Source organism: Cygnus olor, chromosome 7 (genome assembly GCF_009769625.2).
Source record: "Cygnus olor isolate bCygOlo1 chromosome 7, bCygOlo1.pri.v2, whole genome shotgun sequence".
Taxonomy (NCBI): domain Eukaryota; kingdom Metazoa; phylum Chordata; class Aves; order Anseriformes; family Anatidae; genus Cygnus; species Cygnus olor.
Window position 1 is genome coordinate 27,763,372 of NC_049175.1, and position 139,512 is coordinate 27,902,883.

Sequence of the window (139,512 nt, forward strand, 5' to 3'; positions counted from 1 at the left end):
TTTGACTGAGTCTTAGGACAGTAGGTGTGAGGGATATTGTAAGGGTGAGAGCGTGACTCGTTGAAAAATACTGGAAAATCGTTCTACTTCTGCTGAAGTTTTATTTCTGGACACTGAAAGCCCATTGAAATATCCTAAATATCATGCAGTATAAGACTATATATTGTATTATTTCAGTACAGTATAAGATTATGCACAAATACTCTTCTCTCTACTATATTCGAGAGACGATTTTTCGTTCCTTGTTCTTTACCATTTTTACCTGGCAGAGGGCTTGTTTTGAATGTCCCTGCCTGTGTGGAATAGCCCGTGTATCTCTGCCCAAGCCTGGCTCTGCTGGCAGGGTTGGGACCCGGTCCTGGCCCAGAGGAAGCAGCTAACCCTCTTTCTAGGAACTGCACCCATCGGCAGTGCCCTTCCGAGGGGCTGCTTTCTGAGTGGCCAGTGGGGGAGAGCTGGTCTGCAGACGTGAGCCTGCAGGCTCAGGGCCGGTACCCAGCAGAGTTCTTGGGAAAGAAATATTACTGAAGGGAAAAAAATACAAGAAAACAAGCAAATGCAGGAGACAACAGGAGTAGCCCTAAGTATGTTATCTGAAGGGAACTGAAAGTCATCTTGCTGCACCACAGCATTTTGAGCAGAGTCATTATTATCAATCTTCCTTTAATATATAATAAAAGTTATAGAGAACACAGCACAGCCCATGCTTCTCTTGCTAATGTGTACCCAGGAGATAGAGTGGATTTAATGTAAAGTGATCCTTGTAATCTGGCAGAAATAAAATCCCGAAGGCAGGAATTGATCAATTCAGAGAGTGGCAGGTAAAGGCGGTGCACATACCTGCTCTAAAAGCTTTGGATACAGTAATTCCCACAGGCATCAGGAAGCTGTTAGCTAATCAGACAACGATACACCATATGGTTCGCTGTTTAGTTAAAAGAAAAAAAAGTGAGAAAGGGAGAAAATCTCAAAGCATGCCGTCGGCAAGTGTGAAATGTCCATGCTAAGGTTCTCTGGAAGAGGGGAAAGCCACAGCCAAGGCTGTGACTCACTCCTTAATTAGCGGGGCTAATGGCACTGCAGAAGCTGCTGGCTGGGTTTCAGATGTGACCAGCCATGTGGCTGTGTCATTCACCACGGGCCAGCCCAGCACTGCCATGAGCATGCAGAGCAGGTGTAGAAGAGCCAGCCCTTTCTTCCCCATGCAACTTTGAGGTGTATGGGAGAGTGCTTCCAGAGGGCTCTGCCAGCCCACCTCCTGCACAGACCAGGAGTCCTCGTGGAGTGCTTTGAAGGCTGGAGGGGTTCCATGTCCAGTGGACTTGGCTCTAACCAAGGCAGCAGAAAATGGTGGTAGTTTGCGCTTCATCTAGAGGCAACCCACCAGAGGTTGGTGTTACACAGGCTGCTCACGGGAGAAGCCACGTGCAGTCCACAGCAAGAGTCCCTTAGAAACCAGGAGCTCCTGTAGATACCTTTGATCACCACTTTTCACGCACACATATATATAACCAATATATTGTATTGATTATATTATACTCCTATATGTAGAGACTGTACTTTATAGATCATAGATGATATTTTATTCTGGGTGTGTTATAAATTCTGTTTTCTGTATCTGTAGGTTCAGATCAAGACGTGAACAGAAGTGCTGAAGTATTGTCCTGGTCTCAACAGATTTACAGGCTGAGGGTGCCATAAGATGAGGTAAGATCATCTTCTTGTTGACTACTGCTTGCTAATCCTCCATCCTCTCCAATCCAACTGTTAAGAACCTACCAGTTATCTATGCAACTTCTGCCGCCTGTAGGGCCCTTTTTATGCTGATTTAACTCACTAACATGGCAGAAAATTTACTACAGCAGGAAAAAAAAAAGTGTTTTGTTTTAAGCCGAATTCATGAGTTGATTTCGCTCCTGGTTTTATTTCCATAGGTGAGTAGGAAACCTCCTTTTAGCTCATTAGTGGGGACTAATTCTCATATCCAGTTTTATCTCATCTCCTGAACCATTCTGTCCTAGATTTCCTTTTGACAAGTGTAGGTACTTGCAAAATGAACCTCATGCCTTTTGCCTCCTCTGTCTAGAAAGAGTATTTTATCACTGCAAATGGATGCAGGACTGAACATTTCCTTCCCAGCACCATGTGGAGCTGGGCTGCAGGCTGCTTGGAAAGTGCATGAAATGCACAGCTCCAAGTGCTGGGGAGGGCAAAACAGTGGACAAATAAAGGAATTCTTTTTATGTGCATTGATAGCAGGGGACTGTGTGTGTGTCAGGTTGGGCACCAATGGGTTATTTGTTTTTCCTTAGATTTATATCTCCCAGAGCTGGTTTGTTATTCTTTTCTTTAAGCAATTATTTGTCATTGCACAGTGTTTTAAATACACCTGCAGCATGACTGCTGGTCTGGTGTGCAGGGAAAAGTCTTCCCTGTAGGGCAGATGCTCTGCTCCATCCTCTGGGCTGCCCCAGACTTCTCGCAGGGCTTAGCCCCTGTGGAGGAGTCAGAGCTTGGCGTACCCAAGCAGGACCCTGCAGGGAAATGTGTTTCTTGGTGCACATCTACGGCTTCTTCTCTCAGGTGTGTCTTAAGAGTGTGCTGAAAGGGACAGGGGCTTGACACTAGAAGGATGCCTGACTTTCTGGGCCATGGAAATGTTCCTGACAGTAGCTTTCTTCTCTTTGTTCATCCCTCTGCCGTTTCTCTTCTCCACTACCAAACTTCTTCCTTCTTTCTGCCTGAAGGCCCTCTGAGAACCCTCCCAGAATTACGTCCCTTTCCCCATATTCAGCTGCCTGCTCCGCTTCTCTGCAGAGATGCCTGGAACAAATTGGTTCTCTTGGATCTCAGCCCGTGAACCCACCACCTACGATCTGATTCAAGTGCAATCATTAAAGGCTAATGATGCTCCATTGTCTTGAATTATATCTATATTGCACAATGTAGTGGAGAGCTATCAAACTAACTGTAAATGAATTTAGTCAGCACAGTAAGTAGTTTAGCTAAGCTACCATGGGGCTACTAAAGGGCTTATTTACCCCCTCTAGGAGCAGATCAGCAGAGACAAATCTTAATCTGGTGAGTGCAGTCTGGATGTTCATCCAAAACTCAAGCTGAGTTACACTTCTGAGAAGAAACCAAAGCAAACAGCCTGGATTAATCTACAGAGTAAGGAAAAAAAAAAAAGGGTAAAGTGAAAAGAAGGCTCTTGTTTTGTAATTGCATTTTTTTTGTAGCCTCAGAGCTAAAAGGGTACTTTGCACCTGTGTTTAATCAGCAGGTGCTATTCACTGTGGGCATACAGGTGTGGTAGTTGGAGCCAATGGCAATGAATATGCCCAGTCTGATACGGAAATAGGAGTACTGTTTTGGGGGACAGGGAGACCAAAAACAGTTTTGCCCAAGGAAATCTGTGTGCGCAAGAAGTGCTGAGCTGGACAGGAGACAGCACACAACCAGTTTGTGGGAGGCGCTGTTTGAGATCATGGCTGAAAAAGCAAAAGAGCAGCTTTGGGATCTACCTGGGGTGAAGGACAAAACTGAGAGGTCAAGCTTTCCCTGCAGTGAAGGCACTGGTCTCTTCCTTTTCCGTTTCATTAGTATTCCCCATGCTTCCTCCATCTGTCATAGCCTGCATGAGACACGGAGGGATGAAATCACCCTTATTGTTTCCCCTCCCACTTTAAGTGAGAACTGCTTGTGCTTTGTTTAATTAAAATATGCTGTTGTTTTCAGGATTCATTAATAGCAGGATTAATCCAAAGCTACTGTACAAAGAGAACATTCTGGCACCTTTGACAATAAGCTTAATGTGACACGGGTCTCAGTTAGCTGTGACATCTGGGCTGGAAGGCAACATTGTGGAACTGTCTCCATGTGCATTATTGTGTCTTCAGATAAAATGGTGGCTTGTCTTCATTTAAATGGTCCCTGGAAGAAACACTGAGCATCCTGTAGATCAGCTTGCACTGGGCATCTGTGAATTTTAGGAAAGTCTCCAAGACTGGAAGGGTTAGCAAGGTGAGAACCCCAGAGCAAAAGACTGACTCACTGCTGCCTGAAGTATAAGCGGAAAGGAGAAGGGCAGAAATGCCACCAATACAACAAAACTAGTTTGCCAAGCAACTTGGTATCAGACAACACAACTTTTCTCCAAATAGATACAAATGGACAGAGTGACAAAAGCAGTAGATAAGGGACCATAGGTTAATGCTGTTACAGTCTACTCTACCCTTGGGCAATGGCAAAGGCTGTGTTTGGTCATGAAATGCAGAGACGTCACTGCATTCCAAGTGCTGTCTGCAATTACGGATGTCGTAGATCTCTTGCGAGGACATGTGTAAGGGGAAATGTTTCCCATAGCTGGAGAGATTTCCATGTAAAGATTCCTTCTTGTCTTACGCCCTGCGCCAAGGAAAACAGAGTGCTCGGGCAAGGGAATCTCACAGCAGAAAGAAATGAGTCCATGAATGAGCCCACTGTAGCACCCATAATGGGCATGAATGTGTACTGGTCCTTCACGTGGGTGGGGGAACTAGAAATGGGCACCGGACATAGCCCTGCCCTTCGGCTGGCTGTTGTTGGTCTTGTCTCAAAATAGAAGATGGAGAAAGCTGTAACAAACTGCCAGGCTTGTCAGTACTGGAAGAAAGAAGAGAAAGAAAGAGAGGATGGAAGGACAAAAAGAAACAAGGAAGGGCAGAAGGAGAGCACTCCTTAAAGAGAAGCTTACATCAATCCCTGTATTTCCGAACCAAGACAGTCAAGTGCGAAAGTCACGATGAGAATTCATTACCCCTGGCAACCTATGGTGATTAATTCTCCCTGGCAGCAATACATAAGCTTATGGCAACGTCCAGCTTGTGGCTGGAGCTCTGCATGCTGGAATGCAGAGACACAATAGGGCACAAATACTCGCCTTATAGGTGTTAAGGAAGTTGAAGAAGATAAAAACAGTGCCATGGGAAACAGAGCAGTTAAGTGGGAAAGGTGAAACAACAAATCATTGACAGAGATTGCTCCTCCTGGCACCGAAGTTCAGTGCTGCATCCACAGGAGAAAACGCCTCTTCCAAGGATGACAGATACTCTCCATCTATTGTTTCATAGTTCTTCATCTTCCCTATGTTGCCACAGGTACTCACAGCCATAAAGTACTTTATTAGCTGCTTAGTCCTTAAATGCTCCAGGAAGGAAATCAGCCTGGCTGAGCTCTCCCTACTACATTGAAATAGCCCAAGAAATGCTGAGTCTGGTTTAGTCCAACAACTCTATAAGCTTTTTTTCACTACTGAAAAGAGGGATGCTGGTATTTATGTAACAGCCTGAAAAGTGGATTTTCTTACCACCCTTTTTCACCCTTTTCATTTGTGGCCATTCTAGCTGTCTTCCTGGGAAAAAACAAAGAAAATACCCAGCCACCCAGATAACAATCCTAGTCTCTCAAACCCCTCCACCCCCTGGGAGACCTACTGTGTGCCTTGTGGCTTAGGGTCTTCAGTCCAAATCAGGGATCAGAATCTAGATTTCAGTAGCAAAGGATCTTCAAAGGGAATGCCTGATGTCTCACTCTGATAGGCATAGAAATCCACTTAAGCGCTCTGCTACTCTCAGCTCTGGCTATTGAGGCTGACAGAGAGGAATGCTGTCTCACAGTACGCCCCTTAGCCACTCTTGATCAAAGTCTGGCAGCTGGTATCCAGAAGCAAACAAACAAATGCACAGGTGAAGAAATGAGGATCTGAAATTTTGCCCTTGGGTAGCCAACCTCCTATATCAACACTGTAAGTATTCTCAACCATTAAATAAAATTTGAGAAGATAAATCCCGAATATAAGAAATTAAAATCAATAAACTCACCGAGTCCTCCATGTCACAGTTCAGACTCATAAAGAGATACAACCACTAAATCCCTCCAGTGCTGCTCTTTCACAATTGCACACATTAAGAAAAGGGAGGAAAGAGTTATATGAAACATTTGGCTGGGTATAGGAATCAGTTATCTTAATGATGCAATATCAAAAGGAAATATAGTCTCATTTAGACATCTACCAGCTACAGTCACTACAATACTCCCCGAAGGATGGTAACTATTCTCACAGATGCCTAGAAATTAAGAATTATACTCTCGCTACATTTAATATCCTAGCTGTACTTTCAAGGATCATCTATCTTAGTAAAGCTTTGGGGATCTAATTCAATTGCTTTCTGTCTGCCATTGCTTATTTATAAAACACGTGTCTTTCTGATGATACTCTGTTCCAGTGGATCTCCCAGAAGATGGAAGAAGAACTGAAGTTATTCCATCCCCCGAGCAATGAAAAAGAAAGATTTGATCTGCTCACCATGCCTCTATGACTGCACCCTGTCCTTAACTGTCTTGTTTTGCAATGCAAAGAGCATACCTAAAATATGCATTTTTCTCATGCTGATCCAGCCATGTGGTAGGACAGAGACATACTTGCCTTTAATACTTTGTGCTGATTGTTCTGCTAAAATGAACAGCTAGCACAGCAAGCAACATCTCTTGTGTGTTACATTTGTTTACCTGTGTGCAAACAAAGAATAATTTATATTAAATTATTAACAGTTAACATTTATGGGATGACTTTACCAGGAACCCCAGAGTAACACCAAATTGATAAGCTATGAAATGCAGCCTTTCCTCAACTGAGACATCGTAGTGCTTGAGGACATCATATGTATGCACTTATGATACAGTCAAAATATCGGTGTAATGTTTGAGAGTAGGTAAAAAAGAAGGACTCAGTGTAAAACTTCTCAGCAAAAATTCTGAGGCATGGTGCTCATGTGTGGGAGCGAGCCCAAGGACACAGTGCTATGGGGAGATCGCAGAGTGGGAAGGTAGGATCTGAGAAAGTGCTGAAAAGTGAATGGTGGCAACACAGGGTCCTAAGGAAGGAGGGAACACCAGTGGTCTCAGGGGTGGACTGGGTGGGATGAGGAGCAAAGAGGTGGTGGTGAAAAGAGAGATGCTGTCTCCTTCAGCTGCTAAGCCTGTAAGCACATTGTTACTTATCTAAGCTGGGTTTCCACAAAGCAATTAAAAATATTAAAAGTATTACAAATGCACTCAACTTGAAGGGCGTAAGCACTCATCTTGGATTAAATGTTCACATGCTTAAAACTAAGTGTATACTTAAGCACCTTTCTGGATGGGAACATTAACTGATAGGTAGTGTCAAATGTCGGGCCAACAAGTGTGTGTAGGGTCTTATCAGCTTCCTATAGGAAGCTTCCAATTGGCAGTGCCTTCCAGCCTTGAAAGCTACTTCCCTCAACAGTCTTGAGTATATTGTTCCTGTGATTAACAAACCACAAGATAGATTTCTTTCCAAACATCTGATGCCTTGTGAATAATTTTCTTAATCAAAATGAATAAGCAGGAAGCACATATTTTATCATTGTTGCTATGATACTGTGAATTATTGCATTTTTTTTACTCAACTGCTCTTGTGGTTTTGTTCAGTTCTAGGAAATATGTGAAGAAATCATTCTGGATAAGGCTTTAATGTGATACTATAGGAGTTTGGATTCAGCTGGCTACCAGATGCTGAGTCATAAAGGAGAGGGATGCTTCAGAGGTAATGGATTATGGATAGCGTCTGTAGGACTCAGTAGTTATTTTTATTAAAAACCAGTGATTTATGTTGGTGATGACTCTTGCTTGCCCAAGATCACTGTCAGATAAAATTTCTGGTCGATGTGGGAGAGCTTTTCTGACCCTGGCAAAGCACGGGCACCACCTGTATAGCTGCTGATGCAGGTCTTCGGGCAAGAGGGAGAGACAGGCTGTAACACCAGTCAGTGCGTGTAGGGGAGAAAGATCTGCTGAGTCTGGAGAGTGAATAAGGGCAAAAGTGGAAAAATTTAACATTTGTTGATTAAATCCTGCCCAGGGAGCACAGCTGTCTGCCATAAAAGTGAGAAACCGGCACAGATCAACGGCAGAATCATGCAGGGAGAAGCGCAGCTGTGCGGCGTCGCTAAATCCAGGGGTGAGTGTGAGTGTGTATGTATGTGTGTCACAGTACAGCTCGGGGCTCTCCCAGGTACTCTCGGGCTGTGAATCTGCTCTCTGCCACTGCGCTATGGCCACCGGTCCCTGGGGGAGCAGCTGCTGCAAGTGGGGATGGTGCATTTTGCTCTGCCTCCAATTAGTGTAAGATTCAAGTCACTAGTCTGGATTTCTCTCTCACACGTGCGCATGCATGCACACAAAGTGGTGATGACAGCAAAACACAAGATGGGAAGCGCAGCTGTCAGGAGTTTCTTGGCTAGCACGTGGAAGATGAGGAACAGCCAAAAGAATTGGGAGGAGCAGGGCAAATCCCTTGTAAAGAAAAACAAAGTAGACAGAAAAACAAAAAGAGGGGATCTTCTAAGGCTAGAGACAGTGGAAGGAAAAGAAAATAGTGTGGAGGATGAGGAGGAGGCGAAAAAAGAGAGAAACCAGAGAAAATCTCAGGAGATATTGATGCTGCGGAATCACGGATATGTATGGCTGCTGGGTGTTAATTGCACTAGATTTATAACAAGCATCAAACTTCATCCTCAATTGCATTTAGGGATTGAAAGCACTTTCCAGAGCACTTGTTAGGGAAGGTTTTATTCCTTCTGAGATGTTTAGTGATGAGAAATGAGCTAGTGGCCACTGTGCCCGTTTTCTAACAAAAGCAAGCTGCCACAAAACCAGTAGTGAGATTCCCAACTGAATTGCTCTGCTCAAGTCCAGTTTTAATTTCTGCTGGAGAAATGTGATGCCAAGCCCTCAGACTGATGAAAGATGGGAGTGAAGGTGGGTGAGGAAGCTAGCTGGGGGCAGTTGGGAAGAGGAACAGGAAAATGGATGGGGAAAATCTCTCTGGCTGCTAGCCCTCTCTGTGCAGGCAGAGAGCACCATTTACAGTCACAATGTGGTGTAGTGACCTCTAAAATATGTATCTGATAAGAAGGTTTTTGTTGTTGTTGTTGGTTGTTTGTTTTAAATAAAAGGCATTTGCTAATTCTACAGCAAAGCAGCGATATAAGTTCAGAGATGTCCATGGGGATCACACAAGGTTCCCCTTGCTGCTCTAACATTGGCAACACACTCTCAGGGAATGGAGGACTGGGGGAACTGCAGTCACCATTGCCATATGGGGTTGCTGAAGCTGTGTTCGCAAGGAAGAGAGATCGAGGAGAAGTCAGGAATGAAAGAGAAGAGGCAGGATGAAGAAAGTGCTGACTCTGAGGGATCCTCACAGGTCTTTGGAGTGGGGCTGACCCCACCTGGTCCTTGGCTGTAGGGTTGAGCCTCAGTCACTCACTTGGCAGGTGCCCATGAAATACAGCGTTAGTTCAAGGACATGTACTAATAAAACAAATGTATCACCTGGTCAATATACTTAACATTTTGTGCCACAGATAAAACCAGAAGGAGCTGGTGAAATAACAGCAATGTTTACGGAGTAGTCACGTGTTACTGAGCAACGTAGACAGGCAGGATTCATCCCTGGTCAGTCCTCCCTTGCTGTTGTATTTCTCCAGGGAAGTGTGTTTCATTCATCCGCTTGTGGAGTCCAGCTATTAATAGGGTTCTAAAGTGCACCAAATTGGCCATTGGCAGTCCCATTAAGATATGTAAGTGCATATTACTCATTTTATAGTTTGTGTGTAATTTGAGCCTTTCAAATTTCCCTTGAAAGTCTTAGCTTAGTTACTTACCATCACCTTAAGCAAAGGCCATGAGGTTCAGGGAATATTTGCTGCTGGGCTCCCTGCTGGAAGGTGCCGCTGGGCTGCAAGTCTGTGTGCATGCAGGACACAAACTGCTGGAGGCTGTCAATGTGTGCTGGGGAAACATCACAGTGGTTGTTGGTGACAGGCTAGTTTTTCAGACGGGCTGTTTGTCCAGCCCACTTTGTCTGTGCTTATTTTTTTTTTTGTTGTATCACAGCCGACAGCCCAGGGGACAGTATGCAGCAGCTTTGTTTTGTACTTTTCATAGGGCAGTTGGAGAGGACTCCAGGCTAACCCAAGATACCTTGAGGGCTTGCTGACAAACCTGCACCCCATGCTAAAAAATATGTCTTGGTTCCATCTCATCAAATATTGCTGGTTTGAGAAGGGACCACCAGAAACAACCTACCTGGCTGTCCTCTGCCTTGCCTGAGCACAGTGGGATTGTCTGGACCCCTGGGCAGTTGGCCCCACTCTGGCTGAGCACTTTCCCAAGTGGAGGATCTGGGTAAGCCTGTGCTGGCAATGCAAAAATCACTCTTCAGAAGAAGACTATGTCTTCGGGAAGAGAAAAATGTGATTTTTTATGGGGGACATAAGTGCCCCAAATACATATACTTGCATCATGCTGCTCAGATTGTACATGCTACAGCTCTTCTGCCTTCTGGCTGTGCATATTCTGAAGACCCTGATCACCTTGGCATGAATTATTGAGAGGAACTGAACAAATGCTTAAAAACAAGAAAATGTGTCTGTGATTCAAGAAGCTTTTTAAGCGTCTCTTTAATTCCTTCTTCATCATATTGCCTGCTGCTTCCTAAACAGTATGGATGTTCTTGTCCGTACTTCCATTAGCACTGTACGTGAATTCTTAAGCTGACTATTAACATCCTTCAACTAGGAACAGACTTCCCGTAAGGGAAATTATTACACAATTATGGCAATTTTGTAACTTTTTCTGAGGCATCCAGTGTCGGCCACTTAGTGCAGACAGGGCTTTGGCTTATAGTGACTATTGGCATGGCAGTGTGCAGAAGCATCTTCTCTTGGAGCTGTCTTGGCTAGGTAAGTAATAGTAGAATTAAGTAGAGTGAGTACAGGAACAAGGCCAGAGGTTCCTTCTTATTATTTTTTATTTATTTTTTCTTCTTGAAGGAGCTGCAGTTCAGTTTCAGTTGGGATGTTTCATGAGAAGGTAATGAAGAAATCAGAGAGAGCAATGTGAACTGACCTAGGCTCGAGAAAAAGGCATTGGACAAATTATTTTTCCTGTTTTCTGGTGAGTGTGTAATATGTCAAAGACCTACTTTATGCTTTATAGCAATACTATCATCAATATTGCTGATACCTTTACCACATATATGCTGTTTGAAACCAATAGAAAGAAAAAGGATTTCCTGTAATAATAGTTATATTACCAGGCTGGAAGACTTATGGATCAACACCAATGAACATTTTGATTCTTGCTATTTGTTCTTTTGATCACATTAGTATCTAGTGTTAAAAGAGGTCATGTGCAGAGTGCTGTGCAAACATACCAGAGCAGACCTTCAGCTAAGTTGTCATGGAGCCATCGTTTTCACTGGTAAACCAATTTCATGCCTCTCTGGCAGCTCTATGATCCTTTTTCCTGGGACAGACTTTTCAAATAACTGGAAGGAATGACGTGGTGGGATGTGGGAAGAGGTGACATGCAAAAAATGATGACTCAAAGGCGTTTTTTACCTTGTCAAGAACAAGTAATAGAAGTCACTTCATGAAGAGATGGCATTTCTCCTTGGGTTTGGAGAGATGGGAATTTTGGGGATGCTTGTGGGAAGATAGGATAGTGTCTGATAGTGGTTTTTCTATAGAAAAAGAGTCAGGTTGTGTGCATGGGAATGAGATTGCCATCTCAGATCACTCTGGGTTCAATGACCATCAGTGCTGTTAATATTGAATGTTCTTAACCTTGTGAAAAGGAGAGGGAAGGCTGGTGATTAAAAAAGGAAAAAAAACAACAAACACAAAAACACCAACAACTGGAGATGCAAACTATTTGCATGCAATTGAGCCCCTCTTATTGCATCTTCTGTCACATGAAGTATCACAAAGCTCTTCTGTATGGGTGTTAAGAGATTTAGGAAAGGGAGTGACTCAGAAACACGAGAGAAAACAGCAGATCATGAAGTCTTGCTGAATAATTGGGAAGTATAGCCATATCTCTATAGCACCTTCCTTTCCCAAAGCTCTTCCAAACTGCAGCTTATCAATGGGGATCACTTTATTCACCGAATACAGCAGGTGGAACCGAATACAGCAGGTTCCAAGGTGGAAGACTACACCTGGTTAATGGAGCACAGCCAACTAAACAACCATTTGGAGCTAGATGAGTGCAGCTTGTGTTTGATGCTGGTTGGGGGTTGTTGACAGAGAGCATGTAATGAGGGTACAAGCAGTCCCCAGGGCTTAGCGATCTCCTGCAAAACGGCTGTCAGACACCCAGCGACCGTGACATTTTGAAGAATTCATTTTCAGTTTTGGCTCTGGTATACAACTTCTCTGAGTATGTGGACTAGGGAAAAATGGCATACTGCTAACATTTTTTTTTCTAGTTTAAATCTGGTCTCAGTCAATTAAGTATGCAAAATCTTCAAGGATCCTGGTAACACTCCAATGGGCAGTATCCAGACTTGCAAATGAAGCAAATCATGTACAAAAGAGAAGGGATGAAGTATCAGTCGAGTTCCTCCTGCCTTACTTTCACTTACATTTCAGTGCATCATATTCTCCTGTGTACAGGTAATGCAGAAAATAATGCAGCCTCCATTTCTCTTGGACAGCAGCAAAATAGCTGAAGGGGAATCAAGAGTCTGATCTATAGCAGAAACAAAGGACTGCAAATGCAAATTCAGTTAAATTTAGAGCTACACAGATCTGGATTTGATTTCACTTATGCCATTTCCAAAACAATATTATAAGTTCAATGTGTGAAATGTATAGTGATTCTGAACAGAAATGTGCATACAAGTTGTTAGTATGGTTTTGTTATTCCATTAAAAAAAATAAGCCTAATTAATGTTTCTGGATGTTTACATGAGCCCCAAGTAAGTGTAAAAGGATGGCTTCAGGATTTCCTTTCAAATAATACAAACCTTTTGGTTTAGTGTGGCATATGGATCAGCTTGAGTTCAACGTAGAGTAGGAATCAATAGATCACTTTGCCAGGCAGGTCTCTGACAACACGGGGGATGCTCAGCTGAGAGCAAGTAGAAGACCAAGAAGAGAATACTCATCAAACAAAAGTGTAACAGATATAATTTGATAAGGAATCTGGCCTCATGGGTTCTTGCATTGGAAGTAACAAAAGTCTGGGACAGTTTTAATCTTCTGTTTCAGACTACTGAGGTGCTGGCCCTGCAGCTACTGGCAAATTCCCAGTGCACTGGTCATCTCCCATTATCAAGCTGGTAATAAAGAAGAAATCTGCATGGGGGACTTCATGGAAGACAGCCAGTCAGATCTGGTTTTCATTTGTCCAGAGAGAGAATTTCCTTTGCTACGTATTGGCGTCTGCCTAACATGAGCGAGATGATGGAGGAAGGCTGTCTGCGATGAACCAGACTCACTCTGGGCAGATAAAATAGAAAGGCAACAGAAGGGACTTTAGTGCAATCTGGAAAAGAAATAAATAAATAAAAAGGGGATTAAAGTGATAATTTTTAGTTGACAGCCTTTGTTTGTAAACTACAGCCATCTAAAGGGGAAACTGAATTTCCTGGATAGCATATATATGCTGCCCTGGAGTCACTTGATTAAATAATGGATGGGAAATGAAAGTACAAGTGCATGTAGGATGAGAAAGTACATGGTCTGTCTCTGGCATCCCCCCCCCCCCTTTTTTTTTTGTGTCTTGAATTAAACCAGTCCCACCAACAGAATTCTGAGGGGGGCAGGCTGGTACATAATATTGCTTCACATCTGCTGGGGGGGGGAGGACAGACTTACTTCTTGGAGGTGGTTCCTCAGCTTCAGTTACAGGTACTAGAATAGCCTGGGGGCCACTGGTCTAAATTATTGGTGCTGTGCCACAGAGAGGTCCTGGAGAAGTGAAGGAGAAGGACTGAAAGCTGATGATCATCCTTTCAGGGATGTAAATAAGTGGTCATCCTCTTGTAAGGTGTTAGAGACATAAAAGTGATCAGAGGAAGCAACTTCTCCAAGAGGAGAGAGGAGTGTGTAGGAGAGGACTGCAGATGGGAAACTGTAGTATATCATAGACATTTAGGGACACAAGTAGTAAAGAGGACTAGGGTCTTTACTGGGCACAGTCTTCACTGTGAAGACATGGTCTTCACAACAACAACAATAACAATCTGGATCATGACCTAGTTTATATAATGATAAACAAAAAGGTCTTCTAGGTGGTCTGTTGCATCTGGAAGCGCTCCTGCCAAAGGTTATTGTCAGTGCAGATTGGTGGAAATGTGTCTGCCTTTCTATTGGATACAGTGAGAAATGAGCTCTTCAAAGGGGCAACGTTTTCTGAATGTGAGTCAGATTTATTCCTTTCCTAGTAAGTCAGCCTGGATCAGGGATGGGGCAGAATAAAGGCCCCAAAGAGCACAGCATTGTCTACTGGGTTATAGCTAGCCAAAAGAGATATAGCCATTCTGGTCAAGAGATACATTAACTCTTCATCTTTTCAGGTTTTATCTCATGGAGTTTGTACGAGGGCTGCACTGACTTCCCAAGCAGTCTGCATGAAGGAACTCAAGGAGTCAAGGAAGTTATTTCCTTTCCTGAGGAAGAAAACGCCCTCTCTGAGTCATACAGCTCAGGGTAGCCCAAGAGGCAGTTAATAAAGAAGTGCTCCGTATTCACTGAGTAGCTGTGGAGCCCTATAAATAATACAATAAGGTAGGTGTGGGCAAACTGGGAGACCTCAGTGTCTTCCTGAAATCTGTGTCAGAAACCACATTGGCATGAAAAGCAAATGGGGCAGAGCTGCCCTCCCACTTGCCTCCCCATTTCTACAGTCTGAGATGACCTTTCCTAGCCAGAGTGCTCTGCGTTGTGGAAGAAGTGCAGAATTTTTTGGCTTTTGAGATATTCCATAAGCCATATTGAAAGAAAAGGGTAACAAGGGTTTAACACAGAATAAGCTTCTGCGCAGCAGCAAACTTCATTGATCACGTTCTGTGCTTTCATTTTGTAATCAGACCTTCAAAGTCAGCTTTGGTTTACTTGACATAATTATTATAATAGCACTAATTTAGGGTACAGCTTTTTAAAGTAGGAGGCTTGGGTATTTGACATTCAGGTCAATATTCCATATGTAGATATTCCCTGTCTTAGCACAGTGCTTGTTAGTGTCATGTTCAGGAATGGGCTAATGTTGTGTGAATATTTTCAGCAGGGCAAGATTATTTAGATCTACTCACCCCCAAACTCACTTTATTTTGAAGAGCCATATTTAAATTCATAGGAAGCAGAGAAGACTGCTCATGTGAAGGGTTGCCCCACAGCAATATGCAGTTTAAACAAAATTAACCCTTTGGGAAGTCTAACTTGTTTATGATTTCTTTGCCTCCAGCTCAGCGGAGTGTGAAAAGGATCCACTCCCTCCCTGAAACCCAACCCAAGTACTTATGTGCAGACTAACTCAGAGAAAAGCAGCACGTAAAAGTCTGAAATGTATGGTTTTATTTCTGTGCCCACATTAATAATCCAATCCTTTCCAAGAATTTCATATATCTGTACATGTTTGTGACACTTAAGTTTATAGAGCCATGGGGATTTATAACAGATCCATAAATATTTTCCTTAAGTAACTGTTAAAACTCTAATTAGTTAGGAAATAATTTGGCTTTTTAAATTATAGTAATTTGGCCTCAGCCACTAGGCTTATGTAATGTTTTGGTGCCTTGATAGATAAAATAAGTGTTCTATGTAATTGCCATCATCATCATCAATAAGCTTACAGAGGAAGAGCTCCTTCTCTCTAAAATATGTTCCATTTTTGCCACAAAAGACTTTTCTTTTTCTGCATAAATATTTGAGTGGAAGATTTTTCATTGTTTTAGAAGAGACGCTGCTGCCGTTGCCTTTTTACACAGAGGAAAATCAGACAAGGAAGAGGTTAAATGATTTATTTTGGTTTCTGTCAGGGTAGTGATGAGGGATGTGCATGCTGGCAGATGTGACCTTGGACACTGATGTTCTGGGCACCCCAGAGTTGCCTGGCTGCAGAGGAGGAGGACCAAGCGTGAGAGAACAGGCTGTGTTTTACACAACTTTGGACTGTCTTGGGTCACAGGCTCCTACATGCCTGCAATCTGCTGGGTATGCTAAAATACGCTTCAATGCCCGGCATGTCTCAGACCGCAGGGTAACGTAACTTGCCTTGGTTTCTTCTGTATTAGTTAGGATCCCTCTCCAGAAAAATGCTATGAAATTGAATTCACTTACAGTGGGAGGAGACAAGAAGTTGTAGAAGCACAGTCACCTGTGCACATCCCACCAAAATATGCCTACAAGATATACTAAGGGAATACACCAGAGCCTAGAGACAATCAAAAGTCATGTTGTTATTATGGTTATTATTACTATTATCATCATCATCACCTAATAACAATTTATTTTGCTTAGGAATTTTGTGGCTGAATAATTCAATGACTATTTCTGGACTGCGTGTGTTCCCATGCAGGTGTGTCCATCATATCAGGGCGTGCATAAAAGATTGCTGCTTGATAGTCTGTGTGTGTGAAGAGATCAGAAGCTTGGAGAGTGGTAGGCAAGCAAAAAGAAGTCAAGGTAAACACTTTGCTGCTTTTTGAAGGGTCTTTATTGAAAACTTACTGAAGGCAATACAAATTTTTCTACTGTGTAGGGTGAGGATTTTATCAAAGAGCAGATACTCATCATTACACTCGAGTTCAAAACATGGCAGTACTTAAGAGTTTTCAGCTCCTATTTGTTGAACATGTAATGAGATGATAACTGATTATCTAAAGTGACATGAATAATTCTTCTGAGATATGTGGGACTGAAAAATTTACCACTGGCTCCTACTGATATGGGTAGGGATACAGGGCTCCAGGTTTTGCCTCATCTTAATAGTAGTCTAATACACTCTTACATACTTTAAATGCAACAAGAAGAAGGCTGAAGTAGAGGATACTGAGGCCTGCCAGTAGTGCATGATCTGGGAGGGGAGCCTGACATATCATCATTCCAAGTCTGCCTTCGTTTAATAGCATTTTCAATATGTAACAAAGGTGATTCTGTATTTTTATTTTTGTTTTTTTTTTATAGATCTAATTCTGTTAATGTGAGGGGAAGCTTTATGGTGCAGTTGTATTTTATTACCATTTATATAGCAATAGTGTGGTAAGATTTCAGAGCTATTAACTATGATTGCCCAAACTCGGTGAGCTGTGGGTAGAAACTGATGAAAGGAACCGGCACAGCCAGAGTTGCCCCCTTTTCTTCAGCCCTTTTGTCCCTTCCAAATATAAGGATAAAACAAAACAAAACAAAAACAAAAAAAAATCACAGCCAGGGTGCTTTGATATAGGTTAAATTCACTTAGATGTCCGTCAGATTGTAGCAGTTTATGCATCTCCACTGCAATGGGAAACTTTCATTTGATTTCCAAGGAGCTTGAGTTTGGTTTCCTATTAAATTAAGTTGTTAGAGTGTTAGTGCCTCTGAAAACTGTTACTGAACTCTTCCATCCTCCTCCATTCAATTTCATGCTTCTAATTTCTATGCTTCTAATGAAAGGGATGTTTACTACCAGACATCTAACTTGAACTGATCTGGCAAGTTGCTGAGAAATGTAGTTGCAAATCATTTGATATGAATGAAGTTTTCTCCATCAAAAGGTCTTACGTCAAAAGTGAAGACAGCTCTCTGCTTTTGCTCTTCTTAAGTACTGGATGTTAGACATTAATAATTGAACTGGAAATATAATTACAGGATTATTAATCAGATGCATTTTTTTCAACTCGGAAAAAAAAAGGCCAAGTGAAACATGAAAGTCCACTGGGAAAAACTGCCAATTAAAACAATTAAAAGAGGATGTCGAATTCTTAATTCTTACACTTGTCTAAAAAGATGATTGACTAGGCTTAACTCTCCTGGGAGTGGGTGTACTGGGCAGTTTTTTATTTGCCTCTTAAGATCAAATGTTTCTATTTCTTTTATGAGGCATAATTAATTTTCTTTGCAGCAAACTTTTCTTATTATGATATGGGTAGCTGATCAAGTTTAAAATGTTTGATCAGGTTAAGCGATGGCTGTCATTTAACATTCCCACTCACAGGGAAGCACTTATTTCTTCCACTCTCATAACATTCTGCAGACAGACTTTCTGACAGCTGAAGTGTAGCCAGTAAATTTCTTTTCCATTAGTTGCAAATTGTACAATAATATACTAAGGTAATTACACCATAAATCTTCTTGCCATGAAGTTAGGCTCTGCGGTACACACTCATAAAATTGTGCAGTAGCAAATAAAATCCTTGCATCTGTATATATTAGTCTTGCAGTAACTTTTTTGAGGGTGGTCTAAAATACTGCCAAGGGGAAACTGGGAGGAACCTGGAGGAATTCAGTGGTTCTTGTTTTTCATAAGAGAGGAGCTATAATAATTAAGGACTTCAAAAATCAGGGTTACCTTGTAGCCACACATGGAGCAGAGCACGGAGTATTGTCAGCAAGAGCCTTAGATATGCAGTGTGAACTGGAATATAATATTCTCTGGCTCATCCAGAATATGAGGAGTCTTAGATGAAGATCTGAGTCTAATACAAACAGTGTTGAAACACTTAAGGAGCCTACTCAATCCAGATAGAATACCTCTGGGCTGAATCTGATCATTGCCTGTCTCTAAAATACTTTAAAGATGAAGAAAACACAAGCAAGAATATTTGCACTAAAAGAAACATCCACCAGTACAGCTGTTCTTGCTTCCTTCTTAGGTCCCTAGAAAACAACAGACAGGTACTGTAACTAAACTGTCTTTCAGCACCTGAGAGCAATTGAGACCTCATCATTTAGCATTTACCACTGTACTGCAAACGGTGGCAACAGAGTCATGGTTTCTAGGCAGTTTTGTTCCCAAAGCCAAGGGCTAACCTGGAGACAAAGTTGCTTGTAATCCTCCTGACACATGAATTTTACAAGGAACAGGAGAGGTAAGCTGCTCCCATGCCATGCCATCCTTTTTTTTTTGACCTTGAAGTCAAAGACTATTGAGATTTGTTTATTTTCAGAGAGACCAAGTGCTGATACAGCCTTCCTTCAACCCGTGGTAGGTATTTGCACCCACATTGCCACAGACCTTTCTCTGGATTAGGAGCGTGTGCTCAAAACTTCGGTACTGATCCAAGGCAATGGAAATTGCATGTGCACTTTGCACAGCATCTTTTCTGCCCTTCCGCTTCTCCAGGTGAGCTACCAGATCCCCAGGAAGCCAAATTTTGCTGAAGATCAGCTCTAGGTCTATCTCGTCAGTTGCCCAGCTGGATACCCTGAGCTAAGAACTGCAGGTTGGATTTATAGGAGCCCATGTCAGGTTTAATTTGCTACACTGTGTGTGGCTTAGTGGTGAGAATGTGTGAGCTTTGCTCCCTCCCCTCCCTCCCCAGAGGAAAGCCATTCACTCCTGCATAAGGGATAATATTTACAGAGGTCAGGTTATTTACAGGACCATTCTTCCTTTTTTTTTTTGGGGGGGGGCGGGGGGGGAGGGGGCGAGCATGGAGAGGGCTTGGTGGCACAAGTGGACAGGTGGATTCATGGTAGTGATAACACTGCTGGAGGAAACAGCGTAGAGGCAGGGTGCAGGGCAGGAAAAGCTTTGGTTAAAAAGGCCTGCATTGCAGCTTCCCCTTCTGCCTAACACTGAGGACATGGGCCTCTGCCAGGGATCAGGCAAGACCACAAGTAGCCTTCAGTGTAGGATCATTTTAGGTGAACAGACTTTGTTATTCTGTGAATAATTACCCTCACACAGGCAGCATCTTCGACTGGGTCTGGAATGGCTGAGTAGTGTGAAATGGGCATTTGACTTGCATTCATCTGGGAACTGGGCATGTTGGAGCACTGGAGAGAGATTTTTCCTGCACATCAATGCCCAGGAAGTACATTTGATTATATTCACTATATTTGGTGTGATTTGCTGCACTCAGATATTCAGCTGCAATTAGGTGGTTAGAGACTCATCATTTATCTTTGGCTCTGTGCTGTCTATCATTCTGTTCCCCCATAAGTCTTAGCTTATGGCATCATTCTGAACATTTTGATTAGGAAATATCCCTGACTTGGAGCTGTTGTTGTTGGTAGGATTTTTGTGTGCATCTCCTGTCAGTATCTAAATCTCTTCTATTCAAGGCTCTTTAGAGCGCTTGTCTCTCAAATGACGATTACATCTCCTGTCTGATTCAGAGACCTCTCAGAAGCCTGCTCTGACATTAGACCCCAAGAAATTTTTTGTTCCCTGATATCTGAACTTATTCTTTGGTGAATGTCCTAATTTTCTTTTTCTTCCACTAGGGTTTCTTAGGATGTTCAGATTCTCCTAAATCATCTCCTTCTGCTTTCCTCCTTCCTAAAAAGGCTCACATTCTTGGTGCCTGTATTATGTTGAAAATGCTTTGAATTTGATTCTGCACTCACTGCTCTTCCTGCTTTTCAGTTCACTCTTTCATAAACAATTAAATAAGAGAAAATCAGGGAACATTTAATTGTGTTTGTGGTGGGGAAAGGACTTGTTAGGTAAGACACTGTGGGAATGGCAGTGGGGAACCTCTGCTCTTGAGGGAGCTCTTTTACAGGTCAGGTCATTTAAAGGCAGCTCTCAATTTTCTGTGCTTTTAACTGATGGGAGAGGCCAGTAAGTGGATGGACTTCTCCTGGCCCACATCCTTCTCTCTGGAATATTTCATCTTGTTTAGCCTTGGTCTGATGTGAACATATGGCTCATTGGTGGTATCTCCTACCAGGTAAGGAAACCCAAACAGACCACGGATAAAGCTGATCTTTAGCCATATAGAGCTCAGTCACCCTGTAGATTGATCACCCTGTACAGGTTTATGGGAACATTTTACATATGTCTATCACTCTGTTGCATTCTGTATCACAGCTGCCATTCCCTATGAAATCCCCAGGATGGTTTCTTTTAACGATGAACTTGAGTTTTTTTTTCAAGTACTAGTAAGAATAGATTCAATCAGGATAGGAACTCTAACCTAAGCCTTATGCTTGTACCATGCTGAAGAACACCATGAAAGACATTGGGGAAGTGATGGACAGAATCCAAGCAGTTCATGTCCATACACAAATCACAGACAAATCTCAGTCTTAAGCTTTTTATTCGCATCTCATTCTTCTTCATCTGTGGAGTCAGCATGCGTTTTGCCTGGTAATAGAGCTCACCCAATCACTGGAGATACTAGTGTCACTATGAATCTTCCAAGATTAAATACTCTAAGACCCTCCTTTAAAAAAAATAAAAATTCAGCCACACTTTAAGCTATGCTGATGAAGTTGTGATGTGGATGGAGCTATGGAGAGATTTGACTTGACAGTCATAGTGCTTTTGAAATCTATGGATCTACCTCAGTTATACCCTCCTGCTGATGAAAAATGAATGAAGCTGTAAAGCTGGGCGTTTTGTGGAATTTAACATAAAAGAGCATTAGCTCCTCTTTCCCTGGGATATCCCTTTATGCATCTCTTAATCTTCCTACAAATTCAGACTTTTTTGTTTCACTGTTTAGGCAAGTGTGGGTGCTATATTAGGTCTGTGACACAGATATAATAGTGGAGGGAAACTGAGCTGGATTTTGAATATTTTTCTTCTATTTCTTTGATGAGATATTTTATCAGATTGGTTCTGTCTGTCCCTTAGATATTAAAGATGCAAATTGTTTATTTTAATAGCTCCAATCACCTGCACAAAATTCCCCACAACTCTTAACCAACAAGCCAAATCCCATGGACATCTACTGTACAAGGAATAGAAGCAAAACCAAACCAAAACATGTCAAACAAGTAAATGCATATGAATTTCCTCTGATAAACATTTGCAGTTACTTTTGGAATAGCCGGTTTATTACAAATGCTATAAGTATACTACTGAAATTAACCAGTAGGAAGAGAACAACACGAAGCTAGCTATTAATCTATGTGTATCCAAAGCTGTCATGAGTAAAAAAGTTTGGGGAAAGAAAAAATATTGTCTTTGTTTTTGTTCCAGAGACGGGTCAGGGCCTCCTCACTGTCTGAAGTCTCTGCTCAGCTTTACTTTCACCATCTGGTTCCAGAGAAGCCAAACCAAATCGTTTACTGCATATCTTGCCTTGCTGTAATTTACATTTGGCATCAGGATGCAGTTGTACTGACTCTTCCCAAGTAAGTCAAGGTCATATTCATCAGTCCATGTTTAAATAATCCTTGTGTTTTCAGTTTCTTGTAGTACACATCCTACTAGACCATTAAACTATCATCATGTTGGGTTTCTATGAAATTTGTCATTTTTCCTGAGGCTGGTGAAATGAATGATGATGACATACTTCTTACCAAAAACATCTATCATTTAAAATCCCATGTGTCCCCTGAGCCTTCAGAACTGTTAAAAGTCAATATAAGGTCTTTATCCTGACATCAATTCGTGAAGACTGACAATAGCGTTTACGTGGAATCCAAACGGACACATCAGGTATGTGTTATTGGGGCTAAAATCTGGACTGTTTTGTCAGAAGTCCAGTTTCCACTAGTGAGCAGGCTTTATGGTAATCCACACCAATTCTGTGCAATTAGGGGAGATCAAATAAAAGTTTTTCTGTTTTCTCCTAGGAAAAGATTCTTAGTGGGCAAGGAATCTGGGAAGTTTTGCTTAATGAAATTGAGTTTTCTCTCTCTCAGAATTTTTGCTTCTTTCTTACAATTTATGAGGTATTAAACACAAGACTCAATTTGTTTTCTATTTCTATGATGGAATTCACCTAATTGAATAAGTAATAAACAAGTTTAAATCAGCCAATTCTTAAAAAAAAAAAAAAAAAAAAAAAAAAAAAAAAAAAAAGACTAAGATGCCTGCAGCAGGTATAAGGTAAACCAATGCTGGTGCAAACATTATATTTTGTAATATCCAGGTGCTAACCAAATCTGGCAGAAGTATGGGAAAAGACAGACTGGGAAAGGTCGAACTTGCTGTTATAGGCAGAGGTTTTTCAAACAACCTTAAACATTTCCCACTCATCAGAAGCTATCAGAAAGTTATTCCATTTTGTGTGTGTGTGTGTTGTTTTACCCTCTTGAAGTCATACTCTATGTCTCCTGATTGTTCCTACAGGGATAATGCAAGGCCCTTCCAGTGAGAGGTGACACTTTGGCAAGGAATGAGAGGGTTTAAGATAATTCACTAATAAACTCTAATAATCAACAGCATTAAGAATTGGAATAAACACATTCAGCCTGTAGTACGCCTTGATCCAAAGGACATACTTACCCATCCTTTGTGTCAGTCAGGGTGTTTCACAGGTGGTAAGGCTGTGGCAAACGCTGAGCACCACTCAGGAAGCACTAAGATGCTGTTTTTCTGCAACAGACTTCCCTACTCTTAGATCTTAGTAACAAAAAGGAATCCTAGAAAGACATAGGGCAGTTCACATAAGAAAAAGAAGAAAAAAAAAAAAAGAGAGAGAATCTGTGCAGTAGACTTGCAGAAAACTATCACGACTAGCATTGGGAGTTCATGGTAATGTAAATATCAATTTGCATGATTAAATTTAAAAACTCACAGCTGCTTGGTTCAGTATAGTTTGTACAGTCGCATTTTGTGTGTGTGTCTTATACTTCTGAGTATATTAGTCAATTTCAGCTAAATCAGATGAGGGGGCCCAGGATTGTAGGACTTGGGATAATTCAATTCCCATGAGGTTTTTGGAACACAACAACTACAGATTGTGCCAAAGTGAAAACTAAGCACTCTGAGAAATTGTATTTGTTCCTTGGTTGTGCATCACTTACAGGATATTCTCAAAAGAAATGAGGAGACCACAGGAAATGCTTTTAAGCTGATATGCCAGAGGCTTAGAGCCGTGTTAGCTTTCTGATATGGGCAAAAGTCGCTTTAGAGTGCTTTGATGGTGTAGCAATGCTACTTGTAAGATGATTTAATCCAAACTTTTCTGTATTGCCTACATTCTTCCTGGTAAAATATCACAAACATGGAGTAAAACAATAGAGCGGTCTCCACTGGAGACATGTATGTAACATTAGAAACCAAGTCCAGGTAGAGCAAAAACCACTACGAAACACTGAAATGAAGTGGAGCACAGCCTTAGTATGGTGAGTCATATCCTCGGTCCTTAAACTGCAGACAGGGAGGTGGGTTGGTCAGTGAGCAGCTACAGCCTTTCTGCAATTGTTCTTATTTATATAATCTGTCCATGTAGGAGCTGAGTCGTAGCTGAAGATCCTTTGAGTCTGTACTGTGCAAACCTGAAAAAAAAACAACAGATTCCACCTTATGGAGGTAAGTACATTCTGCTGTTCATTTATTTATTTATTTTATTTTCATTGCACATGTCACTGTTTCTTCATCCTTTAGTCTACTGCCTCCAGGGAGAAAAGGAAAATATTAAATACCTCATCTTAGGCAAGAGAGAATAATCCAGAGATATTTTCACCTCAGTACGAGCCATTAGAGTTGGTTCTTTCTAGGTAAATAGTATCAGATCCCTCAGGGTATGGGGAAAGACACAGAGAGATTTCAACTGTTGATTGAAAATTGAGCTAAGAACTCCTTTTCCAGCATGGGTGGATTTCAGAGGAGCCAAAGGTTTAAAGGCAAACCAGAGTGAAGCCTGGGGAGCTCATCTGGTCTCCCTGAGGGTAAGAAGCAGGAATAAGGGAAGTGCTGGGGTCGAGCTTTCCAGTGACTCTCCCAGAGGCTGCAAAACTCTGATCTCCAGAAATGGACGAGCAAGCCAGATGTTGAAATTGCAGCAAACCTGCAATAATGGCTGCACGCTGAAGTTTTCTCATAGTGAATGGTGCCTTTACTTTGCTACAGGAGGTGTTTTAGGAAGGCTGTAGAGTGAAACTGAGGGTTGGCTTGACCCTCTACTAGAACTGCAGACTAAGGCTAGAGATGTAAAGGGACTAGATAGCAGAAAGACATGAGGTAGCAAAATTTCCTTGTTTCTCCTACTTCATGACAAAAGAACTCCTGATTGAGAAAAACTTTGTCATGCTGGGAAGGGCCCGATTTGTTCTTTCGGACCTTTCTCATAATTAGCTCAGTTGTTGTCTGCCAGGACCTGGAAAGCTGCTGCTGCTGAAAATGTTGTATTTCTTATGTTCTTCATTACGAGAAACCACAAGCGATGGCAAATCCAACTGTTGGCCAGTCTTTTATCATTATGCAGCATTACGAAAATCTTTTCTCCATTTGGATAGGCCAATGTTGTCATTGATTGCATTGTTCTCTGGCAGTTGGTGCCAGACTTATGATCCTTTAAGCCACATGAAGATTATCTTGGTTTCCTTTCAGCTGCATAATTTGTTTCTTGCCACTCACTGCAAGAACACATTTGGGACTACCTGGCTTTCTACCTTTGAGTATCCCATCAAGGTTGCTTTCTTGTAGGAACTCAGGACATCTTTTATTTATTTATTTATTTATTTTGGTGAAGCCTATGCCATGTGTTCAAACTGATTTAAATCATAGCTGTTGTGCCTGATGGGATGAGGGTCTGAGCAATGCTGTCCCTATTTGCCTGCTGGGTGGGTGGTCACGTTGCGAGGGCTGTGCGTTGCAGATAACTAATCACATCTATTTCCTGACTGAGTGCATTGTATTTAATACTATGTAAGAACAGGAATTGTCAAGACCTAAGGCAAGTTAAAAAATGTTAATAACAGCCAGCCAGTGAGATAGACAACCTGAGAGGGGATCAAGTCTGACCTAATTTAAAGAGACAAGCTGTTGAATATTTTAGGCCCTGTTCTGGTTTTGCAAAAAAAAACCTTTGCAAAAGTATGAGAAGGCTTTACTTTGAAACCTTTGTGCAGCTTTTCTGTGTGCATTGGGGTATGGACCTCATGCGCAATGGGCATTTAAATATTCAGCCACCATGCTGAGCCATCTGGATCTCACAGTGGCTTGCAGTAGCCAACCAACAAGAGAAGATCATTGTGGCATGAATGGGGAGGAAAAAGGAGCTAATGAACATCTAAGGTTTTTAGAACTCTTAATACTCAGTGTATTTTCACATCCAATACATGGGAAAATTATAGAAATGTGCTTTGGGAGGTATTCTCACATCATGATGACATTGTCCTGAGCTGGTGGCCACATCAGGCCCCACAATGAGGTATTTCCTCCATTTCCTTGAAGTTGGAAAGTCTGCAGGCTCCAGGTGATCTATGTTCACTGGTCCAGCAGAAGAGGTTCCTGCAACAATACTGGGGTCAATAGTGGCTCAGCAGGGACACAGGCACACTATTCCCCTGGATCTGTTTGCTTGGAGCAGGTAGTGGGGAGAGAAGAGGGCTTTCTGCTGCTCGCTGCTGCTCTGCTGTGCAGGCTGCGTCAGAGGACCAGAAGTGATACTTCCCCAGCATAACATTTATCCAGTATTAGGAACCTGGGAGACTTGGTGTGATGCATCTTCCATTTTCTGGCAGAATATTATGAGTAAAAATAATCAAACTGTATTTTGTGGCACACCGATGTAACAATGCGATGGCTGATCCATGGCAATATGATGACTCATTTAGTTTGACACTTTGAGTCTTCATACAGCACTATGTGTAAGAAACCAGCAATGGCTGGAACCATCTTGTAATGGTAACACAAGTGTTTCCTTAGGGCCTTCCTGTGTCCACTGGACTTGATCTCTTTTGGGGTTGTTTATGTCTTTAGGGCTCTGGAAAACTTCTGGCAACTTTCTTTTCTGCGGTGGTTAAGCAGATGCATTTATTGCCAGAGGGCAGTAAAATTAAAGAAGTCAATAGCAAATAAAGGCAATCGCTTATCTTCTTTGGCATCTACAAAGAGACTAAAACTGAAATGGACTTTGTGCAGACATAAAATGCACTTTGTGTGATTAAGCTCCTTGTGGTTCTCAAATCAACCTATCATCTCTTCCTAGATGGAATAGAAAGAATCTAGATTACACTTGATTATGTGATGTAATATACCAGATTACAACTGGGCAACCCAGTTTAGAAGATGGTTAAACACACTGAAGCACTTAAAAAAAAATTACCAAATCCAAGGACTTAAAACCTGTGTTTACAGTTAGGTATGTTGCAAAATTGTTAGGAATTGGGAGTTCCCTTTTTCTAGCTGCTGGGTACTGAAAACTTCTGAATATCTGGCAATGGCAAATAGTGAATAAGACAATTTTCTTGAACTGGTGCCTGAAACTACTAAGTCTGTGAGCACTCCCAGGAAACACATCCAAGGATTTATTTGAGAATCAGCACATCATGAGACCCTCTGGGAGCCTTCCTTCAGTCCTTCATAGATTGTGAGGCTCAAGCCAGCTGGATGTAAGTCATTAAAGCTCCTTATTCTATCCATTAGTACATTTATTAATATTTCTCAGTAACCTGGGACACAACATTTTCCATGCCAAGCTTAGGAAAGTTTTCTCTTCCGACTAATTTTGACCTAGGGACAGTTATAATGACCACTGAGTGGAGGAAAAACTTTTCATAAAATCTGTTTGCAGAATCTGTCATCCTGTGCAAAATGGTAGAGGGCTTTCACTTTAGAGATTAAAGTCCTCCACGGAGTTGTTGACTGTAAGGGTATTTAACTTGTCATTGGGCATAGCATTCCTGTCTGAAGCTCATTGATCTATTAGCAGTAAAGCAATGAACTTTTCACAATAGGCCTCAAAAAGAAAAACAAAGAAATGCAAAAAAAGATTCCTTCTGGGACCTGAGGAACTGGATAAACGTGGTGTTAAATTGTCCATATACTCCAGAGATGGGTACCAGTAGAAGACAGCCAACTTAAGCACAAATAATTGCTTTTGGGTAGAAAAACACAATCCAAGTTTTATTCCACACATTTGTACGCACATAGTAATAGATATATTCTTATATAAATATAGATTATATATGCATGTATATATATATTAAAATATAAAAAATATCATATATGTATATACAACCATATGTTTTAACAGTAACATCTGGGACATCAGCAGGAATCTGCAGACTTGCATTTGCAAGGGAACCTGAGGGGAAAAAACCCTAACTATTTGATTCCACCAAGAAAAACGCTTCAGTGCTAAACCCAGCAGGTCATCTAAAATGGTTACATTATTGCTGTTCTAAAAGCAAACAATAAGCAGTGGCTTCTCATCACTTACCATGCTGTAATTTAGCCTTGAGGTCAAAGGTTAAGCATTTTCTTTTCGCTCTTGGACATATGTGAGAAAATTCATTAAGTGGATTTTTTTTTTAATAAAGATCTTTCATTCCTAAGAGGAGTTTATGGAAGAAGCAAACTAGGGGCAGCAGGAAGAGACTCAGAGCCCTGCAGGGTGTACACTGTGCTGCCAAAGTCAATATTGCCTTTCTGTACACAAAACAAGGAACCCTCAGGCTCCAAAAACAAGTACAAGAACTCACTTTCTGAAGGATTCTGTTTTAGCTTTCCATCTGGGATTGTTTTGATTCTTGCATCGCTAGCACTACTGGTATTTGACATTCTCTTCTATCAGATTGGGTATTTGTGGCATTTCTCCACTGATCAGAGGTTATCTCCTTGTCCTCTAGTTCTCTTGTATTGACTCTCATTGAAAGCTCAGTAGGACTCTTGTTGAAGTCTGTCTAGACTGTGCAGGACTGGAGCAGTGGTAAAGAATAGCTGATGTCAAACCATCTAATTGAAGAAGACAAAGCAGCATGGCCAGAGGGGCTGAAGTAAGGATGGGATGGACAGTGGCCCATGGAGACAGTTGAGGAATGGAGAGTGTGCGTTGAATCCCATGCATTTTGAGCTTTGTTGTTCAGAGGACTCTTTTGGGACACCATGGGGCCCAGCTGCTGAAGGTGTGGGTTTATGGGAGGATTGCTAGGCCTCTGGCACCTTGCCCAGCATGAGCTACTCTTGAGGGTGTCTGGTACCTCCAGCTGAGCAACTGATGCCACTGGCATTTAGATTGCAGCCACATTTCCTCCTATGCACAGCAGCATTGATAATGATGAGCAGAAGCTCTTCTTCTTGCCATCTACCTGCCTGCTGCATCCTCCCACAGTCTTCAGCCCTGGGAAGTAGGCTCTCACCAAGTGGGTTTGATCTGAGCATGGTGCAAACGGTGTTTGTCAGAGAGGCCTGTGAAGTGCTGCCAAGCCAGGACAGGGACTCTCTTGTCCTTCCATGCCAAATTCCCCTGTGCATTCGATGTGGCTCCTGGTACAAAGAAAATTCAGAGGACTAAAATACACATCTCTTCTGCCTGTGTCTCCTTCTCGTAATCCTTCTCCAACATTGTGTGTACCTTTCTTCCTCTGCCTCAGCTCAGAACTCCTTGTTCTGCTAGGGCTTCTGCATAGCTGAGGACTTCAAAGAGTCTGCTTAATTTGTGTTTGCACTTCTAAGTACTGAATGAAGGTGTGAGGCAGAAGCAGGTTCTTTCGGAGTATTTGTGTATAAACATGAAAGTTACAACCTTTCTGCTCCTTGCTCCTTTCATCTTTTCAGGCTCAGAGATAAAAATGCAGTTGCGTTTTTGAACTTTACAGAAAGTTTTATTAAAAGAATGACTCAGACTCAGAAGTTCTGCTGAGTTCCTTTTCTCTTTTTCCATTCCTTTCCTTTTTTTCTTCTTTGTTTATTTTTCTTTATATATATCTTTTTTCTTCTGCTTCCGCTGTTGCTTTCTCCTATTTACTCCTTTTCAATCCAGCACTAGTTTCAGGCTATTTTGGTGGATGTCTTGTTGCATTGTTGTTTTGCAGCACATCAGGGATATATAGCTGGGGGCCTCCTTCGTTACAGACCCCAAATCTGTATATTGCATAGCTTGTGCCACCTTTGATATGAGTGAAAATGTGTGGAAAATTTGAGAGTTTCAACATCATGTTGCCAGTTTGCCTCCAGACTGCCATGGGGAGAAGTAGTAAGGATGTCTCTCCATTGACAAAAGAGAAAGCATAGATGACTAACTTCAGTACATAATTTTCAGATTTTTTCCCATATTTTTTGGGGTAGTCAAGCTCAAGAAATCTTTCAACAGGAAGGTGGAAACTGGAGCAGGAGTGAAAATGATGTATCTGTACACGAAGAGAGGTGACTTTGAATGTTCTCATATTATCCAGAAACACAGAAATAACTTCTCTCTCAGGTTCCCAGCACATTCCCAGCTTCTCTTTGTCATTCTTCAAGTAGCTCAGTCTATCTAGACCAGGTTTTATTTCTTATATTGATATCAACTGTAAAGTAGCATTGACAGGTAAAATAGCAACAATAATTTCAAATGTCAGTACTTATATGTCTAGGTTACAGTGCCTGCTAACTCTAACAAAGATGTTAATGCTAAAACCAGAGGTAGGATCAAGGATTCCTGAGTTGTTTTGGGCTTTACCCACTAAATCACCGATGTAGAGCAGTGGTAGATGTGCAGGCCAGTGACATATAATACTTATTTTGCTGAACCTTCCATTCATCCCAATTTTCTTTTCATCTTCCAACCAAAATTTAAGCAATGAGCATCCCAGTTGCCAATGTCTGTCTGCTCTTTGGGAAAAGAGGTAATTAACAGACATCAGGATATCTACGAGTCAATCACTCCAGTGACTTTTAGGATGAACCCCATATGCGGATGTATTCTCTGGGAAGCTTACGTTATTTGCTTGACTTGAGTTTTGTGTCAGCTGGATTCTGATAATTAAACGGATAATGACTTGTACTGGTACAGCTATTTGTCTTCCAGTACTCATTCTTTATAGTGTATTGCCAAAAATTTTCTTCTTCAAAGATTATACAGCACTTAGGTCCTTCAGGTATGCTTTTATATATTTGTTTATGCTGAGAGCCCTAGCTATAATGTAAACTTTCTGTGTTTGAAACAAAGCTTACTGAACTCCATTACAATGACTTCATTGGTTGACTTCAAGCATTTTGTTTGTATGTGGAGAAAAGACCAGAACAAACAAACAACAACAACAAAATAGTCTGCAAAGTGAATAGCTCTTTTTTTGTTGTTTTGTTTTGTTTTTTGTTTTGTTATTGCTAACATGACATTCACCCTCAGCCATCTCTAGTTTCCTGAGACTTAGATACTGTCCACACTTGATTGGACTGGGCCACGGATGTAGGGTATCAGGTGGAATTTGCAGCACTTTCCTTTTAATAAATGTTTTAATGAGGATTTTCCTTCTTCAAGTTTTATCCACTGCCTTGGCACAAAAGTGCAATGCAAGCTTTCTTTTGAAGTCCACTAGGATTTCCTTAAATTTATGGTCAGATAGTTGCAAGCAATGAAATTATCATCTCCCATGTGAGAGGAGACAGCTTCCTGCACAGACCATTTCCAGCAAAGGTTGCTTAAGATAAACCTTTTTATTTTGCAGTGCAAGATGCTGGAAGCACAGTAGCTTTGAATTTCTTCAGTTCAGCTAAAGGTAGGTAAGTTCTTTAAATATGTATTAGTATCATCATAAATTCAACATACATTAATATAAAAAGTGCTTGTTGGTTACTTGAAACCTCTGACCCTCCCTTTGCTAGCCAGTGATACAGAACCCTTAGAAATCGGAGTTTGTTGGTGAAAGTAATGCTCTTCAGATGTTTCTTCCCATTCATTTTTCTGAATTCCTCACACTGCACTTTGCTGAAAATCTTCTCTGTGGCCTCTGGGGTTTGAGGCAGGCAGGATCTGTAAGCCTGTAAGCCAGTGTGATGCTCAGCTGAGATACTCCCATCCCTCACGAAGTCCACCTCTTCACTGACCTCAGTCAGCATATGGACAGCAGCCACCCACACATGGCACATTAGAGGATTAAGACCTTAATGACATTTTTTGAATGCCACTATTAAAAAGGGACTTCCATCCTGTAGAACACTTAAAAAATAACATTTGTAAAAATGCTTCCTGAGCAGCATATTCCCTTCAACATTATCTCATATATTTGTATGCTAATAAGAATTCTTTTCTTCTCAGCCTCTGCTTGAACATTTCAACACTGGATTTATGATTCCATGCTTTGTGCTGTCAAGATTTTACTGATATTTAGAAAAATAGTATCTCAATAATTAATTGCAGATAAATTATTGACAAAACAGCAGCAGATGCAAAGGAAGAGTGCTCTGTATCTAAGAGAGGCTTTTCAAGCAGACACATTTGTAATATCACATATATATACTTTTAATATTCACTTTTCTGAAATAAATCCATGGTTATCTAGCATTTGTTGCTTCATGTGATATCACAAACTACTGTGAAAAATTAGCATTTTGTCTCAAAATATATCCTTAACTAATATACATATCTGTTAGTAATACCTCCCAAGAGTAAAATATACTAATGTATCCAGACTATACTTCTGTGAAAAAAGTCCTGCATGTTTAGGAAGCATAGCTTTGCTAACAAAGAAACTGTCAAGTCAACTACAGACTCTGAAATTTTCTGCTTGTTTAAAAATGCTCATAGTCTGAAATGTTCAAATACTGTTAGTAAGAGCACTGGAGTTAATTAGTTATATAGTGTTGTGGTTTAGCCCGGCTGGCAGTCAAACACCACACAGCCGTTCGCTCACCCTCCCCCCTCCCTCTCCGGGATGGGGGAGAGAAACGGGAAAGTGAAGCCTGTGAGTTGAGATAAAGACAGTTTATTAAGACAGGGAAAAGAATAACAACAATAATAATAATAATAATAGTATTAATAGTAATAATGTGTACGAAATAAGTGATGCACAATGCAATTGCTCACCACCCGTTGACCGATGCCCAGCCTATCCCCGAGCAGCAGGCCACACCTCCACCCCGGCTAGCCACCCCTATATATTGTTCAGCATGACATCAGATGGTATGGAATACCCCTTTGGCCAGTTTGGGTCAGCTGTCCTGGGTCTGTCCCCTCCCAGCTTCTGCTGCATCCCTAGCCTGCTCGCTAGCAGGACAGAGAGAGGCTGAAAAGTCCTTGGCTTGGTGTAAGCACTGCTCTACAACAATTAAAACATCAGCATGTTATCAGCGCTCTTCTCATTCTAATCCAAAACATAGCACCCTGCCAGCTACTAGGAGGAAAATTAACTCTGTCCTAACTGAAACCAGGACAGATATCCACCCCTTATTCCATACCATTTATGTCATGCTCAGGTTACACTCTTTCCAATACTTTCTAATTAATCACCATTTTCATCTATGATATATAGCAACCATGGTAGCGATGACATACAGTGTTATATGATAATTAACATATTATAATTCAACTCATGGGCTATTCTCACCCAGTATTAGGTCCCCTTGAGGTACACACCGGACCTCCCCATTCTCTTGCATTACCCACCAAGTGCATCCAGGTCCCCGAGCAAAAGCAATCCCACGAATGGGCTTGCCTTTTCCTGAGGCGGGAGTAGCCCAGACTGTCTTACCCAGCATGTTTCTTACGTGCACTACAGGAACTTTATCCCCTTCTACAGTGCGTAACAGGTTTGATTGGGCAGGTCCAGCTCGGTTGGCAGATCCTCTAGTATTGACTAACCAGGTGGCCTTTGCCAGATGTGTTTCCCAATTTTTGAATGTCCCAGCACCCATTGCTTTCAGTGTAGTCTTTAACAGTCCATTGTATCGTTCAACTTTCCCGGAGGCTGGTGCATGATAAGGGATGTGATACACCCACTCAATACCATGTTCTTTGGCCCAAGTGTCTATAAGGTTGTTTCGGAAATGAGTCCCATTGTCTGACTCAATTCTTTCTGGGGTGCCATGTCGCCATAGGACTTGCTTTTCAAGGCCCAGGATAGTGTTCCGGGCGGTGGCATGGGGCACAGGATATGTTTCCAGCCATCCGGTGGTTGCTTCCACCATTGTAAGTACGTGGCGCTTGCCGTTGCGGGTTTGGGGGAGTGTGATGTAATCAATCTGCCAGGCCTCTCCATATTTGTATTTCAGCCATCGTCCTCCATACCAGAGAGGCTTTGACCGTTTGGCTTGTTTAATTGCAGCACATGTTTCACAATCATGAATAACCTGTGCTATAGTGTCCATGGTCAGGTCCACCCCTCGGTCACGAGCCCATCTGTATGTTGCATCTCTACCTTGATGGCCTGAGGTGTCATGGGCCCATCGGGCTATAAATAATTCACCTTTATGTTGCCAGTCCAGGTCCACCTGAGCCACTTCAATCTTAGCAGCCTGATCCACCTGCTGGTTGTTTTGATGTTCTTCAGTAGCCCGATTCTTGGGCACATGAGCATCTACATGGCGTACCTTTACAACCAGGTTCTCTACCCGGGCAGCAATATCTTGCCACAATGCAGCAGCCCAGATGGGTTTGCCCCGGCGTTCCCAGTTGTTCTGCTTCCATTGTTGTAGCCACCCCCACAGGGCATTTGCTACCATCCATGAATCAGTATAGAGATAGAGAACTGGCCACTTTTCTCGTTCAGCAATATCTAAGGCCAGCTGAACGGCTTTCACTTCTGCAAACTGACTCGATTCACCTTCTCCCTCAGCAGCTTCTGCAACTCGTCGTGTAGGACTCCATACAGCAGCTTTCCATCTCCGATGCTTTCCCACAATACGACAGGACCCATCAGTGAACAGGGCATATTTCTTCTCATTTTCTGGTAGCTTGTTGTACAGTGGGGCTTCTTCAGCACGGACTACCTCCTCCTCTGACGATATCCCAAAGTACTTGCCTTCTGGCCAGTCCATAATCACTTCCAGGATTCCTGGGCGACTGGGGTTTCCTATTCGAGCCCGCTGAGTAATCAGTGCAACCCACTTGCTCCATGTAGCATCAGTTGCATGATGTGTAGAGGGGACCCTTCCTCTGAACATCCAACCCAGTACCGGCAGTCGGGGTGCCAGGAGGAGCTGCGCTTCAGTACCGACCACTTCCGAAGCAGATCGAACTCCCTCATATGCTGCCAATATCTCCTTTTCGGTTGGAGTATAGCGGGCCTCAGATCCTCTGTATCCCCGACTCCAAAACCCCAGGGGTCGACCTCGAGTTTCCCCAGGTTCTTTCTGCCAGAGGCTCCAGGTGGGGCCATTCTCCCCGGCTGCGGTGTAGAGCACATTCTTTACATCTGGTCCTGTTCGGACTGGCCCAAGGGCTACTGCATGAACTATTTCTTGTTTAATTTGTTCAAAGGCTTGTCGTTGCTCAGGGCCCCATTCAAAAGCATTCTTCTTACGAGTTACTTGGTAGAGCGGGTTTACAATCAGACTGTAATTTGGAATATGCATTCTCCAAAACCCCACGACACCTAGGAAAGTTTGTGTTTCCTTCTTGCTAGTTGGTGGAGACATAGCTGTTATTTTGTTGATCACATCCATTGGAATTTGACGACGTCCATCTTGCCATTTTATTCCTAAAAACTGGATCTCTCGTGCAGGTCCTTTAACTTTATTTTGTTTTATGGCAAAACCGGCCTTCAGAAGGATTTGGACTATTTTCTTCCCTTTCTCGAAAACTTCCTCTGCAGTGTCACCCCACACAATGATGTCATCGATGTACTGCAGGTGTTCAGGAGCCTCCCCCTGCTCCAGCGCAGACTGGATCAGACCATGGCAAATGGTAGGGCTATGTTTCCACCCCTGGGGCAGCCGATTCCAAGTATATTGGACTCCCCTCCAAGTGAAAGCAAACTGTGGCCTGCACTCTGCTGCTAGAGGGATGGAGAAAAATGCATTAGCAATATCAATTGTGGCATACCACTTGGCTGCCTTTGATTCCAGTTCGTACTGGAGTTCTAGCATGTCCGGCACTGCAGCACTCAGTGGTGGCGTGACTTCGTTCAGGCCACGATAGTCCACTGTTAGTCTCCACTCACCATTGGACTTTCGCACTGGCCATATGGGACTATTAAAAGGTGAATGGGTCTTGCTGATCACTCCTTGGCTCTCCAGTTGACGAATTAGCTCGTGGATGGGAATCAGGGAGTCTCGGTTGGTGCGATATTGCCGCCGGTGCACAGTTGTGGTAGCGATTGGCACTTGCTGTTCTTCAACCCTCAGCAACCCCACAACAGAAGGGTCCTCTGAGAGACCGGGCAAGGTAGACAACTGTTTAATGTCCTCTGTCTCTAAGGCAGCTATGCCAAAAGCCCAGCGGAACCCTTTTGGGTCCTTGAAATATCCTCTTCTAAGATAGTCTATGCCAAGGATGCACGGAGCATCCGGGCCAGTCACAATACGGTGCTTTTGCCACTCATTTCCGGTTAGACTCACTTCAGCTTCCAATACAGTTAACTGCTGGGATCCCCCTGTCACGCCATAAATACAGATGGGCTCTGGCCCTTTACAGCTGGATGGCATTAGAGTACATTGTGCACCGGTGTCTACTAGAGCCTTATACTTCTGTGCGTCAGACGTGCCAGGCCATCGAATCCACACAGTCCAATAAACTCGGTTGTCCCTTTCCTCCCCCTGGCTGGAGGCAGGGCCCCTCTAGTCCTGGTCAGAATCTTCATTTCTGTGTTTAAAAGACTGCCTGCTAAAAGTTGGAGCAGCAAACTTTTCAGAGAACCCCTTTCTCCCGATTGTTTTCTTTTGCAACTCACGTACCCGTGCCTCTAGGGTCTCAGTAGATTTTCCATCCCATTTTCTCATGTCCTCTCCATGGTCACGTAGGTAAAACCACAGGGTGGTGCGGGGTGTGTACCCACCATATTGTCTTCTTTGCACGGATGCACGTTTACCCCTAATAGCTGAGACGCTGGTTTGTACAGGTGGGGAAGAAAATACACTCTCTTTAAGTTGCTGGACCTCTTCAAAAAGTTTCTCCAAAGTATTCTCTTTTAGTTGGTGGCCACTGGTTTGTTCAGGTGGGGGGGAAGATAAATTCTCTTTAAGTTGGTGGAACTCTTCAGAGAGTTTCTCCACAGCCGAGACGCAGGCCTGTAGGGAAGAGGAGAGATTTCCTTCGTACTCCCGGAGTTGTTTAGCCATGTCACCCACTGTGGGATCTTCACCGTTTTTCCAGGTTATTATTGCCAATGTGCTGGCCCATGTTGATGGTGCATTCCGTACAAACTTCCGCCATATGGGTCGAGTACACTGGACTTCATCTGGATCTGTGGATGTTTGTGCATCGTTTAAGTCCTTATAAATTACTTCCCGTACGGCTAATTCCCTCAGGTACTGAATTCCCTTCTCCATGGTGGTCCACTTGACTGGTACACATACAAGTTCTTCCTTGTAGGGATACCTTCCCTTCACAGCTAACAGGAGACGCCTCCAGAGGCTGTGAGATCGTGCTCCATCTCCAATTGCTTTGTCAATGCTTGCATCTCTAGCAAGGGATCCCAACCGCTTGGCTTCCCTGCCCTCTAATTTCACACCATTGGCTCCAGTGTCCCAGCACCGGAGCAGCCAGGTGACAAGCTGTTCACCTATACAGCGACCAAAATCTTTTCGCACATCTCGTAGCTCACGCTGGTATAGGGTTCGGGTAGTTACTGTTGACTTACTGACATCCTCATCCTCATCTTCATCCTCCTGCACACTTGATGGCCCAGCCTCGTCTTCTCCAGACCCAGACTTAGCAGAAGACTTTCTGCGTTCTAAACGACCTGCGTCTCTATACCACTTTTTCACCTTTTCTACAGGGGCAACTTGCACTGCTACAGCTCGCCTCTCCGACCCAGCCACAGGGTCTGCCACAGGGATTGGAATACCCTCTGCAGGGTCAACTTGCACTGCTACAGTTCGTTTCTCCGACCCAGCCACAGGGTCTGCCACAGGGGTTGGAGTACCCTCTGCAGGGGCAACTTGCACTGCTACAGTTCGTTTCTCTGACCCAGCCACAGGGTCTGCTACAGGGGTTGGAGTACCCTCTGCAGGGGCAACTTGCACTGCTACAGTTCGTTTCTCTGACCCAGCCACAGGAGTGGGAATGGCTGCGGGAGCTGGAGCCGGAATGGCTGCGGGAGCTGGAGCCGGAACGGCTGCGGGAGCTGGAACGGCTGCGGGAGCTGGAGCCGGGACAGCTGCGGGAGCTGGAGCCAGAACGGCTGCGGGAGCTGGAGCCGGGACGGCTGCGGGAGCTGGAACGGCTGCGGGAGCTGGAATGGCTGCGGGAGCTGGAGCCGGGACAGCTGCGGGAGCTGGAGCCGGAACGGCTGCGGGAGCTGGAGCCGGGACAGCTGCGGGAGCTGGAGCCGGAACGGCTGCGGGAGCTGGAGCCGGAACGGCTGCGGGAGCTGGAGCTGGGACGGCTGCGGGAGCTGGAGCTGGAGTGGCTGCAGGAGCCGGGACTGGAACGGCCGCAGGGTCTGTCACTAGGTTGATAGTAGCATCAATTGCAGCTCGATAGGCACAAGCCAGACCCCAGCACGCCACAGTGATTTGTGTCACTTTGGAACTGCCAGAGTCATGACACCTTTTTTTCAAGCATTCTACCAGTTTTTTAGGATTTTGCAGTTGTTCAGGGGTGAATGTCCAAAACACTGGAGGTGCCCACTGCCCTAGAAACCTGCCCATATCCTCCCACACTCCCTGCCACTCGCAAATATCCCGCCTCAAGACAGATCTCCGGATGAGATTCCTAAGTAGTTGTTTAACCTTAAACAAAACCTGAAGCGCATTCAGGAGACATAACAACAAGAACATGCTGGTCTGAGTATCCCAAGGATATTCAACATCTTGGAGAGCTACCGTAACTAGCTCGGGGGATAAGAGGGTGGTGAAGGAGGAAGGGAGAGTGAACAGGTAGGAAAAAATATCTTCCCCTGTCCCCTCCAGAGACTGACTCCCTGATGAAAAAAGGCAATAGGTGTAATTGCTAATAGTTTCTGAGATATGGTTTCCGAAGTATAGAGTCGACGACAGTGCTGAGTACAAATACCAGGTTAGAGTCATGACCAGATACTTCATCATTTCATAAGCCATCGTTACACCACACAGTACCATAACAATCTTAAACCAGGGCCCGGAAAGGGTAAACAGCACGACAGGGAGCACATACAGAAAGTAACTTGCTATAAAACTCAATTTGGGAAACAGGCACAGCAGACTTGAGATTAAGGCAATCAACATTGTGACTAGCAACTATTAAGCAGGTCGAATGCTTATACCAATTTTAGTTTAACACACTCTGGTCAAATCTGTCGATATCTCAACCCTTCGTGCCCCACGTTGGGCGCCAAATGGGCTGTTGTGGTTTAGCCCGGCTGGCAGTCAAACACCACACAGCCGTTCGCTCACCCTCCCCCCTCCCTCTCCGGGATGGGGGAGAGAAACGGGAAAGTGAAGCCTGTGAGTTGAGATAAAGACAGTTTATTAAGACAGGGAAAAGAATAACAACAATAATAATAATAATAATAGTATTAATAGTAATAATGTGTACGAAATAAGTGATGCACAATGCAATTGCTCACCACCCGTTGACCGATGCCCAGCCTATCCCCGAGCAGCCGGCCACACCTCCACCCCGGCTAGCCACCCCTATATATTGTTCAGCATGACATCAGATGGTATGGAATACCCCTTTGGCCAGTTTGGGTCAGCTGTCCTGGGTCTGTCCCCTCCCAGCTTCTGCTGCATCCCTAGCCTGCTCGCTAGCAGGACAGAGAGAGGCTGAAAAGTCCTTGGCTTGGTGTAAGCACTGCTCTACAACAATTAAAACATCAGCATGTTATCAGCGCTCTTCTCATTCTAATCCAAAACATAGCACCCTGCCAGCTACTAGGAGGAAAATTAACTCTGTCCTAACTGAAACCAGGACATATAGTTAATTCAAGAATGTTACTGAAACTTCAGTGCCAGCTGATAGAGTCTTCAACCAAAGTTTTCAGTCCCTTTTCTGAGCTCACTGAGTTCCCGTGCATCTCTAAACCTCAATATCTGGATACACAGTCTTAGCCTGAAGTAATGCGAGGTATGCTGAATCCTTGTAAGCCACAGATGCAAGGAACGATTCAGGCTGGAAGGGACCTCTGGAGGTCATTCAGTCCATCCTCCTACCCAAAACAGGATCAACACCAAATGCAGGTCAGGTTGCTCAGGGATTTGGGCTGAGGGTGGAGAGTCCATAGACTCTCTGGTCCATTGTTTCAGTGCTTAACCTCTTTCCTGGTGATGATTTTTATTCCATGTCTTTGTGATTGCTGTCCCCCATCCTTTCATTATGTTTCTACAGGAGGAGCTTGGCTTCTTTTCCATAATCTCCTTTCAGGTACTAGAAGACAACAAACATCTCCTTAGCTTTCTCACCCCCAGTCTGAACATCCCCAGTGCTTTCAGCATCTCTGCATGCAGCATGTGCTTCAGCACCCAATCATGCTGATGGCCTTTGGCTGGGCTCTCCCCAGGATGTCAGCAAACCATGTTGCATCTTATTGGTGCCATCAGCTATGAGTGAGGACATTTACTGTGGCTCAAGTGACAAACAGGTGTGGTAATCTTTGATAACTTTTGGTATGTTTGAGCTCTGAGCAATGTTGGCCAGATCCAGAAACATGCATCATTTTTTTCCAGATCTCCAAATAAGTCTACATCAATATAAGCTGTTCTCTGCTCTTTCACATCTCTTCAGAAAAATGGCTTTGAAGGGCTAAGTGTGGCAGACAGTCTTCCTCTTTAACGTGACTGTAAAATATTTAAGAGTTTAGACCAAGGAAGTAATTTCAAGGCCTAGTTCAACATTACAGCTCTCCTCTTGAAAAGTCAGTCTTCAAAGAGCTGCTCCAAGGCCCAGGGATGCCAAAAAGAGTATTCCCATTGACTTTTGCCCACTTTGCTTTCTCTTCTAAAAACAATCCAATTTTCAGCTAAGCTATCAACTACATTTGGCATAAAACATGGACCAATTTCACATCTCAGCTACCTCAAGGAGCCTGGTTTTTATGCTGTGATTCATGAAAACAGAAGCTCAGCCATGGAGTCCTCTCTCCTTGAGGCAGCTGAGAAACTGGCTGGATGGCAGGCCCAGAAATACATTACATAATATCAAGCACTGTCAAGGCCATTAGGAACAGACAAATCCTGAATACTGTTTTGAGAGAAATTCAAAGCAAGACTCTACAGTAGCTAAGAATATTTGTTTGCAACACAAAATTATGATTGGACGCATGTTAATTTTTCTTCACCAAAATGCAAGCTTTTATACAAACATGTTTTTCCTAGGAAAAGTATTCATTAAAGTATTTGAATCTTCAAAACATGCGAGTCATTCTATCTATAAGAAGGTAAAAAACAGCAAAATACTCTGACTATTTTCTTACTGAAAAAAATCAATGAAATTGAAACTACCTCAGTATGCGTGTATTGACTTTTATTCCTTACACTGATTTAACTGCAAAGGCCTGTTAAAATAGACATTAAAGTATCTACCAAGGAGTTCACTTAGCTCTGTAAAAGCATAGAGTACTTAGAATAGAATATAAGAAAATGATAGAAAATACAGGTTTATGATGTAATTTGTGATGGAAGTGTAATGGGGGCTCATTGTACTGAATACTGCTGAAGAGAAAACACCTTGGACTTTGACTGGAGAGAGAACAGGATGAAAGACAAAGTTTTATTGCACTTTTGCCCAAATAGAGGGGGAATAACTGAGTCATGCCAGAAATTTGAATTGGTACTGACTATAAAAGCCAGATCTGAGTCCTAATCTGATGTCTTCATGCTAAAAGAGTCTTTCTTTGTGCTACACAGAGAGAGGGGAATAAGCTATATTCCAAATAACCTCTGGACTATGTACTTGAATTAAGGAACATAAAGGAGCAAGCAGCACCATGTAAGCAGCTGTGGACTGGCATGAAGATAGATGGTGTCTGGGACGAGACGGGGCGAAAAGAAGAGAAGAAGCAAAAGGTTTTTTCCATTGCGGTGAGTCACGTAAAGCAGGGAAACACACATAAACTGAAGATTTTTTTCCTTTGTTTTTCAACAGCCATAAAGAAGCTGTCTTAGCAGCCGCACAATTAAAGTAACCCAGGCTCCTCTTGTGCACAGGGAGTAATTGTTTCTTGCCTGCAGAAGGAAATGCACACACCTGCATGCACACACACATACACACACAGACTTAAAAATGGTTTAAAAATGTCATATTTGACTTCCTGGCCAGTTTCACAATTCTCTTCAAAAATAGCTCTCATGGCTGCAGGCTGGCAGAGCTGCTCCTGCCCTGATTTAAATGGCAAAACTCAATTAGAGTTTGAATCTGTTGCACTGAAATGGAATTGTCTCTTGCAGGCAGAGCTCTGTCATGGACGTGGCGTCGGGAGCTGTGGAGGCCGTGCCTGTGGGGAGGGTAGGTTGTGGGGTCTCAGTTCCTTGGGGCAGGGATTTCCTATCTGCTGTTGCTCTGGAAAAGGAGCTCCATTGCTGTTCTCCACGCATGTGCAAGGACCTACTGCTTCTTGCAGGCTTTTGCTGTCCAAACGCCTCCATGCCTAAGGACACCTGCTGGGCCCGGGGGTGGCAAGGGCTGTGCGCTTGGCTCTGTTCATGAGGACAATCACCTTTTGCTCAGCCTCTTGGGCTTTGAGCAAACCTACTCCATCCTCCAGGCTCTTTCCCTCAGGTTTAAGGATTTCGCTTTTCCTCTTGCAGTCTGGAAATATTTGTGAGGATCTTGGCTGGGCTGGAGCTTAGGCAAGGACAAAATGTTTGCCTTTCTCTTGGCAGGTTAGCCATGGGAGGCTTCCCAGTCCCTCCCTGTATCCCACTGCAGTCCCATATCTCCCCTTGCTGTCCTACAGTAGGCTGTTTCCAGACACTTCAATGCTGCCTCTGCTCCTGATAGCCTTGAGCTGGCCTCAGCATTTTTCTCATCAGCGTGCACTGAGATGTATGCAGAAATCACTGACTGCCCCCCTGCCTCACTTATCTGGGGTCTCAGTCCAAGCCTTGGTTTCCATTTGCTCCATAAGTCATCTGTGTTAAGCTGCTCCTCATAAATAGCAGCTTCCAGCATGTCATCTGTAACTTGTATTTGTGTGCAAGAGGGAGAAAACAGGTCTAATTTACATCAATGCAGCTGGCTCCTCTGATCTGCCACCTGGAGACTTGGCTGACTGGGAATGTGTCTGCAGAGGGGCCAGACTTTTGTTTCCTCCAGCTGCTCCAGTCTCTGCACTGGTCACCTGCTGGCAGAGGGCAAACATACCCCTTGACCTCAACCCTCAGGGACCTGCTGGACAGTTTTAGTGGATGCTGTGGACTGCAAGAAGGATGCACGTGTCCTAGCAGTGCAGCAGTTCCAGTGATCCTCTTGCCAGATGTGCAGTGCAAAAGTTGAAGTGTATTTACAGAGGCATGCCCTGCCCTGTGGTTATGGTCTGTCTGTCCTTTGAGGATGTTAGAGCTTTAACTCTCCTCACTGCAGGCTTCTGCTGCTCTTGTGTGACTGGCCAGATGTATGCGCATGGTCTGAGTCAAGGTGCTGTTTTATGGTGCTTGGGTTGCCCAGTCATCGACATGGGGTGGTTAAAATTCTTACACTGGGGCAGGCCAAGAGATTTTGACAAACTTTGACAGTTAATGCAATGATGCTCTCTAACCAGTGCTCCAAGGAGATGGTCCAGGGACTTTTAGCTTCTACTCAGGGCATTTATTTATTTATTTATTTCAGGTTGGCATTTTTTTTTGGCACCAAAGAAAAGAGCAGTAAGTAAAGGAAAGAGTTTGGAAACAATGCCATATATGTGCAAGACCGATTAGCAAGGCAAGAGATGTGGCTGTGCAGCAGGCTTTCTCAGGAGAGAATTCACATCAAGACTATTGGGTGTCTGTGACACTTTCAAAGGTACCGGGAAAAACCCATCAACGACAAAGCTGTAATGCTGTCAGCAGCTGCCTGACGTACCTGGGGCTGTGTACATCCCTCAGTGAACGTCAGAGCTCCTCTGTGAGGAGGGAAGATCATTCTCACTGGAACAAACCCCACTGAGATGAGATTTTCCCAGGAACGACTCACCACTGTGCTGTCCCAGACTGGTCAGTGAGAAGTGGGCAAATTTTTATTTTTATTTTTCCCATGCAGAATTCAGTGCACGTTTTCATTGGAAGTGCCCTGCAGCCTTCCTGCTGCTGTCTGACCTTCTAGCCAGGTCACCTCTGCCAGAAATTAACCCAAACCTCGAGGTGTGGCGAGATCTCCTGAAGGCCCTGAAAGAGTCAGATGGGATGGATGAACCCAGTGTGGTATTTTCTCTCTTTGTATACTCCCGGAACCCAAAACTGGTTACAAGAAGGAGAGCGGACTGGCCAGGAGCACAAAAAATGAAACAAGGCCCTCACCGATGTCCAGTCCTACGTGACAGACATGCCCAGTTGTGTGTCCAGCCCTTCTCAGGGATGTGCCCAGATCCCAGACCCAGTGTCCCTCCTTGGCCAGGGCAGGGCGTGAATGATCATAGCAAAAAGGCAAAAATCCCTAAGAACCGAGGTGTCTGGAAAGATCTCCTCAGAAAAATCATCTGAGCTATGGTGGCAGAAGCGTGAAGATGAAGGCCCTGCCCTGTTCCTGCTCAGGCTGTGGCTACTGCAGTGACTGAAGCACCAGGGAGACACCCAAGGGTGTGATAGGGCACTGGTGAGAATGGGGACAAGGATCAGACCCAGGAGGGACTGTTCCTGGTCATGCACCGCAGATGCCAGCCACGTAGTGGGCTCTGCCCACAGCCAAAGCGTTAATGATCTGGAGGAGGAGCTAAAATGAAACCTTTGTCTATTCTGAGGTTCTTTAGAAAAATGCAAACAACTTGAAAACCAGGGCAAACACTTAACATACGGCATGTTTCCCTGTCTGTGAAGCGTATCGTCCCCTGGGCAGGTCTACTGCCTGCTCTACTGTCCCACGCCAGCTCATTTTTCCAGCTAATGCTGTGAGGGGACATCCTGGTTCCCAAACCAAGCTGCATGGAGAGGTGGGAGCAGCTGGAGGTGGCTGGGGAGTGGAGATTTCAGGGAGGACGGGTGCCACCAGCAAGCAGACAGCAGTGGCGGCTGGTTCAGAAGGACCAGGTCAGGAGAAATCCATCGCTGAGAGGACTGGTGTGTGGTGGGGCTGCCTGAGTGCAGCCACAGAGCCCTCTTGTGTTGTCTGCGGGGCTGCAGACCAGCCAGAAGAGCAGTCTTTCACTTTTGCAGCACCAAGGAGGGTAAAAAATTATTGGCTTAGCTTTTATTTTATTTTTTTCTTTTCCTGTGAAGTTTTCAGCCTGTGAGTGTATTTAGAGGGCAAGAATGACAGGAATGAAATGATCCAAGTTCCCCTCATTTGTGGGAGTGGGGAACGTGCTTTGCCCATCTTCCAAGGACCCGTACATCAGGAGGAGGGATTTGCACTGGAGCTGTTCCCATGGTGTTACCTGTTATTAATTCCCAGAAAATAATTCGGCTTCTTGCCAGAAACCCAAGCTTCAGTAACTTATTGCTTCAGCCAAAAGAAATCTATAAAGAATTGGTTTTCTTACAAAAATTCCGTTCATATTTTTCCTGTGGAAAACAAACACTTTTTTTCTAAAAGGAAAGGGAAAAAAAACACCCTTTGGCTGAACTGTCTAATCTCTGAAGACTAAAAGTTCAGGCGGCCTTTCTCTGGGCAACACGAGACCCACAACAGGCTGTTCCACCCAACATTTTGTATTCTGACCTTCGTGATCTTTGCTACAAAAGGAAAAATTGTTAGTGGAGAAGAGGAAAGCAGAGAAGGTTTTACCAGCCACCTTTTTCTTTTGTAAAGCAGGAGTTATCTTTAATCCCTTCTGTAGTGCTCTAAGCTATTCCCCTGCTCCTGCAGAACACCAAAGTATCTGCCCAAGTTTAAGGCTGCAAATAACCCTCCTCACTGCATTATCCCTTTAAGGGACTGCATTATTCCCTTTAAGGGAAGCCACCTTAGACATGAGGGCTTTTTGTAGTGAAGGCTGTTGAAGTTCCAGCGAGTCGTGCTCCAGCGAAGTCCCCAGACACACAATGCAATCTTCTCCTGACATTCATCAACCATTGTATAAGTCTCAAGGAATCACAACCAGCTTAAAGATCAGAGGATTTTTCTTTACAATGGCACAGGTATGCTTCTGTCTCTTTTTTCTAATGGTTTCAAAAAATGTAAAGCCAGAAAGGAGTATTAGATCATTTTAATTTGCTTTCTGATGGTTTTGTGCAGTATTCTATTACCTAGGCATTAATCTCCAAGCAGATGCCACCAGCAAAGAAAAAGGATGCCATCAAAGCAAGAATGCTTTAAAACTACTGCGGGGGAAAAAATGGGTAGAAAATACTTATGAAAAAATGTCCTGTGCTGCAGAAAAAGGTAAGTGTTGTTCTTCCTTTTGTCTGCACAAAATTCCAATTAATCTGAAGAAGGATAAAATTCTTTCCTGCATTCAGGTCCAGTGGTCTCCAAGACCCTGAGAATACAAATAGGAATCATATGACTCAGTCATCCAACTACAGCGCAAGGGAGGTCTTGTTTCAGTCACGTCCATAAACGTGAGCTGTGTGTCAGAATCTGTTCTTTTCCTGCTTGCAATCTGTTGAATAGACTCTTCCAGTCTGTGTAATATGTGCACGAAGTTAGGAGGAGTTTATGAGAGGTTAGGAAGCTAGTATGTGTTTTGGAACTTCCTATCCACTGAACTACTTTTTTTCTAATAGTACAAGATCTTGTCAAATGAATTAAAATGATTCTGATTGTGATGCTATATATGTATCAGCTTCTATTTGAATAATGTATTCTGTATTTTGGCTGCTTAGGATTGGATTTTTGATACCAATTTCTTTTTTTTTCTCTCTCTTTTTTTTTCCACACTGCTGACAGCATGATTCTATTTGATCTGTGTTGGCAATAGAAATGTAAGAATGAAGATCTGTTTTAGCAGTCCTTTTAGTTTATACTGATGACACTTTTAACCTGAGCTTTTGCATTAGCACCCTACCAAAATATTTGGATTGGAATTATTTTATTTTTTTAAAGATCATTCCTTCAAAATCTAAGTTAATTCATGAAAATATTTTTACTCATAGCAAATTTGGGAAATACTGCCTGATTTCAGAACAAAACTCTAGGGTCTCTTTCTTCGCCATCCTCAGAACATGTGCTCATAAAAGGCTGGCAAGCTTACAGCTTTGAAAAGCAATCAAAGTAGCTATGTGTTACAGCATGACCTTTTGGTGTTGCATTGTTGTGCCAAGGCCAACAAGGTGCTGCCCAGAGCATTCCCTGGTATAGCTCTGTTTGTGCCTTTTGGCAAGGGACAGATCCTTAGTCTGGCCCACAGTAGCTACAGTTAATATCTCATCTGTTTACTGATTACCTCTCTCATTGTCTTCTTTCAAAGCCACCCCTTCTACTGACAGTAATTGAACTGGCTGTCTGTATTAGGTTCTTAGATTCACCATATGCTCTCAGTCTAATATTATTTATTTGAGATCAATGGAAACAACACCAAGAAAGAGCAAATGCAAAGCTTACAGGAGAGGTCACAGAACATCTTGTTGTGACAGATGGTGTTGTAGCTATCCTGAAAGCTATCAGGTGGGTATTTCAGACACATATTCTTTACCTTTTGAATTTGAGATAAACTTAAGGAACATTCAGAAAAAGAGAGACTTGCCATTTAAATGGACAGGGAAATAATTTGAATTGCCTACATTATGATTTTCGGAGGAAAGGTAGATCAGAAAAAATGACACAGATTTTCAGGATTTATGTCTGAACATGCATTTTGTTTCTGTGATCTCAGTCATCTTTGTCTTGGGTATGTTTTCATGGATTACGTAAAAGAAGCGTTATTTGTAAACTCTCTCTCTGTTCCATGTTACCCTTACCAGAAGGTGTCTCACTTGCATGGTCATTGCAAAAAATTGTAGGTCCGTTTACTTGCTGTGAGATATCTTTAGGTGCACTGCATACTGTTAGTTTGCTTTGAAATGATGTATTGCAGCCCCTCAGCAACATGGTAAAAATGTATTAACCTAGACTGTCTGATGTGTGTGCAAGGCTTGAATAAGCACGGCACCATCTCATAAATGTTAGTTAGCAGCAGAAATATTTTTCAACTTGGGTTATGTTGAAAGGAGAGAAAACCAATAAAGCTAAAGGAAAGGGAGAAAGAAAGACTAGTGACAAGGGAGAAGGTACTCAAGTACCGCAATGATCAGCAGAGCACGAGGAGATGGCTGAAAGTGAGAGATGCTGTGTTAGACAGAGATGGGGAATGCAGCCTGGGTGAGAGAGGAGATGCCTGGAGAGGGAGGAGATCTCTGATCAGAGCAGAAAGTGCAACTGGGAAAGAGTCACAAGCATCTTGGGCTCCTGCTAAAAGGTCTGCTGCTGTGCTAGTGGTCACATCCCTGTGTCACGCTGGTCCCTTACCCTGCTGGATCCCATCTGCCTGAAATGTTCTCCCTGGGCTGAGCCTTGCCCTGCCAGGAGGCTCTGCAGCTCCAAATGTCTTTCAAATTAATTAACTCAGTCAAGAATGGGAGACATTAAGGAATGAGGGGAAGAGAGAAAAGCACAGCTAAGAAGTTGTTTTAATGAATGTGGCTTTCCTCACTGAAGGATTGAAGATATGAAAGATGTTTTCAAGGAAGCAGGAGAGCTTGCTTACGGAAGGGATTATTCAGAGCTTGAAAAGTGCTGATTACAAATTGCCTTGTGTATGCTTTAGGTTGTTAAGTGTAAAGAGCTCTTAATAACTAAGCTAATAAACTCCTCAGTGTTTCACCTTGATATTTGTATTTATGTCTTCAGAAATATGCTAGTTTGCTGCATAAATAACAAGGCATATTTCATCTTGGAGCAAGCAACAAACACAGTCAGAGAGTTCTCCAATGTAGCAAGAAGGGAGGATTTTTCATTTATTTTATTGGTATTTGGTATTATATGGATAATTTTCAAATGCTTTAAGATTTAGAACTTAAAAAAAAAGTAAAAATGCCAGGTTAACACAATTCCCTAATTCCAAGTGAAAGCTCTTGCCATCTTCTGATTCAAAACCAGCTCAAGGACTGAGTTACAAATAAGATTTTTTTCCCAGGAAGGTGAGAGCTTAAAGCAAGCTCCCTTTGTTTGTTGGGCAGAAAGATCTCTTGAAATAGCTGTTACCCAGTCATTCTTAATGCCTGTCCCCTGAGGCAGGCAGGGCCTGTTTTGACTGTACTTATTGATCTGTGTTATGAAAACAATTACAATAGCATTCATGAGCCTTGAAAACCATAGAGTAAAGATAGCGTGCATATTTCACTTAAATCAATGTTTGGTGGGGGGTATAATATGCCTCTTGAAGCACAGCTTGAGGAGATTATCTTGCTTTGCGCTGCTTGAGGAGGCTCTGGTAATGTATTTAATAACGACAATGATAAAAATAAGGCTCAGCAAATTACCTTCTTCATGTGGTATTGCAAAACCTCTGCTCTGTGCTGCCCTATGTGCTGGCCTCAGCTGGCCCCAGATCTCTTCCTGCCCCAAGCCTGTGGCAAGAGAAGGAGCAAGTGCCCCCTCTGCCCTCCTCCTTTCTGCTGAGATGACAAATACTTCAGGCAGGAGCTAGCTCTGGCTGGCTTTGCACAGCACCTGCTAGAAAGTAAGGTCTCATTTCAGCTGGGGATCTCAAGCCCTGTAGTAGTACAAATAATTTTATGTAATGATTTCATTTTATTTATGGTCCTAGGCTTTACCCAGAGACTTGTGGTGGAACCATTAGGCATGTCTGGGATTGTTATGAACCTCTTCCCCCAAAAGTGATTTATCTGACTGAGGGTGGTGTGGTGCAATTGTACAGCAGCTTCTGACAATTATTCTAAGACAGCTCACCTCCTGCCTCTGTGAAAACCATCTCAAGATGAATAAAAACTGTGTTGCTCTGAAAACAGCCACTGCCCCATCAGGCTGGAAGTGAAGGCTTGTTACCTGGATGCATATGTTTTATACCCACCTCTCATACTGACCTCCAGGGACCTTGCTATCTGCTGATGGCATTTCCCACATTTTCAGATTTTGACAGCATGTCATGTCAAAAATGAAAGATCAGGGAATCAAAAAGCCTCAGGATGCCAGGAGCAGTGACAAAATTGAACGTATGTATGTTCATCTTAGCCTGTTCTATTTTCTCCAGCTTTAAAACTAAGTTCCTTGAGCCAGAAACATGGTGAATCATTTGGGTTTGGATACAAACTTACTTCATTGAGTGAACTGCTTCAGGAAAGCATGGGCAGGTCTTACAAAGCCAGTGTGGCTGGTGAATAGATGAGTGCTTGTAGAGTCTTTCCAAGACCATTGACTACTATGAGAGCTGTCTGCTTTCACTGAATTACCTTTCTGAGAGAGGAAGATAATCTCATTAGAGCAACCCTACCAACACCACCCAAGGCTGATGAGGTCTAAGCAACAGATTGAACTGACCAGAGAGATTGCTAGGTGCAGCTCTCACACAGAACAAGGCGGAGGAATGTGATCCAGTAACTGTCCAAGGAATAGCATTATTCTGAACTACTGTGTGAATGAAACAGCAGGGGAGGCAAGTTTTGTCTTGCTAAAGGAATACATGGGCCAGCAGGAATCATTTGAAGGGGATGTACTTTGAAAAATATTTTGCAGTTGAGCTGAGGAAGAAGGCCAGCAGTGGGCTGACCAGCTTCTTTAAGCTCCAAGCTGTCTCTGTTGTAATTTCTTTCATACTTCAATTCTGAAAACCTTTCTGTGAAAATTCCAGAAGTCTTTGTTGCTGCCCTAACATGAACCACCACACATGGCCTATTTTCTGCTATCCAAGTGGTCTGCCCACAGGAAAGGACAGAGCTACCTCTGCTAGGGCCTAACCCATCTGCTCTTCTCACATGGAGCTTTCACCACCTCTGAACTGCTGTGTGGCCAAAGCCTGTGCTGGCAGTGATCACTGAATGTCACACAGCTGGTAGATGTAGTGAAGTAGTGGATTTGGGGATGCAGCTTTGAGTTCTGTCTCCTGGGTTTGCGGCCTGCCTGAACCTCAGGATCATAAAGCAGAGACAATTTGTCTTCCCTGAGGCCTAGTAGGTTCTACATCCAAACCAGTGATAGCAAAACTGAGGTGATTTTAGCCACTGAGAATGAGTAACTGCAAATTCTTATTCTCTGCATATTACTGTGAACACTAAACAGCCATTCTGCAGTACTTGACTCCAGCCAGAAACAGTGAAGACAAGCGTGACAATGGTCAGAAATGCATTTGTGGATGGAAGCCCAGTCACTAAATGAACTCCCACTGAAATGAGAGGTATTGCAGTTCTGTAACTTCAGTGAATTTTAAACCAGGCTCTTTCAGGGCATCCTCAAAATAACAGCCTCTGGTGAGGAAGCACCTAATTTGCTGAAATACCCAGTGCTTGGCATGTGACAGCCTCAGCAATGCAGAACTCTCCCTGCCTGATGTGCAGCATGTATACCTTTCTCCATTAAGTGACCATCAACGTGACCTGTCTGATCTGGTCAATACAACTGTATTTGTCATGCCAGAACATGCAAATATATGTGATAAAACTGAAAATTTGGGCAGGGCTCAAAAGTACGCGAAAAAACATTAATTTATGCTTCTTAAGTCCTTTTCAATTCACTCAGCTTGAGGGATTTCTTGTATTCTCTTCCTTGCATACGAGACTGTTCCTATGAGGTGGCTACAGGGTTTTCATCCAGTTCTCAGCAAGGGGAAGTCTGGAGATGCGATCTGTGCTGGCTGCTGTCTCCATCATCACTGAGAGAGAGAGGCTGTGTGGGGTAGGGTTGTGTGGATAAGAATGAGAGAGACACTATGAAGAATGCCCACAAAAGGACGTTCATACTGGAAAATACTGAGAGCATCCTTTCTCCCTGTGCACCAGCCCTATGCTGAATGAATTTAATGCCCTGCAAAATACCTATTTTTTTGGGGTGTGGAGTGGGGGTGGTGAGTTAATTTCATTCAAGAAGCAGACAGTGAGTTGGTCCACAATCAGTCATGGCTGGGAATACCACAATATCTCTCTTTCCACTCCTTCTCCTCATCTTGCCTGTTATTTTTAGTTTGTTTGTTTGTTTGTTTGTCAGATTTGTGAAATAGATTTCCGGGACCATGAAAAGCAGAAGAAAACTTTAAAAATTGTGATTAGAGGCTCAAAACTCAAAATCTTAAACTTGTTCAAGGAAGCAAGTCTAGGCAATTAGTGAGTGCCAGTGATCTGGTCTTTTGAAACTAAGAGCTATCTTAGTGGAAAAGGCTCTGCTTTAAAGAAGGTAAAACGTACCACTGCAGAAACACTTCACACTGACAGGCATGAGCTCTGTGCAGATCGGTAAGGTCTGTCCCTGATGTTTTTCCTGAGCACATGGTTTTGTTTTAATTTGTCCCTCCTAGTGCCACTCTGACAGACTAAATTAGGTGTCACTAATAATATACCTTGTAAATGCAATCATTTTGCCTATCCACAAATTCTGCATGCTCAGGCTGTGGTTGTTTTCCATGTCCATTCACTGCACATAATTATATAATCATCTTGTGGAAATAAACATGAAATAGTTGCCAATCTTCAGCTGCTCCCATTTCTCAGCTGTTACTCATGGGGTGTGACAGGCCACCTAGTCCACAGGGACAGTAAGTTTGCTCCTCAGTCAAGTGATAGAAATGTTAACTCTGGGGGTTAAGGAATATCAATGAGTAATACAGTCTGTTTGGAGCAGATCTGTTTATTTAGCAGAGCTGATTATAAAGTGCAGGCAAATCTTTTCCTAGCCTCTGGGTTTCTTAAACTGTGATCTTCTCCATGAATCCTCTGTACTGTGCATGTATTCCAGTTAGAGGGCAAATTCAGTTCCTTCCAATCCCTTTCATCTGTTTGTGACCATCAGGTTCAGACCAGAGCCATCAAGTGAACCAAAGGTTTAGAGCTTGAGCTTGGTGCGAGTCCTGAGTTAACACAACAGTGTAGGCATCAAGGGCAGATTTTAAGATCAAAATGGAGCTTTAGGATCTTCATAACATCAGCCACAGAATTTCTTCTTATTACACCTGTCTGGAGTCCAGGAGCTCATGTCTTCATCAAAACAGACCTTCTAGATCTACTGGCTTAACTAAAAGACATCAAGAGAGAGACGACCAATTCCCTTTGTTAATTGTTCTTATCCCAGGTCACCCTTACTGTTAAGTAAATTAGTATATTTTAGTAATGAGAGAATGGAGAACCACTAGAAAACAGAACATTTGATCCATATTTATAGTTTGTAAAAAACTTTTTTTTTTTTCTCCAGTGAGAAGATACTGTTTCCTAATTCAGCAGATGTTTTGTGGGAAGATAAGAACCCATGTTTTTAGCAAAAGACCCTATTCAGGTTAGATTTTGTTGTAGCTGACAAAGCAAAAGGTGGAAGTGACCACTGTGTGCTCAGATTTCTGTGTACCATTTCAGTGAAGGAAGTAATATAAGAAGAGGACCATGTGTTTTTCTTCAACAAGGTTCATAGGAAAACACTTTCTTTTTCTCTTCCTACTAGCTATACTTTATATTTAGAATATCCTGAGTAAATTGCAAGTCAAACCACTATTTTATTGTTTTCTTTTTCTTTTTCATCCTTGCAGGAATAAGAGCTTTTTTTTTTTTTTGTATTCTTTTTTATTGAAAAAATAACAATACTGCAGGGAAATAAGACATGAGTCACAATTTTTTCTTTTAGAACAAGGTTTTACAATGTAAAAGTTGGTGATTATAAGACCATTTGAAAATATTCTTTAAGAATGGGAAGTATGTAGAAATAATAGACTTAAATTTATCTAGTAGGCTGTTGCCTGAAGAAAGTCTTATTGTGGCTTCACAGTGGTGGCTGCATTCTCAATAATGAAACACAAAGAATAGGTTTCTTACCTTACATTTATACAAAGCTTAACAGTACAAAAGCGAGAAACTTAAGAAGACAAAAAAAGATTTTAACCATTTTTCAAGCATCCCAGGCATCTGATTTACAATGCCACTATTATATGAATGAGAAAGGGGGCTTTAGAAAGCCATCAGGTATGGGTATGGGGTCTATGGTTTGTGGCAGATCCTATTGGAAATTAGTGTCCCTTATCCCTGTATGATTTCCCATGCTTTTCCAAGGATGTAGTTTGTGAAATTTTGGGGATTCAGCATTTGTGATGGAATCTGTAACAAAACCCAGCATGGGAACTGTAAGAAGGTATTTAAGTAGTTTGAGTGAGAGTCGAAAACTGGTTTAAAAAGCATTTCCTGAAGGTACAATCACTTCTGGCACCAGAGTAAAAACACTTATGCGTATTTCTGCACCCTGGGGCAGTTTTCAAGAATGTTGCTAATGTTAAATTTGAACTCAGAGGGCTTTAATTTTTCTGTTTGATGGGAACACTCGCTATGCAAATAAGATAGCCTTTGGGCAGCTGTCTATTTTCCAAAGTTTTTTTCTTTGGAAAGATGAAAGATTCCTTTCTTTTTGGAAGGATGTTAGTTTAAAATGGAAATTTCCACACTGAAGTTACCTATTTAGACATATTTTTTTAGTGTGCCTGGAAATGTGAAGTTAAACACAATCAGATAGAAACATCGTAAGCTAACCCCCATCCTGGCATGAAAGGATCCTTGTTTCAGTTTGGCACTGTCAGTGTTGTAACTCCTCCTAGACAGGGAAATTGCAACTACTTCCACTTGTCCTTGACCTCATGGCACAGGTAAAACATCTTTGGTTATCTCCATAGCTGAACTTTGGTGGCCAGGCTATGATACCAGCTAAATCCTTCCATTTGTCCTGGTCTGTCTCCACACTGTCAGTTTTTGGGTCAGGGACAGTTTGGATGAGTGCATCCTCAGCATTAGAAAGGTAAATGACGTCTGTACTCTGCCTTGCAGTACTCTTGCTGCTCTTCAGCTGTGTGGTATTACCTGAATGACCTTGATTCATTCTTCCTGGCTAGCAAGTCCATGTGATTGTGCCATAGGGAGTGGTAGGAGATGTGACCATGCAATAAGTAGATAGATATTTTGGCCTATGTTTTTCCATGTGGTGGTGTTGTGGTTTAGCCCGGCTGGCAGCCAAACACCACACAGCCGTTCGCTCACCCTCCCCCCTCCCTCTCCGGGATGGGGGAGAGAAACGGGAAAGTGAAGTCTGTGAGTTGAGATAAAGACAGTTTATTAAGACAGGGAAAAGAATAACAATAATAATAATAATAATAATAATAATAATAATAATAATAGTATTAATAGTAATAATGTGTACGAAATAAGTGATGCACAATGCAATTGCTCACCACCCGTTGACTGATGCCCAGCCTATCCCCGAGCAGCTGGCCCCCCCCCTTCCACCCCGGCTAGCCACCCCTATATATTGTTCAGCATGACGTCAGATGGTATGGATTACCCCTTTGGCCAGTTTGGGTCAGCTGTCCTGGGTCTGTCCCCTCCCAGCTCCTGCTGCATCCCTAGCCTGCTCGCTAGCAGGACAGAGCGAGAAGCTGAAAAGTCCTTGGCTTGGTGTAAGCGCTGCTCTACAACAATTAAAACATCAGCATGTTATTAGCGCTCTTCTCATTCTAATCCAAAACATAGCACCCTGCCAGCTACTAGGAGGAAAATTAACTCTGTCCTACCTGAAACCAGGAGAGGTGGATTCATAAACTTGCCTGAATGAGGACATGCATCCTGGCAGGCTTTGTTCATGGAATTGTATTAGGTAACAGCAGTGTTTGGTAAGCTTGGGCCTTATTCACCAACAGCAAAGTCAAAGAATTAGTCAGAAAATAACCTGAGGACACATCCTGCATTTGCATAACTTGCATGCCATGACCAAAGCCAATGGAGCAAGAATGTTTTACCTCTGCAAATATCTTTTTTCTTCTCCTGATATTTTTATTCTTCAGTCTCAAAATCTTATGTAGGATTCAGGGGTTTTGGCTGCCATCACCTTCTCAAAGTCTAGATGTGGGGACCTATAAGAAGGAGTCTTCAATCTATGGGGAAAAGACAGACCACAAACAGCATGAAAAATTGGAAAACAAGAAAATCATTTCACTGATTTATTTTAACTTACTCCCCATCGACTTTTCTGTCTCAGCAGCACTTCATAAGTGACATACTGCTGTGGTGTGCAAGGTTGATCTCACATGGTGGCAGACACGTGGAGGCAAGAACCTGGACATTCATCTCCAGCAGCTCAGTGAGATTCTGGAGCAACCACTTCATGGGAGCAGTGGGAGAAAAGAGCTGTCCTCCCTTTTCAAGTGCTCCTTGTTTAGATGAAATCATAAATTTTCTGACTTGGTACCTATGATATACTCAGATATTGCCTTCCCACTCTAAGTTGGGAATATCTGCTTGCCAACATCCAAAAGGGATTTGCTGTACAGTGTTAGGGAGAGCTTTCCCTGCTGAGTTTGGCTTGCTTAATTAAGTAACAATTTACAAAATGCTTTGGATCCATCTGGAGGGAAGATCCTTCTGAAATGTAGCTCATTATCCTAACAATGCAAACCGACCTGGGTGAGCAAGGGCTGAGGGACCAAACCTGCTCTATAAAGGAGATGCATTAGAGAAGATGGACAGCTTGCTGAGGGGAAAGCAGGTGGCTCCTGTAGGTTGAGTGGGAGTTCTGCTCTCCTGGGGAGGGGAGCAACAGCAGCGTAAGTGCTGAGACTGACAGGAAAAGTTAGTGGAAGTGTTTTCCTATGTTGCTGGGCACAGCTGCAGCACAGCGCTTAGCTGTGCTTGAGGACTTCGTGTTGCTGAGCTTGCAGCTGGAGGCAGGGAGCTACAGAGCCAGGCAGGGAAGGTTGCACACAATGGACTTCACTTTTCATCTATCCGTCTCTGTAAAATAATCAGGGTGGATGCTATCAGAACTCCAGCTTTCCAGAAGTGTGGGATGAAATTAAACAATGCTGGGACATCTCTAGATGAATGAAGAGTACATAAGAGCCTTCTACAGGGACATAGCTCGGTCTCCGTCCTTCCCAAGCACTCTGCTTGCCACGTGTTTCTTGTGGTTGCGCTTAAGGGTGATTAAAGTTATGACCTCCTACTTGGCTCTCTTTAATCACTAAGCAGAGGCACATTGGGGCAGGGCCCTCAGAAGCATGCCAGGCAGCTCCTAAGGGTAATGGCCCATAACTTCACCATCACAGCTGCTTTCTGTTTGGGGTGGGTGCTATTCTGCTGTGCCACCTTCTTAAAGGTTCCTGCTCCCAACCTTTTTTAATGCCAGGAGCAACCTGAGTACAGCAGTCAGAATAGCTTTTTGTGTTGCCAAGCATATTTTGGGAAGAAGAATTGCTGTTACCTTATCAGCAAATCATTTCCCACAGGCATTTTATTTTCCTACGGCTGAGGGCAAAGGGGACTGCTGAGAAGGCTGGTGAGGCAGTTGTGGCTCAGTGAACCATAGCTGGATGCTTAATGCTGTGGATGTTTTCCTTACCCTAGCATCTGGACCATGTTTGGTACAGTTGTAGGACCTTTTGAAATGCAACATTTTATTTTTCTAACACTTGGAAAAAATAGACCCTAAAAGAGAAACAACAAGCAAACTAAATCAAAACACATTTTCCCAAAATACACATAAACTTCCCTTTCCAGTAAGCAAGTAAATACCCTAAGGACATTGGATCTCAGCATTAAATCCAAGACTTTGGAAACAGCCTCCACAAGACAAACAAGGAAAGAAACAAACCCTGCTGTCCTGCCAAAGGCAGCCACATGCCTCTGGTGTCTTTGTTCTCGGAGGGAATGCTGCAGTCACCAGGAGGATACAGGCTCCTGTGACATTTTAGGAATGCTCTGAGAGGAGGGGAGCAGAGAAGCCTGTTTGGACTGAGTGCCACCCAACCTGACTTCTCTGCAGCTGAGCAGGTGCAAATCCTACACAGGCTGGGTCTTCTCTATTTTTGTATCAACAAGGGTAGGAGGTGTTTACTGAGCTGGGGTGAATTATTGTACCAGTGCAAATGAAAACAAAGCTGTGCTTTCCCTTTTCAAAGCACACTGCAGGCCTTGTTCACCCTCCCTGCTAATTTTATTCTAAGGGAATATGGGTGACTTTAGGGAATATCCTGTTGTCTTCACAGAGTCAGACACCAAACGCTGCCAATTTACACAAAAAAGGGACAAGTACTGACCTAAGGTGCCATATAAAGAATGGCTACAGCTATGTTTTGGGACTGGGTTAGTATTTTCTCTCACTTTCTTGTCAGAAATGAGTTGACACAGCAGTAACATCAGTGACCGGACATCACACAAACATGCCCCAAGTTTCACTGTGCATCCATAGCCTGCCCAGGGGAGCTCCCTTCTGTCTGGATACAAAAAGCCTTGAAAGAGCATTCATAGAAATAACGAATCAATTAGTAAGAGGCAGAAGAGATGTCCAAGAACTATTTTTATTATTTCAGTTTTAGAAGAGCCAGGTGCTTGATTAAAAGCCCAGCAGCTGGCCACAGAATAGTCATGACCTATCCATGAAATACAGTGAAAGGGAGAAGAAAGAACAGCTCCCATGGAGTGACTTCTTTTTTCCTTAATGCCAAGAAAATAGGTGGATATGATGGCTAAAATAATGCTGTGGGAAAAGGTCCTCTGAAGAGATGAGGCGGATGGTGGTACGACAGGAGCAGACAGTGACCTCGTGTCCCATTCCTGAGACTTCACAGAACCCAGGAATGATTGCACGGTGATAGTGGCATTTGATGTGAGTTTTCACAGATATACCTGGAATACCTAGGGTCATATTTTTCTCCGGTGGATAAAATAAACCTCTGACAGCTGGAGAGAAATTGCACAGATTCAGTTTCCCAGGTAAATCATTATCAGCACTCACGGTGCTGATGTACTGTTTGTGGAGTACTTCCTGCATGATAACAACACGTAGGCCTTATGTCACCCTCTGCACAGCGCTGACAGCACTGTGGGCAAGATCTGTGGGCAGTTATCCTCGCTGAAAGTCAGAGCCAGGCTGTGAAGTGGGATGGAGATAGGAAAGCCCATTTCACAGGGGACAGGAATGAAACCTGAGAACTTGGCTGTTGCAGGGGATTGAGCTCCTGCTCCAGCGTGATGTGATATGGAGGTGGGGTACGCCATATCTGGACACTCCCAGTACGCCACCAGCCACAGCCATCTGTTGGGTATTTTCCTCTCTGATTTTGCTGCTCTTCCAAGTGTCCTCAGAGAACTTTTTAAAGTTACTGAACTGGCAAATTCTGTTTCCTTGGATATTTCTGACTGTCTCTGTAGCCATAGATGTGAGAAGACTGTAACTGCCACAGGATGGGCCCATATGCTATCGAGCAGATCCCACTCCAAGGCAGCTGGGATGGGTTGCTTGTATGCTGTGACGGTTTCTATCCTTTGCCAGGAAATGTCAATTGGTGCTTGATTAGTTAAATTAAACATTCAGAACAAAATTCATCAAAGGAAATAAAATACTATTTGGTGAGTAATTTGAACATCAGCTATAATAAAATGTACTACTTTTAAAATGAATGATCAACTCCTTTCAGGCTCAATTTCCTGAGTTTTCATAAATGTAGATTAAAATAAAAAAAAAAAAAAAAAAGATTTTGCTTTTAATACATTGGAAAGTCCAGAGAAAGACTTTAATCTGAAAATCTAAAATAATTTTATTGATATTACTCCAGATTTATAACTGAGTTCACAATCCAAACTAAATTTCTATTTTCTAGTAAGAAAAATTTGCATATGCCATTCCAAGAGACTTTTAAAAAAAGATGTTTTTTCAGCTTTTTTCCTTATTCCAGACAGAGTTTAGTATTTATACTGAATTGCTGACAGTTCGGATAGGGTAGGTATGAATTAAATTGTTATTAGATTTCAAAATCCAGCCAATATTTGTGTAAACAACATCATTTAAACATAATATGTTCAAATCCCATTGCTATTGATAAGATGAACAGTCAGTAGATGGGCCAAAACTGAGGTAAAGTGTAACAACTTCACTGAAGTCAATTGAGCTTGGGCCAATTTACTTTAGAAAAGATCTGGCACATTTTTCCCCTTAATGTGATGCTGTCCTGCTTTTTTTTTTTTCTTTCTTCTGTGAAACTTCTCATGCTGGCCTCCAAATTTCTTTGTAAAAATGTTTTTTGTCTGCATCCTACAGATCCTCCCCTCCCCTCCCCTCCCCTCCCCTCCCCTCTCCTCATTTTTCTTTCTTTCTTAAAGAGTTAAATGCAAGCTATAGAAAACCCAGCATTGGGAAAATACTAAACAACAAGCAGGTGTTTAACAGAAAAATGCAGTGACATGGGTGGTGTTTGTGGTTGAGGAGTTGGAAAAATGCATTCCTACTTTGCATAAAAGATTAAGAGCTTGATCCTGTTTTCATGGTGTTAGTGGGAGATCTGCCACCATTCAGTAAGGGAAGGATCAGATCCTTAAGGTATTTGATGAAATAGCTTGGCCAAGGGTTATAACTTTGAATACACAAAAGCAGACAAAAACTGCAGCCAAAATAAACTCAATATATAATACCTGTTTCTGGTGGCTGAACAGTATGTAAGATCGTGCTTTGAAACTGGGGCTGTTGTGTGTAAATTATTGAGCAGGTTTGGTAGAGAGGGCATAGAATATTTTTTTCCCCAGGAATATTTGATGAAACGTTCATATTTTGCTAAGCAGAGTAGGTTGATCTGCAAAGATACTGATAGCATAGGAAGGGGACGTGCAAGGCCAAGAGACTTAACAAGGATCTTAAGTCATGTCCTAGGGACCAGGGCTCCACCGGCACAGGAAAGCCTTGATTCTTCCCATTTCATGTGTTTTCTTAGCAGGCTCCTTCACTGTTGGTCTCTTAAATTCTTCTTGTGTGACAGGTGAAATAAACCTTTATGACATGCACATGCACATTTGAAGATACATAAATTTATAAAACACAAAGAATATCATACATTTAAGTGGAAAAGAGTAGAAAAGGTGTTTGCTGAGTTGTGATTGTAAGATCTACCAAGGGGTATATGCTGCCGATGTGCAAGGTTTGTGTTTCTTAGTGAGAGGTCTGAAAGAAAATGGAGAGCGTGAACAGGGCTAGGGGAAGGAAGATTATTTCCCTCCCTTACCTAAAGGGGTAAAATGCTCCAAGTATTAAGTCTGCTCAGTCTGCAGACTGAACCTGGCTGAACCTGCTAGGTATTGCCCCTTCCCAGCTACCCTCAGGATAGGGGTATGATTTTTTCCTTGTATATCCTTACCTGACTACAGAAGTAAAAGAAAATAATTTTCTGTTTTCTGCAGTGCCACAAGCACTTCCCCAGGAGCAATACCACATCTACAGCCTTTGGCTTTTCTTGTCTGCTGCTGAACTGTCTCTCTGTTACTTTGGCAGAAGTGTTTTGAGGGGCATCTTAAACTGATTTGGGCAGCATTGCCCTCAAGTACAAAAGACCAGTCAGGACTGGTCAATTGAAAGGATACTGAGAGGTCTCTGACTGTGCTCCCTGTCTTGCAGCAGGTTTAATTGGTGAGTACATCTGCCTTCCCAGTAGATGGCTTCAGGAGCATGACTGAGCAGCTGCTCAGGGGCCATCTCCTCATAAGCAATGTGGAGTGGACTCGGGGGTGGCTGTTTGCATGGAGAGGCCAAGAGCCTCTGGAGATGGCACCACAAAGGCCAGAGAGAAAAGTTTCTGCCCCTTCCATCCTGTGCTCAGTTTTCCCAACGATTATATGACGTAAATGGTTACAGGGTCTCCCCTGATTATCTGAAAGGTTGCAAAATTAGCCACGGAGGTGTACACCCCTCTGTCTGGGTGGGTGGACAGTTAGATCCCAGGTGTCTGAAATCTCTCTGTCCTACAAAAAGGGTCAAGGCTGCCTCAGTCTCACCTGTCCCTTCCTGCTGGCTTTCCTCATTTAAAACAGGGAAACTCAGATCCTTCTGGGAGATGACTGTTAACAAATACAGCAAATATATTTGTGAGGTAATGTCGGCTATGTACTGTGACAGCTGATGGTCCTGTATTTCCTAGTGCTGTTTGCATGCTGTAATGTCATTGTTATGAGGAAGAATGTGTTTGCAGAGAAACCTTGGCACCTCATTTGAGTTCTCAGATTTCTTTCTCTCTGAACACAACTCAGGTGAAGAACCAAACAGAAACGGGAGCTGCTGTGCTCTGTGGAGAAAGGACATCACAAGGGTGCTTTATGTCACTTTTAACAATTGGCATCCATCTCAAAAGAAAAGGCTGTATATTAACATCCCATATTCAAACTCTGTTGCAGATTACCTTGGTCCACAGAATGTCAGATATAGTTTTAAGAGTCTACAGTATATCACCTAACATCTGGATTGCTCCTTCTCAGTAGTTTTATGCTGGATTTGTGCCCAAACTGACTTGCCACAAGGTCAACAGAGTGGTAAGCAGGAGGCACAATGAGCACAGCTTCTGGCTGGGAAAATAAGCCATAAGGTTGGTTTAGCTGTAACAGGGTACTGCCCCCCTTAATTTTGCTGGCAGTGAAAGACGTTGCTCCTAGGAAATTCCCCAGTGCCTAGGGGATAGATGAGAGCTGCTAACTGGCCTTTTCCAACTCTGCGTATTTATGTTCTGGATGTGTTTGTACTAAAAGTTCAGGTTCTACAATATTTTATTGCACTTGGGGCAGTATGCAGTAAACACTTTTAGCAATGCAAAAATGCAACAGCAGCCCATTAGTTACAGCCAGAAAATGGGGGATTTTTCCATTTGTACTTAACTTTAAGTGAAAGAAATAACTGAAATGGAAATACAGCTGTGACACAGACTGCTACACACACTGAAAGGCAGCTCCTGCTTCTCCTAATGCATGAAGGACTAATTTCTATCGGCAGAAGCTGTCAGGTTGTATAATATAGTTCAGTATAAAATACTGCATGTTATTAATGAGGTTATTAATGAAGTTAAAGATGTTATTAAAAATGTTATTAATGAGGTTAAAGATGCAGAAAGTACAGCACTAATCTTGCTGAGAAAAAAAAATAAATCTTAGAATCCTAATGCGTATAGATAAAAGCAGGCAAAAGCTATCATTCCAGTAAAAAACCATAACTTTCTTATGAGTTGGAGAAGTACTGCTTACATTTTTGTTTCTCATTAAGTACATTTTTTTTCATTACTTTTTTAATTTCCTTCTTCTTGAGCTGGAAGCAAAACTGCTATGTAGCCAAACCAGAGTCACAGCAGGATGATTAGCACCATTGTGGCCTTTTTGTTAAGCATATTGTGACGAAGAACTGCCAAATATTTTGAGCGATCAGACATAGGACATGGTTGGCTCAAGAGTATAGAAACAAGTGATGAACACTCCCAGTACTGTATCATGTGAATTCAATTCCAGTGCAGTAATGCAGCAGTCTCACTGGGTCATGGAAGATACTGAGTGCTCTCTTATAGTGCTGTTTTTAGTGGCAAAAATATTGTGAGTTCAATGACTAGAAGATCATTAGACACCACTGCCTGTTTTGTGAGTGATTTTGCAATGAGGTTAGCACTGTTCTGGTTACTGTGGACAAAAATCTGTCCAGATGGCAGAAGGATCCAATAGAAATGGAAAAAGCATTTTTGGTCGGTCTTTGCAGGGCAGTCAAGAATGATCAAGCTCCTAAGGTTCACCCAGACCTGGGGTGTTTACCCCATTATGGCTGGTGACACATTGTTAATTGACGAAAATATATGAAGCTCATAACACCATTAACCTTGTCCTTTGGACAGAGTGTTTCATTTTCCACATTTGTCAGTTGGGTATATTCCTTAAAAATTACATTTGTTTGGAAAGTAGATATAGTAAAGTCTGGGTATAAACTGACTGCAGTATAATAGGGTTGTGAGAAAGAGAATGTAAAGAGTTTCAAATAGTTGTCTTTTGCAAATCTGAGCCTTTTCCTTCCCTGTAGATGTCAGCAGCTTAGCACAGAGAGAATGGGAACAAAACTTAGGCAGCTAAGCTGTCACAGTGAGGACTTTGGTTAGGCAGAAACAATTCCTGTTTAACCCAAGGTTACTGGAAAATACAGAATCTAAAAGAAAAGCACAGAACCTAAATAACATAAAATTGTATCTGCATTTTCATCTTCATAAAGGAGTATTACTGAGTTAAAAAAATCCCAATGCAGAGGTCCCCTAGGCAAGCCGTAGTGTATCACCTGTAGCGCTTTCTGGAAAACACTGGATAACAGTCATTTAGTCAAGACCTTCTGATTTAATTAGGTAAATAATATGCATCCCTTTGAGCCCACAAGTAGATGTTCACACTATTACTTGTGGGTAAAGTAATGCTTATGCTTAAATACTTATTAAACATGGACTTAAATCTCAAAATGGACGAAAGGAGGGATAACTGGGGAGATACAAGGAAGATAGTTTACATAATTTAAGCTATTTCCCTTATGTCTGACTTGAAGCTAAATTATTTCTCAGAGTCCAGTGCATTTATGTGGTTGACTCCAGAGTACTACCACTTTATCTGCAGTGGATCTGCTTCAGCCCCAAGCAGTGTGAAGATGGCACTGAATGCAGGAACTTTAATGACGTTGAGACTTGATAAACTATACAAAAGAGAAGTTAAAAAAAGAATTAATGTCTACATCATGAGAAGCCCCAAAATTTTGGCTTCTTTTGCGTCTTGAATCACAGCAGACTATCAGATTTCAAAATTTCATCAAGTACAGTATTTTTGAAAATCTATTACTTCAGATCTCAGCTTTTCCAACATTGCCTTTAAATTTACATTTTGCATCATTTGGTTTATTATTGTACAAGATGTTCCATGCTCAATTTCCATTTCTGATGTTCAGTTTTACTGAAATCAATGTGTTCTCATGAAAGAAATTTAATTTGGCACATTTTATGACAAAAAGATGTTTCCTTAGATCTTTAACTAGCTTTAGACTTCAGCAAAAAACATGTAATTAATCAAAAAGCGATCCAAAAGATGGCTCTTTGTAGTGCCAGTAAGGCTACTAAATGGTGTGTGTGTTGCAATTACAATCAGGCAGAGCAATTACACTCAAAAATAATAAGGGCAGTTACTTGTACAAAATTGAAATTCACTGATTTTCTGTGCTCCTTCGTACAGGATCCAGAGCATGTTGGGTTCATGGAAATCAGTTCATGTACATTAAATTTTTAGAAAACCCTCAAAAGGTAAGGAATTCCTATCCCACTGTTGCCTTATGGCTCAGGAATGCAACTCTGTCAGGTGCAGTTTGGCAAATAGGTGATCAGAAGTTTTCTATGAAGCAGCTTTTAAAGATTGCATAAAGTGCTTCTAATTTGCATTGGCTTGACAAGCACAGGCATGCAAAATCCAGAATTTCAGATGAACCTTGGAGATTTATAAGCCGCTTGACCCAGAATTGGCTTTGACATGAAAAAACTGCTTGTAGAAAGCTTAAAGTTTATATCAGGTTTAATGCTAGTTGGGTGCATAGCTTTCTAACTGCATCTTCCAAAAGAGATGGACTCTGATGAAGCCTGTATTTTTCTCCTCATATATCAGTAAGAGTGAAAAAGAACAGATGGATTGACTTTTTGCAGGCATCTCTACACAAAATGCAAGAGTGCACCAATTCTCTTCTTTCTGCCCAGAAAGATCCCTTCTGCAAGGATTTTGGCACCTAAACATCATTACGTGCTGTGTCTTGTTCATTTCTGAGTCCCTTTGCTGTATTTTTTCTAATTTTTGCTTCTCCTCTGCACTGCAAACTTATTAGTGACTTTTTATCCGTGTGTAACACTGAGCAGTTTTCTCGTTTGTCTTTAGCAATGATTATAATTCGTATTAATTTCTTTTTTATTTGCTAAGGTTGAGCATCAGGGAGGATAATGAGACAATTATGTCACTTTCATAGGAATACTCCTTGCATTTTGAAGAAATGTAAAGGTAGAGAAATAATACTGAAAATACATAAATAAGAAAAGACATCTTCCTGTTGCTCTTAAAAATTTATTACAAAACAAAACAATCAAGAAGCGTGCTGCAAAAAAGGAAAGTTTCTTGGGTAACGCCTGGGTCAGTCCAGAAGGAGACCTGTGGATTTCTGCAGGAAGGCTGGTTACAGACATGCAAGCAAGGGTCAGTGAGGTCCATCTATCATGTCTCTGATGAGAGCAAGGGAAGGATTCTTAGGAAGCATTTTAACAACAGTGCCTGTAAGGTCTGATGCAGCTCTAGGTATATTCTCATTTCTTTTACAAGCTGGTCAGTCCCTGGGTCATTTGTCCTCTCTGTGTATGATAATCATCCATCCTTCTCAGCCTTTTCTGCTCATTTTCTAGGACTACTACACAGTCTGTGAGATGGGTGGTTCTACCACTTGCTGTACTAAAGGCACCAGAGAGTCAATTAAACTCAGTGAAAAGGAACAAGGGACTTCAATGAGTCTTTGGATTCAGCTTGCTTTTATGTAATAAAATTGAAAGGTACAGTTGATTTTCAGAAAGGTGATTAACTCTAATCAGGTAGATAAGCAATCCTATTAAACCAACAAACTATGGCATGTCCCCGAGTGCCCTATGAATCAACATGTATAAATATATAATTTAAAAGTTCTTAATTATTACTTTTTAAATATCTAGTCTATTTAGGATCTAAAATGTGTATGGTGATAAATGACTAGCTAGTCATGTGCCCATAAAATGCGTTAATGTCCCTGAGAATGATAAATCTTCTTTAAATGAATAGAGACTGACAATCAAGGATCATGTGTTCTCCAGACCTTCTGATAAATGTTCTTTCTATTATTTCCAATAGACTTTGATACATTAAACTGCATAATTTATTCCTGGTAATTTATCTTTGTTCTCTTGGGTATCAGCTCCTCTCTTTCCATATTTTCTTCCAACAGAAACACCGAGTAGTTATATCAACATCAGGAACAATAAGAAGAATAAAAATCAAATGGAAGGTACCAGGTAAGTACAAATTACAATGATGACAGCTTTTTGGTTAGACTAGAAAAAGAATGGTAAAGAACCATGCATTGTATCTTCTGTGCTATGGAAATTCTGTACAACTGCACCATGTATAAATTCACTTTGTCCTTAATTCACTCAATGCCTCAGTAGCATAGTATTTTGCTATGGGTAGTTAGATGTGTTCTGTGTACCAAGAACAAAAGAACAAGCTCTGAATGTACGGATTTTGCTTGGTATTTCTGCTGCATTGAACATGGATTAGAAAGCTATCATAGCAAGAGAAAAATCTGCTTATCTTTTTTGTTTGTTTGTTTGTTTGTTTAGGCAGAGTTTCAGAAGCTCATAGGTTTTTGCATGATGTTATTCATCCATCCATCTATCCAACCATCCACTTGCTAATTAAAAACATTTCTGCCTACAACCATACTCATATCAAAGAGCTTTAAGTATTTATCATCTGCAGATTATTCTGCAGTTTGTGTAAAATTAATTGGGTCTAGTTCAGTCTCTATCAATAAGGCCTAAAATCCAGAACAGTAACAGTAAATTTTTTTTTTTCATGTGATTAGGGATCTGCACCAGGTATCTCAGATATTTCATTTATAAATGCATATATAAGTATTATACATTATAAATGTATAAAATACATAACATATATGACATATTTTTCTGCTCTTTTCTGTAGCAGAACTTTCTCCTTCACAAAACATGGGTTATGAGAGAAAGAAAAAAAAGTGTACTGCCTCACTGTAGAAAACAGTGAGATACATGGAGAAATTGCTCTGATGCCAGGTGCTGCAGGCATGATCATAAACAGAAGAGTGGGGTATTTCTAAAGCAGATGCTACATCTAAATAGGTAGAAGTAGGAAGAAAATATGAGCCTTTTCATCTGGTTCACTTCTGTAAGGCTCTATAGCTGGACCACTGTGAGACACGTTTCTCCTAAGAGGAGATTCAGAGGTGATCTTGGAAGGCTGAGGACAGTGCCTGTTATTTGGGGGTCACCACTTGGGAAAGGGGATTCCCTGGAACAAAGAGCGCTAAAATGCTTGTTAAGGTATGAGTGCAGCTTAAAGGACTCACCGGGATGAGCGAAATCTGCAGAGCGTGCCGCCTTCAGAAAGATGACAAATGACTTCACTGAAGAGCTGGAGGGGAAGTAGCAGGGTTGATTAATATAAAAATGATCTGTTTGGGTTGGTAGATCAAAATACAAAGGATTTGAGGTGGAGAAGGTGAATCAATCCTCTATGTAAATCAAACCGAAGGTTAGTTCTTGTCTCAGTTTGTGTCGTTTCAGAGGGAAGAAGGTTGCAGTGCAGAGTGAACAGGATATATTGCTCCCTGTATTGTACAGCTGGAAAAATGCCTCAATGGTATTCAAAGAGCAGAAACTAATGTTGATTCCCAGTTTTCACTTGAGCTGTTTCAGCTAAATGTACTGCAGAAGTGGAAGAAAGTCCATGATATGATATGAACTGCCTTCTTTCTTTTTAACAGACTAAGTGGGACAATTTTAAGTTTCCTTCTAGGTAATACATTTCTTTAGGGCTTAATGATTTTTTTTTCTTAGGTAGAACATTTATTCCCCAATGATGGACTGCTTTGATCATTAGCATAAACTGCCACTATGGTGTTATCATGTTCTCTATCATTTATTCAAGGTTGTTGAAAGAGGACTAAACCTCATCTGAATATTAAGTATTCAGACATAATTTTACTACCTTCAAACAATTTCTTGTAAGGAAAAGTGGGGAAAAAGTGATCTTACTCTAATCATTCCTTTTATGTGCAAAAGCAGATATCACTGTTGCTCTCTCAACTCTGATGCCAAAGCCCAAGGAAGTGGAAAAGGAAGACGAGCCCATTTGTAGCGTGGGGAATCTCTAGCTGGCTCCTCCTCCGGTGAGTGTCAGCAGGTCAGTCTCTCAGCCAAGAGGAGGGGAAAGAGGAGAAGCACATCTGGTCTGCTCTGAACCAACCCCACTAAAGCGTATGTTTGTTGAGGCAAAGACCAAAGTAGAGCACAGCTTTGCTGTGCACACTGTAAAGCACACTGACATGGAAAGGTCAGTGCAAGGACAGAGCCAGGATGGTCCACCCTGCTTTTATCCTTAGCCCTGTGTTTGCTGGGAAGGATGAACGCGGTGTTCAGTCTCAGTCAAAAGAGGACAACCAATGAATGTAAGAAAGACTCTTTCAAAGTATAATGAATCAATAATTTATTGCCAGCCAACAAAATATTCACAATCCATGTTGTACAGAGAAATTCATCTGTACACTACTCCTAGCTCATGTGCTTATGTTTCTGTGTATTTAAATATATAATATTCCATTATCCTTTCACTGCACATCATGCAGTGATCTTTCTTCTAGCATCTGCCTGATAGTTTCCAGTGAACTGAGAAATATATAAGATGAAGGAAAAAGTCTCCACTGGAGCCCGTGAACAAGAAATCTTGTGTAACTTATATCACATGCCTGATATGATCTCTGTGAATTAGCTACCCACGGAGCAATGGTTGATTTTCATGTGGTGAGAGATGGGAATGGCTTGTCAAATTGTGCACTCACCTTCTACAGCACAACAGAATGTGCTGCAGGGCCAAAATGCATGAGGCTCCAGAACAACAGTTCTCTGTATAAAGCACTGCCTTGTAGATTTGCCAGTGCTTCAAATAGTTTTCAGAGGGAGGTATATCTGAATAGTGCCATAAAGGCATTGTGACTACTGTGCAGATGCAGAAGGGGCATGGCTTGGCCCATATCTGAGCCAATATTATGCTATTTCCAAAGTGCATTGGAACCCTTTGAGAGAGCATGTGCCTATTATTATACATGTAAAATTTCCATGCAGTATCATCTTCACTATGAATAGGACTTGTGAGACTAAAACAATCTTTGGCTGCTGTAATTTCTCCTCGCTGTAGTGAACAATTAATCCTTGAAAAAGGTGATTCCAGATTTTTTTATCATCTGTCAAAGTAGCTCTGGCACCATGTCATCTCTCACTCTACAAAAAAATTAGGAAAACAGGACCTGGGGATGGGAATGTATGCTGGTTCATACTGTTATTGCAGTGCTGGGCAGGCATGTTTGACTAAATTTCTTAATGAAAGTACATGCATATTTTCTTTATAATACTATGTTCTTGGACATCCAATTGTTCTTTCGGAGTGTTGGTTTTTAAAGCCTGGACTATTTCCCTGCTCTGGCATGCAGAAGCAAGATGAAGGTAAACCACTAGTGCTGCACACCTTGTCCTGGTTGCTCCAGCATCTGCTCTTTGAAGTGGTAGAGGCACTGACCTAAAGCTGTCCCCATCTGCCCCACTGCTCCAAGACTTCACTAAACACAGTCAGGAGCACCATGGCAGGGGTTTGGTTGGCAGCTTGGGATGACAGAAATGATTTCTTCGGGGGCTCATTCCCGAACCCAGCTTATGATGAACCACAAACAGACCAAAGGCAGGATTTTGGACTGAATTTGCAATGGTTTATCCCAAGTTTTATTTCTAGCTCTGTTTTGTTGCTACAAACTTTCACCTCTAGATGCGCCCCCAAGTAATTAACATAACGTGATTGCTTCAAAGCATGTCATTTGCTCAGTAACAGTCCCAATTACTCAGGGGTTACTGACTTTGGCCTTTCAAAATGCACTAACTACAGGAAGTACCATGACCCCAATTACTAAAGATATGTTCATGGATCAAAGACCCTGCAGCCAGACTTCTCCCCCCTAACTAATCATTTACCAGGAAGAACATTGTGGAGCTGCCATTGATTTTTCTGGAGTTACTTTAACAGGCTGACCATACGGCGTGTTCCTCCATCCTTAGAGGAATTCCAGAAGATTAGTCAGCTAAACCTGATAGGTCTTCTGGAAAGGACATTGGTGGCAGTTATAAAGATTGTAGTGAATAAACAGAAGTGTCAGAATGGTGGAGCAGTTGGAGATTGAGGTGTGGACATGTTCAAAAGTGAGAGAAACTAAGACCATCTCCTAGGCCTGTGAGTACTTCCAACCCTTCTGTCTCCTGAGGAGACAAGCTCGATGGAAACCTAAACTCTGAGGGCCTTTACGTGAACTCTTCCTAAGAGTTCAAGCTGAATGTAGGATACTTTAGGGTTCAAGCAATCAGAGTGTTGACTTGCTATATGCACAGATTATTGTACGCAGTATTCAAGGCAACAGATCCTCAGCTGTCGTTCTGGTGGGACAAATAATTCCCAGAGTGCTATGTATTTCTGTAACTGGGGGAGCTTTCTAATGTCATCACCTAATATTTTTTCACTGGAGCAGATAGCCCTGGCTGCATTTGTAATCAGATCTTATTTTGTATCACCAGGAAATGCATTCCTTTACCTACACAGTAAATTTAAAAAAACTTACACATATCTACATATTCATTTATATAAGCACTACAAAATTGAGATTGTCAGGAAGCCTTGCATTAAAACCTTCATTCCTGATTAGAAGATGACATGCTGAGTACTTAAACCCATTTTGCACTTCAAAACAAGCTATTATTAGGGCATCTGTCCCTTTACGCTTTCACTTAATGAGAGCTGTTCTATCAAGATGCAACAATGATGCACCCAATGTAAAATTTCAGCAAAACATGTGTTTTTGTTAAGAATTTCCTTGCAAAATAGAAGGTTGAATACTGCTTTTTCAAGGCTTGAATAGCACATACAAGGCTTGAGTACATTAGTTTGAATCTGGATAATGCCATTTTCCCTTCATCATCTCTGTAACTCCGACGTGGAATCTGGTCCATGTTGCAACCCTGTTGGGTTAATACAGTGCTGCAATGCACATGGACTACATGCTCATTTAGACCAGAGGATCCAGCCTTTGGGATACCAGAAGGAGCGTGTCTTATTGTTTCGGGGGAAGAACTACTTGTTAACTACAGCAAGGTCTGCTCTCACCCCCACCAAACCAGAGCCCTGCCACCACCTATGATGTTACATTTCTTTACAAAGAGTACCTGCTCTGCTTGTTGCTGGTAACATTCCCTATCCATGCATCATCCTTGGTTAAGCATTTTGGCTTGTTTCTCCTACCTCAGCTTCATCAAAGATTGCTTATGTGATAGCTAGCAAAATCACAGGGATTACAGGAACAGGATAGAGTTAAAAGAACATGACTTCTGTTTCCTTTATTCTTGAAGTGGTTTTAAATTTAGAAAAACACATGATCCAAAAGATGCATGAACTGATTAAAGTATTGTAAATACTCAGATGGAGACAGACAGATTGAGAAATTGCTGGAGTCAAAGCTATGAGTATTAAGTTCTCTTACATGCTCTTGGATCTTTCTTGAACATGATATGATTAAGGGAAAAACACACCAAGTCTTCATTGAAGATATAAAAGGTAGTGCTGCACAAATAAATAAGAAATCATTAAATAGTATTTACTTTAAAGACATATCTAGAGATATTCATGCAGATAATGCTCATAAAAAAAAAAAAAGGAGCAGAAATTATTTTTTGTGCAGCCTGTACTTCAGCTATGACTTACTCAATTTTATGTCACTTGTATTTGAATGGTGATTTGTTCTGAGTCTATATGTATGAGAATAGCTGTACTGGGGTGGGGGGCCAGTTTCATTATTGATGGGGAGCACTGTTCATTAGCACAGCCCCTTCCTTGCGATGTGACTTGAAGTACATGTTGCCTCAAGGAGAGCTAGTGTGGAGGACTCTGACCTCAATGTGCCTCCTCTCTCCTGCTAAATCTACGTTTGCATATTACAGAACTCAGTGGTCCAAAAGCTGCAAACTCTCAATGTGCAAAATTTCATTAACTTGCAAAGCAGTAAGATGAGAGTCCCCTGGGCCAAACTGCAGATCTGCAAATCACAGTGTAATATAGAAGTGATTAATGAATTGTAGAAAAGGAGAACAGAGGGAACAGTACTGATGGTTCCCATTACTCCTTGCTGAGGCTACTGCAAGTGCCCACTGAAACAGCCAGCAACACAGCCTTGATCTTTGGAGAACAGGGTCACACTGGAGCCAGCTTCCACGTCCGCCTCTATGCAGAAGATATGTTGACATTGTCACAACCACAGCCTGAAGGAAAATAGATGCAACTAGGGAGAAAAATTCTCTTCTCCTAGGAGTATTCAGGGTTGCTATAGAGTAACAACTACCTAGCCTGGTGTGTACACTTCTGCTCTGCTCTATGGGAAGGACAGAATTGTAAAAGCAGTAAGCGTTTCAGTTTTATCGGACTTTGAATGTGTTAACTAATGAACTGACTATGCAGTTTTCCTAGCAGTTATGTTGCTGATTACCGCCATTTAATATTAATGACTTATTCTGTTAGGGGATTCTCCATGCTTTAAGAAAGGAAAAGAAATGCAAATAGTCTTCTGCAGTTTGCAAGCTCTCTCAGCCTCCCTCTATGAAATTCCTCTGAAAGTACAAGGATTTGAACTTCCACATACTAAGATCTGAGGGATGAGTTCATATGTGCTCTGAAAAACAACACTGTTGGACTCACGCTGCTTCACACATAGCCGGCTTGTGTAATGTTTTCCACTTGTTGTGTAATAAATGATAACAGAGCAAGTCGCGGAGAGATAACATAGCTTGCCAGAAGTGTGCAGGCATAACCAAATTAAGACACAGCACCCTTAAGATTTCAGGCTACTTTGGCAACACTAATGAACTTCAAACCGTTGAAAAGTCAAAAACAGTTTAGACTTTTTTTAAACAAATTTTAAGCAACCTTTCCTCAGATTAAACACAGTCCCCTCCCTCTTCTTACTTTTTGAGTAGATTTTTTTTTTCTTTTAGGTTGGATACAGTAATGATTTCTGATTCATGGGTAGAGAATACTTCCTCCAGTCCCTTTTTCAGTTTGACATTGAAAATGAACCCACAGAGTGGAAATCCAGTCTGAGTCAGCCTTCATATCAGCTTTCTGTGAAAGAATCACCCTTATTTCCAATTATCTAACCCAGTGGCTGCTAAAGTATTGATGCTTCTAAACTACAGACATGAGAAATTAGTTACTGAGGCAAATTGCCTTGCGGTGCTTCCATTTTCAAATGTAATTCCACTGAAGGAACACTTGATTTTCTCATCAAGTCCATTTTTCAAAGAGCAAATTAACATGGAGAACTTGTGTACTGTTGCACACTGCTGTTTTATGGGGGAGGAATTAATCTCAAAATACCGTGATTCTGTCTGAGGCCACTACTCGACCCCTCTCTGAACAGATCTGCACAGATTTTGGCTTTGCAAGACCAGGCTGTGAAACTTCACAAGTGCATTACTTGGTTCCAGCAATAAGCTCAGGATCAGTACTGGGATGTGCTGTGATTAGGGGCAGGATCTGGATGAAATCCAGAACTCCTGCCCCAAAGCCAGCTCAGGCAGATTATTTCTGGTGTGTCTAAAACATTTCAGGTAGGAAATCAGTGAAGGATCTGTAGGTAGAGCTCCATGAATTTTGTTTAGTGTTATTCTTGTGCTTCTAGTTTCCTGAATTAGGCATGTAATTGTCTATAAAATGCATTAAAACATAATGAGAGTTACAAATCAACACCCTTTTTGGGAAGCTACCATATACTGGTAGAGACACTGAGCAGGTAAGTGTGGAGTCAGTGTTATCTCCCAGTAGCTCAGATGTCTGTGTGGCTAAGTAAGAGCTATAGCTTACTCAGCATATGTAGCTTCTTGAAGAGCATCGTTTGAACTTGTCCTCTTCTCATCTCAGGTGAAATGCAGTGACCAGGGGAGAGCTCTTCCCATTCTCTACCCATGTCCAGGAATGCAAAGTCACCCAGGCTCAGATTCAACATTTTGTCCTGCCTGCTGTAATTACAGGGTTTGAGCCCATCTCCTGCTGAGAGCTGTAAGGAATGGAAGAGCTTGGGTGAGGTGTCCTAAGCTTGCCAGGACAGGAATTTGTTGGTTTAGTTGATCCTGTTCAGCAACTCACATGACCTGCACCTGTGTTTAGAGAAGTGGCAGAACTTCTTTTATGCAAACTTTGAATGCACAGGAACAAGAAATGTTGGGCTGGGCAGCATCTCAGACGTGTCTCGGAAGACCTGGGTGCATACGTCTCTCTGTACATCTAGCCTTATGTCATGTGCTTTGTTCAACAGCTGTTCTCAAATGTAATAACCAAAGTAATGAAATAGTGTCCCTGGTGCTGTGTGTATCCATGTCATGAACATAGAGTACACCTGCATTTCCTCATTGCACTTACCCAGACAAATAACATCACACTTGCAAAGCGTTCAGAGTGCCCAGATGGCTACTTTGCTTGCAGTTACCATGCCTATTTCCTAAATGTGCAGTGTTTGTATATGTAATTGGGCCACTGATATTCCAGACACAGCTCACAAAGTAGTGAAGACCTACAATCCCATCAGGATTTATGGAGACATAGCATACTGGATGTTTCAGAGGCTCTGAGCTAGTCATCTAGGCTCTCAACAATGACAACTCCACGGATTTGTTCATCTCATCCTAAAACAGAAGAGTAGCACTTCCCGTCAGAAGACTTTGTGCATGAGTTTAGCACAATTTGAATGGGAAGTGCTAAAAATAATAATAGCAAAGCTGACAAAATAAGAAGGATTTTGGGTTAATCTCAGGCCAGTTAATTATTCAACATCTCTTTCTTAGGCACTTTTCTTGACTTATTTCCTTATTTTCTATTTAATGTCAGACATTTTCTTTCAGTGCCTTAATTAGTCCATCCATAAATATGGATTGGCTCAAACTATGCCTCTTGCATATTGAAGGAATATCACAGTAATCCTTACTATATTAATTTTCACCTTAAGATCAAACAGTTCTCTATTTTGAATTCTTTGTTTAATAAAGTTTGTCTTTGAATTTTTATGTATAATATATATATTTAAAAATGACTGATTTCTATTTTTTTGGCCCTGCTTCTTCAATAGTATTTTAAAAATTTCTCTTAAGTTTTGAAACATTTGCACCTCAATTTGTTCTTTATGCTTAAAAGAAAATCAATTTTGCTTGTAAACAAAGCACATCTAGATTTTCTTTTAAAAAATGTCTTATGTTAAATATAAAAAGAAACAATAGTATCACAGTCTTCGTGAGGCTGGGGCAAAAGCCCTCTACTTGACAGAGGACGTAGTGGCTTTCTAGAGAAAAGTTGATGGAATCACAGAAGTTGTAAAAAAGCCATGATACATCAGTGTGATGAAACTTCAAATCTATCATTGGTATCACCAGGTATTAGTCACGTTTTTTGTACATGGATATGGCTAAAATGTTATACATACAACCAGGGCTTCCTTCTGAAAAAATGAATTTGAATGTTCCCTAGGATGAAGGCTCAAGGGGGAGGAAAGCTGGGACTATGCAGAACATGCAGGATAGGAGGTAAGAGACTAGTATCTATAAACAAACTACCTATAATATATGTATCTTACAATTAATATCTCAGACGTACCTAATAATACCTTATCAAACAGATAGTAAGCAGATCCTGATATGATGAAGTAACTAAGCCCTGCCTCTGAGAAAAGCCCTCCAAAGATGTTGCCTTCCTTTCAGTTCTCCGAGTCCTTCAGAGAATTTAAATTAATTAAAACTTTCTCAGTGGATGGAAACAGCAAAAAATGAAGATTCATCCTCTCTTTGTGTATATTTCTACAGGGAGATGTGACCCAAACTCTGGGGGTGAGTTGCCAGAGACAGAATCACAGAGAAAAAATCCTTATGCTCTTTCACCAAGGATCTGCTACTTGTTACTGTCACATACAAAATAGCAGGTAAAGTAAATTTTGATTTGTTAAAGTGTATTTGTTTTTATGTTCTACCTCCATGAAACTAAAGCACACCTATATGACTATTGATATATATATATATATGTACTTAAAAACCCTTTTTATTTTAATCAACAAAATAAACAAAAATATGATTAAACATTAAGGAAGGATCAAGTAAAGTAGCTGTTAAATCCTGAAAGATTTTTTTTTTCATATGTCTGGTATGAGAAGAAGATGAAATTGTTTTAAGGCATTTCAAAAGCAAAGTTCTTTGAAAGCTTTTAAGAAAAAAAAGATAAAAAAGAACTGAAAAAACCTCTAAGCAACTGTATTCTTGAATTTCAATTCTTTTCAGCAAATATTCCAAATTCTTACGATAATAATGATCACAATTCAAAACTGATGCTATCCATTGAAATAAAAGGGAAAACACTGGGAAATATAACTCTCTCTCTCTCTCTCTCTCTCAATCAGCTGGGCTTGTTTGTTACAATATCTTGCCAAAAGTCATGAAAAAATTTCCTTGCATATCTACTGCCTGGCCCTGCCTACATCTGAGCAAAATTGTCCAGAAAAGATCCAGGGCTAGTGGGATTCAGTGGACCTCTTGGTATGTGGCAAACGGAAGGATAATATCAGAGAAAACATTTTAATTGAATCCAGCTATAACCCCATCAAAATCACCATTCCTTCTGAGTCCAAACCGGAAGGCCAATAGCTGCTGGTTTGCAGCTCCCTCTGGGGATGTGCTCTATAGAGACTCATGATTAATTTTTTTAGTTGTCTTCTTCCACGGGAAAAGTTGTCTGTTCATTTAACTGCTCTAAATTGTGCTGGAAACTGGAAGCAATCCGATATTATTTTATTTTCATGTTTTTCTGCTTTTCACTAGCAGATGAAGCTCTGAATTGCTCTAGCCTTTCGCGTAGGTTCAGTGCAAGACTTGGGTCTCACTGTGTAATCTTAACTTGGGGCTTAAGTTAAGGTTTATTTGCAGATTGAGATTTGAGAATACCTTCTTCAGACACCTTGTCTTCTTTCCCTGTCACCTAGTTCTTGATTTTGGCAATGACATAATGAAGAAGTACAGGACTGAAGCAATAAGGACTCTGGCAGTCAAAATTCAGGAGGCATAGAATCTCTGACCAGGAAATCCCACCCTAAATCTTTCATCTTGGGGAGAATTATGCAGGATGAGATTAGACTGAAGCAATCTCACAAATGTTGAGGTGATGAACAGGCCTTTTCTAACCATTAGAGGTTAGACACGTTGCTGCAACATGCCAAAGTACTATGCTAGTTATTTTGAGAGGTGAAGGTTAGAAGCTTTGAGGGGATGGATGGAGCAAACCTCAGGGCCTATATTGACAGTTTGTGAATGGGATCACACTGCCTTCATTGGCTATGTGAGTGCAAGAATTTGTACTTGTCACCACACACCCAGCCCCACTGCAGCTGCCTTGGCTGGGGAGCAGGAGAGCCCAGGCAGGGGCTCCTGATTTCTAGTCCATTTGGCTTTGCCATGGTCTGCATTCAGCATACAAGCTCCCCGCCAGGCACCATGGGGATCTGGGGAGAGAGGGCTTGCAGCGTCAGAATAACAACTTCAGCTTCTTTCACTCCATTTGGTCCTGGTGGAAAAGAAAGTTTGAGCTACCAATAAAAAACTCATGACAGAAGAGTCATCTGTTTATTAAAAAATACTGTTCCTGGTACTGCTGGCATTCTCTTCGTGGTACATTCCACCTCTTTTGGGGAAAAGGATTTGCTAGATTTTTTGTAAGAATAGGATTGAAGACCTCCAGGGTCAAAATAATTTATAATTTCACATTTCTATTTTTCCCCATTCTTGTCAGTTTAGGAGAATATAAAAAAATATTTTTGTTTAAGTGTAATTAACTAAGAAATCCAAGTCACCTTGGGTTGGAATCTGAGAACCTGGATTCAACTCAGATGAACTGTTAAAGATCAATTTATAATGCCTCAAAACATTTGTGTATGAGGAATGCTTTTAGTCTTTTCCACAGTCCTTTCAACAATGTAAGCATTCTTTTTCTTTAGACTCAGGGCCTATTTTCTCCTTGATATATCTTCTCATTTAGAATTCTAAAACTAATGATTTTTTTCCCTCATGCTGACAAAGAGAATAAAGGACTACGCTGTTTTCTTTAACATCTTAAATCTCAAGCAAACCTGCAAACTGCAAGAATCCACCTTAAAAAGAGTTATATTAAATAAATGCTGCAGCAGGATTAAGGCCTTCTCCCAAAAGAAAAGCAAAACAGAAATGAAAAAAAAGGCTCTTCAAATAACCATCGAGTTTCCCCATGTGGAGATAAAACACTGACTGTTCTCTCCAAGGCTATTTGTATTACTCCTTGTGTTGATCCCGAAGAACCTGAACATCTTAGAATTTGGAGATCAAATGTGGGGCCTTAATTTTGCCTTGTGTCTAACCAATGGTATTGTAAGTTACCCAGCATGCTAACAGCTGCCTTCAAGCTGTACAGCGTTGGAAGAAACCTCTCATGCCGCTGATTTCAGTTGCTTCTTTTTCAGATAGCCATTTTCTGTACATCTATCCATGCCTCACGTCCTGTCACAACGATTCCTCACAGTCTAACAAGTCTATGCTCCTTGCTACACAAAAAACAATGTGGACAACATCCTTGTTATGTTCCTGTTTCATACCTGCAGGTATCTCCTGTCAATATTTCCTTGTTTGTGTTATTTTGCTATTGTAACCGTTATTAATAGAAACCACTAGAGTTAAATTTTGTAAGAGCTTGCATTATACCTTCTTGGGTTTTGTTGTTGTTGGTGGTGGTGGTTTTTTTTTTGTTTTGTTTTGTTTTGTTTTCGCACACATTCAACTTTCCCAAGCTTAGCATTATGAAAATTTCCCAGGCTTGGTTATATCCAAGAGCAAAATTATTTGGAAAGTTTGAGTAAAACCTCATAAGCAGCTTTTAAGTGAGGCGAGAATGAGGAGCATAGGAAACTTGGTAAGGTCAGAAGACATGAACCTTCTCCTACAGACGTCAACAACTATGTTTCCAAAGTCATCCCAGAGGATCTAGAACCAGGGACAGGGACTGTTGCTCTGCATTCCTTGTATAGACAGAGTTGCCAATGAATTTTGGTGGATTTTGTAGTGTGAAGGCCAGATTCCAAACCCAACGAAGCAATGTTAGCCTGCACAGACCACTGGGTTCTGAGTGAACCATATAAGCTTATTTTTGTCTATGTGTTGTGACAAAAGTCCACCACAAAGCTAGCTTCGTGTTCTCTGCAAGAATCATCAGGTATCCATACTTAACTGTATGAGTAGGCTGAAAGTGTTTGCAAATTTAACATGTCACGTTTGGTAATATCCTTCTCTATTTTTTCCTCATTCCCTTCCTCCAGCAGAGAGAGCTCCTTCTGCCACAAAACATGTTGTATTGCACACCAGGCTCATCCAGCAGAATCAGGGAATAATTGATCATAATTGGATAGAGACTGTAAAAGTATCAATGCATATGTGTGCAAGGTATATAACTAAGTATCCAAGCCACAGTTCAAGCAAGCAAATATGGCTGGTAAGGATTTTGAATGTCTAACTTTTTTCAGACCTGTGAAAATCCTTATTTACAAACACGAAAAGTGTGTTCTATGCAAAACTGACTATAAGTATCAGGAGGACCAAGTTACCACAGCACCCAGAAGCACAGCTGGAGGGTAGAATAAGGAAAATGTCAGACTCTTGTTTTAAGAGGAATTGCTCAAAGTTCCTTAAAGGTAGCTAATTCAGCAGCTACTGGTCAAGACCGACAGGGACAATGCAGGTAGAAAGGACTGTGTGAAAATCTCTGCCTTTTGATCTACTTGAAAGGATGGGGCAATCTGCCATGCAATGGCCAATCTACTAACCCTTGAACTATGGTAAATGCTACATCAACCTCTGCCTTCCTTGTTGTTTGGATCAGGGTGTTGCAGAAGAAAACCTTCACTCTTGTCACAGAGACTTGAACGTGTGAAGCAGGGTGAATTCAGAATGTCTTAGTGTCTAAAACATATAGTGTTATATTTGCAGCATCTGCTCCTTCTTCTAATTTTATCATTTAAACATCATGAGAAAATCCTTCTTGCTTACAAAACATATATATTTTGTATTGTAAGCAAAGACTATGTGTTTTGTGCTCCAGTATTTTTTTTCTATGCAAACATTTTGAGCAACTGTGATATAAAGAGCTGCTGGAAAGCCTCCAAGAAGAGTTCAGGATGGAAGTTAAACAGCCTGAGTTGTTATGGTTCAGCAAACAACATCTCTTTTGTTTGGTAGATCCTACAGTTTCTTAATAATTTTGGAACATAGAACAATAATGTCTCACAGCTAGGTGCCCATGGCTTGCTATAAGAGCCATCAACACAGGGGACTAAGTCCACAGACTCCAGCTTGTAAATCCTGTGCCCTGCCAGAAGACAGCTGAAACAGATACATGTCTGGCTGCTACCAGAAGGTAAATAATACACAATGATCATTCAATTACATAATCTTCCTAAGTCTTTCTGAGTTCTTGTTTCCTACAAAGGGCAAGACCAGGAGGAGAACATGGTGACACTTTTGAGTCTTGTAAGGTGAGAAATTAAGTGCTGGCCCTTGGGCATGATACGAAACAAAGTTAAGGAGGAGGCTTTCTGCTTTCTGCTCTGTCGTGATTCAGGACCTTGGTCTGGTACAGGAATCTGTGTAGGCTTAGAGGAAGTCAGTGGAGAGAAGCCTAAAGGGGATATATTTGCGCACCTACCTTTCTCTGAAGCATGTGTTTGTCTGGTTAATGTCAATTAAAGGTGATAAACACTTGCCAATCTGTAAATTTCATATGATTTTTACACTCAGGATTTTCTTCCTCTGATAGATCAGCTCAGTTCTTAAGCCTGCAGTTTTGCATGACGGTATATACTATATTTCTTCTCCAGTTTTCGCCATGGCTAATAGTTTCTCCTGCTTTCAGCCCTGAAGCCTCATTTGTAGTAGATGAATGCAGTTAAACTTCTCTGTTTGGTTGGCAGGTGAAAGGATCCTTGTTCACAGAGTACAGTTAAACTTTAAAAGAGATTAGCAGTCCTTCAAAATAAAAGGCATTAATGAACCAAGTGCTTTCATCAAAAGTAACCAGTATTCCTTCAGAATAATACAGCACTTTCAGTCTCGCTTTTCCCTTGCAGCTTCTTCCTTTAAGTGACTTAAAAAGCAGCTTCTGAGGGTGCTTTTATCCCTGTAAGTTGCTCAGAGGGAGTACATTTCTGAAGAAGGAGTTAATGAGGTTCTAAATCTGTCCACCAGTCTTCTCTCCCACCCCAACTTCTCGAGAACAACCTAGCCCAGATTAGTGTCATCTTTCATAATCTTCCCTGGGAACTGGGGCAGGCCTCTCCTGGCTGCAGAACGGGTGATGAGATATTTGTTCAGTTAAATTATCTAAGGTGGAGTCTGGGGTGCAGGTGATGAAGAGACAGAAAGCAGAATATGTTTATGTTCATGTGCGTGTCCCTGTGTGTGTGCAGATCACAAAAAGACAGGTAAATGCTTCCTTGGGTCACAAAGCCAGAAGTTGGACACCTTTCTTCTGGTGTCATTGTGCACAAGGAAACTTCATTATTTTTTTATTTTCTCCTCAGTCCTTGTTTCCCCATCATATTTCTTGATAGTCAGAAAAGGATCTCCTAATACTTCTAATTCCACTAAAGCAGTTTCTTCTCTCAGTGGTGGTTTAGATTTCTGTCTTGGCTTGCATTCAGGGAAACCAACCACATTGTACTTTGGGGAACCAGACCTTGAGTTCTGAGAGCTGTCTCTGCTTGAGAAAGCATGACAGTGGTGTCTGCAACCTAGGTAGTCTCAGACTTCAGGACATAAATACACCTCAGAACTCAATTTTTAAAATAAACTCTAATTCAGCCAGACATTCTTTTAAAATAATGTCTGATCTGTGCTTTTTACACAGGAAATGAGGGAACTCCTTTATCAAGGTCCCACTTTAAATAAGCAATTTTTCAGAGGTGTTGCCTCAGGGCTGATCTCCTTTACTATCATTTTACACCACTGTGGCACTTTTCATTGCCCTATCATGACTTTAAGTTTGCACATGGGAAGGCATAAGAATTCATGTCAGACACGCTAACATGACCTTACAGATCTGTGCTTATATCACAGTTTTCATTTTTTCATTGATGTTAAATGCCTAAACAATCATGGGTCTGCGTCCATACACCTAAGAAAGATTTCAGCTGTTGTTAACTTCCAGTCTCCCCATTCTCACTTTCTTTTGTTAATCCAAGAGAGCAGATTACTGAAATGTTTAACGTACTATTTCAGTCCCAATGAACCAGGGTCATATCAGCTTCCTGTAATGATTTACCACTGATCGGAGGCAGTGTTATTGTTCTGCAAGACAACCTCCCCTTTGTTTTTATTTTTTTGGCCAGCAGCCAGAAATGCAGTCCTGAAATCAGCAACAACTGGGTGCAACCGAGAGTTAAACTGGATTTAGGACCCAAATTTTGCTTGTGAGCAGGATACCTCAAAAAATTAAATCAAACCGAAGGTGACCTGTGCACCTCAAGCAAGGAGGATCAGCTCTGCTTCAGAGCTCAATGCGGTTTCACTGGCTGCGAAATACAGAAACCCAAATTGCCGGCATCTCAGCCCACCGACAGACAGATCGCATGCCAGCAGCTGATGACTTGTGCTTTCTGATGTTAGGCTCGCTGCAGCCTGGAGTCCCTGCTGCTCTCCCTTCCTTCAAAAAGGACTCCTGCTGGGCTGGTGATGTTTGTTAGCCCACCAAAATCACAGAGCTCATCCTTGGCTGCACGAGGCCGCCGCTGAGAGGCTGCCTTCTGCTAGCGGAGTGCCACAGGGTATGTTGCAAGCTTTCCATATTAATGGCATAACATGAGGCTAAGCAGCAGGGGCTGCTGCCTGAGAACCTTTCAAGACACCAGCACTTTTACTTATTTATTTTTTACCTGTTTTTGTTGTAAGATCATCAGGGATGTTTTCACAGGTCCCAGGAGCCATAGCTTTGCTTTCTTTTTTGAAGGGGGAGTCGGTACCTCCTGCTGCCTCCTCTACCCCACACTGTGGTCACATCCCTGGAGGAAAAGTTATTCCCTTCAGGCAGCTTTTTTTTCACTGCCTGTGCAGTAAACAGTGAAGGGGCACAGCTTCATTGTGTCATTCTCCCTGCCCCTGGCAGAACTGAAGTTCCACTGAGCTGAGGCACTATTTCTTCCATCACAGAGCTGAAGGGGAACCTGGAACCAAAGCAGTGGTTTATGGTTAGCATGGCATGTAAGGGCAGAATTAGCCCTAAACCTAGTCTCCAAAGCAGAGGTATAAAGATATTTGAGAATACACCTAATAGAGTCAGAATTGAGAGGGTAAGCCTACTATAAACCTGTCTCCGTCTTGCTAAAGTGGAAGTAACCCTGAAAAATGTTTGCTCATGTGTATGTGTGTCTACTACTGGTGTAAATGTGCCCACCAAGTACCGGAGAGTTATACCCATGCAAAGCAATTGGAAATGCTATACCATCTCCCCACTGAGGTTTTTGGCTGTTTAAGCACTGCCTGTGGCAGTGGGTAGTAACAGAGGCCTTCTGAGGAAACATGCATTTCTATCAGTAATGCTGTGTTTGCAGAGTTTGCTGCCTAATTGTTTTCAACTCTGGGGTCAGACTGAACTGTTCTGTTCAGTCAGGCAAGAGAAACTGGTCGCACTTGACTCGTGTATAAGGAAATTGGAGCAAAACTAATGGAATGATGGAAATTAGAAGCTGTCCCTCTTTCCTGAGCCATGGTCTCCCTTTGTGCGGTACCTAAGACTGTAGTGGATCAGTGTTGTTACGCAGAGCTTTCTTAGTGAAAAGACAGATGGATTGTCGTGGTGTTTCATCAAGGGCCCATCATGCTAATTACTGTACAAATAAGTAATTTAAAAACAGTCCTTGTGCCAGAGAGCTTATAGTTTTCTTTTGACACAAGATGCGACACCTAGGCATGTGGGGGGTGAGAAGGTTGAGAGCCTGATGCATTTCTATACACTCTCTGTTTCAGCATTTCAATACCATGAGACTGAACTGCTTTCCAAGCTTCTCTCTCTAGGTTTGAACCCTGATCTCTCTCTCTATTTTTTGGAGTCACTGAATTCGAAGCCAGGATCCAAACACTGCTCAAACACTTGACATTCAGAAGGGGGAAATATTCACATTGATGTGATTTGAAATGACAGCAATTTAGAGTAGAGACTACAGTTGATGAGAGAGTGAAGATCCAGATTTCACAGAAGGGAAAGAGAACATCTAGTTACAAACTGTGGATGGCATTCAGTGGAGAAGACCTTTCTCTCACACAGTAAGTGTCAAGCAGAATTCTGCATTCAATTCTGTTTTCTTCATGTAATGATCAATTGGAAAAGAGCTGTGCTAATCAGAAGATACGCTTTCTGGAAAGAACGCCCGTTCTGTTCTTACAGGATACCTTCCACTGCAAGTACCAGACCTCAAAAGAGCCCAGAAAAAAAACCTCTCTGATCCAAGCAATTTAAATTCAATGAATGTGATTTGGCTTGCAGTCAGTTCCCTAGGAAGTAATGAAAGAGGTAATTAAAGACTGGACAACTACCTTAAGTAAAACATTATTCATTAGAGCAAGAGCATTTTAGAGAAACTCTTTTCAGGCAGTGAAAGCCAGCTCCATGCCTGTCTGTGCATCACTATGGCTGCCCACTTCCAAAGCAGCGAATGAGGCATCTTTCTGAACGTCCCACCACAGTCTGCTTGTCCCAGATGCCTGAGGAGGAGCAGACTTGAGTTAACACATGGAAAAATCAGGGAGGTGGTAGGATTTTCCTGCACTCTCTCCTCTCCACCAGCATTACTCCCTCCTGCTTGCAAGCAGCAGTTCTCCCAGCTTTGCTCACCTTTTTTCCTATGCCATCCTGAAACACCTGCCCTGAACTTTCTTCCGTAAAAACAGTGGTAAAAAAAAAAAAAAGGCTGAAATTGTGGTTTAGATATGATGGCTCTTGCCTGAAGAAAGTGGATTACCCTGGTTAAAAGATCTGTGGAGTGCTGGGAGGACAAGGAGAGGGTGGAAAAGGGTCATACAAGGAGAGCCTTTGAAAAGGGAATTTGATTAGCACCTTGCTTTTGAGAAAGCAAAAAATGTTACCAACTTCAAGAAGAGTGTGTCCCAGGCATTAATGGACAGTTCTCCAACGATAACAACAGAGCAGGTAGTAAATTGCTTCTCTGAATTGAAGTGAAACAACATTTGCTATTCAGTCAAGGAACTGTGCATTTTATAAGATCCTAAAAGTGGTTTCTCAGGAAAAAATAACAATTCAAAATATCCAAAACCACTTTAAGTAAATTTACCAAGGTGATGATAAATAGCAGCATAACTGTATCTGTGCACATATCAGTGCACCCACCACTATAGTATTATTAAAATTTATGGGGGGTGTCTAACTACATCTCTCTATCGTGGGTTTGAACACGTCCTTGCTTACCCAACATTTGTCCCTGAACAATGGGTTTGTAGTCTGAGTTGAGGTGAGCCGTACTGATACTAGCTTCATTTGCAGCATACAGTTTTGACTCTTATGGCTGATTTCATACTGCATCCTGCTTTACCATCTTATAGCATGTGCTAACTAGAACAGTGACTTGGAACCAGGCTGTGTTTCACTCTACCACCAATTATTATTTCTGTCCTTACCGTGTGCTTTGTTATCTGCACATGAAGCTTCAGGGACCCATGAAACCTTACAAGAAGCAAACATCACTGTAGACCTTTGTGAAGAAGTCTATATAACTACCAATTAAACCAGTGCAATCAGCCTCCATGTCAATTTTTTGTTTTGTTTTCAGTCTTCCATTCTCAGTAGTCGATGGTAAATCATTTTTATTTGTAAACGCTGATCCTTAGTTGAGATAAAATAATCTGACGGTGGAAAGTTCACATGTTCGACACCTCAGTCAACCACAGGAAAGAAAATACTTGCTGTATTACCCTGTGGAATGAGATGGGAGTTAAGGATGCTCCCTTGCTGACAGGATACCCTAAAAGCTATTTTGTTGAGGCACTCATACTATACCCTAAGCGATGTGAATGGGACTGCCAATGCGTACAAGGACTACTGGGTCAGCACAGGCTTTCCAGGGAGGAATTGGTGTTATTGTCTTTCGTAGCATTTGTAGGAGGCAGCTGTCATTGTTGCAGGTTCTTATAGCTCAAAGCTTTGTGGGTGATTGTGGTTCCCCTCTCTACCTTGAGTTGAAGCTGATTGCAGGAGTGACTGCACCTTGGGAGGTAGTGGCCTGTCAACCACCACGCTGTGCTTTTAATTTCACCAAGAGGCATCATGAGTAACCAGGAAATAGATCAGGTTTTCAGTGTTGTAACTGTGGGACTGCTTCATCATTGCAAGACAAGTGCAACCATGCAATGAAAACACAGTTAATATCCTCTAACAATTCCCCGGGTGCATGTTTTTCTTCAAGACTATGGGTTGTTAACACATTGACAAAGAGTTATATGTGAAGACTGTGAAAAAGGAAGAAAAGACAAGAAAATTATTAATGTTTCAAATCAATTAAGTTATCATGAAAATCGGTAATCTTTCCCAATTCTTTTGCCATTACTGTTGGCTGACTCCGTCACTGCAATATTATTAAGAACATTTTTTAAGTGGGACAAATGTCAACAAGAAATAATTCATGTAGAGTTGATCTTGCCTTAGGGTAGTAAGAAGGACCAGGTGACATCTTGAAATCCTTTCCAGACTAGTTTGTCTTCTAAAACATTTTGAAAATCTGCTCTCTCAGATCAGCAGTGATTTGCATTCTTTTTGCATGAGTGGAAATGAATGCACCAGCTTCTTGCAATAGAGGAGTCAGTCCCTATTGCATACAGATCGGGCCCATTTTTAGCTACTATGACTCAAGATATTCAAACACCTGAAAACTATCTGACTTTGATGTCATGTATGCTGCTTTGCAGATTTTTAATGAGAAAATCTTGTATTTGATATATTCTGGATCCAGAAACTAATTGATGAGTAAGCTTAAAACAGTCACTAAAATATTCTTCCTGTAGCTCAATGTTATTTTCATTCTGCCCATTTAAATTCTTTCTTCTTCCAGCTTTCTTAGCATTTCAGTTACAGTTCATCTTGAATAGCTAAGAAGGAAATACTTCCACAGAAAACTAAATTGTCATTTCCTTGGTGTAAAATATTTTTTCTCTTCTTGAGCAAACACAAGCCTAACAAAGACCTTTGTTATTTTTCCTGTATTCTGTCTGATGAGATGATATTTTAGGATTAACTTTCATTAAGCTTTTACATAAACAGAAAAAAAAATCGTATATAAATTCTTCATAAGCTGTTAATCATTTACATGCTGACCTTAAAAATTCTTTAAAACATCTCTACACGTGAACATTAGAAAAAAACGGTACACAGAATAATACCAAACAGTAGTAATGACTCAGAACAAGCTGACTGGCTAGTTTAGTTTTTGTTTTAATTTGTGTGGCATTTTTCTTCTCTGTTTACAAGGTCTTAGTACTGCCACCTTGGACCTTCGTTTAGAAAAAAGTCATAATCCAGCCAAGACTGAATAAATAGCATGACCTCGGAACTGCTCATAACACTCATGTGGACTAAGAAGTGGTTTTCAAATTCATTAGAAAGTGTTTTTCTAAATAGAATCAGTGACATGAAGTACAAGCTGTTAGATTTTCAGAGATAAATTGGATAGTAGGAAAAGGTTTCCCAAGAATAGATTAATTGAGGTGTGGGTCTGTGTGTGCTTATGAAACTTTGCTGTTGAGTATGGAGGCTGTTGCAACAGTATAGGGACATACGGACTTATTCCCTCAGGTATGAAGGTGTAAGAAGTTGATAGCAAGCACCGGTAGCTGAAACCACTGTTTGGGATTATACTCCAAACATAAATTGTGTAATTGTACTCTGGGTAATTGCATGTTGCCATGTTATAGCCTAGGAAGAACTCAAGGGCCGAATGATTGATATTATTATCTACTCTTTTGTTTTCTTCATGGCCACTGTGCAGAACAATTACCCTGCATAAAACCTGCCAAAGATAGGGAGAAACCTGCCCTTTCTTTTCAGGCTTCCTCTGAACCTACCCTTCCATTACAAAGCTATTTTGCATGGTGATGTTATGTCTAAAACCCAAAACAGAAGTGCTTTGCTTTTCTAGCTAGACACCCAATCCAGACAATCAAAGAAATCTTTTATTTGTCTTGATGTTAAACTGGATTTCTGTGGAAAAAAAAAATCACTTGCCTTGAACGTTTGATTTATGAACAGATCCTTACTCAGCTTAGGAAATTTTCATCAAATAAGACAATGTTTACTGGGGAGACACAGTGTATGATGGAGGTTTTGCACAGGGAATGACAGTTGCCTGGAAGTTTATGAAAATGCAGATACTGAGCTATCAGCATGCTTGATTAATTAACACTTGTTTATATGCTGGTTCTTTCAGGCTTGTTTCAACAACCCAGAACTGATTCTAATAAAATCCCTTTGCGGGTTCTTCTTCCTTCCACACACTTAACTTATGATTGCAAAAATCATTACCACTTTTGATTATAATCTTTAATTAGCAGGAAAATATAAGTGTTGAATTATTTAGTTGGTGTTCATTTTCATCATCACATTTTGACAGCTTTTGCATTAATAAACCTTTTGTACGCCCACAGACCCTGGATAGCCTTGGACTGAGTTGCTTAAGGACTTCTGTTAAACATTTTGCTTTCCAAAGACCTTAAAACATGGTGTGCTACTGAGGGTTTTTCAGTCCCAGGTGAGTTTCCTGATCTCTAGCTTGTCTCTTCTACTCACTTTATAGCTTAATGAATCTTTAAAAGCTTTTCTTCTGAGTGGAACCAGTTCAAAAGGAGAGGAGGAGATAACATCTCTGCACAGCCTGTCATGCGAGAGTGGTTGTGTGGCTTGAGGCCAAATTCATCACTTGTCTGCTGCATGGCCTTCTGGGTTGCTTCTGGAGGTACTCAATTGTTTTTCCATGGGTAAAAACTTTGAATATAGCTTATCCTTTATGATGTTCTCAAAGGAGCCTTTATCTGCCTTATAGAAGTGCCCCAGCAACTCTGTGCTTGATCCAGCATCCCTTGTGTCTTAAATCTGCATTTCTTGTGAGTGGAGAAAGTGGCTCAAAGTGCTCTCTAAAGGGCCCCAGTATCCCTGGGCCAAGGCCTTTGGGGCTGGAAATATCAGAAGTTAAGGGTACCCTATGGGTGTATCCGGTTCTTATAAAGTGAAGATCATATTATATAATGAGCTTCAAATGGGAAGACACCTGCTTTCCTGCCTGTAACCTTGTTAAACTCAGTGGAGGTCCCTGCATGTGGAAGTCACCATCATGTGGTAAGAAAAAGCCTCTTTGACAGGACCCCTTGTTATTTAAGAATGCTGCAGTCCCTATTTCTGCATCTCTAAGGTCGTTATCTGAGTTGGCACATAAGGCTGAGTACAGCTGCCAGTGAACTGGGATCACTGAAGTTCTATGCCACTGTCTGAAGCTATCAGGATTTTAAGAGGTGGATAAGATGGTAAGGGCTGGGTTTTGTCTGATTGTTGCATTTTTATGATTTTCTACCCAATTTGGTGAAATTACAGTATTCATAATTGCAAGCATTGTAGGTATTTATGCGTGCATGTAATTTACCAACTTTAATGAATAAATAAGCACCTAACTGCTGTGGCAAGAGATGCTCCCCAAAACTTTGAATAATAATAAATAATACTGCCACAGTGGAGTGCTCAGACTGGAACAATTGCCCCATGTGTCATTACACCCATACAATAAACCATTTAAAACTGTTTTAAATGCTTTCTGCTATCACTGGTGGTGGTATAATAATTTTATATGGTTCATTTGCTGCAATACTTAATTTTCTTTAGTGCTTCTGGAAGGAGTGATTATTATCAGAAGAAATGACTATAACTGTAAGACTTAGAAACTATAAGACTGTGTTATTACATGTTCAGTTTCCATCAGGAATTTCTCAATCCATATCAGACTGGTTTGCAGTATTTGCAGTGGAATGTCACTGTTCAACCCGTCGCATTTTTCAGCTCAAAAACCTTGTAGTTTGGTTCTGTTCATCATTGTTCCTTCTGTTGTATGCTGTGCACAAATGTCCTACAAACAAGGCGGGTGAATTCATGGGTTATGTGCCGTGGTACATTAGACATGTGGAGTTAGTCATATGCCTGCATTAGCCATGTCCAGGGCTCCTGCCCACTTGACATCATTACTGACACTACTCTCTGTGCCTCTGGCTTTATCACTGTCACCCCCTGGAAATGTAGTAATGAGAAATTACAATTTCCTCTGAAAAGTTTCCTTTCGACATTTTGGGACTAACTCCTCCAAAATATTCACCAAACAAAATATTTTTTTTACGTTAAGTTTTTTCAAATGAAATTCAGCCACTCATTCGAGGTAACAGTATCCATTTAGAGTTGCACTAGACTTTAACAACTGCACTCGAAATACTAATTCAGTTCGATGCTTCGGACTGTCCCTACATTGCAATGTCTGCAACTGAATACAAAAGTATGAGTATTGATTGAAAAAGTAACATAGATAATACATAATCTGTGTAATTTGAAAAAAGTTCCTAGAGCCATGTCGCTTTTTGAGGCATCCTTGAAGACAAGATGCTGCATCTCAAGGACTTATCTTCAGACTTGCTTCTTGGCAAATTGATCTTTTCAATTGCTTTTCCTTGCTTGTCAGATTTTTATGCCGGTCTTTTCAGTAAATGAGTTGTTTATACATATCACCCTTCAGTTAGCTTTAAGTAGATGTTTAAACTGTGTTACTACTTCATTTTTTTAAAGGGACTTGCAAGTCTGGCAACTCCATAGGGGTAGAAAGGCTTAAAACAGTATTACTCACAGCAGAAATGATTAAGGGAAGGCTCTTCAGAGTTCACTTGTGTGTTCAAAGTGTGGGTGTCATTATGTTTATTGAGATGGCTGTTAACAAAGCATCAGAAACACAGAAACAGTGAGCATCCTTACGGCCTTTTCTAGTGCCTGTTGCCCTCTGTGAGTACTCAAAAACCAGCCAGGAGCATGGGGAGTGAAGGCAACATCCGATCAGATCCATTTCATGGACAAGTGCAGTACTTTGTTTTGAAAAAGCAAAAATCAGTGAGCATGATGAAGAACCATTCCCAAACCTGCACTTGCCTCCTGAGCAGCAGGTAAATACTTTGCCTGACAAAATACTTTTGCCTGACAGCAGTAGGAAAGCAGGAAGCCTGGCGTCAACGCTGAGCAGTGTGAGAAACAGAGGGCCTTCTGCTGGAGGAGCTAACAGAGCTAAGAGGTGAGAAGAGGTTTTTGCTTGGGCTGTGCCACTCTGCTTGCTTGTGTATGGGTCCTGAGAGGGAGACTTAGCATTTCTGGGTGGCATTTCTGCTCCTACTTTGATGCTGACCCTGAGTAGCCACACACTAGGTCCATCAGCTCAGTCCATCATCTCCCCATCTCACAGGGAAATACAGGATCCTCACAGCACTGCCCTCCTCCTTGCACATCACACAGGCAGAGTCCCCTCAAAAAAGCCAGGAGAAGGGTTAGGGCTTGGCATGAGCTCTTTGCCTGCGGTGCTGCGGCCGTGCAGCAGTGCTGAGGCTGGAGCTGCTCTGTGCCCAGGAGCTGTGCACCCCTGGCCTCAGCTCGGCAGGCTGCCTGGCTCCTTCAGCCTTGCTGCCACAGACCCAGAGAAGGCTTTTTGCTGTTCCAGCAGAGAAGCTGACAATGCAAATGTGCCTGGCATCCTTCTGGGCTCGAAGGAAGAGCGGGCTGCCTAATGGCCATGCTTTCCAAGGGCTCTCCTGCTGCTTGCGATGTGTTGTCCTTGGCTGCTGCACGCCGGGAGGAGGAGCTGGGGAGGCGGAGGGAAAGAAGACCAGTTAATGTGAAATTAATGGAAAGCAGGGCAGGGAAAATGAGATTGGAGGAGGAAGATAAGAAGGGATCTCCTGGGTCATGGAGTACGCGGCTGAGATAGGCAAACAAAGTGCAGATCGATTAATTAAAATGGGAGTAATTAAAAACAAGTTAATTGAAGATTAATTGATTGATAAGTAGTTACATAATTTGTATGCACTATAATTAGATTAATTGATTGATTAGAAACAACATCTATTTGTTAAAACATAATCAAATTTTAGGTCTTGTTGGTGAGTTTGCTCTCACTGATTTTTGTTGTTGTTGTTCATTCCTCTCTCTTGCCTCGTAACTGCAAACTTTAAAAAACTCTGGGTAAATTAATTCATGGCCACATTAAGCTGGTTTATTCTTCTTCCCATTTAGAGAGGAGTGTGTTTGTGGCCCGACTCAGTGTGGCAGCTCTGCCAGCTGTGCTTTGTGATTGTGTCCGATATCTTGGTAGGTGTTTCCAGGCCATGAATGCCTGGCCTAAAACACTTTGCAGCATTTGACCTGCCAGTGTGTGAGTAGCAAGATCTCATTTATTCAGCTGGCATGTGGGGCCCTGAGCCTATCCATTGTCATTTGCAAGATATTTCATGGTGGCAGTAATTACTGTAATCTGTCCCTTCGGTAGGAGGCTTAAAGCCTACTCTTTCCATTGGCATGGCTGATCTAACTGCAGAATAAGTCACGTGTTAACAGCTGGACTGAAAACCGCCCACAGATGTTGCTTAATAGGAGCCTGAGTAAGTCCACCCACTCCTGGTACATTTAGTCCTCCTAGAACTGGCAGGTGTATAATCTAGGAAATTTTCCAGTTCAGCCCTTGGAAACATGAATCATTAATGCTAAGTGCAAAGAAACAAGGTCCTTTTTACCCATGGGGGTGAAAGAAAAAGACCATAGACACAGAAAAAAAATGGTAGGACATCTGTGAGGAAGCAACCAGTTTTTCTTTATGCCAGAGCTAGCTGTTGGCTTTCAGTATAAGAAATAACACAGTGGTCTCTCCCCATACTCTGATATTTTTTCATGTGTTACCTAGAACATTCACACTGCTAGTAGGCTGGGGTCAGAGGCATCAGACTGTGAATCAGCTGAAATAGTCACGGACTTCTGCTGCTGGTGGCTCTGGGAAGCGTGCTTACACAGCTCACTTCTGTAGCTGAACTGCTCTAGTTTTCCTTCAGGGAAACAAGCTCATGGACTCACCTGGGGTCTGCATGGCTCTGAGGAGTGGTGGCAGCCATGGAGGGTCCCTGCTTGGACCCTTTGCCTTCTTATCACACCCTATCACAGTGGGACAGCCCTGGCTTTCCCTGCCATGAGGGCTGCAGGAGCACAGCACTCAGGGTAGGTGAATTTAGTTGAATGTGTGGGCTGGGCATCGTCCTTACTACACAACGCAAAACAAAAAGAGGTCCATTGGCCTATTTTCAGGAAATAAGAGGCTTCTAGGACAGAGCCCAAAAAAGGTATTCACACATGAAGTCCTGTGTATTCCCATAGCACTGACATAGTGCTGTGAATGGCTAAGTAAATAATAGCCTGAGAAAAAAGAAAAACCTACTTTTATTCTCTTCAGCAGTTTTTCTCATTGTCTTTCTGGACCTTTTACAAAATTGTAGTATTTTGTAAAGGTAGACTGGCTCGAGCCTCAAACGAGCGGCTTGGCAATGGGGAGAAGGGGAGAGAGTCCTGGAACACCCATCCCAAACCTCAGCTTTGAGTGAGGACTTTCATGGCCATTAGCACAAGGACCCTTTTTCATGGTACTGGAACATCACCTGACTTGGGTGACCTCAGTGAACCAGATTCTTTTGCCCATTGCAAACCATAATTTTCTCCTCTATATCCAGCAGTTTAGTTTTGCTCTAAACTGTCTGAGCCTGTGGCTCCAGACCATCTCCACTTCAGTTCTCTCTCACTTCATATTTTGTTCTTACTCAAAAAAAGTATTTATTCTTACTTAAAAAAAAAAAAAAAGAAATCAACTTCATTTAAAGAAAGAAACAGTAAGAAAAGGGTTTTTTAGTTTTGAGCACTGCGATTTACAAGAGAGATGACAGGGTGTGGAGCTGCTGCCTGGTCCCTGCAAGGTATGTGTAATGCAATTAGTCACAGGGCAACATAAATAGACACTTCTGAATTGTAAGCACTTCTGTGACTAGCAGACATGCTGCTGCCTCATCTGGGAAAAGTGCACTTTTTTCTGATGTTTACAAAACAGCTGGCAACACCTCTAGAAAGTTTTTGGCTTTTGCCCAGAGCTCTTAGTTATGGAGCCATGAGTTTCACGTGACGTTAATCAAGAGCTGAGTTAGCCATACATTTTGATGTGACTGTTGACTTCTTAAGGACATTAGTTGTGTTTTAGTTTCTTATCTATTTTTTTTGGACTGAATATCCTTGCCCTGGAAAAACTGAAAACAAAAATCTCTTGTTACGTTTTTAAAGCCAAAATCAAAATCCTCTCGGGAATGAGTTGTTTTCAGTTCTCTTGGTTTGGTAAACTGCTTTGGAAGATTCGTCCAACGACTTCTGACTGTTATTTGTCAAACAAATGGGAGAATATTAACTCCTGCCCTGAGACATTTTTGGGACTTGGCATAGGGTTGCTGGGAAATATCCAAAAAGAACCAATAGCAGTTGATTGAAAACAGAATTACATTATATTACATTGGGAAAGAAAAATCACCAAAAATATTATTTTTATATTACCTCTACAGGTAAACTTCCTTCACCAAAGACATCACTGGGGTGGGGAAAGAAGAAGAGATCTCATTGACCATACGTTCCCACAGCAAGAGTTACATTTGGTACTGTGACATAAAATAAAACAAGAACCTTTCGATGAGATACAAAACCAGAAGGAACTATAAAGATCAGCCAGGGCCGACCTAGGTGGGTCAACTACTACTCATATGCCTGTTGCATCTTTCCTTGGGCATTACAAATGAGGTAGCTTTTACCCAATGCTTTGAAGTCCTTAGATTGAAAATGCACAGCTCTAAAGAAGAACATATGAAGGGTGAAATACACAAGCTATTTTAAATGTATATGTATATACTGACAGATGGTATTATACCAAAAGCAATGACCAATTTGCTATTCTGTTGTTGAAAACCCAAACTAACAATCTGAATGTATTTTCTAGTCCTTTGCCTTTTTGCTCTGAGTTTTTTTTTTTTTTTTTTTTTTTCCTGCATGTCCTCCATTATTTCAGAAGCTTTCCAGTCTTGAAAACATTTTTTTTTCCATTTTTCTAGCTTTTAGAATCTGGTCTTGATTGCCTTCTATCATGGTTTCCTTGCAGTTCCTAAATGTTCTCCCCCTGCCAAAAAAACACTGAAGTTAGTGTCTGAGCCTATAAAGAAGTGTTATAGAATATTTTTATATAAGATTGATTAATGATTTTGAAAGACGATGCATTTGTCATAAGGCAGCATTTTGGCAGAAAACTGAGCTTCAGTGAGCAGCTGTTTTCTATCTTGTCACGCGTCTTCGAAGATCTAACCTGGATTTTCTCCTGAATTTGGAGTTTTACAAAATCACGACTCAAGGCTATAAAAAAAACCCACACAAACAAACAAACAAACAAAAAACAAACAACAAAAACACACACACAAAACTTCCCTAGATTTTAAAAGTATGAATTCTAACAGAGAGAGGAAAGGATTTTTAAAATTCCTTCCTTGTACTTTTGTCTGTGACCTCCTAAATTGCAGTTTTGCTTGGTGGAGCTAACCTAATCACATAGAGAGGTTTCTGCATTACAAATGATCACCCTGGAATTTAGAGTCAAATCGAAACTTTGAAAGCTAGAAGAGAAACCTTTATGCAGTATTTCTGGAGATCACATACTGGAATTTCTTTTTTCTTTAAATAAATCAATTTCAATGTCAGTATCCTACATCAGTTACAAGAAGTTTCTGAAACAACGTTTTATTCTGTGTAAGGTACAGGCAAAGAAACACTTCCAATGATACAGCAGCAGCAAGAGATAACTGTACATTCTTTATCACTCTGTCATTTTATTTCAGAGTAAAAGTCTAATAAACTACCCAAAGTGGTTGCTTGAAGCCTGTCCCTTGGGAGCCTCGTCAGGATGGCAATCTGCTGGCTCACTGTGGAGCGCAGGCAGAGCAGGAATTCTTTCCTTTAATGACACCAGTTCTGCGAATTGCAGGGTGTGAACTCAGCTTGACCCTGAACGACAGACTTTCCTAAAAATGACTCTTAGGTAATGTGGCCAATTCAGACAATTCAAGATTGTTCCTTTTGGCATATTCCCTGCTCTTTGCTTATCTCTAGAACGAAGCTGAACAGCAGTCCATTATGCTTCTCTTTGCAGAGCTCAGTGGGTATCATTTGCAACAGTAGGGAGGAGAAAAAAATGAGCACAGAAAGAAAAAGTCTGGAGCAGGAAACAGTGGTGTTGTTATGGGGGACAATTAAAACCTAATGCATGAGTCTATTGTTCTTTAGAAAAAAGCATGAAACAGACTGGGAAATCTGTCTGAGAAAATCTCTATTTCAACAGCCAGCTCGGGGCTTGTGCTAGTGATCACGTATACCAGAAAGGTGATGTGTTTCATGCTGAGCTTCCAGGTATTTGCTTTTATAATGCAACATCCTGAAAGATGAGCAGGCTGGACCAGAGTGAAGAGGGAGAGGGAACAGAATGACAGCATTCACCTTCTGGTTTTTCCCTTCTTCAGCATGGTTTGCCTGCATGGATCAAGTATCTCAGACGTGGTGGTCTTCTTTGCTGGGGCATCCCCTGGCACAGGCGGGCACCGAGGACCATGGCAGCAACTCTGTTGGGGCAGGAGCTGCAGGCCTGCACGGAGCTGGACCCTTTCCAGGACAAGGTGTTTTTCTGGCTGCTAGAAGGCTCCGGGTTTACCTGAAGGGCTGGCATGTTGCAGAAGAACAGGAGTATTACAGATTTGAGGCAGAATGTAGTTATCTGCAAGGGGGGTGACAATGTAGTGGTGAACTTGGGCTACGAGAGCCCCACTAGAGAGCTGTGGTGGAGCCCAGGGTTGAGGCAAGGAGGATGTGGCAGCCTCCCCAGGGTTACTCTCAGGGAGCCAAGGGGGAGAAACTGAAGCTTTCTATTTCAGCTGCCACGACAGGCTTTGAAAGACAGACAGGAAGGAAAAACTGCCCCGCATTCAAATGTGGAAAGTCCCCAGTGTCCAGAATGTGTCAGAAGGTAGTTCCTAGAGAACACAAGGGACAGGGGACTCCTTCTCATCCCAGTTCGCCCCAAGAAGCCCAGCAGCAAGAGCCAGAGAGTTTCTGTGCTTCCTGCACTGCTGTCAGTATTTGCATGCTTACCTTCCCCTCCACCATGAGATCAAGACCTATCACCCATGTGTGATCCTCTGGAAGTCAGGAGAGCAGGAGCAGCTGGAGCAGCAGGACCAGTCTTTCCCTGCGACTGGTCTGTAAGCAGGCAAACTGCAAGAGGCTGATATATTACAGGGTACCTTGCCCAAGGGAAAGTTTGTTCTGTGTTCCCTTTTAGCCAAATTAGTTTTTATTCCTAAAAGACATAGATTTCTCTCTCTTTTAAAATCTCTTTAAAAGAAACGAGGCCCTTGCAGTCATGTTTTAGGTGTGAAAGTTGGTGACTGTGCTTTATTTAACAGATGTATACTTCTTTGTCTGTAGGCTGTGGATTTGCTACAGAGACTGAGAGCTGTGGGGTCACACAGTGACTGTATATTAACTAAGGCTGTTGAGCGTTTCTGAGATTAAAGTCTCAAGAGTAATCAGTGTGCTGGTCAACGTGCTGATCTCCATGTGTCCAGCTTTGTTATGTGCCACCTGTGAAATGGGAAACCAGCATTCTACAGTAATTATGACTGTTATTCAGGGAACTGGTTAGAAATTAAAGGTCATCTAGGAAACCAAAACCAAAAAAATCCAGCCTCAGAAAGAAAAGACACTGATGAAAACATCTTTCTAGGTCTAGGAGGTTGAAAAAAAAACACAATGCTAACTTTAATCTCCACAGAAACTTGACACAGGGGTTACAATGTATTTTCTGACTTTACTGGATTTTCCTGCTTGTTCCCAGCACAGAAAACAAATGCAAATCACTCTGGGGACAAGTAACCATCAAAGGCTCCATTCCTTTCATTCCCTTTCTTGTCATTTCTCTTTCAAACCCCAATACTTGCTTTGCAAAGTTTATTATTAGCAGCTGTGCCTGAAACTGGGGAGAGTGTTGCAAGAGGAGAGCTATATATATTTTTTTGCTTCAGATAAAACATTGTCTCTTTCTTGGCATTGAGTGTCTTGGAGCAACTTCATTGTACGGCTGCAGGGTGTGGGAGTGAAAAGGAGAAGGTAATCTCTGAAAAATCACCTTGGACAACCCATTTAACTCCTAGGCTACTCTGTATTCATCTCTGGGGCTGTCCAGCATCCCTCAAAGCTCTGTTGCTAATTTATGGAGGAGAGAGCAGTCAATACAGACGTTTTCAGTATCTATTCTCATATCTATTATCTATCTCATATTCACATCTAGAGATTTCTAGATATGGGTTCGGAAATGTCCCTGTGCCACTATCTTTAGGCATCATTTAAGCCTCTTCACTTACAGAGTAGTAAAGCAAGAATAATACTGAGATGGTTAGAATGCCTCTTATTGTCTTATTAAAATGCCAGGTGGAATAGTCTCTATTAAGATCCTATAAATTATTAACTCTTTTTCCACATTAAAAAAATAAATAAAAATTGTCTTTACAACTTCCTGACAGATATTAAGACATGATAAAATGAAGATGGCTTCACACTATAATTAATTAGGACTTCTCTTTTAAGAGCAAAGTGGAACGATGTAGTATTAGTGTTGATTTTATCAACTACTCTCTTCTCTAAGTGAAAAAGTCCCTGAAGATTTAAGAGAATATTTTTTGTGTGACAATATTTGGGGAGTCATGCTGCCTGTATTTAAGGTCTCTAAACGTCCAAGTCCCTCAAGACTGCATGGAGGACAGTCCCAGACTGAAGGTCAGAGTGATTCTGTACTATGACAAATTATGCTGTAAGGAGGAATTAATGTAACCACAGTGCCCATTTGATGGCTTGCTCTGGAGCCCATTAGATAAAATGAGCTTTGGACTAGTTCTTCATCCAGACTTCCTTTCTCAGGATTACTGTTGCACATCATGCAAGTGTTTGTGTTTCTCTCTTTCTTCTAATCAAGAATTAAGCTTACAAACCAGAATTTAGTAGGATTTTGGCCAACATGATCCATCCTAAACAGCATGTCTTTGCACAAGGAAGTTTCAAATACTACCTTACTACTTTCAGCCACAAAAAAAAAAAAAAAAAAAAAAAAAAAAAAAAAGCTCCAGCCCTGTTTTTGTGTGTGGCCCACCAGTGTCAGGGCAGAACATGGAGGCAGGAATGAACAGAGTGCAGATCAGTGTTAGGCACGTTATATAGAGCTGGTGTATGACTGCTGGTGGAGAAAGAAAGTCAAATATGGCATTCATTACCTCATTCACAGCCTGATAAATCAGTCTCTGTCTTTATCCTCAACTATTTGACTTTTGCCACCCCCAGCCCTCATGACTCCATCCTCATAATGAATAATTCAATAAATATTTTAAAAACTCTAGCTATTATTGCCTGTTTAAATCTTCCTACTTTATGGTTTGTGGGGTTTTCAGGAATAGCTGACTGTCAGTTCTCTGTGGTAATTATAGGTCTCATATAGGGCACAGGGAAGAAAATAGTGTTTCTTGGTATAGCAAACAAACAATTCGCTGAAACTGGTGTAACTGACAGACTGGAAAAATTATAATTACAGCAGTGGGTAGGAAAGGAGAAGAGAGTAGTGAGTTCTTGAGGGATAGAAGCAGCAGAAAGAATGTAAAAGAAGAGGAATGCCAAAAGAATGTCATTATTGACATTCAGTGGTGGAGAGATTGAGAGGCATTGAGGTAGACATGAAGGAATATGAGGATGGAGCAGCTATTGTTGGTACAGATTTGTGCAAAAAGAGAGAAATGCCAGCAAGGCTGGGAGGAGAACAAGGGCAAGAAGGCAGGGTTTGTATTTTAGCTTCAGGGAATAAGCAGTCAAAATGAGATATTCATGCTATGGCTGAGGGAAAAATATCAACAGAGCAGGGGAGTATAAAGGACAAGCAAGAAAGCAGTTCTGAAACAAAGCAGTATTGAAGTTCACCTTGCCCTCACCTAAAATGTTTTTGCCCTTCTCTTATTTGCAGACAAATCAGGAAAGTGAAGTGGTTGCCTCAGACCAACACTATGCGTAAAGGAGAGTGACACTGCATCCCCTCAGTGCCTGCAGCATCCCAAGGCACAGGACAACAGATGCTGCAATGTAGCACTGTGCAACACTCCAGTGTTCATGGGTCTTGAGACTTCTGCTCTAGTCCTTTGAAATGCTCTTACTTTCCTTGCCCACTTCCTCATTACATAGCTTTGAGCAAAAGGAATCAACTTTCTGTTTACATAGCTAGTAAAGATGGCTTCTAAATAGTTTCCAATGCCTGATAGATTTGTTATTTCAAGGACATCACAAAGTGCTGTTCCAAAAGTAACAAGCAGTTTCAAAGACAGAAAGGAACTTGGGAATAGGTCCCTTTCCAAGAAACTTTCTAGGGCATTGAACATTTTCCTAGTTGATAATAACCTTCGCCATTCCCTGCAGTGGTAGGAGATTCTTATATGGGAACAGAAGATAGGTTAGGATTGGAACTATTCAGGAAAGAAAAAGAAAAAGAAAAAAAAGAAAAAAAAAAGAAAAAGAAAAAGAAAAAAAAAGAAAAAAAAAGAAAAAAAAAAGAAAAAAGAAAAAAAAAAAAAAAAAAAAAAAAAAAAAAAAAAAAAAAAAAAAAAAAAAAAAAAAAAAAAAAGAAAAAGAAAAAGAAAAAGAAAAAAGAAAGTATAGGTGTTCCCTCCTCTTATTTTCTTTTTCCTTTCTATTTGACTTTCACTTGAGTAAATATTGGTGAAACTGAATGGCAGAGGGAAGGGTTTCTCATTGTTGTGCCAGGAGATATCAATGAATTTAATTTCAATAATACTGTCCTATGTGTATCCTTCAAGTGCGGTGAATGTGCCACTTATTTCCCATTATGCAAAGGGATGTTTTGATATTAAAAATGTTTTAAAATATTATTTTTTCTTTTTAAAGATAATTTGGAAAATCCAAGATAAATTGAAAATATTTTAAGTTGCTGAAAAAATAATCTAAAAATCTTCTTTTGTCTTAGGAAGCTACAAACTAGTATTCAGTTTGTGGCAGGGAAATTGAAGGAAGTTATAATAAAGAAAAGAATTATATATATATGAGTTAATTAGATAAGAGTTAAAACATCTTTTTGTGAGAGACATTAAGTCTCACAATACTCAGGGAACAGTGACACAATTAATATAGTATATTCTAGTTTCCAAACCTTTTTGTTGAAGCATCTCTCCAAAGGCTAAGGTGTCATGGGATGAACATGGATTTTCTCTCTTGAATTAGCTGTCAAAAGGTAAAAAAAAACAAATGAGGGAGGAAATGGACTGCTTTCTTGTGGAGAAGCCACCAGGGGAGTTGTGTTGCATCTGTGCTCATCAGCGTATTTCTAAGTGGTCTGGAAAAGCTGAAATTCAATGTTAATAATGTGACTGCATAGTTACGGAAAAAGCAAGCCCTTAACACTATGATGGGCTATGGAATTGAAATTACTATTCAAGAAAGAAACCATAGTGTTTTCATAAAATAGCCTGAGTTGGAAGGGACCTACAAGGATCATCACACTCAACTCCTGGCTCCACACAGAACCACCCCAAAATAAAAGCATTTATCTGAGGTCATTGTCCAAACACGTCTTGAACTCTGATGGGCTAAGGACGATGATCACTGCCCTGGGGAGACTGGTCCAGTGCCCGACCACCCTCTTGGTGAACAACATTTCCCTAACCCCCAGCCTGACCCTCCCCTGTCCCAGCTCCATGCTGTTCCCTCGGGTCCTGTCGCTGTCCCCAGGGAGCAGAGCTCAGCGCCTGCCCCTCCGCTCCCCTCGTGAGGGAGCTGCAGGCCGCCATGAGGCCTCCCCTTGGCCTGCTCTGCTCTGGGCTGAACAAACCAAGGGAACTCAGCTGCTCCTCATACCTCTTGCCCTCTAAACCTGTCACCACCTTCTTAGCCCTCCTTTGGTCACTTTCTAATAGTTTTACGTTCTTCTTATATTGTGGTGCCCAGAACTGCACACAGTGCTCAAGGTGAGGCTGTACCAGTGCACAGGGACAAGCACATCCCTCAGCTGGCTAGCAATGCTTTGCTCACACCCCAGGATATGGCTGACCCTTCTGGCTGCCAGGGCACACTCATATTGACTCATACTCATCTTACCATCAACCAGAACCCACAGACCCCTTTCTGTGGGGCTGCTCTCCAGGCTCTCATTCCCCCTGTCTGTACATATATCCAGAGTTGCCCCACCCCAGATACAGAATCCAGCACTTGCTCCTGTTGAACATCATGTGGTTGGTGATTGCCCAGCCCTCTAATTTGTCAAGATCCCTCTATAAGGCCTCTCTACACTCGAGGGAGTCAGTGTCTCCTCCCAGCTGAATATTGTCCACAAATGTACTTAGTATATGTTCAAGTCCTGCATCCAACATTAAAGAGAACAAATTACTGATATTCAGTCTGATTGTTTACAAATGACAAATTAAGTGGTATGAAGTATTAGAAAAAGATAACCAATGAAAGAAAAGGACAAGAGAAGCGTCACTGTGGAATATTGTCTGAATATTCATTATAATATTTAACAGTCCCCCCATCTGAAAGAGGATGTATGCAACAGTACAAAGAAAAAGAGAAGGATGATCACAGATATCAAATGGTTTCTTTATACAGAGATATTAAATAGACTTGATCTCTTCAGCTGGAGAAAAAGGCTACTTTTACTCCAGGCTGAAGGCAAGACAAAAGGAGAGATGGTCTTGAAATAATTTGAACAGGTTCGGTGGAAGAAGGGTTTAACTACAACTATTAAACATGACAGAACAAATGAATCTTCCAACACAGAAAGTCTCCAAGTCTACATGGGAAACTGAAACTATACTGTTGGAAAGATGTCCCTACACATTCCTTTTCTGCTTCCTCCCTAGGTTTCTGCTACCTACCACACCTACAGGACTCTGACTGGAGTGACTCTTGATCTGATAGGGTACAGGTGCTGTTACAGTCCTCAAATTTTCATCTCACCCACATTCCTTCTCCACACAACACCACTCTCTGGAAACTAGAACACAAACAATAGAGTTAAAGCAGATTACATGTGTGAAAATGAAGAGAAACAGCACATTTTTCTGGGATTTGCAGATGCTGTGACAGGCTGCCTTAGTTAGGAAACGTCAGAACTGTAATCGTATTAATAGAATCATTTTCTTATGCATGTGGAAATGGAGATGATGTATCATTTACAAGTGAATGAAGATTCGATGTTGGTAACTGCTGGACTGCATAATATGGCCACAAAATGTTTCCATAGTAATGAGTCCAGGAAATTATTGCACAGCTGTAACACAAGTGTAGAGGAGATTAGTAGAGACTTTCAATGGATTTTTAGGTTCTCCCTTTTTAAAAATACCTTTCATCCTCAATGCAGCCTGATTGCGTATGGTAGCCAGCATGAAGGCAAGAAGCAACTACAGCAAAGTTTTGCAGAGAAAACGTGAACATATGTGGATGTGCTGACATTGTAGCTCCAGGATGTAAAGAACTTCCAGAAGCTAAATCACGTGAAGAATGACAGGATCATGATTTAGGCTTTGCTCAAACAGAGTAGGAAATCTTCAGAAGAAATCATTTTCTCCCTGACCTATTTACTACAATATTTTTCTCATTCCCTTGGCTGTAGCAATTAGAGTTTGATTATAAGCAGACACAAAGAGTCTGTGGAGTCATTTATTCTACTGTGATGACTTGTGTTGTGTTTCTCCTACCTTCAGGTGGAGAAGCTAGCAGAAGGAAGCAGATGGCCTGGGACACTAGTCCCAGATGACTGGGAAAAGGACATTGGGAAGGGATATGGCAGGTAGATCTGCCTTTATCTGGAAAATTTTATTTCCCTGCTTACCCAAAGCAAAAAAAATTACTTCCCAAGACACATTTTCATTCATATGCAGTTTCCCCCCACCAAATAACTGAACTCTGGTCCAGGCTGAAGCAGTAGGTCCTCAGAGCCTTGTGAACTCCCTGGAATTTGTTCTTAGATATCTACAAGGACAGGAGACATGTTAATAGGAGAGGCACACAAGATCCCATTTGATGTTTACAGGAAGAAGAAAAGAGGGTGTCATTATGAAGAGGTCCCAGTTTTGATATGCATTATGACCAGCTCTTCTAACCTACCAACACACCAACCCATATAAATTCCACAATACAGCTTTAGTGATAAGATCTATACTAATTTGGTCATATCCTCAGCTGATATTAATCAAAACTGAGTAGAGGATATACTCCAGCTGTGCAGATTTACTCTGGTGGAAGATTCAGGCCCGTGTTTTTTGCTTGGCTTTGGATTATGACATGTTAGATTTATTGGCTCATTTGCTCCAGTAAATGAGAGTCTCTGGGCTGAGACACATTCGATAGCAGTGTGGTGAATGGACTGGCTGAGGAACTGGATAGGAATGAAGAGAGAGCATTTGGTCTGAAATACAGAAGCCAGTCCTCATTCCTCTCCTAGTCCATCATTACTGCTTTCCACGTTGAGTGAAGATAATCTGCTTTGAGAGTTGAAATGAGCAAAGGCATTTTTTCCTTAAATGAAAAGTGTTGTAATGAAACAGATTTGACAGTCCATAGAGTTCACTATAGATCTTTGTTGAAGTGGACTAGCTGAATGGAAAGGGATTACCTAATTTTTGTGCTAAGAACTGATGTGTAAAGTGTGAAATGGAATACACAGATAGTTGTATAGGGCATGACAGTTTTTGGTTTTACATTTACCTGCTGTCTTGTACTGAGATCTCCAGACATGAGCTGGCAATCATGAGAATTTGAGGAACTTGTGCCAGAGTGTAGGCTCCTTAAAATCATACTTATGATTTTAAGTACGTGATAAATGAGTAAATATAGACAGATGAGACATGATGACTTTGTGTGTGACAATAATATAAAGCTGGTGAATGTGGTGATTGCATATAACAAATGAGAAAAACATTTTTCTCGTTTGATTTCTGACTCAGACCTTAAATTTTTCTTGGAATTTCACTAAAAAATGGACTCTTCAGTAAGGATGAAATCTGCCTCACAACAAAATTCATAGACTAAGTTTTACAGAAGATTTTAGAGCATCTACAGACAAGTAGCTTTTACCTTTTTAAGTATAAAGCTCCTGGTACCATAAAATACAGCATCCTGGTATTTACAGTTGATGTGACAAACTGTTTTAGGGTATATGATAAAGCTCTTTATCAAAGCTGTCTTTACATGTTTACTTACAGTCATAAAGATCAATGTTTGGAAATATATCCTCGTCAGTTCTCCCTGGAAAGGACAGTTTGTTCAGTATAATACTTGACGTTAGTGGTGGGATTTGATTTTGGATTATCGGCTTGTAATTAAGGGCGTTGTTAATGCTGAGAAGGAATTTTGATCTCAATCTATAATCCATTATCAGTTTTAATGGACAAAAATGTGCTCAGCGGAAGAGAGAATACAAGCTGTCATGGTGTCAGATGCTTCACTGATGTGAGAGTGTGCAACCTAAGTCCATGGAACAGCACTGATAGATAGGAGCTGGAGACCTGGCGTGGCACTGACAGATGAGCTGTTAAACACTTCAGAGCAGCAGCGTAATTTTTGGCTTTCTTCTACTGTGAGTCTTCTCCACTATTTCTAGTAGTGGTTAATAGAAAATATCCTCAGTCAACATATGAGGTTCACAGTCTCTCAGTGTAAGTGATCCACGCATCCCTACAAGGGCCTCTGAGGCAAGATAATCTCACTAATCACCACTTCCAGAATGGACAGCAACTTCATTCCTGATAATTGTTGCCTGGAGTGTGGCAAAGCCCAAGGAGGCTCCTTTGCTGACTGAAGGGATGGGAGTATAGCTCAGTGACTATTGAAATGAGGCAACTATCAACAAAGCATGGGGAAAAAAACACAGGGAAAGTCAGGTAGCCATCAGTACCCTGACACTAAGGAAGCCTAATCAATTGATGAGAAAGATCACTTGTTTGCTAATTGCAATTAGTTGAACAAACGCTGAGCAGGGTGACTTCCCTGACAGTTGGGAGACTACACTGTGGAGCCCATCCATCTCGGAAGCAGTTAATTAACTTTACTGCCTGTTCCCTCACATTCAAGGAGGAAATGAGTCCTATTCTGTCTTTGTAACCTTTTACCTTTATTTATTTATTTTTGTCATTACTTTGGCAGTGATTCAGTTGACACTCTCTACCTTGCTTGCTGCATAATCTCCTCTCAGATATGGTCATTACATATTCCATGGGATTCAAAGGCCCTGTTTGCCTCCTTTGCCGTCCCAGGAACCGAGATGACTTTTCTTACCTTTTCCCACAGACAGTATGTGGAAGGAAAACACCATTGCCAACTGCTAGAGTTCAATGAAACTGCATGCTTGGGTTTTTCTTAGGGATTTTGCAGGGAGACAGACACTGTGGACATAATTTTCCATCTTCCAAAGGAAGAATTGCTCAGCCTTTACAAAATATTACAAAGAAAATCATTCTAGATCATCAAGAAATTAATCAAATTGTTTTTCCTGTGACTTTTTTTCTCCCCATTCTGCCCCCACATGTTTTCTAGTCCTTCTGTTGCTCTATGGCTTTTCAAAGCCTTTGTACTTTCCAATCAGAACCACTAAGTTGCACCTTATATTTGGCTTTTCAAAGCTAGCTAAATTTTTTGAATTTACAAATTGTGCTGAGGACAATATTTCTATTTCAACTATGCATTCTGCATAGTTGAGGAAAATTACAAAGAAAAATCAAAATACTGAAATAATTATTTCCAACCAAAACTGATTGGAATAAATATTAGTAATAAATTTTAAGGGAAAAAAAAATCATTTACTCATTTCTAAAAAACTATTTACCAAATCTAACTTTCATCTTCCTGTAATCTTCACTAAAACCAACAGTTTCTCTCTCCCTCTCTTTCTTTTTTTTTTTTTTTTTTTTCCTTTCCTAGGAGGAGTGACCAACATATAAAATATACTACTACCATTAAGTGTCAAGATACCAGCCTGATGGTATACCAGCCTTGGAGAAGAAAACGCAGGGGGCAGAAGCCCAGGCCTGTCTCATGCTTCATCTTAGCCACTCCTGTTAACACTGGTTCTTGCTAGCAGGGTTCTTGTTTAACACTGAAGTGGGCTGTCTGGAGAGGCGTTGAGTCTCTATCTTTGGAGATATTCAAGGACTGACAGGACAGAGTCCTGGGCAGCCTGCTGTAGCTGACCCTGCTCTGACTGGGGCTGGAATAGATGATTTCCAGTGGTGCCTGCTAGCCTCAGCTATTCAGCAAGTGCATTGCAGAGGCAGCATTTGCTAAGGAGGAGCATCACAAATGTGCGAACAGTTGGGCCTCACTCCAGGGTCTCAGTGTGCCCCACACTCTCTCAGTGGATGTCCTCTGTAAGGGCCTGAAGCACAGACAGCTGCATGGCTTTCCCAAGTAAGAAGCAAGAGGCATTGTGTGGAAGGGCAGAGAGCTGGAGCTGCATTTCTAGAAGACCAGGCCATCAGCCCTCCCTCCTTCTGGCTGTCCCTGGCTGCTTTGCATGGACCGATGTCCTCCTTTCAGTACTGGAGCATTATAATTCACAGACTGTGCTTGCTGCCAAACCTCTGGTGCCCTGAAAGGCTGTTTGTACCCAGTGGAACTGAAGAGAAATCACTCCACTACAAGTACATTAAGCACATGAACAGCTCTGACAAGAGGTGGAGCAATAATTTGTTTGGTAAGCTGGCTTATGCTTTATTGAATTCATTTACTGGCTGTCCAACAGCTCCATCAGGCGCTTTTGCAGCAGCCAGACATAGAGACATGACCTCCAGTCTAGAGTCAAGTCCAAAGGTCCTCCCCACTTCTTTCCTACAGTGGTAAAATGAAAATCTCCTCAAGCAAGCAGAGGTGTCCTGCCATAGTCACTTACAGTATGTGCTGTGCAAACTAAACATTAGCATCATTTCAGCAGAAGCAGCTAGGTGCAGCTGTGCCAAGCTTTAGCAGGTTAATGTGCTTTGGACATGTCTAAAGTGCTTAACAGTTTGATGTGGCAAGGGCAGAAAATACAATTTTAATCAAATCTGAGCATTGTTCTCTCTCCAGGTATAAAAGCTTCATGAATGCAACAACCTGTAATACCTCACATTCAGTTTTTTCATGCAGGTTGAATACAAATTGTAGCATGTCTTTAGCTACACTGATGTGGTAATAGAGACAGATTGCAAATTTACCAGTGAAATACTGAAGAGGACATTTTGTCTTAATGACTTTGCGAAGTGGGAGAAACAAGTCATCAGAAGTCTACTTTTCTAAAGGGAAGCCTGAGAAAAGCAATTCAGTGTTGGCCACACATGTATAAAGCAATTATGGTAAATAAGCCATAATACAGAAAAATGTTAATCTATTTTGTGAGAGATAAGGCAAAGGTTGGCTGGCTTCTATGGGCTCAGCATTGCATTGCAACCTACACACTCAAAATGTATTGTACATAATAAATGGAGTGGGAATAGCTGATGAATATCACAAAACAGAGACACAGAGAGCTTTGCTGCACCACTGGATAATGTTCGGGTATTTGCTAGTGACAGATGGTAGGCTTTTTCATCCGTATCTGTGTGCCCTGGATGGAGGATTGTTTGATGACACATGAACAGTTACTGTCACTCTCTTCTTTGTCATCTTGTAGCATTCTTACAGCTTTGAGGGCCTTATGTGTTTAATCATTTATGCAGGGATTTTATGAGGCAGGTGCTTAAGAGTGTGGTAGCAGGGAAGATAAAACAAATAAATTAAAGTCAGTTCCAGTTACTCTTAATCCCAGCAAAGGCACAGACTGACATCACTTAACTGCTCCTAAATGGCCTGGGTCTTGTATTACCATTGGAGCTGACGACACTTGTGGTGTTAACTGATAGCATGCAGAGGCCAAATGAAGGAACACACCAACCAACCAAAGGAACAAAACCATGTATGGCCAAATTCCCTCCTCTGTGGATGCCAGTGGGAAGGCACAACATGTGTTGAATACCAGAAAATTAATTATGAACTGAAATACCCTTCAGACCAATCTTACATTGTTCTGATGCCCAGGCCAGATGTTGCAAGAGGCTGGAGGTGACTGAAGGTGACTGGAGGTCTCTCTTCGTAATGGTCTAGCTCCGAGAGGCGTGTACCCCACCAAAGGCACTCTGGTAGCAGGGTACTCATGGGGCTGCATCCACACCGGCCTCAGCCCCTTTCTCCTGGCTGATGGCTCCAGCTTGTTGCTGAGAAGTCTTCTGAACGCTTCTTCAGCTGCATTTTAATGGAGAGAGGAAAAATAAATAAATAAAAAAACAACCCAAGAAGGGTAAGCACTTCTACTTGGGAGAAAATGAGGGCTTGCAAAACAGCCCAGGCTAAGGTGGATGGGGACATGTTAATACTGAGCTTTGCTTTCAACCCCTTCTTCCTGTTTACAGACAGGTGATCCCAGGCCTCTCGGCAGCCTGACTATCTTTCTGTACCTCTTTCTGTAGCATGACTGTATCCCTACAAACTGGGCTCTGGGTCCTGCTCCTACTTTGTGCTATGGAATTAAGATCCAAGTCCTTACTATTGCACAGCTCTATCATCCCTTCACAGGTAACTGCACTCTGTCCTTCTGCAGGTGGTCTATTGCATTTTCTTCTGAAAGCAAATCAATGCATCAGGAGAGCTGCTCCACCGCGTCCTTCAAGTGCTTCAACCGCCAAGGGGCACAAGGCTGCCCTCTCTGCAGAAGCCTGAGATAAAACAATTCCAGCTTTGATTAGTGGAGGCTAAAGCCTGGGTTAACAAATATTAGACAATGTTTCTTTTAAACCTGTAGTTTTTGCCTCCCCATTTGTAAGTATGTCTTTGTATGTTCCCAGAGGAATTTGGTCTTATTTGATGAAATATCTCGTGGCTGGACTGTCTCCAAACATCAACCTTAAGCCTGATTAATTATCAAGGAGATCATCACAATTCATAATAAGTCGTGTGCTAATTACATGTACCCTATGAGTATTTTGCTCTCATTTGTCTTGTGAGTGCTCATTTTGCAGATTAATAATGAACATGACAAATGCAAGTGAAACCAGTGTTGTGGACTATCAAATTAAGGCATGGGGGGATTGGGCTCTTAATTAAAACTACTATTTGCTTGGAATTACAAATGGTACTACTCATCTTGCCTCCAGAAAAGGCTATTTATTAAAAATGCATTATTCTCAGGAGAAAAGGCACTGAGGCACTCTTAACACCAAAAGAATCACTTAGTATTGAAAACTCTTTCATATCCACACTGAATTGAATAGCTTATGAAAAATATCAGCTTGTTAGACTTGAAGGCCATTTCTCTCTTTCTCCCTCTCTCTTTCATGTAGGCAAGTGTAAATAAGCTTAAAAGACAAAAGACAATAAGTCTTTTGTCTGATCAAAAAAACTCAGGTCTGTGGTTTTCTCTCCCCAGTTGGGCTTGGACTAGAGTTTCTCACTAAAACTGTCAGTGAGCCTCACAATAACTTTTTGTAGTCAAGAAGTACAATAAAGATGGTTGTGAATGGTCGTCTGTCAGAAGTAACTGTTTTGGTTACTGACAGCTTCATGGGCTACATGCGACTCTGCAGTCTGGAAGTGAAAAATGGTTTACTTATATTTTCAAAAGAGCATCTCATCACCTCTCACAAGCTAAAAACCCAGTATTTTTGGTTCTGAGACAAGAAAAGATGTGGATTAGCAATGTGTGCTGTGACATCTCTGGATTTTAAGCTAGAAGCTAGTGCTGCAGCAGCCAATGTTTCAGAGAAATAAGTTCTTTCTTTTGGGCATCAAAATTCAGCTGGCTCTGGGGTTTATAGTTTGATTGGGAATGGATTCCTCTTGGTTAGATGGAGGTGTATTAGCAATTAGCTTTTGTAGCGTTAACTTTATGTCAGAAAAGCAATCCTGATCCTATAAATTCTATTCAAAATCTCACTACTCTTAATTTCCTTTCTATACTGCTTTTCTGATCACCATTTGCTTCATTCTTTATGATAGCTTAGCTAAGTTTCTAATGAATGTGCTGGTTTCAGTAAAATATCTTGTGTTCCTCTAAAAAGCCTCACATTAAACTACTATAGAGCTATGTTTCCCTGGCAATTCCCCCTCCTCCAGTAAGCTAACTAACCTTAGTGCTAAAATCAAAAAATCGTTTCCAACAGGGAACGATTTCTCTCTCACTCAAAACTCTGGGATTTCAGAAATAAGGAAGATGAAGATGATCTCTTGTGGAATGACTCTAAAAAGTGTCCTCTCCCATTTTTAGCCCTTTTCATACCCCAAAAGAGCTAATTACAACCCATGTAATTACTTGCTTATTAGATCGTGACTCCGTGACTCAGGTGCCATCTCCCATTAGTCAGCATGACTTCCCATGCATTTACATCACAATGGCATGAAATTGTAATTGCAAGTAATTTAAAAGTCATAGGGCTTCTCTCTTGAAACAACAGTTTTGCCCATCAAAGTGACTTTCATTCGGTTAGTCAAAACATATAGTAACAAACTGATTGGAAGGTACCCTACTACCTGATTACCAAAACACATGTAACTTTTATAGAAAAGGTAGGTCGTTCAGGTATCTTACTACCCTAGAAACCTCCAGAGATGTTATTTTTGGGGGCCACCACCTTTCTAAATATAGATTATTCTTTTTTAACTAATGCAAGTATATTTGCTAAAATGAAAACTTTTCCACAGAAAACAACATTTGGTTCATGTCACTTTCTGTTCATTCATCAGAGGACCCAAACCAAACCATCTATTCTCTACTAGATCTTTCAGTGCTGATCAATTCTGCTGCTAGTGGCTGACTGGCTTCAGGACCTGCCCTTGTTACAGTGCTTTTCTGTATTTCTGCTTTCCCACTTCATTTCTGCAAAGCAGAGGAGAAATTCTTAAACAAAATTTGCAGAACTGCAACTCTCTAACATTGCCGCCAAATGTCTTTCTTTTCTTATGGTACCAATCTGAATACAGAATAGGCATTGAGTTTGCTGACACACATACTTAGATCAGAATAATTTTTCTTTGCAGTATGTTTGTCTTTATGACCTTGCTTACATATTTATAGAACTCAGTTTTTCTGAGGGAGAGACTTGTTCATGTTTGCTCATGCAACAGCTGTACTTTGTCTTTTAAAAAGACAGTATAGTCCTTACCCCTGGCTATTTTTAAACTACCTAAGTCTCATTTGTCATCTAAAAATAAGTTTCTGATATCCACATGTAATATACATATAAGCATGACATGACCAAATATGGTAGCATAAAGGGGTTCATATCAGGCCTTTGGCTTCTTCTATAGTGGCAATAATGATTTTAAAATTAAAACACGGCAAAATTATAAACAGATCCTGTGCTTCCTGTTTGCAAAACACCATGAACAGAATTTAGTGCTTTTTTGCAAATAGAGTCTGAGCACACAGCCTTCTCCCAGCATTGTTCAGACAATAATTGTTTTAACTCCCTGAAAGGATCCATAGAATCATAGAATATCCCAAGTTGGAAGGGACCCATAAGGAACATGGAGTCAAACACCTGGCTCCACAGAGAACCACCCAGAAATCAAACCTTATGCCAGAGAACATTGGCAAATGCTTCTTGAACTCTGACAGGCTTCATAGTATGACCACTTCCCTGGGGAGCCTATTCCAGTGCCTGGTTTATCATAACTTCTGTACAGAAACAAAGTCCATTATTTTGAATTTTGAAGGGAAAAATAACGTTAGAATGTAAAACGAAAATTCTGATCCTCACAAACAGCCACAAAAGATCATTAAAACATTATTATTATTATTTTTTAATCATGATTTCTAATCAGTTTTTTTTTTCTTTTCTTTTTTTTTTTTTTTTTTTTTTCCTTTAAAGGCAATCCCAAAACGTCTAGGCCATCTGACTCCCAAGGCTTTAAGGTTTCTTCTTCCTTATTGACCTTAACTAATTCCTGAAGAACATTGTTCAGGTTGCCTGAACATGGGGCTCTACCACCAGGGAAGAAACATACTGCAGCCTGGGAGCCTTCAGGTCTCTTGAGAATTTAGGGCTGTCAGGCTCAGAGGAGAGACTCTGGGGTCCTTGACTGATCAGACCCAAAGCAATCCCCATAAAGGAGCAGACACGGACCTTGGCTATCCAGGCTTTCCTGAAATAAGCATGCCAAGCTGGTTAAAAGAAAATGCCAAGAGTCAGTTAACATTCAGACAGATGAACTACATAGGCGTCAGAAAAGGTTTACATTTTGATTAACTTGGCATTTCTTTGACAAAAACAAACAAACAGAAAAAAAACACACAACAGAACAGAAAAGGTTTTCAAAGGACATGTCCTTATCAAATCAGTATCTGTCACAGTTTAAAAGAATGCCACAAGCAGTAGACTTAAGAAGGTCTGGCTTCTTAACAATTTGTGTCTCACAAATGATCACCTTTGTGGCCTCAATCATTTAAAGTAAGGAGTATGCTGGTGGTTGGAGCCTCTTACCTTTCCTTGGGCTATGCTTCTCACAAGTCTAGGAGACCTTTGAGACAACTGCCTTTCTTTAGAATCAATAGACTGTTTCATTCCAGTGTTACTGGGGAAAGATGGTCAGGCTGGAATTCACAAAGACACAAAGTGCAGCCCAGCATATTACCAAATCAGACAGCCTTTGGTTATAGAGTCTACCATACAGACATTTACCAATACATACTTCCCTCTCCATTTACCTCCCTTCCTCCTCATGCTGTCCTTCTGTAGTTAGCTGGAAACATCAGGTTCAGTGTGATGCACAAAACAGAATACTAAAATCAAATTAGCAAGAACATGAGGCCACCTAATATTCTAAGGTTTAATCATTAAGGCCCCCATGCAGCTGTTTAGCTTTAGAAGCAGTCAGAGCCTACTGATCTGATGAACTGAGCAGGAATATGTGTCATTGTTTTAAAAAAAGTTTCAAGAAATATTTCTGTATGACAGAGCGTAGATGGTAAAGAGATATTTTTAGTGTAATGTTTAAGCGCATTGCAAGTCAGCTTGCATTCCTCCAGAAAAGAATGAGTCATTACACACAGATAATATATGCAATAAATTTAACTTGCTTGTTTTGCTTTATAGTATTGCATGAGCAGAAAGAGTTCCCTAAGATGCTTTCTTCACTGGAGCTCATTCTTCACTGAGACCCTATTTTTTTTTTCAGTTTTGTATTTCTGTCACCCCTGTACCAAGTTAACATTTAATAACATTTAATAACACTAACACAGTTCCCTTGTGTGATAAACATGCAGCACAGATTTCAGGTGGAGTACTGCACCCCACAAAACTTTGAACTTCCCTTTGCATTTTACATATCTTATGCACCTTTTAAAGCTTCTCTTTAGCTTCCCTTCCACTGTTTTCCTGTCTCTATTTATGTTAGCACCCCCAGTGCTGCCTGTTTAGGTCACTAACAGCTCTATCCCTCCAAACTTCCTCTGCCAGTGTTTTATGAGCATCTACAATAACAAAGTCCTGGCATCACAGTTGTGTCCTACTGTAATAAATAATAAACACTCCTTTGTTGTTCCTTTCTGCAAGCTGCGGATATGTCTGACATTTTCTTAAATATTCAATGTTTCACTTAGACAAACAAGAAAAGCTTCAAGGGCATTGTTATCTCATTGTCATGGAAAGGGTTCTGCCTGGATGACAATATGAAAGGCCATTGTATGACATGGCTTCCCACAAAACAGAAGAAACAAAGTTCTGTGGTTTCAGCTCAGCATGTGAATTTTTCAACAATGTTATAGGGCTTTCTGCAGCAGCAGTCTTCATAAGTGAAAATATATGCACACAATTATAAGAATACATTTTGAACTTCATGGTGGGATGGATAACCTAGTATTACAAGGCAGCTCCTAAGAGAAAACTTTTGTAGTGGGAACTTTGTGATGTCTATTGAAATGTAAGTACATTTTTTCCTTAATTCATGGCAGAGATGGTTCTTGTGTGCAGCATGTTTTGTTGAAAAAATAAAGTCAAATTATATTTTCACATAGTTCAAAACTGAGCAGTTTAGATGCCAAATGATTTCATGCAATTCAAAACAGAGATCATCCCTATTGTTCTTGCTTATATTATCGTATGAACCCTGTTGTGATTATATAAGGTATTTTTAGTGCTCAGTCTAGCAATGGTATTGCAAGAAAAAAGCTTTATACAGACTGCATTATTCAGCTGGGATAAAGGGGCATAAAGAGTATTCAGAAAATCACTTGCTGGGGGGCTAGGTAGAGATTCCCAGAGCACTGGCTTATCTAAATGAACAGCTTGTTTAGTAACCCTAACATAAAGACCGTGGGACATGAAGACTTCACAGAAACAATGATATCCAAAGATGGGAGAAAGTTCCATTCAGAAGCTACAGACAGTGATCTGTTATGGTGATTAATGATTTTTACATATATACAAATTTATATTGTAAGTCATCCTTACAATATAAAGGGTTAGAAGAAACCGTTTCATCACCATGCCTGTGTTCTGTAGGAACCTCCTACAGTGTCACTTGCAACTTATGTTTGACTGGAAAATTTTCCAAAAAGCTACTCTACATAGAAGTACATTAAGACCATTTTGTATTTTGCCTTTACTGGTGACCTGAAATTTAGGATCTTGTATATTAGATGTTTATAAGTGTCCCAAAAGTGGAGCTTATACGGATTACAGAATGGCCTATTTTATGATGCTTATGACAGACATTCTTTTTTTTTTTTCTTATATTATTATTATTGAGCATTCAGATCTTTACGGGAAAGTGACAAGAAAGGAAAGAAGCTTTGTGTAATGAGGACTGTATTTTTTTTTATATTTTTTTTATTTTCATTAATGATTGTAAAATGTGGAAAAAAAGCTAGTGAGGTTTGTAACGTGGTGGAAGGAAAGCTGGTATATGGGAAGACCTTTGCTGTGTCGGCTGTAATGTTGCTCACCTGAAGCAAAGAGAATAAAAATCTAGGGTCAATAAATTTACCTTGATTTTGTTCCAGTGATGAACTCATCACAGCCATTAATTTGACAATGTTCTAGTTCCTGCTTCTGATTGAAGGTTTTAGGTGGGACAGTGTCACAGGCCTTTGACAGTTGAAACATAGAGCATCTCAGATACTGGGAGAAAAGCTTCTGCATTTCATTAAATGGCTTTGAAAGCATGATGGAAAATTGAGCAGTATAAAGAGATTGCAAATGCCAATGGAGGTATTTACATCAGGTTTCTAGGCTCCACTTTAAATTCAGCTCCTGGCCTACCAACACTTGGCATTTTCTTTGAGCAGCACAAATCTGAGAAGAGGAAAGGAATGTGAATGAGCCCATTAGCCCAGATCTCATAGATCTTATGCTTTTGGGACTTCAGAAATTGACAGTATTTGTTGATAAAAAGCCTGAGAGATCAGCCAGGACAGTAAGTTACTGTTAAGAAACAGCTAACTTATTCGGTTAATTTGCTGCAACTGGGTTGCCTGTAGGAGTGTATGTGGATTTTATGCACATCTGCATAAATTTTTTTCACTGCCCCATGCAATTTTAACTGAATATGCATGCCATTCCACACTCCTTGAATGGCATTCAATGCTCATTAGTAATGAAACAACTATTTGCCTTTTCAGAGGCGCAGCAGCAGGAAACATATTCTAAACTCATTTCATGTAGTTTGTGGAATTACTCAGGTCTCTTTCCAGCTGGAAGCTGGTTGGCAGGCACACAGCAGCTTCTAGCCTTTCTCATACACAGCCCTGTGCAGCTCATCTGAGTAGGCTATTAAATATGAAAAGTCAACCTGTAAATGAGGATGGATTGGCTGCGGATGCTATTCAGTTTGTGCTGCCAGCATGCACTATGTGCCATCCCTGCAAGGGTCACAGCTTGCTGCCATAAAAGAGAATGATGCCTCAGAGAGGTCACAGCACAGGATACAGTGGAACATATGTGCTGGGTGATACTGCTCATTGACCATCCTGTAGAGGTAAAAGCAAACACTCTCCTGCCTTACAATAGGCATATGCTAAGCACAGAAGACTCAAAGTCCTGAAGCTGCTAGCTCCATAACACAGTCTTTGCCTGGCCAAGAAGAGCTGAACACTTAGAGACAAGAAATGGAGAGTCTCAGAGTATCAACTCACCGTGCTCCAAGAAGCTTCAGAGGCTGGATGTACAGATTGGTCCCAGGAAGCAATGTCAGCTTCAGTAGTACTTGCTGCTTCATTTCATCCTGTCATCAGGGATTTCAATTACTCAGTGTTTCCCATGCCAGCACAGCCCTGTTTCCAGTTTGAGACCCACACAATTCAAGTATTTGGCTTTTGCACTTGGCTTGATGGCCAGAACTTGGCCACATGTATCTCATATTTTTCCTAGTTCCCCTAAACAGCAGCCAGGGAATTTATATTATATTTCCTGAGGGAAATTCCAGTATAACCAAAATACTATGCACTGTGATTTTCTGTGCATTTCTTATTCTGTCTTTTAAGTGTCCACCTTATGTTGCAAAATAAATTTGAAAATGTTCCCAAAGGGTTAATATTTTTATAGAAGTGTTTTGTTATAGAATTTAACTAGTCAACAAACTGCCTGTAGCCACCAAAACATCTGCTATAGATGCCCTGAGAGCCATCTATAAACAGATAACATTCCCATCTGCAAGGTGTGGATTATAGACACTATTTATGTTAAAGCCATGTATTTAAAGACTAAAGAGACTAATCTTTACTCAGGAGCTACTGCACTGAGGTACAAGGAACAGTTGGTTCTCTGGTACAGAAAGGACACTACTTAACAATCCATGGACATGTTAAAAGAGCAGCACTTGGGAGAAAGAGGAACAGTCTTTTTTGCTGTTTTAAGGGGTTGAATGCACATAACATTCATCACCCAATATAGAATTTGCCTAGGATGACAAACTTAAAACAGCAACACCACTTCGCTCCTCAAGAAAAGCATATCACACAGTCTCAAGTGACCACCCTAGTCTGGGTGCTCCTGCCAACACAGGACATCTGCTCATAAACAACTCAATTTCTTGGCAAAGATAGTTTTGGCCTCACTGCAGATAACTCCTGTCACTGAGCAAAAAAGTTGAGTTAGAACTAAAGTTCAACCTGTCATGTAAAATCTAAACCCAGGTTGTTATTATCCCAACTGACATTGGGTTTTACAGTTAGTGACCACCTCTTGCAACACAACTCTGGGCAAATGTGAAGTTTGATTTATTTACTAGTGGAAGGATACAGGACATACCATGATAACTGCAAATACCAAAGTATCTGGAGGCATTCTGTGGGTCAGGAATAAGAAAAGAATCAATATATACAGCACTCAGAATGGCCATGAAATTTCCCTCCCTTAGACTCTGTTCCAGTTATGTCAGGAATAAAAATCAATATCTAAGTTGGTCTAAGTTTTGTTTTGTACTTATTGAAATATATCACTATGTATTTTTTGGTTAAAGAAAATGTTTTTTTGAGGGGTGCAGGAGAGTGGGAGGGTGTTTGTTAGCAACATTTCTGCCTTTAAACAAAGGCTATTGCCATGGGGAGGTTTTAGTGAATGAAATATACTTGTCATCTCTTAAACGGTTTATGTTGGAAACTTAGAAATGATTTTAATTCTTGGAATAAAAATTTGTAGAACATTCCTAATTCACTATTCAGGATGACATTTTTGAGTCACATTAAGAGCATTAGGCACCCCCATTCACAAGCCTTATGTACATCAGACAGAAGACCTATGCTTGGGTCTTCTTACCTTGAAGAATGTAAAAGATAACTGTCCTTTGTTCTTTAATTCTTTTCAGCTCAGCTGCTCAGCTTTTCGGATGGATTCCAACACCCCCCCCCCCCACTTGCACTATGTTTAATATCACTTCTTGCACTATGTTTAATATCACTTAAGCTCACAACTTTCAGCAGAGTTGCTCTTGAGTTACTCTGACATGATTGCACGAAAAGATCTGACTGAAGTCATTGTGAAGACGCGCTTCATTATCATTAAGAGATCATGGTAATCAGCGGAGGTTCATGAGGACTGAAAGAAAGCAAATGTCACTCGTATAAAGACGGGAAGGAAGGAAGACACAAGGAACTACAGGCTGGTCAACCTCACCTTAACCTCTGGAAAGGTGACAGGCAAAAATAATCAGAGAAAGATATTTTCAAACATATTAATTAGAAGAAGGTGATTGAGAGTGGTCAGCAAGCATTTGTAAAGTAACAGCATCTTACCTAACTAAACTTCTTACCTAACTTCTTAACTAACTCTGTGATTCTGTAAGCTTGAGACTGAAGATGAAAACTGATCCAGCTCCTTTTACCTGACAAATTACAAGCTGCCTCTCATAATTCTCTACTTGGAAATTTAGTAACTAAATAAGTAACAGATGGACTACAGATTGCATTTAGTTATGTCTGCATTTAATTTATTAAATAACTCAGTAAGAACTCTAATTAGAAGAACAACTCAAATTTCCAGGTTCAGGCAGGAAAATGTAAATCTTTAGTTCAGAAAACAGCCCAAGAGCTTCCAGTTAGTACTTTCCTAACAGTCCAAGCTTGGTGACTGTCCTTGCTTGTATGACCTCCAGTCTAATAAGACTGCATTAATCTATAGTCTAATAGGTCAAGGAAAAAAGGTACATGCAGGTCAGTGGAGTGTTCCAGAAATCAGTTTGTTGGTCTGTCAATTAGAACACATCAAGTTACTTGAAATTTTACTTCACATAGTATTGTCACAAAACAAGCAACCCCCCAAAACAAAAACACCCCCCCCCCCCCCCCACCTAATCACCACCACAAGTTGTGTTTCAATACAGCCTCCTAAGCTATTAAAAAAAAAAAAATGCTGTCTGGACTTATCTGTTGATTTTTTCTTCAGTTCTGATGATACTGTAATAGCGACGTCCTTTCAGCCACACTCTTTGCTTTTGTCAAGACTGTGTCATCAGGTTTCAGGAATATAGTCTATCTTTCTTGATGACGTGGGTGAAATAAACGGATATCCAGCACTGATTTCAAAGGAAACAGGACAAGGTCCCAGCAGTAAGAAGTTAAAAGGGAACTAGTGAATTATATGTTATATCATTGCTTGTATAATTTGCATTGAAAATGTGAGATATTAAACACAAAAAAGCAGCTGCCTGGCAGAGATCTATTGCATGCTTGCTCTTAATACCCTGTGAATCAGAGTGCATATATTAATGTTCGGAAATTGAAACTCTCTTAATACCCTGGTGGGATTAGTTGGATTGCTGGTGGGTGAACGTGTATCAGTGCATGTGTACGTCTGAAACATTTCTTACTCACTTCCTTCTCTCAAACACATCAGGGAATAATTTCTTCTCCTTCCATGTCTATCAGGTGGGAAAAATATACCATTATCTTCCATTTTATTACAAATAAAATAATCACCAAATTACAGTTGTGAAATATCAATTGCCTCTCTAAATAATAAAGAAAGCCTAATGATGATTAATGGTATTTGAAAGCCTGTATCATAAACCTGTTAAACATACTTGACACTGTATGTTCAATTCTAATACTACAATCCCCCCCCCCCCCCCCCCCCCCCCCCCCACTTATGCCCTCACAAGACATTTTACTAAATATTTTTAATTTAGGGGGATGGGGAAATAAAATAAAATGAAATAAAATAATCGACAAGTGAACAATACTAACTGCCCCAGGAAGAATAGTTACAGAAGTTCAACATAGTATATGAGCCCTGACTTAAAAAGCTGGTGAGTATTCATCGCTTTATTCCTTCTTTTTCAATAATATTCATCAATTTGCCAAAGAACTTTCTATTTATAGCATTCATCTGTTGTCGATATGGACCTCTGACTCATAATGGTCTTAATACGATTATTAGGATAACTGAATACTTTTGTTTGTGTTACATAAAGCCCTGAACTGTGCACTTAGTTAGATACCTTACTTAGATTGTTGTCAGAAGACAGGGTGAGGCGGATACTGAGCATCAAAGCTGAGTCCCAACAGAAGCAAGGCAGTGATGAGGATGCAGAAGCACAGAATGTTCACAGCCCCGAGGGAGTTACTTGTAAGAGTGATTTATGAGTGGAAATAGCAGAAGAGTGATGGAATAAAAGGCATGAGAACTAAAGATGGATATGGTGACAGTCTTGGGTTTTGAAATGTGACAAGGTTAAGGAGATAATTCAAGGCCTACATGTTTGAAAAATATATTTTACAGACAAATGAAAAGGACAGACTGTTAGCGTCCAGAAAGAGTGAGACCAGGAGTAAGGCAAAGGGTGAGAGAGAGTGACAAAAAGATGAGACAACAGGCTGGTAGAAAGGACAGAAGCATTCTGGAGAGACACAGCAAAGAAGAAAGTATAATGTACAGATAGAGAGGAACACTGATTCATTTTGACATTAAAAGAAATTAAATCTGTGGGATCATGATCTCCTTGTCTGGGAGGAATCAGAACACGTGTTCCCCGTGTCAGAGATCATATGAACTATCTAATGGGAATAGAGATAAGACAACATACAAGCTTGTGATTGCACTTCGTATTGGGGCAAATGATGCCAATCTCATACTAGAATGGATCAAAGTTAACTGCAAACTCTGGTCCTAGAGAGATGGTCCTGGGTGATTTTTTAACTCTATAGAATGAATGAAAAGACCAGGAAGATTAACAGGTGGCTCCTAGACTTAATATTCTGAAGTTTTAAGATGTTGACCAGCAGGAAGTATTCATGGAGAGAGGACTGCAGGTAGATGGACTCCACTGAAATCCAAGCAAAGCTGGTAGAATTGATTGTTTCCACCAAATAGAAGATTTTCAGGACTTCTTTAAAACTACAGAAAAGAAATCACAAATGTAGTAACAGTTAGGAGTATCAGCATATATAAAAAAGTTAGAGAAATGAAATTCTAATAGGGAGGAGAGAAGTTATTTGGACAACAGTTTTAAATGAAAGAATCTGGTTGAGAAATTGAATGTGTTAAGAGAAATTAATTTAAGATTCTTATACCTTATTTGAAAAGGAACTGGACAGCAGAGTAGAAGGGACTGGACTGAGCTAGACTGATTAATGTAGGAAATAAAAGTAGCTATAGAAGGCAAACAGAACAGGTCTGGGAAAACAGTTGTCTTCTGCAGAGTTACTAAAAGACCTACAATGTTCGAAGAAGATAGAAATAAATATGAAGTGATTTGAGAGACTCAATAAAAGGAAGAGTAATATAATCACAGGAAAATGTAGGTTTGAAGAGATGTCTGGAGGTCTCTAGTCCACCCTCCTGCTCAAAGCAGAGCTAACTTCAAAGTCAGATCAGGTGGTTCAGGCTTTATTCAGCTGAATTCTGAAACTTTCCAAGGATGCAGATTTCACCACCTCTCTGAAGACACTCTGCTGGAGTTGCATATGTGGCTTTGTAAAGACACCCAAGGTCAGAACTGTTTACAACTTGAAAGTTCTTTGATATTTTTTAGACAGATGTTACTAGGAAATATCTCATTTTAACAGACAAAACTTCCAGATTAGAAACTCAGCACAAATGTCACTAGCAACATTAAAGACTACATAGATTTCTTTACTGAATTCTGAAGAAATCAAACAGGACTGGAAGCATTTTATCATAACATAACTTGAGTTGGAAGAGACCCATAAAAATCATATCTAACTCATGGCTCCACATAGGACCACTTAAAAAAAGTCAGACCCTATGTCTGAAAATATTGCCCAGATGTTTCTCAAACTCCAGCAGGCTTGGTACTGTGACAACTTCCATGGGGAACCTGTTCCAGTGGCCAACCACCCTCTCAGTGAAGAACCTTTTCCAAACACCCATCCTGATACAGCTTTATGTCATTCCCTCCAGTTCTATCTGGTCTTTTAGTTTGAATAGATTATGCATAACATTTTAGGGAAAGATGCTGATTTAAATAGTCTTGGATAGTGTGATCAAAGACTGAATATTAAACAGAAAAAATTTAAATGTAAATGCAATAAAAGATGCGAAGTTCCTCATAGTGGGAAGCCTTGCCAGTTTGCAGACTGATGCTGCTGGAGTGCATGTATAGGATTGTCTCACAGAGAGCCCAGAGATTCTGTGAAACAGGAACCAGCAGGAGAGTTTACATTAAGATGTTCAAAAGTAGAAAGCCAGGCTTTCTACTATTGAAACAGGCTTTTACAACCAGTGCTTTTGATGCAGATAAATAGTCATCACCCCCCCACCCCACCCAATGCTTATTAGATACATTATTTTGTTAGCTGGCATTGTTGAAAGGTGGTGAAGCAATTTATTAAACTGAGGAGAATATTTCATAGATTGCATTTGATGGATGTTGGCATTTCCCAACAGTTTTAACAAAGCAACTCAAAAGTTGACATTCATTTTTATCTTTTGAATGGATGATAGGACATATCATTCATATGAAATAATCAAAGAGAAGATGCGATTTACCACAGTGAAGAAAATGGTCCCTTATGATCTGTGTCAGATGTGCTGAAGAACTGGAGCTAAACTGAAAGGTGATGATAATGCATGTGACAGAAAAGCATGAACAACAGATGTTTTCACAGTTGAAAAACAATATGTATAGGTCTTAATTCAGTATTTATTATCTGGGGTTATTAACCTATAGTCCATCAAAGGAAGAGTTTGCTGCACTCAATATGAAAAATGATATGAAGCTGTGTGTACGTCTGAAGAACAAGAGCCTTATCCTAAAGAAAAATGGCATGAAACTTGCTCCTCCAACATCCAATGGGCAGTCCTCTGTCCCAGATCTGTCCCAGATCTTTGGATTGACTATTTATGGTTAAAAAGAATTTCTAGTCAATAACAGTGGCTGAAAAAGGTCTGGATTAAGGCTAAAACTTGAAAGTTTTTTTTTTTTTTCCCCTTTTTTTCCTTTTTTTTTTTTTTTTTTTTTCAGAATTGACGTACACAGTGTCCTAGTTCTGAATTTAGGACTAGGTTACATGGTAGCTTTGCAAAATGCTTGAGAGGGGATGAGTCCACCACCCCTGAATACTGCTCCATTTACAGGCAAGGTGAAAATCATTAATTTATAATTCAAAACATAAATTGATTTCTCAGATGTTTTCTTTCCCCTGCTCCTAGGATTTATTTAGTTAATTGCAAGGAGTGCCTTGTTTTGGCTAACAAATATATGACATTTTTAAATTATTGTGGGAAGCCCCAGATCTCTTTCTATTTCAAAGCACACTAGGTTTCTTAGGAATGAAAACAACAAACCGTGGGTTCCCTGTGGCGGGGAGACACCTGTAGTCGATTTCATGTGTCTTGTAATAAGAGGTATCAAAGTCCATATGACATCTTTGCTTGAGTGTACTCTAATTTTGCCTGTTGACCCCTGAAATTGCCCTGGTTTCTGAATCATTAACTGATCTTCTCTGCTGGAAATCACAAGTTGGTTCTTTAAGTCTACCGAAACCCATAGTTTTTATTTTTCTTTCCATTCTTTCAAAGGGAAACAAACTGTGGGAGCATATTCAGCAAACAAGGTGTCTTTTTCTCCTTTACAGACTCCATGTATTAATGATTATTTTGGAATATAATTATTTTGGAAAAAAAAAATGAAGAAAAGAACAGAAATCTTGTTACCCATTGCAATCCATGTATAAGCTTTCCCTTTCTTTCATATTGGAAATTAGCTACAGAAGAAGAAAACAATCTAAAAATGAAACACTTAAGTGTATCCAGCCAACTCTTTCGCCCTTGCTTTCCATGACCTTCGACTGCGGCATTAGCTTCTCATATAGAACAAAGCTTTGCAGCAAACAGTTTGGGAAAAGAAATTAACAAAGATCTTGATACTACATGGCTAAAGATTTTCCACATGTTTATGAGATGGGAACTTCAAGTACTGAAAACACAATGCTCACGTCACATTTTTGCAAGCTTACTGCTTCTGTTGAAAATAGTTCCAGAGGCTTTCCCATAACTGAGTGTTCACTGCTATACCACCTTCAGCTTTGATGTTGTTAGAGGTCTCAGGCAGAGCAAGGTCAGACCATCAGACCTAGCTGGTTCATGAATGTAGCTTTCAAGGAAGGCTGTGTTGTCAGAGGGATGCAACAGCAGTAATTCCACAGGAACTACTTTTATCTCTAATTTTGTGTTTTTCAATACAAAAGTAGTGATTAACCATCCTGCTATGGGAATAAGTAGGGTACACATCTCTGAACATAGTGAAGTCCAATATGTTCTCCATAAACAAGCACCTACGAAAAATCTCATAATTTCTTCAGACCTGGGTTGCAAAGATTAAAAGTGATTACCCCTGTGGAAGGAACACAGCTAGAATGTCAGAATACTGTTCCAAGCTGACTTCCATGATACACATAGGCATAGAGATTCATCAGGATTAATTTTTCAGTGTTTGTAGTCATGAAAGTAACACATGAAAGGACTGAATGCCACCAGCAGATTACAGAATCATAGAATGGTTTGGGTTGGAAAGGACTTTAAGGATTATCTACTTCCAACGTCCCTGCCATGTGGGATGACCTTTGCCATCAATTCTAATTTTACATTAGGTTTTGCTACCAATATGATAAAGAGAGAAGAGTTTGTTTGACAATGAAACAGCAGCAACAGAGCAAGTGAATAAACAGCTGTTCATATCACCAATTTTGTGCAAATCAAACATCCAAAGATAGTCTAGGTTGGGAATAAAAAATATTTGCTTTATGTGCACGGTGATGGGAAAAGTGGTTTGGATTGGCAAAGCACAGCTGCAAAAGTAGTCTGTAATTTAAGATGCAGTTTGACACAAGCACTCCATGACTACAGAGCCCCAGCAGGGAGTCAAGGTAAGATGCACAGTGATTGCTACTGAATATTTCTATGAGACCAAGGATAATACCAGTCATTCACATAGCATACTGTCATTGTTATGGAAATTGCAGAATTGCTGGAGGAGAACAGTTATTTGGGTCATGAGAAGTTAATTCTAGGTGCTATCTCTGGGGTCTTTTCATTTCATAGAGTATTTTCACAAAGTATTTATTTCATAAAGTATTTTCATAAAGTCTTGCTTTGTTTACACGACTAGATTTTTATTATTTACCATTTAATCAAAGACATTAAGAGAAAATTTTACTTTCTTTTGGAACAGGAAAAAAGAGCCTCCCAAGAGTAATAAAACAAAATCATTTCATATTTGGATTTTTGCCAAGTAAGGTGGTTTCAGGTAAATCTCTCTTCTTCTAATCCGACTTTAGGGAGGAATTTGATGATTTTTATTTATTTTAAGAACCTTTAGTGACCTGAAACTTAATTTGCATTTCCTCTGTTGAACAGTGAGACAGCTGAGGTGCTGCTCATTGAATGGTTATCCCTTCTTAGCCTTAATAAATAGACTTTCCGTAGCATGTTCCTACTCCTTCAATCCTACTTTATTATCATGGATATTTCCTTACTAGCCTGGCAACAGGTCCTTTGCCTTGTAGAATCTCTTATGTAAGTTGGTTGCATCAGCTCAAACTGTTTTCATGCATAACATCTCATCTGCATTTTCTTCATCAGCCATCACAACGCTCAACTCTGCATCTCCTGTTTTATCCCCATGAATAGCAGTTTAATGTTCTGTCCTCTTTCCAGTACTCAGAACAAATGCACTACTCTAGTTCACAGGAGTTTATCTTTAGACCTGATGACAAGTATCCTGGATAGAGAAAAGCAAATTGCCTCTTCCATACAAATGCATCATACCTGCCTCACAGTGTCACACAAGATCAAAGGGACAAGGTACCCATGAGGTTGAGAATAAAGTCACTCACATAAGTAGCTCTTCACGTCCATAGTTTTTTTTTTTTTTTTTAAAGAAAAAAAAAGAAAAGAAGAAGATTGAAGCTAAGATTTGGGATCCATGCCACATGATACATTCACTTGGGTCTCCACATTCATTGCATACCTGGTAGCTCCCACTGATTGTAGCTGAGTACTCTTGTACTCACAGAAAAAAAATACACTTTTTAGGGTGCTTTTTTTTACTTAAATGTAATCATTGAATGGCTAGATAGAATATGCTGGAGCCTGCAACATACACAGTTCTATGCATCACACCTCCCTAGGATCTAAAATGAAGTTGAAGAGGTCAAAGACTGGTAAGTCTACTGTACTCAGAGAGGTCTCATTCTCTCGCCTCTACTTGGGAGGACAGTGACAAGCAGAAAGAAAACTTCAAACAACTTAACTATTTACTTGCCTGTATTGAATTCAGGACTAAACCTTAGATGCTCAAACTTGAAAATCATTAGCCAAAAATCTTTGAACACTGGGAATCTGACAACATAATATGCATGCCAAGCACAGCAGACAAGAAAGTCTGAAAGTTTTGTAGAAATAAGTAGAACAGAAACAGAAATAAATGTAAGAAAAACATTTACTTTATTATGGAAGTTTGTGAACCACAGAAGTTTCAGGGCTGTCTTCCTGAGAGACTTGGTTGCTACCCTCAGAGAGTGAGAAAGAAGAGTAACCTTGTGAGCAACATCAGTTTAATCGGCTGCAGCATGCAAGATGACCCCAAGAAAGATGGGCAGAATCAAACAATTTAATTAAAATAATAATAATAAAAATGTTGGTTCAGCATCTAGATTTCTCTCTCAAAAGATCAGAAGATGTGATAAACCTAACAGTCAGTTGTACCGAGGAAATAAGCATAGAGACAGAAGTTCAAGAGACAAAGGAATGCTTTGGATGTTATCAGGAATTTAAATACAAAATAAATAAATAAATAAATAAAATTAGATGGCATAGAGAGCCACCAGTCCAAGAGTTTATGTGGCCTATAGCTAGGCTTAACATACGAATGATAGCAAGCAGATAACATCCTATACATTTTAGTTTTGGGGGCGCTAGAAATTGTGCCAGATGAGAAGTTGGAAAAAAAAAATCCCAGTCACATGTTTCAACTTTGAGGATCTTGCAGCAGCCTCCATCCACACGTTAATTTTTCAGTAGCCTTAAATTGTCTCCTAGGCATTGCTCAGAAGGTCAGAGATTGAATGCTAACTCCAAGAACAAACTGCTCTCAACTGTGCCTTATTAAATTATACATATGCAACCATTTAAATAAACTAACCACTGTCCTGTTTACATTATGTCTCCCAAAAGCCACGTGAAATAAATCAACCCCCTTATCTTTACAATAAATGTGTCTTGTACTCCTCCTGATACGCTCTGTCTGCACACAAGCTGTTTATACATACAGGACTGACTAAACTGTCAGGGAGCCCAGCATCTGCTCCTGCCTCTATTCTATAACAATATAGAGATTTCCTGCTCTCCATGTTCTAATTCTCATGAAAACACTGGAGAGTATGCAGGTACTTTATTAATTTGTACCCATGACTCTACTCAGGAAGGACTATAAATTAATTACATTTTTTTCCCCTTAGACAAAATAAAAATATAAACTTAATGCTTAATGTATATTCAATGTACAAGACAGCACTCTCAGTTTCATATGTCCCTGGGGTGTGAAAAAAAGTGTCAGTGTCTTCCTAGCTCTATTGCTTTTAATGCTCACAGAAATAGTCAGCTATTTTCTTGGTGAATAACAACATCTTTTATCAAACAGAAACTTGTGTCGTGCCTTGGCTATGCTGAAAGTGTTGCCAGTGTAAGAGCAGTAGTGGCAACCACAACAGCTCAAGGTACTGTGCACGGAGGCATGAAATCATGGGAAGAGATGACCACTTGTTTGAGAAAGAGTTACATCCTACTGTGAAAGCGGTCTTGTACAAAACCTTGAAATTATCCAAATGAACACTATGGATGAGGAAGCTGAACAGAGGGGTGGATAGCACTACTATGGCTATGGTCTTGTTAGGCTGGGAAGGAAGGAAGGTCAGGGCAAGTTAATATAAAGCTAATCTCATGGTGCTGATGTTGTGAAGGCAGTTACGTGACAAAATAAGTAAATATGGGCTAACAATAATAAGTCCAACCTGGAACAGCCCTTTTCCTTTCCTCCACAGGGAGAAGATGAAATTTTGGAGCCCTTCAGCAGCTGGGTGCTACCCCCTATTGTCAGAGTTCTTCCAGTATTTTAGGGGGGTTACCTGCTATTTTTTAGACCCATAGTAGAAGCAAATCGCTATGACCTGCTTGTTCATCACTCCTATCAGAGGAACTAATGGGAATCACTCACACCTGGATCACATATAGTACAGAAGAAATCAAATGGCTGCTGCAGAAGTTGTGATGGCAGATGATGCAGCAGGCCTGCTGACAGCTCTAACTAGCTAAAAGATCTGAATGTTTGATGCACCCTTATATGACTGGGCAGACATCAGTGTCTCTCCATGACAGAGGGCCTGAGTGCAGTGAACTTTAGCCATATCCTCAGAAAGATATCTTTATGTGAAAGCATAATGCTCCTCTCCCCCTTTACCAAATCTATACAGTTTTGCAACTGAGAGCCCTCAAACACAGTTGTGGTCATGAGATCTGTAGCTGCAGGAACCAGCAAGATTTCTGACTACTCTCTGTAGAGACACTGACAACTCCTCTAAACTTGCTTCCTGAAGGCAGGTAAGAGGTTTAAGACAGGCATGATATAGAGTTATCACAAAAAAAAAAAAAAAATCAAATGAAAGCATGTCAGCTGTCTTTTACAGATACAAGGAAGAATCTTCTTTCATTACTTTTTCTAATTAAATAAAATAGAAAAGAGTCAGCCTTCGTAGTCATTACCTTTAACTGCATGAAGTTTAACAAGTGCAAGTGCTGGGTCCTGCACCTGGGACGGGGCAACCCTGGCTATACGTACAGACTGGGTGATGAGACACTGGAGAGCAGCCCCGCAGAGAGGGATCTGGGGGTTGTGGTTGACAGCAAGTTGAATATGAGCCAGCAGTGTGCCCTGGCAGCCAGGAGGGACAACCGTATCCTGGGATGCATCAAGCACGGCATCGCTAGTCAGTCGAGGGAAGTGATTGTCCCGCTCTACTCTGCGCTGGTGCGGCCTCACCTCGAGTACTGTGTGCAGTTCTGGGCACCACAGTACAAAAAGGACGTGAAACTGTTGGAGAGTGTCCAGAGGAGGGCGACGAAGATGGTGAAGGGCCTAGAGGGGAAGACGCATAAGGAGCGGCTGAGGTCACTTGGCCTGTTCAGCCTGGAAAAGAGGAGGCTGAGGGGAGACCTCATCATGGCCTAGAGATTCCTCACGAGATGGAGTGGAGGGGAAGGCGCCGATCTATTCTCTTTAGTCACCAGTGATAGGACCCGCAGGAATGGTGTCAAGCTGAGGCAGAGGAGGTTTAGGCTAGACATCAGGAAGAGGTTCTTCACCAAGAGGGTTGTTGCACACAGGAATAGGCTCCCCAGGGAAGCAGTCACTGCACCAAGCCTGTTGGAGTTCAAGAAACATTTGGACTGTGCACTTAGTCACATGGTCTGAAATTTTGGGTAGACCTGTGTGGTGCCAGGAGTTGAACTCGATGATCCTTATGGGTCCTTTCCAACTCCAGATATTCTATGATTCTATTCTATGGTTCTATGATTTACAAAGTATCCCAAACTCCCATTGCTCATGAACAGCAGTCACAAATCCTGATGCTGCATCAGTTGTATCACTTCTGCTTTTATAAGCTCCTTCCCTTTCCTGCCCTTGAGCTTCTTATTCTCAAGCCTTTCTTGTCTCAGCACAGAAGGAAACACGTTTGCTAGAAGACAGCTATCATTATTATTTCAGAAATACCTCCTGACTCAAACTTCAACCTCATCTAATATCTAAATCACTGAGAAAAGAGAGAGAAATATTTCTCACCAACCTCTCCAGGTATACCTATTCCCCTACCCTTTATAAAAATCAGCTGTTTTATTATCAGGTTCAGCTGTAAAGATTCACAGCTTTCCTCCTTTATCCTCCTCCTGCATCTGTCAACACCCTCCATCTTCATTAAAGTTCTTTGTCCTCAAGTTTAGTGTATTTCATATTACTGTTTGCAAACTCCACTTAAAAAAACATTATTAGAAGTTTCTCACAAAACTCCACACTATTGCTTCTTTAGGGAAAGAAACTGGATAGTAGCAAACTTTTCAAACAATGTCCCTGCACTGCCTGCTCATTGAAGATCAGAGACTTTTGAAAAACTGACCTAAAATGATCTAGCTGGAGCTTAGCTGTGAATTTCAGCCTGCAGGCAATTGTCTCCTCTAGGAGAATATATCTAGTAATAAGAGTCTTAGATAACTGTATAATTGAATTTCTGTTATAATTAAAGAATAGATCATTTTCTGCAGTTTAAGAATTGAACTCTGCTTTTATTTTTTTCCCCGTGATTTTAATACTGACAAAGACAATACTGTCTTTTGCATTTGTGTAATAAAATGACTAGAATGATTCTGTATCTATTGAATATTGCTTTCAAATCCTAAAATGTAATCTAGGCCCACGGAAATGTGTGTTTAGGCAAACAAACTACTCTTTCAGAAAGTTAGACATTTATGTTAACCTAAGTTGCATGAGCTGAGCTTTATTCTCTATTAATGTGACATTTTCCGAATGGCACACCTCACAAAAGTTAATTTCTGAGTTCACAAAGAGTCTGGGGGTTGGTGTATTTTTTTTTCTTTTTTTTTTTTTTCCTACCATCTGTTGGTGAAGGGGTAACCAAAAGGTCTGTGCGACCATGGGTTCTAACTCTGAAATTGTTATCTCAAATACCACTATGAGAAAGTGGTAAACAGAGCTCAAGAAAGTGTAAACTGACAGCTGAGAAAGAACCTGAACCTACCTTCTTCTGATTTCCCATCACATCTTTTAATTGGGTGAAGTTTAAAAAACAAGTTCCAAGACCGAGCAATGATACCCAAAATTCAGTCTGTCAAACTGAGAAACAGTCTGAGTCCTAAATGGGGAACTGTGTAGCTGATGATCAGTGCTGAATGATGGAGTCTTGCCATTAATCTATAAACAGAATCTCCATTAATAATCTAAAAGAGGAACACCCAGGAAATGAGTCAGAGGAGGTTGACTCTCCATGTAGATGCTGCCTTCTTATTATAGAGTTCTCATTCTCCCTCCTCTGTCAAAAGGATTCACACACATCTGTCATTATGGGTTAGATTAGACTGCTGGGAAAGATTTTGAGGTTTTATCTTTTTTTTTTTTTTTTCTCAGTAGTGCCTAAGAATTTTCTTATGGAAAAAGAAGAGGAATAATCACATTAACATTGAAAATAAATCTCTATTAGAAAGTAGTGTTCTTTAGATCTAACCAATTAGATAAAAGTTATTTAAACCACAAAAGCAGGGTACAAAATTGCAAATCTCTAATATTATATCTTTTTGTATTTTCCTGTGTGTCTATGCATGCACACATACACATATGTATACTTACAGAAGCACTTTGAGTATGAAGATGTGTGTACATACGCAGTGATACATTTAATTTTGACTCTCTGGGAAACCTGCCTAAATAAATAAATAAATCCTTGTTTGAAATATTGTAAAGAAGTAACTTCAACCACTATGCTTTCTGAAGAAATACAAGTTTATTAGAAGTGGGAATAGATTTTAATTGCAACCATGTCAACTAATACTGCAGAGACAATTTTGGCCAATGAGGACCCAGTGAAGATACCACTGTTAGCACGAGCTCTGCAAATTTTCCTACTCTCTCCTAGACATTCCAGCATGTACCAGATCAGGAAAGAGTGTTTTCACCTCATACCATCTTCTCTGTGAAAATAAAATGTCTTGATAAGGAGAACTCGTGGCACAGACCTAGGAAATGGTTTGGGAATTCTGCACAGTACTGATGGGTTTTCTTGGAGACGTGCCAGAAGGAGACCACTGTTTTTTTAGCTTCTCTGTGTACAACTGGTAGCCTGTTAAAGCTGTAATATTTCTGATGAGATTATGGATGATGTGCTTGTTTCACTCTGCAGAACACCAAAGAAAGCAGGAGATGTTTGTTAACCAGCAGAGGAGACTCATGCCATTATCAGTAGTATGATGTCTAAAAGGGATCAGAACGGTGAAGTTAGAAAAGAATCCTTTTCTGGGTGCTTAGAAACTCTTGTTCCCATTCTTTAAAGTTTTTTGAGCAGCCAAACTTGAGAAGCCAAGATACTGAGGGGAAGAAAAAAAGATGGAGGTAAGCTTTAAAACATATAGACTGAAGATCACTAAAAGATTTCCACTGAGTTTTGTGCAAACAGAATGGATTTCAATTATGTGCCTATACTGTGGGATGAGACATAAAGTATTGAAAGGAGGATCCACATTTTGAGACTTTTATTTTTTTTTTCCTTTCTGTCAAGGATCGCACGCAATCCATTTATTTTATTTTATTTTTTCTCTGCCCTCAGTGTTCCTATTGTTCTTATAGTCCAGATAAACAGAGTGCAAATCCTTCCATCCTTGAAAGATTTCAGTTCTTGTACCCAGGCTTTCTTAAGAGATCTGGAATCAAATGCAACTTCCCCTCTGGGCCTGGCTTCTGCAGTCTGGGCCCTTTCTGAACTTTAAAATTTACCTTGTTCTTCCTCAATAAATTATAAAGAATTGTTTCACTTTTCATCAAATTATCTTCTATTTTTTCATTAAAATGAATATGCTTTCAAAGAATATATATTTATATATACCTCCAAAGTAATTTTCCACTGCAAAAATGTTCTAATGGATATATTTTGACCAATCTGAAAAAAAATACACTGACACTTGCTGTGATAAGAAATGGTAAGGAAGGCTATGCATATCATCTAATATCTCTCTAAAAGAGATGCCTAAATGAAGATTTTAATTGTAGCAGTAATAGGCTTCTATTGAGTTAATGGAGCAAGCTGGGATCTTGCAGAGAACTTTTTATGAGAGCTGGATGTCTCTCTGCTTATTTGTGTGCCTCTCTACTAGCTAAAGTGGAAAGTTCAGATTTCTTGAATCCTCCCCTCCAGGAAAGTCCTGTTCTTGGTGCTACAGAAGTGGAGATAAGTGGGCAATACTGTCTCTTTTATAACAAGAGAAGTCATTGATGCTCTTCCCTGAGGGTAGCAATAGACTGTGACTTCTTTCCAGAAGACAGCATCTCTTGGGAGCTAAGTAAGTTACTTGTAAGGATGCTATAGATTCTTAATTTTAGAGTTCTCAAATGTTTTTCATTCACCTCCAGATTTGAATGGAACAGCAGCCATGGAGACATGCGCTGTCAAAGCAGAGATTACATACATGACAGTGATGGGCCATGCTACTGACTGATGTCCACAAGGCAATTTGTGGCACCCCATGTATTCCCCAAATTCACACCCAACACCCTCTCTTAGTTTCAAGGAAGATGGAATAACTTGTTCTCATCTCTTAGGTACTGTCTGTGGTGACGAGTGTCTGGTCATAGCAACATGGAAGTATGAATGACTTTACCTGGAGAAAGACATGATGTCAAATGATTTCATTGTGAAATTAACTCATAGCTTTAAAGCAGTCTAACAGGCTAAGAACATAGTGCCTAAAAAGTCTCTTTGCTGCTGCATTGTTGAGTAATGGGAAGGGGAAACACATTGCTGATAAAATATAAATGATATTCTCCACCTTCAAACCCTGCTGAAATCTCTCCTGAGTGTCAAAAGGATGGATTACCTTGTTGATTTCCCTTGGTGCAGCACTGTATACCCTGGATCTGATCCAGGCCAGAATGTATACTGAAAATCTCCTCAGGAAGGCCCATCTGAGTTATTTCCCTTCTGGCATCAAGAAACTCAAAATGGCCATGCTGGATGGTTTCCACTGTACAAAGTGCCTGCCTGTAAATCCCTTTGAAGTTGTTGACAGATGCTGGTACTCAGCCCGCAACATGGAGACAAAATTAAATTTGCCATAGATTTATTAGAGGTACTATTTTATGTGAATTACTATGACCTATCTTGCCTTTATTCCAAATTAAAGACTTGCTAATACTCTAGAGCATCCCCTGGGATTGTTTTTTCAGCATGAATCACAAACGTGTTTCCGTGGGCTATTCCTGCTCTCCTCAAGTGCTGTGAAATGCTTGGCAGAACCCTATGTTTGCAGCATCCACCACTGTCCAAGCTGGTAACACCATTTACTGCTTTTGTGTTCCTGTTTCTGACTTTCTTCCCATCCAATGCTGTGACCAGCTAACCATGCCAAAAAGGATCCACATAATTTTTCAGAAGTCAATATCCGTGCTTCTGCTCTTCAGAAAAGATGGCGGTGTCACAGGTCACATCATCTGAAGTCAGGGCACCAGGCTCCTACTGCCTGCTAACCCTCATGTGATAACTTTTTAGGTCTTTTTTTAGCCATAATCTACTTCAACCAAAGGCTGAAAGAACATTGCATGAAGCATGGAAACGTAATGGTTGAACAGGGGTGAAGAGCAGCAGCTGTGTCAATATAGGGCTGGCTATAATTACCAACCAAGGTTATTTTATAGAGCACTGTTGGGGTGTGTGGTATGAGTTATTGTTTCTGCAGGGGTGCATGAATCACCACTGACATACATTGGTTTCACACGGAGGAACTATGAGCAGCACTGAGATACTATTGATTTGTCTGTGTTAATGTCGAATACTGTTGGTTTTGTTGTTTCCAATGTCTTGTGTGAGGGCTGCAAGTTGCCTCTTGTCACGATAAGAACAACAACTTCAAAAACAGAGAGGTTCCAGGGAGTCTGCCGTCAGCCTGAGGGAGTACTGTTGGACCCTCCTGCTTTGTTTTGTAATTAATTTTGTGTGTGCTCTGCAGAATTAATGTAATGGGCTGAAATATAGCCCAGAAGAATGGCCAATGGTCTGAAAGACAGGAGAGCTGGGGTTTTGTTTGCAGTCTGCCACTGGTTTGTACTGCAGCTTTGAGCAAATTGACCTGGAGAGGCGACAAGCCAGGGCAACCATAGCCTGACTTGTAGAGATATATACAGACACAGAGAGCAGCATGTAATTTGTCACCCCATCACTAAGGCTAAAGGTAACTCTTAGCACTTACTCCTCGTATTCATTAAAAAACACCCAGGTGACAGATGTGCAGAGGGACTTCCCCTGGGTGACACACTGGTGGTGGCACGGGACACAGCTGTCGCACACACGAGCATGGGGCTGATGCTCAGAGTCCTTGAGGCACCGTCCCACAGGCATGAGAGGCACGGGAAAAGTGTGAAGTGGGAGCAAACAGAATGAGTCAGGCAAAGCATGGCATTTAGCAGACCTTGGGAAGTAGCAAAAACTTTGGATAACAACATATGTAAGTGTGGATTCACGTGCATATCTTAAAAATGCATGTTTCTCATGTTCTTGTGACTAGGCTGCAAGTTGCTTGAGAATGCGTTACTCTTTGAATATTGTTTTCCCTGTAGGGGGAAAAATGAGGCACAGAGACATTAAGTGATTTTCTTGGGGTCACAAAGCAGGTTCAAAGCATGGGTCAGGAGCTGATCCTAGGCTGGGTTATGTCAGCCGTCATGTCTCTGTGAGGCACGTGGTAGCTTGAAAAACATCATGTTTCATGATTAAAACCCCTCTTCTAATGACCACCACCTCATATAAAGACATACATCATCCCCAAATGCCAAAATTTTAAGAACTAAAAATCTCTGAATAGGTTGCTCTGAAGATTTTTTTTTTTTTTTAATTAGGCTGACTTCTCTAATTAGAAGTTACCAGGGCTTTATCAGAGCAGTCATAAAGTGTTTATGAGGGACATTGAATAAAACTCAGCCTTATGCTATGGCGAATGTTTCCCATTATTAGTCAGTGCTAGTGGCAAAGTTTGTCCATTGTGTTTTGGCATCCATGGATTTGCTGCTGATTGTGGACATGTTCTTGAGAAAGCAAAAGATAAAGGGAACTTTTTTTTTTTTAATCTTTTTAACTGAAGAAAGTGGTACAGCACAGAGCTATCACAACAGTGAAGCAGAGAGATGGTCTGGAAGAGGTAAATGCATTCGTCCTCCGTAATAGGGGAATAACCCTGTGGTCTGTTTAGCAGCTCTCATGAGTCCAACACATATTTATTAATGCTGGCTGAAATGCAAATCAGAAATGTTGCCGCAAAACCTACTAAAAACAGAAATAATAATAATAAGTAAATAAACAAACCCACACAATCCTTTTAATTTGCATCAAGCTCTCTGAAGAAATTTTGCCTGAATGATTTCCCTACAAATCTGCTTCTATTCTGTTAGTTTCTCTTCCAACAGCACTAGACAAAAATGTGATGACTTTCACATCTGTTAGGCCATTATTATTTCATGTGTGGGGGTGACATTGCCACTTGATGATGCAGAGTAGCGATGTGTAATGGCCTGGTGACGCGAGTGGGCTGGCTTGTTGCTCTCTGTCACAGGGAGTCTCTGCAGCTGTGGCTCTGTTGGGTGGGGAGAGGAAGAAATGCAGCTTTTGTTTGAGGTTTTAGCGTGACATAGCAGTGGGATAATTTTAAGTGCAAACAGAGCATAAACATATCGTCATCTATCTTTAGGGCGCTGAAGAAGCTTTGAAAGCATGAGGGGCATATAGGAACCAGATGATGGTAGCTGAAACCGCCAAGCAGATCCAAATAAGCTGTGTGTGGTTCAGCATCCCATTTTGTGTCTCAAAACAAAGGCTGAAGCCAAATCTCCAAAATATTCTGTTTCTAGTCTTGTATGCGAAAGAGAAATGGCTAAGCTTGATCTTGGTAAAAGAAAGGAAAGAGCTGGGAGGTTTTTGTTTTTATTTATTTAATTAATTAATTTATCATTAGTGGCTCTCATTATAGTATATGAGTGCTGCTTATCAATTGAAAGGAGGAAAACAATATATTGAATAATAAATCTATTCATCTTCTCCTTATTGGAAATATTATGTAGGCCAAAAATCATCTCACTTTTTTTCTTCTGCTGTGTTCTTTAATTTCCCCCCAGTTTTGCACCACATTCTTAATTTTGCCAAGCTAAGATTAAGCTGGGCTCGTATAGTTTTCTCTGATACGATTGCTATATCTGCTGCAGTTTAACTCTATCTTTCCTTTAACCTGTGGAAATGAAACTGTGCTCTGTCTCACATGTGACCCCACACGAGCCGTTTACAGCAGTGCTTGTATTTTCTATTGCTATCACAAAGTCAGATAGAAGAGAGATCTTAATGCAGCATGTGTTGGCTGATATATATAATCATCATACAAGCTACCTTATAATCACAGTTGCTTCTCTCATGGGGCCAATTCTCCTCCTTCCCTGCCATCCCAAGCTCCTCTGGTGGCTACCGAGTAGGTGTTATTGACTCCTTTTGCAGGAGGTGATATCTCCAAGGCTGTGGTGGGTGACAACTCCTTTCAGAGTCATTGGCTCCTTGTTGCTTCCCTGTCTCCATTTCTAGATGGAGCAAATCCGTCACAGCTCTGCCCGTCATGCCATTGTCGGCACTGGATGCACAGCTCTGCTTTTGGGTGCCCCTAGGAACTAAGAAATAAGCTATCATCCTGGGGCATTTTGATGCCAGTATTTTAACATGGATGACATTGTGGCTGTGTTCAGTATCCTGGGTCAGTTCTACCATAAATCAGGAGGGAAATGTTTATGCCTCTCATATGAGCTACTTCTGTG

At 41.2% G+C, this 139,512-nt stretch overlaps 4 long non-coding RNA genes across 16 annotated transcripts in view; 3 read left to right on the forward strand and 1 right to left on the reverse strand.

Annotated features, from left to right (window-relative positions):
* The window catches only part of LOC121073219, a 10,390-nt gene extending 7,205 nt beyond the window's left edge, over window positions 1-3,185 (forward strand). The window contains exons 3-4 of one of the 2 annotated variants that reach the window (XR_005821571.1): window positions 1,625-1,707; window positions 3,051-3,185. This is a non-coding gene — a long non-coding RNA (uncharacterized LOC121073219). Of the gene's footprint in view, window positions 93-1,624; window positions 1,708-3,050 lie in introns of those variants that run through there. The other variant, XR_005821570.1, reaches the window with a different exon arrangement.
* A 20,948-nt stretch (window positions 3,186-24,133) lies between these two features.
* Window positions 24,134-40,322, forward strand: LOC121073604. Its single transcript, XR_005821835.1, has 3 exons — window positions 24,134-24,273; window positions 31,338-31,392; window positions 40,112-40,322. It is a non-coding gene; the product is annotated as an uncharacterized LOC121073604 (long non-coding RNA).
* A 5,090-nt stretch (window positions 40,323-45,412) lies between these two features.
* LOC121073208 lies at window positions 45,413-109,978 on the forward strand. 8 transcript variants are annotated; one of them, XR_005821555.1, is made up of 13 exons: window positions 45,413-45,957; window positions 66,171-66,314; window positions 66,740-66,806; window positions 68,613-68,716; window positions 74,548-74,685; window positions 76,476-76,591; window positions 79,148-79,285; window positions 79,997-81,090; window positions 84,776-84,989; window positions 89,373-89,476; window positions 90,134-92,035; window positions 96,690-96,889; window positions 100,904-101,022. It is a non-coding gene; the product is annotated as an uncharacterized LOC121073208 (long non-coding RNA). The 8 variants fall into 8 exon arrangements; XR_005821554.1 differs by lacking the exon at window positions 100,904-101,022 and having other exon boundaries at window positions 90,134-90,245; window positions 91,543-92,035; window positions 96,690-97,348; XR_005821556.1 differs by lacking the exons at window positions 96,690-96,889; window positions 100,904-101,022 and adding an exon at window positions 107,863-109,978.
* On the reverse strand, window positions 95,851-114,790 carry LOC121073207. Of its 5 annotated transcripts, XR_005821548.1 has the most exons (8): window positions 114,429-114,538; window positions 110,498-110,666; window positions 109,976-110,196; window positions 102,098-102,168; window positions 100,872-101,012; window positions 97,993-98,115; window positions 97,345-97,563; window positions 95,851-95,980 (listed from the first exon to the last, which is right to left on the reverse strand). It is a non-coding gene; the product is annotated as an uncharacterized LOC121073207 (long non-coding RNA). The 5 variants fall into 5 exon arrangements; XR_005821546.1 differs by lacking the exons at window positions 100,872-101,012; window positions 114,429-114,538 and adding an exon at window positions 114,653-114,790; XR_005821545.1 differs by lacking the exon at window positions 100,872-101,012.
* Window positions 114,791-139,512: the final 24,722 nt, after the last annotated feature.